The 117,853-nt window shown below is 40.6% G+C and overlaps 3 protein-coding genes across 3 annotated transcripts; 2 read left to right on the top strand and 1 right to left on the bottom strand.

The window, feature by feature from the left end:
- The first annotated feature begins 1,295 nt into the window (after positions 1-1,295).
- cptp (ceramide-1-phosphate transfer protein) lies at positions 1,296-5,116 on the top strand. The gene is made up of 3 exons (XM_061734698.1): positions 1,296-1,398; positions 1,498-1,635; positions 4,233-5,116. Exons 2-3 carry the CDS (start codon positions 1,502-1,504, stop codon positions 4,753-4,755), a joined length of 657 nt encoding a protein of 218 aa, XP_061590682.1. The 5' UTR covers positions 1,296-1,398; positions 1,498-1,501; the 3' UTR covers positions 4,756-5,116.
- A 3,937-nt stretch (positions 5,117-9,053) lies between these two features.
- On the bottom strand, positions 9,054-31,072 carry ddx19a (DEAD-box helicase 19a). Its single transcript, XM_061734697.1, has 11 exons — positions 30,928-31,072; positions 29,457-29,520; positions 29,184-29,370; positions 29,003-29,095; positions 14,466-14,568; positions 14,264-14,378; positions 13,196-13,373; positions 12,870-13,107; positions 9,807-9,969; positions 9,537-9,728; positions 9,054-9,450 (listed from the first exon to the last, which is right to left on the bottom strand). Exons 1-11 carry the CDS (start codon positions 30,988-30,990, stop codon positions 9,389-9,391), a joined length of 1,458 nt encoding a protein of 485 aa, XP_061590681.1. The 5' UTR covers positions 30,991-31,072; the 3' UTR covers positions 9,054-9,388.
- Positions 31,073-35,196: 4,124 nt separating this feature from the next.
- vwa5b1 (von Willebrand factor A domain containing 5B1) lies at positions 35,197-106,895 on the top strand. The gene is made up of 23 exons (XM_061735204.1): positions 35,197-35,379; positions 40,150-40,306; positions 40,426-40,587; positions 47,620-47,839; positions 48,965-49,113; positions 50,367-50,498; positions 53,038-53,162; positions 61,786-61,962; positions 63,525-63,635; positions 71,328-71,530; positions 74,237-74,351; positions 74,553-74,738; positions 74,992-75,193; positions 80,570-80,766; positions 86,185-86,434; positions 92,052-92,342; positions 92,551-92,688; positions 94,470-94,598; positions 95,972-96,043; positions 96,465-96,534; positions 97,821-97,944; positions 102,576-103,234; positions 106,654-106,895. Exons 2-22 carry the CDS (start codon positions 40,168-40,170, stop codon positions 103,200-103,202), a joined length of 3,819 nt encoding a protein of 1,272 aa, XP_061591188.1. The 5' UTR covers positions 35,197-35,379; positions 40,150-40,167; the 3' UTR covers positions 103,203-103,234; positions 106,654-106,895.
- Positions 106,896-117,853: the final 10,958 nt, after the last annotated feature.

Raw genomic sequence — 117,853 nt, 5'->3', positions numbered from 1 at the left:
TTACAAGAGCTAATTACTGTGTCACAACTATTTCTAAAGTACTTTTGCCGATACAGCTGCCATTTAAGCTACATTATATATACCTGCATTTCATTTGAGGGTCTGTTCCAGTCTATTCCAGCTCTCTTTAGGCAATAGACAAGGGTCTACCCTGAAGAGATTGCCAGTTCATTGTAGGGCTAGATATGGACTAACAACCCTACACATTCACAATCACCAATTAACCTAACAGAAATGTTTGAGGATTGTAGGAAGAAGTCAGAGTAGCCAGAGAAAACACAACATTCAGCCACTGTACTGGCTTTTACGTTTCAGCTTTCATTTTAAAGGGGACCTCTTGTGAAAAACACGTGTTTTCTGACACTCGCTTGCATCGCATGCAGTTATGACACGGTGTTAAGGCTGATTTATGGTTCCGCGTTACACCAACGCAGAGCCTACGCCGTAGGCTCTGCGTTGGTGTAACACGGAACCATAAATCAGCCTTAACACCGTGTCATAACTGCATGCGATGCGTCGATTTAACGCAGAACCATAAATCAGGCTTAACTCCACCAGCCGGAGCTTCCACCATTTTTCCATAGCGGTGTATCGCGTCATTCAGGCAGCCAATCAGCACAGAGCCTCATTATCATAGCCCCGCCCACTCAGAATCCCATATAGATAATGAGGTTAGAAAATGAGATGATAAAGACATGGTTTAATTTATTTAGCAAAAACAATGAAAAGTACGGAGCCCCTCTGGTGACATTTGAAAAGAATAAAATAATGCGTGGCCACGTATTAATAATTCGTGGCCACGAGATAATCAATGCGTGGATGGCATTATAACCTACTGTCTGGTCTTCGTGGATGCAACTTCCTTGGTGGGATGGTTATTCATCATTAATAACGGTAATTATAGTCTATTTATATTAAAGAGCAAGAGTATTGTCATGGCGAGTGTAGTAATAACATGTGACATTTGAAAAAAATAAAATAATGTGTGGCCACACATTAATAACTCGTGGCCACGCATTAATAACTCGTGGCCACGCATTAATTATCTCGTGGCCACGCATTGATTATCTCGTGGCCACGAGATATTAACTCGTGGCCATGAGTTATTAATGCGTGGCCACGCATTATTTTATTTTTTTCAAATGTCACCAGAGGGGCTCCGTATAAAAGCTTGTTTTTAAGACATTCAAGGCCTGTTTAAAATAGGGATTAGTCATAATAAGCCATAATAGGTCCCCTTTAAGTTTCGGTGCCTTTATTTTGAAGGCTAGTTTGTGAATTTCCTGTTTCGTTCCGGGCCGAGTCTGCGCAGTAGAGGTTGATAAGAATGACCTGTCGTTTCTGGAGCTGATGAAGACTTAACCCAAATTTGGTTTTCACTTTCGATTCGTGTTGGAGGTAGTGATGTTTTCATGGACTCTTTAGTCTAGAATTAAACCCGTTTCCTCCTCCTCCAGCCTGCTGCCTGATATTAAACACATGTCCATTGATTTCCAGAGCCATGGCTGACTCCGAGGCTGCAGAGAACCAGGCTTTCTGCCTGGAGGAAGTGCTCGACACTTTCAGGCTGTGTCTGTCGCAGGACAAAGAGGTTTATCTGGAGCACTACGTCGCTGGATGGCGGGGTCTTATAAAGTAAGTTATGAAGGGTTACGTCTTTATGTTTCTCTTCTAGAGTGACGGGGAAGCAGTGTTGTGCCTACTGAAAAATAGTAACTAGTTACTTACTTGTAACTAGTACTAGTTACTTAGACCAAAAAGTAATGTTACTATGGAAAGTAACTTTTTTGTTACTTTAAATAAAAACATTATTTTAAATGCTCCCATTCAGCAGGTACTGTATGGATTTGCATTGAGCATCGTGTTCTGCATTCTGATTGGCTAAACAGTCTCCCCTCTTCTTCACTTCCTGTGTCAATAACGTTGGTTGCTTAGCAACAAGCTGAGAACGGCCAATCAGCTTCAGCAGCAGCTCAAAACAGAGCTGCATACTTTCACCCTAATGAGTAGCAAAATGAGTATACAGGATTTTTTAGTGTGTCTGAAACATTAGTACGTACTCAATAGTATGTACTATCCATACTCATTCTGGAGAAATGTATTAGCTGGAACCGTGTAACCTTTAACCGTGTAACAGCCAGTGGGAGTGCCTGATCTCATTGTCTTGCTTCCTGCATGACAAAGTGACAAAACAGGAATGGACCAGAGACTTCCTGAAACAGCAGCACGGTGCTGCAATGTGAAGGTTTACCCACGCTGGTTGAGGATGTCTTTGATTAAAAAACTCTAACTGACTTTGCCTCCACCAAAATATCCACCAACCATCGTAAATTCTCCAACATGGAGGTTTGAACTAATGATCTTGAACTTTGACTCGTCTGTTCAAAAGACTTTGTTCCAGTCACTAGTGCAAATAATCCTTGGGCTGCTTCACGCTCTTCCTCCTACGTTGAAGCTGCAAGACTGAGGTCTTTTTCTGAACTTTGCATTGCAAGCCTTCTACCCTTTTTATTATTTATGATTGTCTTGGAAAACAAAACTTTGGTTGACCAACTAAAGCATTTGAGGCTCTTAAAACAACATTGTCCTCCTGAGATCTCTACACCGGCTTCCTGTCTGTAACAGAACAGATGTTAAATCCAGATGTTGGTTTATAAATCTCTGAATGATCTCGGACCTAAACACATCTTTGATCTGGTCCATTATGGACCAATCAGAACCCCTCAGGTCGTCAGGGCCACGCCTACTTAAATTGTCTCATTTTAGTAAAAAAAATCTCATTACACTTAAAACAAGACTCATCACTGGAAAAAACAACAATTTTCACCTGTTTCAAGTAGATTTTCACTTAAAATAAGTAGAAAATCTGCCAGTGGAACAAGATTTTTTTTTTGCTTGTAATAAGAAGATAAATCTTGTCCCACTGGCAAATTTTTCTACTTATTTCAAGTGAAAATTTACTTGAAACAGGTGAAAATTGTCAAATAAGTTATTTTTCTGGTGATGACTCTAAATGTTGAAATAGCAGTAAAACCACATTCATTGATTAAATGACATAAGGGATGGCAGTTTTACAGGGGGGGGGGGGGTGACTTTGACTGTTTTTATTTCAGGGGGAATGCCATCCCCCCTCATCCCCCCTCAACTCCAATACTGTTTCCAATACCAGGCGGCGACTAGAGGTTCTTTAGTGAAACCAAAACCCAGAACGGATGCAGTCCGGAGGTCTAGAATATATCGGGCTCTTTCTGTGTGGAACAAGTTGCCAATTATGATTATTGAAGCCCCGACTAAGGCAAGTTTTAAAAAACTGTTTAAAAACACATGAATTTGAATCCAAATGTAATCTAAATCTGAGGGAACTAGATGGGATATCGTTTAATGTATTGTGATGTTTAGTTTTAGTGTACTTTAGTTTGTTTTAATTTGAAGCCTATACCGTTTGTTTTTATGTCTTGCATTGTTTTGTATGTTTGCTTTACTTGTTTTTATGTTTTATCAGACATGTTATCTATTGTGTCTTATGTGATGTTTTTTTGTGTGTGGACCCCAGGAAGAGTAGAAGGAAGAATGGGCATCCAATTAACCTTTGTGATGTCTTTGGGTCAAGGGAGGGTGAAGGGAGAAATGAAGGAATGAAGGAAGGAAGGAAGAAAGGAGAAAAGAAGGAAGGAAGTAGGAAAGGGAGTAAGGAAGGGAGAAAAGAAGGAATGAAGTAAGGAAGGAAGAAAGAAAGAAGGAAGGAAGTAGGAAGGGAAGAAGGAAGGAAGGAAGGAAGGAAAGAAGGGAGAAAAGAAGGAAGGAAGGAAGAAAGGAGAAAAGAAGGAAGGAGGTATGAAAGGGAGTAAGGAAGGGAGAAAAGATGGAAGGAAGGGAGAAAGAAAGGAAAGAAGGGAGGGAGGAAGGAAGGAAAGAAGGGAGGGAGGAAGGAATGGAGAAAAGGGAAAAAGAAGGAAGGAATGGAGAAAAAAGGAAAGAACGAAGGAAAAGCAAAGAAGGTAATAAAGGAACGAATGACGGAAGGGAGGTAGGAATAAAAAGGAGTAGAGGAGGGTAAAAAAGGAGGAAAAGAGGAAAGGAAGAAGGAAGGAGAGAGCATGGCAGGAGGAAAGAAGGATAGAATAATTGGGTCATTTTGACCCAAAGACAGTACAAGGGTTAAATAAATAAACTGCCTCTTTATTTCCTATTATTATTATTATTATTATTATTATTATTATTATTTTTTCTAGGTTTCTGAACAGCTTGGGGAGCGTCTTTGGCTTCATTTCTAAGGATGCCGTGAACAAGATCCAGATCCTGGTGTCCTACCTGAACGGAGAGAGCGGTTCTCACTACGTGACGGTGCAGTCCATGGTGACGTACGAGCTGCAGAACGAGCTGGTGGACCTGACCAAGCGAGGCAGCCACCCGGAGTCCGGCTGCCGCACGCTGCTGCGGCTGCACCGCGCGCTGAGGTGGCTGGAGCTGTTCCTGGAGCGGCTCCGCACCAGCACGGAGGACGACAAGACGTCAGTCATGTGTGCGGAGGCGTACAACGAGTCCCTGGCCCAGCACCACCCCTGGCTGGTCCGGAAGGCTGCGGGGATGGCCTTCTGCGTGCTCCCCGGACGCCCCGCCTTCCTGGAGGTCATGAACGTTGGCTCCCCCGAGCAGGTGGTGGCCATGCTGGGGGAGGCCCTGCCGCTCATCTCCGAGGTTTACCAAGTCACAGAGGAACTCTACTCCAAACATAACCTACATGAATTACCATAGAGAGGAAGGAGTCATGTAGTCTACTTCTGATTGTAATTAAATACATGTAACTGGTGATCAAAGGTGTGCGTTATGTCCCGGTGTCATTTCTGAACTTTCAACATTCCAATGTTTCGATGCTGCATGCTTATCTTTGTCTCAATGTAATGCACTTTTGAATGATCTTTTAAATGAACTGTTTACTTGTAGCTTTACTTTTCCATTTAATAAATGAGGGGTGTGACAACGGGGTCGCTGACAACTAAAGACTGTTCTTTTTATACATGACTGTCTTAGAACATTAGAATATTGTGATAAAGTTCTTTATTTTCTGTAATGCAATTAAAAAAAATCTGGATTCATTACAAATCAACTGAAATATTGCAAGCCTTTTATTATTTTAATATTGCTGATTATGGTTTACAGATTAAGATTAATATTCCCAGAATATTCAAATTTTTTGAGATAGGATATTTGAGTTTTCTTAAACTGTAAGCCATGATCAGCAATATTAAAATAATAAAAGGCTTGCAATATTTCAGTTGATTTGTAATGAATCCAGAATGTATGACATTTTTGCATTACAGAAAATAAAGGACTTTATCACAATATTCTAATTTTCTGAGACAGTCCTGTAGGTTATCAAATATTGAATAAATATTAATAACTGCAAGTTTAGTTATTTGAAGTTAATTGATTAAAATCCAACAATAGTTGAATCGTATCTTTAATAAAGGTCAGAAACATCTGAACATTTGCTTTTCAAATGTCAGAATTATTTTTGCCTGAAATGAAATATTGAAAGATTCTTTTTGTCTTCAAATTTGTATTTATTTTTATTTTTTTTAGACCAAACAAGTCATTGCTGTTTGTTTGTTTAAAACTTTGGCCTTAGTAATGTTAATTCCTTATATTGAAGGAAATCTGATATTAAATTACATGGTCGTAAGGCTTTTTGTTTCTTTTGTCGGGCTGGATAGGGCAATGTTTTTCTGTTGGTACTGTATGAAACTGGAGATGGCTTGATTTAGTTTTAATATGACAATTTGCAGATCTGTTGAATAATAATATGAAAGGTTTAAGGTCTAAGGAGTGGAGATCTCCACTGATCTAAAGTGATGGATCTATCAGGGTAAGAACAGCGGATGATGTCATGCAGCGATCATCTCTACTGTGCAGTATCACGATGTGCAGGCTTAAATCACTTTTTCAGGTTTAGGTTTAGACACGTGTGTCTGAATCTGCCATCGCCAGTGCAAGAAAATGGCAAAGTAATTAATGTAGCTTTAGACTGAAATAAATACTGACCTTTTATGAACACATTGAAGCAATGACGCAGCCAATATTGACTTTTTTTTTATAAGCAAGGCTGTGTAATTAATATTTATTTAATTACTAATGTTAGTGAGTGCAGTCATTCATAAACTATTCAATGTCTTCAGTTATTTTTGCTCGCCACTAAGTCCAGCTAATGGAGGACAAAAACCTGCTCTGCCTCAAAGTGAACTGTATATTTGATAAAAGTCAAAGAAAAATCAGTGCTTATAAAATCTTATTCTGTCCACTAATTTGCCAGGAAGGGCATTTTTTTAAATTAACTTTTAATACTCGTTTATTCCGTACTGTACATTGATAGCTGCCTGTTTGAAAATTCCTTATATGTAAAAGAAAAACAAAAAATCTCCCCATGACTCAATAGGATTTAGGATGGATGTTTGGAAGGAAAGGTTGTTGTAAAACATAATTATCCAGAAAACAAGCAATATGCAGGATGAAGGAAATAAAAATTAGACCACTTTCCACCCGCCGTTACGTCACAACGTTACGTCACAACGTGAAACCTGTTGATCTTATTCTGAAACAAGCCGTTTTTCCACAATCATTTCTTCATTTATAAAGTAAAGTGAATATGTGACAAGAATATCAAAATATGTTATATGCAGATGCAAATAAAAAATATATTTTAAATGTAATTGCGTATCTTTAATAACAGCTCTCAGCTCCCTTTATTGAATAGTTGTCATGGCAACCAGACACGGCAACAAGTCACCGCTTCAAAGGGCTGGAAAGTAATACGAACTGAAGGTATAATAACGTTTTAATATGCCATATATTTTTCGTGATATTTCTATTTAGATTAATGTGGTATGTTGGTGTCTTACAAACTTACGATTTGTTTACAGCTTTAGTAGAATTGTGCTTAAAGTAACTTGTTATGGCTGTTTGCTTTTAAAGCTCTGAAGGCTGATTTAGGGTTCCGCGTTAAATCGACGCAGGACGTACGGCGTAGGTACGCGGCGACGCGCATCGTACGGGGCGCGTCGCTGCGTAGCCTACGCCGTAGGTCCTGCGTCGATTTAACGCGGAACCATAATTCAAGTATGATGGGTGAGATTTCGTCAAAGATCCTCTATACAGTTTTTTGAACGTCTCTGATTTCGTTCAAAGACAGGATGTCAGCGCATCTGACGAGGCCAAAGTCTTCCAAAGGACGAAGCAGAGCGAGCAGCCTGTTCATCAGAGATCCGGGGAGCGGGCGGAGGCCGGCGGGCTGCTCCGCTGGCAGCAGCCGGGCAGGAGGCGTCCCCTCCCGGTCGCAGCTCCGCATGGTGCCGGCCCGGCGCTCCACCTGCTCCTGGAGGTACGTTTGTTTCTTCAATCAAAAAGAGAAAAGATTGCTTCAATCAAAAAATATATTTTCAATAAAAAAAGTGTTTGAATGCAAAAAAATATTTGAGACTCAAAAGTTTTTTTGTTTGAAGTAGTGTTGTTTTGTGTTTGGGCCACTTCAAAACTTTACACTTCAATCAAAAAAAAAAAAATCACTTCAAATCGAAAAAGATATTTTCAATCCCAAAAAAAGTTTTTTCTTTATTGAAGTGATTTATTTTTATTGAAAATATTTCTTTTTGAAGTAACTTATTTTTTGATTAAATGATAAAGACACAATTGTCCTACCCATAATATGGCCCAAACACAAAACACTACTTCAATCAAAAAAGTTGCTTCAAACAAAAAACTTAACTTCTACCAAAGAAAATATTTTCCAATCAATGAATTCATTGTTCAAATGCATTTTTTTTTATCTCAAATATTTTGATTGAAATAATTTTTTTTGATTGAAGTGAAAACATTTTTTTATTGAAAATATATTTTTTGATTGAAGCTATCTTTTTTTTGATTGAATAATTAAGGAACAAATCTCCCTCCATAGCCCTGCTGCTCCGCCACTCTCCTTCAACAAGTACCCAGTCCTCCCGCCCATCAGGAAGAAACAGCCCGAGGAGGAAAGTAGGATCCTGAACAAAGATACGTCCAGTCTCGATGGGCTCCAGCTGTCTGATGATGCTGCCACGCAGAGCTGCAGCGGTGCAGAGGGCAGGGGGCCTGGAGCCGGCCCCCCCGGCCCCCCCCAACCTGCACAAGCCAACTCCTGCAGCAGCTTGCTGCTCGCCATAAGAACGCCGTGTGGTCGGAGGTTCCATGAGCACTTTGGTCCTGCAGACACCCTGCTGGCGGTGAAGGTCCTGGCCGAGGCCGGGTCTGGTTACAGTTCTGGCTTTGGACAGGTTTGCATCGAGACCATGGACGTCCCACGCAGGACCTTCACCAACCTGGACATGACTCTGGAACAGTGTGGCATCCTGAACAAATCTGTCCTGTGCATCTCTCACGAGGAGCACGTAGAACAGTAGAGACATTAAATGATTTGTTGAACTCTGGATTAGTTTATTGAATATTGGGGGTTATTGGGTTATTGAATATTAATATTAATATGTATGACTTAACTTTGATCACTCATGACAGGATACTTAAAAAAGGCATAGTGGTCATGTTTGGTGCTTATCACAAGACAAATTCAGGGTTCCTACACATTTTTCAAGGTCAAATTCAAGCACTTTTCAAGCACTTTCAAGGGTCATTTTCAAAATATTCAAGCACCTTATCTCTGGGGTAAAATATCTACAGGAATATATATACTCATTATTTATCACAATTATGTACACAATTATGTTTATCACAATTATGTACATTGTATCACGCTGTAAACTTCTAGTTATGTTTCATCTTACTGATTTTATTTTTCCTTGTAATAACTAAACTATACAGTCTGATCCCAATTTTGTGAAAGACACAGTTATAATTTCAAGCACTTTTCCGGCCTTGAAAACACAACATTGAAATTCAGGCACTTTCAAGGATTTCAAGGACCCGTAGGAATCCTGCACTCATGACAGGATACTTAAAAAAGGCATACTGGTCATGTTTGGTGCTTATCACAAGACAAATTGATAAAAAAAAAAAAAAGAAAAGAAAGATAAATAGCATTTTTTTATTTTCATTTAAACATTTCTGGACATCATTCACACGTTAATGAATGGATTCATGCATTGAATGAAATTAAACACTCAAAACAAAGTGCAACACCGAGTGTTCAATATGGGCTCTGAACACAAAAAGTAACTTGTCAATATTCAACACAAATGAAATCTGAGAAGATTTGGCACAAATAGTTGCCGGAAAATGAACACTGCAAACCAAACTGTTCATGCATCTTTAAAACAAGAAAAAGCAAACAAACTATCAAAGGAACTCAAAGTCCCATGAACGGCAACATGCCCAACTGCATCAAGTAGTGCAAACAGCAAAGAATTCAGCTCAACATCTTCTCCATTTCCTCCAGATTGCTCGTGTCAAGTTTTACGATGTCCCTTTCTGGATGGAAGAAACAAAAAAGTTAGAATCTGACCTGCATTCATTTTTTATATGATCAAATTCATACAAAAAAAAGGATGAAATACCAAAATGCTGCTGAATTTGCTTGATAATCTCCATGCCGTGTACGCTGTCAATCATGTTGACGGCAAATCCTCGTCTGCCAAAGCGACCGGTGCGGCCGATCCGGTGCAGGTACGTCTCGTTATCGGCCTCCCCTCGCGTGTCCACGGGGAGGTCAAAGTTGACCACGAGGGAAACCTGCTCCACGTCAATACCTGTGATCAACACAAGAGCAGATAGATGCTGACCTGTTCACACTGACCTCATGGAATAATAAAAGGCTGGTCTCCGACCTCTGGAGCAGACGTTGGTGGTCACCAGCACTTTCTCTTTGCCCTCCCTGAAGCGGTCGATCACGGCTGCTCTCTGCTCCACCGTCATCTCTCCACTCAGCAGCGCCACCTGGTGGCCTTCTGCAATCAGGTGGGAGGAGAGCCAGGAAGCAATCTTGCGAGTCTGGATTAAAAAAAAAACAAAAGGGTGTCCACACACTGCAAGACCGTTCACAAAATTTGTCCCTCAATCCATCTGTTAAACTGCTCTTACGATAACAAAAAAACAATTAAAGCTGCAAGCAGCGATGAACAGCCCTCCACCCTTGTGCACGTTCAGGCTGCAGTGGAAGCTTGTATGACTTGATGTAGATTCTTCAGACCTGGACATTTAGTGGATGAAACCACCCACGACTCTCTATATCAAACCATTCAAAAGTTATGGCAGAAAGTAGGAACTATCAAATATGGACCTACAGATGAAGGGGTGTGTGCGCTTTTTGGCGTCTAGCGTCACCACCGTAACGCTTTTGACTGAGAAAAGTAAAGCGTCGTCGCAGGATGGAGACGTACATTTTGATGTATAACACACCTGGGTGCACGTTACGGTTCGGACGAAGAAACGGCCGAAGGAATGGCATAAATTGCGCCAAAATTACACGATTAATTCAAAATGGCCGACTTCCTGTTGGGTTTGGGCCATGGCGCCAAGAGACTTTTCTTTAAGTTGCAACATGATACAGGTGTGTAGTGTTTTTCGTGCATGTACGTCAAACCGTATTGTGGGGCTTGAGGTACAAAGTTTTCTAGGGGGCGCTGTTGAGCCATTAGGCCACGCCCATTAATGCAAACCATTAAATATCACATTTTTCACCAGGCCTGGCTTGGTGCAAAATTTGGTGACTTTTGGGGCAAGTTTAGGGGGAAAAAAGGCCCTCCTTTCATCAGAAAAATAAAAAGAAAGAAAACAAGGAAAAAAAAACCCTACACTGCCTTCGCACTGTCAGTGCTCGGGCCCTAATTATAAGCTTTTCCATAATTGCATGTAGAAATAATGCACCAAATCTGAAACTAGCTGGCCAGTTGGAGAACTAATAATTAAACCGCTTTTTGCTCATACGCTGGGTGTTAAAAATGACAGAATCTGAGGAAGTGAGATTCTCTTTTCTTTTCTCTTTTCTTCCTTGTGTTTTTCTTAGAATTGCAATTGTATAAAAAGGGTGTGAAAACAAGCCCTTCCAAGGCCTTACTACAGTTGTTAGACATAGCTGCACACAATTTCCATCACAGAAATGCTGAAAAGTTATAGTATAAATTACGATTTAAAAAAAACAAAAAAATCTAATCACAATTTAAAGACCAGTAGCCCTTCAAGGTTCATAGCCCATATTTTCTTGCAAAGCTCAATTTTATAAGTATGATGCAATGTAAGCAATGAGGAAAAATGGAATATTATCACATTAGGTTTTTAGTTGAATATTTAATATTCAAATGTGAGGTGCTATTGCTGAAAATATAATTGGACCCTGATGATCACAGCTTTCTGTTTGTTTTTCTTTCTTGTAGCAGCATAACCGATACTTGTACCGTATTTTCTGCACTATGAGGTGCACTTATTTCTAAAACATCAGCAGTGTGCCCTATAATCACATGTACCTTATGCATGAATTTTGTTGTGCTTACTGACCTGGAATAAACTTTATGTTACACTGAGCTCAAAAATCTGTCAAAATGTTTTAGTGTGACTTTAGTAGTGACGAAGCTGCTCAGCTTGACTGACGGTCGGGTATTAAAGTCGGTCCTTGGTTGGATCCAGGTTACATCTGATAACTAATTGTGTGGCGCTGCAAGCGTCTATCATCCAACATCTAGTCAATGTTACCTTATTATAATTAGACGTCGAGCCAAAGTTAGGTTTATAGAGTAAACCCAGTTTTCAAATGTAAATCATAATCCAGTTACAATCAAATGTTGGAATACAACGTGGTTCCAACCTCACACTAACTTCATTTTTATTGGTGGATTTGTGTGTCGCTTTATACATGTTTTATCAAGCTTCTTATAACCCGGTGCGCCTAATGGTCTGCAAAATATGGTACTTCTTTTTCGTATTACCTCAGTCAAAGCCAGAGGTGGTAGTAACGAGTTACATTTACTCCATTACATTTACTTGAGTTTTGAATCACTATACTTTTTACTTTTACTTGAGTAGATTTGTGAAGAAGAAACTGTTCCTCTTACTCCGCTACATTAGGCTACGTTGAGCTGTTACTTTTCTTTTATCCCTTTTATCCACGTACGCGTCAATCTCATGACATCACTGGGTGATTCTTTGGGAAAAATGTTTGTTTTTGCATGTTTTGTCACATTTACACAGACTCAAACACACACACAGTTTCTATGAGTTCATGTTTGTTCTAGTTCTGCCTGGTTAAAAAAGAAAAGTACAAAGGCTTGAAATTTTGTGCTACTTGTGCTTAATTATTTTTTTTATTCTGTTATTATTTTATTATTTATTAAAGTACTTGAATTTACTTTAAGATTATTTTAATTTAAGCTATTTTTTATTCATTTTAATTTATTTTATTGATTTAATTTGCCTGAAGATGATTATTTTGTACTTTTGTCTGTTTGAATGGTTGTGTTAAAAAAATAAATCAGACGTTACTCAACAGTTACTCAGTACTTGAGTGGTTTTTTCACCAAGTACTTTTTTACTTTTACTCAAGTAATTATTTGGATGACTACTTTGTACTTCTACTTGAGTCATATTATTCTGATGTAACAGTACTTTTACTTGAGTACAATTTTTGGCTCCTCTACCCACCTCTGGTCAAAGCTTTAGACCAGTGGAACTGATAAACCAGCGGACTTCAGTGTCACAAATGCACTGGTTGGATAGAGAACTGCAACACATATGCATTAGGATCTCATCAACTGCAGCATACTGTAGTACCAAACTGTACTACGTATGGCAAAAATGCTACAAACTGCTTTATCTGACAGGTGATGGGAGAAAAAAGTCATTTCTAAATCACAATTTTTGTACAGGCCGCAGGTTAAAAAAAAAACAAGTCAACTTACATGGCAGAAAACCATGGCTTGTGCGATGGTGAGACACCCGTACAGATTACAGAGTGCCACGAACTTGTCCTCCTTTGCTTTGCAGAACACGTAGAACTGCTTGATCGTGTCCAGTGTCTCCTCTTCGCGCTTCAGTCTGATGATATTTGGGTCGGGAACTACCTGCTCTGCAAACTTCCACACCGAGTCCTCAAAGGTTGCAGAGAAAAGCAGCATCTGACAGTCTTTATTCAGCTGTCTGCATCGGCGGAAAGACAATTAACATCAGGCAAGACGGCAGTGGTATACATCATTATGATCTTTAGGTTTCTCCGAGACAAACAAACCTGTGGATCCGGATGCTTTGGTCCCGGTGGCCCTGCGTGGCGATCATCACGTCAGCCTCATCCAGCACAAACATGGTTATCTTCTTAGGATCGATGATCTTGTACTTGATGCACCAGTAAAGGACCGTCCCTGGGGTTCCGATCACGATGTGCTGGTCCAGCATCATGCCGCGTGGGACTGAACACAATCACACAGCAATCATGGCAACTGGCTCTCTGATAACTAAAAATGACATTTTCCGTCAGAAGTAATTGCCTGCTCAAGTGTTTAGTAGTATAACGTGTGACTACTACTGGAATTGCTAATTATTGATCTAAAAAATAATTATTAATCTCTAGATAACCCATTTCGGTTTCGTTCTCATTTTATTTTCTTATTTAAAAAGGAGCATGAGGCTCCTTTTAAGAAATGAGACTCTCTAGCGCCCCCCTTCACCACGACGGCCGTCGGGGGTACTGCAGCCAACAGTGAAGCCGGCACGGGAGAACGGGGAGAACGTGCATGCAGCATCATGTGACGTCACATCTGCAGGACAGCGCGGGAAATTCGGCCCCACAATTGCAGCACATTTTGCAGCACACAGCCTGTTCAAGGCAACGGAGAGATACACTAGAGGGCTCATTCTTTTTGGTTTGGAACGCTTCATCTGACATTATTACTAGAAAACTTAAAACGTATATACAAATTTTATTCATAAATCCTGCCTCAATCCTGTCTCATGCTCCTTTAAGTTTACATTCATTGCACTACTACTACTTTTTTGTTATGTCACCATATTAGTATCTTTTTATTTTTATTTATTTACTATTTTTTTAAAATTTTATTATTATTTATTTTTTGCTATTCCCAAAGTAAAATTAATGATGATAACCGTGGGGGGAGGGATGGGGAGAGGTAAAAAAAAAAAAAAAAAGTATGTTCATCTGTTTTGCTCTGTATTGTGGAAACAATCTGCCAATAAAAACATATATATATATATATATATATATATATATATATATATATATATATATATATATATATATATATATATATATATATAAAAAGAAGTAATTGCCTGCTCTTACTTTGGTGCCCGCGAATGGCGTAGGCCAACTTCACATCCGGACAGAACTTCCCCATCTGCTCGATCACCTGACCGATCTGCAGCGCCAGCTCATATGTCGGGGCAATACAAAGGCACTGGAAGAAACACGGTGCATTGAGTCTTGATTCATGAAAACACATTTACAGTATGGTTTAAGGATGATCTGCAGATATTCCACTTACCTGAGTGAACTTGTTGGCGGGGTTTACGTGGCTGAGCATCGCCAGAGAGAAAGCAGCAGTTTTCCCTGTGCCAGACTGGGACTGGGCGATCAGATTCTGAGGTCTGGAAGCAAAACGACACAACGAAGAGTCAAGAGATCCAGCAAAGTTGTACATGCATTAGGGGAGTAACGATACACTAATCTCACGATACGGTACGATACACGATATTGAGGTCACGATAACGATACGATATTATAGCAGTATTTTTTTAACAACCTTGAATGAGGAACATATGACTGGAAAAAAATGTCTTTTATTTGAAAGACACACAATACAAAACAATGTTGTGCATTTGCCCTATTGTTCCAGTTTGTAATGCTTTATAACTGTTTAAGTTTTAAAGAGAAAGCCAGGCCAAACATTTTCCACAAACTGAACTAAAAGTAAATGTCAGGTTTGCATTATGATCTTCAGTTTCATACAAGTACAAATATTTACCCACAAACTGAATAGTTTCTCTGTATGATTTGACTTTTTTCTTTTCCAGAAATTAAAACAACTAAAATTAAATAAATAAATAAAAGTAAATAAATACATACAATTTTACATCATAAAAAGATTGATTCATGCTCACCTCATAAGTGTAAGAGGAGATTTATTTTTGTTAAGGTTATTTTGGTAATTCAGGGTTCATTATTTTATAAATATATTCTTTATATTCTGATGTAAATCAGAGACTATAATGACACTAGTCAGTTTATCTAGTGACTGACGCCGTCACTGACTTCACCTCCCAAAAATTGTAACTACTCTTCAAGGCGACACAGACCAAATGCAGACCGAGAGGGCTGTGATTGGTTCGCTTGGAAGCAACGCATTTCCGGTTTCCGGTTTGAAGCAGTCGTGAACTTTCAGTGCTCTTTTCTTCGTGTATGTGTGATTTTTTTGTTTTTTTGCACAATAGTTGTCCTTATCTCTTTGATTCACTGTGACCGGAAAAAGTCGGATAAACCATTCAGGACGACGTGTGCTCTGCGTTGGTTTGACACAGAACCATAATTCAGGCTTAAGATGCATTTTATTTGGAGTGTTGAAAGCACCTTTTTGTGGGAAAGTGTGTAAAAAAGACAAACATGTTACACAGGTAAGAGTAATGCATGTCAGAGACGAAACAATCTGTCATTTTCCTGTTTGATGATTAGTCAAATGTTCCTGCTCCAGTGCCGGTGGCAGCTGTTGCAGGGCCCGGGCCACACGGCAGCTTTATTTGCACCTTTGTGGGATAGTGTTTTGTTTTTCTGTTAAGTTTTTTTGTTGTTTTTTTTTTGTGTAAAGCCCTGGTTTGGGTTATTTCTGCTTGACTAATTTCTGCTGGTAATTAGCACCTTTTTGATGAGTAGCCATGGCAAAAGGAAAGTTGTTTACACGAGAGGGGGTTGACATATCTTTCCAAAGTCCTACTCATTTAAACACACAACATACCACATATATATTTATATAATAACTCTTCACCCATAGGCAGATTATCTTCTAGGCTCGGATATATGAACAGCCTTTTGTGTATAACCCAGGTCATCTATACCACCTCATCAAGGGTGAGCTTCCTCAGGAGAAACAAACCAAAAAAAAAGTTAGCCCCTTAAATGAAAAGGTTCTGGTGACTTTTGTGGAAATAAATGGATTCAGACCTGAGATGAACAAACCCCATGTGAGCCTATATTACAGTAGGATGTTTGTGCAGTAATCCCCCCCCTAGTTCCTTACCTGCTACTGCTCTTACAGCATACTACAACAATACCAAGAAAGGCCAGTAGGGGGCAATAGTACCTCAAACTAAACTAAGATTTGAATAGTAGCCTAACCATTTACTAAAGAACATGGATTGGTTTGTTTTTAAAACAAAAGTACAAATTAAATCTGCAAGCAGCGATGAACGGTCCTCCACCCTTGTGCACGTTCAGGCTGCAGTGGAAGCTTGTATGACTTGATGTAGATTCTTCAGAACTGGACATTTAGCGGATGAAACCACCCACAACTCTCTATATCAAACCATTCAAAAGTTATGGAAGAAAGTAGGAATTATCAAATATGGACCAATCAGAAGAAGGGGCGGGGCTAATTTGCAGCAATTATGTTCAAGGACTCAAAACCGAGTCAGATGACACCACCCACGACTCTCTGTATCAAACCATTCAAAAGTTATGGCAGAAAGTAGGAACTATCAGATATGGACAAATCAGATGAAGGGGGGGTGCGCTTTTTGGCGTCTATCGTCGCCATGGTAACGCTTTTGACTGAGAAAAGTAATGCGCATCGTTGCAGGATGGAGACTCACATTTTGATGTATAACACACCTGGGTGCACGTTACGGTTCGGGGGAAGAAACGGCCGAAGGAATGGCATAAATTGCGCCAAAATTACATGATTAATTCAAAATGGCCGACTTCCTGTTGGGTTTCGGCCATGGCACCAAGAGACCTTTCTTTAAGTTGCGACATGATACAGGTGTGTATCGATTTTCGTGCATGTACGTTAAACCGTATTGTGGGGCTTGAGGCACAAAGTTTTCTAGGGGGCGCTGTTGAGCCATTAGGCCACGCCCATTAATGCAAACCATTAAATATCACATTTTTCACCAGGCCTGGCTTGGTGCAGAATTTGGTGACTTTTGGGGCACGTTTAGGGGGAAGAAAGACCCTCATTTCGTCAGAAGAAAAACGAGAACATCTCCTACAGATACAACAGGGCCGTCGCACTGTCAGTGCTCGGGCCCTAAATATGCAGCATTTACTTCAAATACAGTTTTAGAACCATTACAGTGCAACTATGAAGTGTGGTAATACTGTAATCCTAACATGTCTCTAAAACAACTAAAAGTTAAGCAAATTATAAGACATGAAAATAGAACATAAAAATAACAAATGTAAACTAACTAACACACAAAAAAATACCATAATTTACTTCAGAAAACTACCACCCAATTCAATTATCAATAATAACATCTTATAATTAAAGTGCTGGAAAAAGTACTGAAATACAAAAAAAATAGACAATGAGAACTACATAGAAAGTAAGATAGCTTGCACGCTGCCTGGCTTTGGAGAGGTGTGTGAGGGACATTCTATCCTCCACTAATTTCTTACATTAACTGATAAGTGGATGAGTGATGGATGAGTGATGGTAAATGACAGATCCCGCCCAGCAATGAAGGAGCTGTGAATTAAAGCCCATAACTGGTGAGTGAGGGTGGGATGTCTGCCGTGGCTGCTGTCCCCGGCAGGAACATCTGCTTTATGACCGGGATCTGAGTCAGACCATCACAGCACTGTTTCCAACTAGTTCCAGACATCAGCCTGCTCCTGCACAGAGTGCAAAATCACAAGCTCTGGTTGCCAGAGCTTTTGTCACCAACTCCCAAAGGGTTTCCGATGGCTACCCAGCTCTTCTATCCGAGCCCAGGGCCACTGATGTCTTCCCCCGACTTCAGAAACTTCAAGTCCTTGCTGGGATTTACGGTGCGTGTAGTGAGTACGGGGAACACATTCCACCACATATGTGGTGCTTTTCCACTAGTACAGGGGTCGGCAACCCAAAATGTTGAAAGAGCCATATTGGATAAAAAACACAAAAAATAAATATGTCTGGAGCCGCAAAAAATGAAAAGTCTTGTATAAGCCTTAGAATGAAGGCAAATGGCGAAAGGCAAAATGTCGAGAAAAAAGTCGAAATTTTGAGAAAAAAGTCGAAATGTCGAAAAAGAAAGAAAGAGAAAAAAAGAAAGAGGAAAAGAGAAAAGAAGAAAAATAGAAAAAGACAAAAAAAGAAAAAAAAGGAAGAAAAAAAAGGAAAAATAAAAAAAGGAAAAAAAAAGAAGCATTTTTTGAAAAAGGCTCCAGGGAGCCACTAGGGCGGCTCTAGAGCCGCGGGTTGCCAACTCCTGCACTAGTACCTACTCAGCCTAGGGCTGGGCGATATATCGAGATTTTAATATATATCGATATATCGATATCGATATTTTCAAACGCGATATGGTACGAGACAATATCGTTTATATCGATTTAAATTTTTATTTATTTTTTTTAATGATTTTGATATAGCTTATTTTGTGACAAATTGACTTGAATGTTTTATTTGAGATTTGCACAAATCTTTTGTTATTTGCACAACTGTCAACCTCAGTGGAAAAGTCTGCCTGTTACTGTCTACATTGTATTAATTGCACAGTGTATTTGAATTTAATTGTCATGCAGGAAAGGGATATTTGTTTTATTTTATTTTATTCTATATATGCAGGCAGTTTATTTTTATTTCATTTGTTTTATACATTATGATATTGTGCAGACCTCTGTTAATAAAGGAACCTGTGTGACATTTGGCACGAGGCTTTGTATTAAAACTGACTGTTTTTTTAAGGGTTTGCCTCAGAAAAAATGAAGCTAACAGAGATGCTAACAGAGATGCTATGCTATAATGCTTTGGGGGAAACCCCAATTATGACACAGAAAAAATATCGATATATATCGAGTATCGCCATTCAGCTAGAAAATATCCAGATGTGACTTTTGGTTCATATCGCCCAGCCCTGCTCACGGCTCCAGCTGACTTTTCAGCAGCGCCGAGACAAACTAAAAAAAAAAGCATCGCCACTTGAAACTTCTCTCACCCTCATTTTTTAACTTGACATCAAACACAAGTCACAGACCCAGCAGCACATCTATCATCTCCTCCAGGTTCTACATCTTTAGTGTTGTCTTCTTCCTTTAGATCACACAATCAAATACGTCACAGCAGCTTCTCCAACCTCCTACTTCTGATCTGGGTATTGAAAAGAAACGAGGGCTGAGTAGGTTAGGGTTGCCACCTTTCAGAAATAGAAATAAGGAACACCCCGATTTCAGCAGCGCAGGCGCCAAAAAAAGGGACATCCCTAAAACTTCTAAACTGCATAGAAATGTATTTATTTTATATGAAAAAACAAAACGCTTTGATTTAAAATCTGAAGTGCTTTAATAGCATTGAACTTACATGACTGTACAGACAGACAACCATATAGCAACTGCATCCTATGCTACGTATGTCCACATCAGCCCAGATGTAGAATATAGCCTACAGGTGAAGAATATGGTGTAAAAGTTAATTTATTTCAATATTTCAACTTAAAAGGTGAAACTAATACATTACATAGTCTCATTACAGGCAAAGCAAGATATGTTAAGCCTTTATTTGTTATAATTTTGATGATTGAATTGTTTATTGATTTCATAATATATTCTAATTTTTTGAGATTTTTTTATTTGAGATTTTCATAAACTGAGTCATAATCACCAAAATGTGCATGTAGTGGGAAATAATATATTTGTTTCACCGTAAGTTGATTTTACTACAAATGAAGTTTTGCAATATATTAAAATGTTCCGACTTTCACCTGTATATTATGACATAAGTAAATGAGAGCATAATATATGTCCGTATTGGTTCAATACGGAACGCAACTCTTAATTCCCAATTACGGAACAATTCCGTATTTCAAGGGACGGGTAGCAACCCTAGAGTAGGTACTAGTGGAAAAGTGCCAATGGAGCGAGTGCTGGATCTGAATCAGTTTTTCAAGACCTGCCCCCTTCCTGTTTCTGATTGGCTAGTAGGAGAGTGACACCTCGTTGAGATCAGTTACATCCCTGATGGGGTTTTTAAATCGCAGTCACGCTGGTTCCCCGGAGATCCGGCGTGAAACAGGAATATTATCAGCCATTAAAGAATACCCCAATTCCAGGTGAGTTATAGAGGAAAAGTCAATGAGGCAAAAAATGATCTAGAAGGAAGACTAACTTTTTTTCCCCATCCCTTGATCACCGTGGTGAGTGTGGGGTCAGTGGGAGCTCATGGACAGGAGGATCACAAATAAAGATTTACGTTGTTGTTATAAGTGGCTTCCCTTTCTTATATTCTTCCACACTCTCCAGTCTCTGCCCCCCTCTCTCTTTCTTCTTCCTTTTTAGTTGTTTACTTTTTCTTTTTTTTCTTTTTTATTCATCTATTCAATTTTATTTGTATAGCGTCTAATACAACAACAGTTGTCTCTAGACGCTTTCCAGAGACCCAGAAACATGATTTCTCTATTTTTTTTATGTATTTTTTAATTTATACTGTGTAGCTTTAATACTTAATTATTACTTAAAATAATTTTCAGTTATTTATCGTTATTAATATCATTTTTGTTGAATTGTGTAATGTCAAGAAAAACATCCTAGGAGGTCGACTGTATATCTTTTTCTCATTCCATCGAGATGCACAGTATTGTTATGGTGTCAAATATCTATATCTATATATATATTGGAGATCACCATACAGAAATTATATGATACTCAATGTAAATGGGTAATTGATTCCTGTTCTACTGTGCCTTACCCCCTTATAAAAATATTTAAATAAAAAAAAGGTTTATGTTTTTCTCCAGGACATGGCAGTGGATCACAATCTTCAGTATTTGTCTTCATGGACTGTGGACGGTACCGGCAGGAAAGGACACGTTGCTGTCGTGTTGAACTGCTGGATGTGACTTAATGTCCATGTTGTCTTCTGAGAGAATCCACCTGCCAATGCTGCACGTGACGTCAGCTCGGTTGTTGCCAAGCTACTGGCATGACACTGGAGATCTCTGTAGACTTCCCTCTCATCTCATCTCACTCAGAAACTTCTTGGTTTCACCTGAGGTTTATTTTAAGTCTTTCTTTAACCTCTTCCCAATGAGTATCCCTGGTAGAGATGAAGCAGAGATCACCCTAGCCATTTTTAAATCACATACAGCACCTACTGAAGGGGGAAATGATAGACTTTCAGCCAATGAGGACTATTTAGACAAAACAAGAAAGAATTTAAACAGAGCAGCTCAGTGAACCCACTGCTAAAAATGGACAATGCAGCGTGCAACAGAACAGCAGCAGTAAAGCAGCTGCTAAATTCCACAAACAAAAGACCGCTATCATGTGAACGCTGGGACTCCACACCGGGCTTTTCACCGGGGAGCCGTCCAACTGTGGGGTATCCGCTTTTAAAAACACACAGCCTACATTTCTTAACTCAACTGCCTGAAATATTTTAACTTTCAAAGTTCAGTAGTAGGGCTAGACGCTACAACATAAAATATAACTTGTGTATGTAAGATGAGCTTATACATTTAGGAAATCCTCTTCATCCTGCTCTGCCCGTAGCAGCAACGTGGACACAGACACCAGACCTGCAGATTGGTCTTTATACACTCATCGGCCCGTTTATCAGGTACACCTTGCTAGTACCGGGTTGACCCCCTTTTGCCTTCAGAACTGCCTTAATCCTTTGCGACATAGACTGTGTTTCCATGCATCAATAATCAATAACCCTTTTAAAACCCCAATATTGACAATAACCCGAATTTGCACTGCCATGTAAACACCAATAACCCCTTTGAATAACCCAATATTCAGGTTTTTAAAACCCGAATATGAGCCCTGGGTTACTCCTTTTAAAACCTGAATATTGGGTCATGTAAACACCAAACGGAATATCCCCATCAAACGGAACAGGAATTTGTTTTCTGCACATGCTCTATTCACAAGGAATCCTGGTCTTTTGAGTCCAGGAAGTTCTTATAAACACGGAGAAACCAAGACCAGGAGGAGACTAATCACTTCATAAATGTAATGAAGGATATGAACATTTCTGCATTTGTAGACGGTAGAAAGTACTGGGATAGAAGATTTACAAGAAGTTGCGCGAAGCAGCATTTGTTTTGAATTTGGATACAGGAAGAAGAAGCAGAAATGACGGTAATTGCGTCATGATGTTCTCCGTGCGTCGCTGGTTTGATCCAGATATCCTAATGATTAATCACCATGTAAACGGAATATTCTGAATGTTTCAGTAACCGGAATATTAGCAATAACTCAAATTTTGACTGCATGTAAACATAGTCATAGATTCAACAAGGTACTGGAAACATTCTTAAGAGAATTTGGTCCTTACACCGTGTCATAACTGCATGCGATGCGAGCGTCAGCGACAAAATCAATTCCATTGCTTTATTTTCTATTGGACTGTCCTAACTGCTGTTTTGAGCTGAACATTTGTCGGACGCCCTGCTTCTATTTTCTTCCTGCTGCTCGTGTTGAAAGCCGGTTGAAAGCGCTGTAGGAAACAGTCATGATGAGGAACGGCTGATCCAGTTAGTTGAAATGAGAAGTTATCTCTATGATTCCTCCTCATTTCACTACAAAAACCTCAATAAAGTGGCAGCTGCTGGAGGGAGATGGACAGAGAGCTGGACGTTTCACAACTTATTATCTAAAGCTTGTGTCTTTTTCATTTACCTTAATGAGATATTCAGTCTCTGCTTAGCGAGAGACTGACCAATGGGAGTCGTGCTCGCTTCGTCTCGTCCGTTGACCTCGCTGAGCTGCAGATTCCAGCCAATCAGCGCGTCGCGAGGGGCTGCCACTTTAGGAGCGCACGTGCGGGTAGTGCGGTGAGTAAAAGAGTTTCAGCTGTCAATCAAAATAACGTGGGGGCCCATAACAGTTTCAGTGTTTCAGGACAGAGAGCGTCCGATGTCACGCAGTGCGACGCAATAGTCGGACACTCGCGTGCAGTTATGACACGGTGTTATTCACATGACAGCATCAGTTGCTGCAGATTTGTCTGCTGCATGATGTGAATCTCCCGTTCCACCACATCCCAAAGGTGCTCTATTGCAGTGTCTCCCAACCTGGGGTCCGGGCCCCCCCTGGGGGGGGCGCGAAACTTTGTCTGCTTTGAAATTATGCAGTTGTAAAAATTATATTTGAGAATGAGTCATTCATAAGACATTGTTAGGAATAATTTATGAATGTCTTGAATATTTTTTGTGTTTTTTTATACACTGGTAACAAACACAGGAAATGATTTAATTCCTTATTATTGTATCATTACTCAAAATGTAATCTACTCCGACAGGTTGTTAATGGAAAAATGTTGGTCTCATATTAAAAGAGACTTTTTTCAGAAATATTTTTATGTCCTTTTATGTCCTTTTGTGCGTATTTTATACATTGGAGAAAAACAAAGTCATATGTATATAGAGTAAACCAAAGAGAAATGTATCAAAAAACATAATTAATGTTTATTTTTTTCAATTAAAGACTATTTTGGTGCCAGTGTACGGGCTGGGGGGCCTGGCTGGTCTTAGACACAAGTAGGGGGGAAACAAGGAAAAAAGGTTGGGAACCACTGCTCTATTGGACTGAGATCTGGTGACTGTGGAGGCCGTTTGAGTTCAGTAGAAGAACTAAAAGACATTTTAGTTTTAAATGTTTTTGTTTTTTCCTGAGATATGGCCTTGTGCAACCTCCCACAGATACTACACAAGGAGGCACATAGCACTCACACCAACTGAAACATCTCAAAAACAGTTGCAGTATATTTGAAAATAACAAACACTAATATATTTACTCATATATCGTTCAAAAAAAAAAAAAAAAAAAAAAAAAAAGATATTTTGATACCTCAAAAATCTCAATAGTACAAGTAAGCATGACAGCGCCAAAATGGTCAATTAGGAAGTTTGTCAAAACAGTCTTCTAAAAAATGTTTCACAACAGGAAAATCAATCTTGGTGCAGTAAATGGCGATCCATTATAAATTTTGTATAGAAAAAGAGTGTTTACATTTTTACTATGCATCTGAAGACTTTACATGTCATTTTGGCCATGTTCCATCTTCATTTATTAATATATATATATATATAAGGCCTAGTAATATGTATAGAGGGAATGAGCATGACGTCACAGATGGGACTTCACAGCAGGTTACGCCCACTGAGTGGCAGAAAGACTGAGTGGCAGCGTAAACTTTCAGTTTGAGCAACTTGAAAACATCTAAAATGGGAAAGAGCTGTTGTGTGATCGACTGTACTCATAGATTTAGCAAAAAAATCAGAGTTATCGTTTTACAGACTGCTGAAAAATAATCTTAAGAGAGACAAATGGATCGCTGCAAATCACAGAAACAACTGGATTCCAGGCACCGAAACGTGGATTTGCGGTTCCCATTTTGTATCAGGTAATGTTGGATTTTTGGGTAGCTAACGTTAAAACGGTCAAATCATAAAGTTCTTCATCACTGTAATTTCGCCAACAAATCCTGCTTTGAAGCAGGACCAAGCGTCAAGACTTTTGTAAGCCTTCAAGCTTTGCTTCGTGTATTTCCCCGGCGTAGAAATTAAGTACATATAAATATCAGGAAACTGGATTCGTGGACAAATATTAATGTCCATGGACCACTGGTTCTTGGTAACTGTACCAAATATTAATGTCCATGGACCACTGGTTCTTGGTAACTGTACCAAATATTAATGTCCATGGACCACTGGTTCTTGGTAACTGTACCAAATATTAATGTCCATGGACCACTGGTTCTTGGTAACTGTACCAAATATTAATGTCCAGGAACCACTGGTTCTTGGTAACTGTACCAAATATTAATGTCCATGGACCACTGGTTCTTGGGGTAACTGTACGGGTCACTGTCAAGTCCAACTGCCTTTAATTTAAACCCATAATCGGCTGTTATCCCGTCTTCTCCACTGCATCAATGCAGACCCTCTATTCATTCAGAGTTGGTGGTGGTAACTACATGAGTAGCCACTGGGGGAGATTGACAGAAATGTTAGGCCAATCCACACCTAACAACCACCACCGGATCCTTCGTACACATTCACACACAGTGATGCCCTCACTGGGGGCGAGGAGAAAGATCCTTTCGCCAACCCCACCCAGGGTGTGGGTGCTGAAGTCATGGGGGAACTAACACGCACTTCAGCGCCCACAGCGTCCCCGGCGGGAATCGAACCCAGGACCTTCTTGGCTCTGCGTTGTTGTAACGCGGAACCATAAATCAGCCTTCACCCGGTACATACATAGGTTTCTCTAAACATCTGTCCCCGCTACAGTTTTAACTAAAAGAAAATGTGCTCCAATACAGCAGGTCTCATAATTTTATTTTGAACACTGCCAAAACTCTAACTTAAAACGTAACTAGAACTTAAAATTTGCTTGACACAAATGACAGTATTATGGCTGCTGCTACTACTAATAGCCTTGAAGTGCACTTTATATTATATTCCTTGTGGTACAAAAATGTCTTTTTGTTACTTTTGTATCAAATAAATATTTGATTAAGGAATACATTAAAATGTCCTTTGTATTTTATATAAGCAAAAAAAATTATGTTTGTATATCAGATGGGGGAAAAACGCAGCTTATCAACTAATCGATGATCGATCGATAAGGTTATCAACTATCAATTAATGAAATAATCGATAATTTGCATCCCTACCTTCAATTACTGGATGACCCGCTTTACCATCTGAGCAGCTGCCGCAATTGCTTGCTAACGAGCAATTGAAAAAGGTGAAAATGATGTGGGGAATGTACAGTAGAAAGTGGTGCAAAGAAAGGAAAACCATAGCTCAACTAAACTGAATGTTAGTGTTGTGGTAGTCAGGCAAACCAATCAAAAGCAGCCAAATATAGACATATGGAAGTCAGGTAAGAATAACATTTAATTGCAATCTTTAGAAAAAGGATTACTGTTCAACTCTGATTAAAACTAAGAAAAGTTGGATTTCCGTTGTGTGGAGGAATCTGAATTGAATAAAGGGAGATGTGCCATACAGAATGATGCTGTGAAAATATTTAGCAAATTCAGTTGCCACGACAATAGGAAACACCATTAACTATTACCAACATCTAAAAGATTCAAACCTACTGATGACATTTCTACTAAGTCAATAAACCTGCCCATATTTCTGAGTGGTTGTGAACATAACAAAACAAAATGAATTATGATCCGTGATCAAGTAAGATGACCATGTGACCACAAATCAATCACGGCCGTCACTGAACATGTTATGGAAGACTTTCAGTTGAAGAGTTGCTGAATTGAAAAGGCCGATGTGGTAAAGCCCCAAAACATGTTGGAAATCTTATGCAGAGTGAATACTGAATTTGAGCATGATAATTGGAAGTTATATGACAATGTGATTTCCAAAAAATACAAAAATGTATGTAAAAAAACCCCCCAAAAAAAACAAAACTGCATTAGATATTTCCCCTCATATCATCCAGCCCTATTGGACAGTTACATTAACTAGGTTTGGTAGTCTAGTGGCTACAGAGGTTCAAGCCCCGGAACGGTAACCAAAATGAACCACCTTGGGCCCCTGAGCAAGGCATTAACCCTAATTGCTCCATGGTGTGTGTGTCTCAGATGTAAGTCGCTTTTGGATAAAAGCGTCTGCAATATCTGTGCAATATATGTGCAATATCTGGCTACCTCATACACATTCTACCTGCTTTTTGCACTGTTTTTCTTTCTTTCCCGTAGTGCACTACTTTTTATTTTTCATTCCAATGTATATACTGTTTATATTTGTAATCATATATTTTTTTACCCTTTCCCTCCATGTGTGTGTTGAGTGGACTGCTGCTGCACAGAGTGAATTTCCCCACTGAGGGAGAAATAAAGGAGCGTTAGCATTCTGCTCCCAAAACTTGGGTAATTTGAGAGAAACTGCATTTGTTGCCATGTTGCTGTCTGTCCAGTTAACTCTGGAAACGTCCAAAGAAAATCGAGGTCACCAATGTAGGAGTTTTGGAACAAAAGAGCTGATGAACGCTTTTTGTGGACGAAGGAAAAACTTGTGTTGTTTATTTCCGTCTCTCCTTTCCACTCCTTTCCACTGCCGGAAGACTACAGAACACTAACTGGAAAGTCATCATCATCTTTAATAACGGCTAGATTCTTGTGAATTCTAACCCACTGAAACTACACAGTGTCCTGCTAGTGAGTGGCCACTACAACCTTATCTTATCTCTTAGGCCCCACGTAGCAAAAACCGGTGGTGTTTTCATGCGTTTTGGCCATTCGTTTACACGAAAACGAAGCTCAAAGTCACCAAAAACCATAATTTCTGAAAACTTTGGCCAAAGTAGAGATTTGCAAAAACTCCGTCTTCACGTTTGCTTGTAAACGGAGAGAAACGGACATTTAGGCTTCAGAACGTCACATTATGAGACAGAAACATCACCACACTGCAAAAACTCAAAATCTTAAGAATATTTGTCTTATTTCTGGTTAAAATGTTTAATTTTTATTAAAAAAAATTTCATTACACTTAAAACAAGACTCATCACTGGAAAAAAGTGAAAATTTACTTGAAACAGGTGAAAATTCTCAAATAAATTATTTATCTGGTGAGGACTCTTGTTTTAAGTGTAATGAGATTTTTTGACTAAAAATGAGATATTGTAACTAGAAATTAGACAAATATTCCTGGAGAGATTTTGAGTTTTAGCAGTGCAGCGTCATGTGTGCGACCCGTGTTTACAATTCGTTTGGCCACCGTCATATTTTCTTGTATTTTACCTGTTTTATATTATAACGTCACACTTAAAAGTCACTCCACTTCTCTGTCACTCCAAACGAAAGACTCTCGTTCATCTTGGAAGTAACTGGAAGTTACTCGTGTCATTTGTTGATGTTTTTTTCCAGGATTCTGATTGGCTAGCATGACTTTATCTTCTCGTTACACTGCCCCCTGTAGGTTTGGCTGCTCATAGCACCTTAACAGTATTTATGCAGGTTCATGTAAATGATGGTATTTTTCAAAACGTAGAGGGGGAAATATCCGTTTTTGTAAATACCCGGCTATGTGTAAATGTGGCCTTAGTAGTACTAGGTAAAACGTGTGGCATTGGTCCGTGTACTTCGCAGCCATCCGTTTTTTGTTTTGAAATGACAAAATAAAAATAGAGAAATAATCCAAAATAATCCGTTTCCCATCTTTTGTTTTGATAATAAAAAGCGGAAAACGGATTTTTATCCATTGATGTGTTTGAAAATCGAAATTGGGAATTAAAACAGCGAGTGGAAAACTCTTTTCTCTATTTCCTATTCGTTTCCAACGGGGGGGGGGGGCAGTATGTTAGAGTTCAATTTATGTTATTGATTGGACGCTGCTTTTTTTTTTTGATGCTGCAGCTGACTGGACTGTCACAACATCACTGCAGTTTCATGACGGAGTGAAGACAGATTACAGATTAAACTCATGTTTCACTCCCAGGTTTCATATTTGATTTATTTTCTGTTTCAACATTAAAAAAATCTAAAACTGTTAATTTTCAATCTGATCAACAAAAGAACCAGAAACAACTTTCTTCATTTATTACTGCGCATGTGCAATCCCCCCATTTGTCCAATCCTTGTTTTCAGTATCCTTGGAAACGAATAGGAAATAGAGAAAAGAGTTTTCCACTCGCTGTTTTAATTCCCAATTTCGATTTTCAAACACATCAATGAAATCGGATAACGGATAACGGATAATGGATAATGATCCGTTTTCAGTTTTTTATTATCAAAACAAAAGATGGGAAACGGATTATTTTGGATTATTTCTCTATTTTTATTTTGTCATTTCAAAACAAAAAACGGATGGCCGCGAAGTCCACGGACCGGCCTTACATGATAAGAGTGAAACTACTCACGGCTGTGCCAACATCATGGGTAAAGCATTCTCCTGGATGCGGGAGGGTCTGTTGAAGCCCATGCTGTACACTCCTTCCAGGAGCTGAGGTTTTCTAGGATGTTTGACAGAAATAACATTTCAGAAAAGGACAAACCTTCAATAAATAAATAAACAGATGCTCCCGTGTGTCCAGGACTGACAGGCGGAGCTCCTCGAAGGTCTTGACGGAGTACAGGGGGGATTTGGGGTCCCGCTGCAGCACCTCCACCTGGTTCATGTTCTTCACCAGCGAGCGGCGGATCAGCTTGTTGAGCAGCGACTGCTGGGCCACGTTGACCTGCTCGTCCCCCCCCTGGTCCCCCCTCTCCCCCGCCGCCACCACGTTGCCTGAAGGTGCAAACAACCTCATCAACGGACATGTCAGTCCACATGTTTTTATTATTCAAGAGCAGAAAAACTGATAAATAAATTACCATTTATATCTCCTGTCGCGTTTAGTTCACCACGGGGCCGATCCATTTTCTTGGAGAAGTCGAACTGTCCAGATACAGTAAAGTTAATGGCGTTATTTGTCACAAATCAATGATGGGCCAGATTAGGGTTGCCACCTTTCAGAGATAGAAATAAGGGACGCCCCAATTTCAGCAGCGATTTATGTCCCATAAAAGGGACATCCCCAAAACTTCTAAAATGCATAGAAATGCATTTATTTTATATGAAAAAATAAAATGCTTTGATTTAAAGTCTAAAGTGCTTTAATAGCATCGAACGTGCATGACTGTACAGACAGACAACCATACTAGCAACTGAAATATCCTCCTATGGTAAATATAAATATAGCTACAGGTGAAGGTCGGAAAATTAGAATATGCTGTAAAAGTTAATTTATTTCAATAATTCAACTTAAAAGGTGAAACTAATACATTACATAGTCTCATTACATGCAAGGCAAGATATAATAAAACCTTTATTTCTTATCATTTTGATGATTGGTGCATGATATGTTCAAGGCAAAAGGCAGAATATTGCTTAATTCAGAAAATAAGGACCATATGGGAAATTTGATTTTAAACATCCGTTTGCACAAACTACTTTAAAACAAATGTGTATTTAAGTATGTGGTGTAAAATTATGGAACTCCTTAACAATTGATTTAAAGGATTGTAAAAATATTTACCAGTTCAAGGAATTGTATAAAGACAACATAATCAGACAAATATGGATTTAACGGGTAAAATATCTTTTGTTGTTGGCGAGTTATTGTGTATTTTATTTATTTTTTTGAGAAAGGGGCTTGTAATATAAGGCTTTCTTCTTGTTGCCCCTTTTCGATCATGGAATGGTACATGTATGTGAACTACCATTTCCATGATACGGAATAAATAAAATTGAAATGAAATGAAATGATTGAATTGTTTATTGATTTCATAAAATATTCAAATTTTTTGATATTTTTTATTTGGGGTTTTCATAAAACTGTCATAATCATCAACATTATAACAAATAAAGGCTTGAAATATCTCACTTTGAATGTAGTGGGAAATAATATATTTGTTTCACCTTTAGTTGAATTTACTACGAATGAAGTTTTGCAATATATTCAAATTTTCAGCTGTATATTATGACATCAATAAATAAGAGCATAATATATGTCAGTATTGGTTCAATACGGAACGCAACTTTTAACTCTCAATTACGTAAAGATGGACGGGCGGCAACCCTGGGCCAGCATGATTTATGGTTCCGCGTTAAAACGACGCAGTCCCTACGCCGAAGGGTACGCGGCGACGCGCACCGTACGCGGCGTAGACTCTGCGTTGGTGTAACGCGGGACCATAAATCAGCCCTAACATTTGCGCTAACTCATCCAGCTAGTTAGTTGGTTAGTTAGTGCGTCCCTGGACACACAACTCCAGGACGGGACGGGACACCTGTTCAAATTACCTTCACGGAGGAAGCTCCCGCCTCTTGGACGTCAACTGCTCGCGCCCACGACTCTTTGGACATGTTTAAACCGTTAATAGTGCAGGTATTTGGGGTGAAGTGAACTTGCAGCAGCGGCGTGTCCCGGGGCGAGGATGGGCGCAACTCCGACCTGGACGCAGCTGGACCTGCTGCTGCCTTCACGGCCGTCCGAAATCTCAGTGTTTACATACATTTACACACACTGTTGATTTTTTTATTATTTTATGTATATTTAGTAACAAATTCAGCCACAAATAGATTTTTTTTCTTACATTGTATGACTGCATAGCTTAAAATGTGTACTTAAATTGTTGACTAGTTTTTTTAGCATAGTTTGTTTTTATTTCAAACAAAATAGAAACACTTGAACGAGCGTGTGATATGTTTACACACTTTATCTCGACTAACTTGAAAGGAGCACAGCATGTTCTCCTGATTTGCAGCTTGAACCTGCTGACACACCCGCACCAGAACAAGTGCATGGACTCCCACATGGCAGTTTATTTTATTAGGGCCCGAGCACTTACAGTGCGAAGGCCCTATTGTATCTGTAGGAATTTATTTTTTATTTTTTTTCCTTGTTTTTAGTATTATTTTTATTTTTCTGACGAAAGGGCCTTTTTTCCGCCTAAACAAGCCCCAAAAGTCACCAAATTTTGCACGCAAGCCAGGTCTGGTGAAAAGTTTGATATTTAAAGGTTTGCATTAATGAGCGTGGCCTAATGGCTCAACAGCGCCCCCTAGAAAACTTTGTGCCTCAATCCCCACAATACGGTTTGACGTACATGCACGAAAATCGGTACACACCTGTATCATGTCGCAACTTAAAGAAAAGTCTCTTGGCGCCATGGCCGAAACCAAACAGGAAGTCGGCCATTTTGAATTAATCCTGTCATTTTGGCACAATTTATGCCATTTCTTCGGCCGCTTCTTCGCCCGAACCGTAACGTGCACCCAGGTGTGTTATACATCAAAATGTGCGTCTCCGTCCTGCGACGACGCGCATTACTTTTCTCTGTCAAAAGTGTTACCGTGGCGATGCTAGACACCAAAAAGCGCGCCCCCCCTTCATCTGATTGGTCCATATTTGATAGTTCCTACTTTCTGCCATAACCTTTGAATGGTTTGACGTAAAGACTTGTGGGTGGTGTCATCGGACTCGGTATTGAGTACGTGACCTTCATTGGCATGAATTAGCCCCGCCCCTTCTTCTGATTGGTTGATATTTTATAATCTCTATTTTCTGCCATAACTTTTGAATGGTTTGATACAGAGAGTCGTGGGTGGTTTCATCCACTAAATGTCCAGGTCTGAAGAATCTACATCAAGTCATACAAGCTTCCACTGCAGCCTGAACGTGCACAAGGGTGGAGGACCGTTCATCGCTGCTTGCAGCTTTAATTTTATTGTTGAAGCTGCAATGAACAATGTTGCAATGCAATGAATTGTATGTCTTATAAGATATGCATTTGCAGTTTTAGAGTTCCATGGCACTGCATTTAATCTTTTTTTTTTTTATTCAAACAGGTTAAAACCAAAAATAATCAGAATACATAAAATGTATACACCAAAAAAAACATAAGCAAAACAAAGAAAATTAAAGAGACAAATCTATATGTAGATAAATATTTTTTTCTGTAGGAAAGTGTGTAGGATGAAGATGAAGTCCTACCCCTTTTAATGTTCAGTTTTTACAATTTCTTCATTTCACAGAACTCCAAAAGAAAAGCATAAAAGAGAAAGAAAAGGGGGTTCAGCTGAGCAAGGCACTTTGGTCATTGGCTGTCAGTTCATTTCCATTTTGTATCCATTAAGAGTATTGATTTTAAAGATTTGTTTAAACTTACTTTTTGCAGTTGTTCCACAGATTAACTCCCATCACTGATACACAATGGGTTTTGATGTTTGTTCGTACATGCTGTTTTTTGAAATGACATATTCCCCTGAGATTGTGTTTATTTTATTTTATTTGAAACAACTTCTGGATGTCTTGTGGCAACTGATGCTGATTTTCTTTGTGCATGATTTGTATAGTTTTGAAGTCGACCAGATCCTTCAATTTGAGTGTTCTCAGTTCTCAGGTATAGAACATGGATAGATGGACCAGAATTGTCGCAGTTTGCATGTGTGAGAGGAGAAACAGTAAAAAAAAATGTATTTGAAGCATAGCAGATATCCAGCAGATATATAACCAGTTTTTCTTTTTCTGCAGATAAAAAATGCATTGGATTCTTTGACTATTTCACAAATTCCTGGTTGATTTTTAGCACTCTCAAATGTTGATTTATTTCATCATCAGCTAAGCAAAAGCTTCAGATTTTGAGGTTTGAAGGATATTTTCATTATTATTTATTACACAATAAAGATATATACAATGTGAAGAGATAATTACTTTATCTTAATTCACAAAGTTGCTTATTCTTTAATCTCCAATTCCTGCAGCTAAATGCAGTGTTTCATATGGGAAAATACAGGCATTTCAGCTTCATAAAAATGCATGAACTCTTCACAGGAACAGGAGTAACAGAATGCTAAAAATCTTGACTTACTGTTAGTCCACTAAAAACAATGTGTCTGTCATTTAAGGACATTTCAGGCCAAAGATTTGGAAGCAAACTTTCATCTTTCAGCCTCTCAGTTGTGAGTAATTGCTTCTTTTTCTTCCTGATGATCCTGGACTCAGTTTTGAGGTTCAGACTTTCTGTAGGCAGAATAGGTGTTACTTTAGGCAAGCATAAAAGTTTACTTTCTGACATTATCAAAAGAGCAAACTGAGGAAATAAGAGACCAGAGGTGTCTTCAGTATTCACATTCATTACTCAGGTAGAAGTATAGATACTAGAGTTTAAAAATACTCCTGTAGAAGTTGAAGTATCAACTTGAGTTTTTTACTCAAGTAAAAGTATAAAAGTACTGGTTTCAAAACTACTTAAAGTATAAAAATAAAAGTAATGTAAGGGGGAAAAAAGCCATTAAGGACAAAAGCCATTGAAAATGATGCATCTTAGTATAATGTAAATATATTAAAGAAGCATATATGTGTACTATTGAGCATTAACATGTGTTTCAGAGAGCAGGAGATATGATGACTAGTTGCCTATAAGTATTGTAATGGTGCAAAAAGTCAAACTTCAGACGCATGTTATCATTTATCCTAACCTTTATTGGAATGTACATCCAAGTTTAGTTGCAGGAATCTGAGGGAACGGATGTAAGAACAAAACTGGACAAGAACATCTGAAACAACCACAACCAAATTCACTCTATCCGGATGGAGCAATTTAACTGGATAGTTTTTTTTTAAAGGCCGAAATGAAATAGAGTAACGAGGCTGTTTTTAAAATGTAAGGAGTAAAAAGTACAGATAATTGCGTGAAAATGTAAGGAGTAAAAGTAAAAAGTCGTCTGAAAAATAATTATTCCAGTGAAGTATAGATAACCAAAATTTCTACTTAAGTAAGGTAACAAAGTATTTGTACTTCCTTACTTGACACCTCTTTAAGAGACAATAAGACAATAGCATTTGGCTACTTGGTTCTTGAAATAAGTCTGTATGAAAGACTGAGAAACAGCAACAGGGAAGGGAAGGGCGAAGGAGGAGGGGAGTTTTATTGGCTTCAGGTTAATTCAATTTAGAGGCGGATGTTGAGATTCAGCCAACCCCCCCCCCAACCTCCCTACACACACACACACACACACACACAATTTTCACAATGACACTAAAATAATTTTTCAAATGCACATTAATTGTCATGGAAACCTTGAGCAGAAGACAAGATAGACAAATCGAGTGGATCACAAAACACAGAGACGGCCAAACACCCCCGGTGGATTTAAAACATTAAGAGCTTTCCAATCTCACAGCAGGCAGGCAGAGAAAAACAGATTATAGGTGATACGAGGAGGATGCGTGTGGTGCCTTCTCCCACCCGTCTGCTGCTGTTAAAGTACACAACATGCACACTGATCCCTTGTTATGAAAAAAGGGATACCTGAATGGATTTGTTGTTAGCGAGGGGTTGAATGAGTGGGTGGGTGGGGATGATGCTTTGAATGGGGATGGAAAGGGGGGGGGGGGGGGTTGTTTGGACCCGTCGTATGAGCCCCCTCCCCTTTCTAACTCAAACTCCAGCATCCACACGGAGCGGAGGAAGAGGGGGAGGAGGAAAGAATAAATGAGTTTCTGCAACCACATGTTGCTGTGCCCGTTTGAACCGCCGCCGCAGCAGCAGCCACCTTTTCCTTTCTTTTCTAACGATGTGGCTGCTGCTTGTGTAGTTCTTGCCACCTGTGGCAGCACTTCTATTCCCTCTACGCCACAGAGAGCAGGAGAGAAAAAAAAAAAGCAAAAGCAGAGAGAGGAGAATATCTTTCATGATAAGTGGACTTCTGACAAAAAGAGAACCTTACTGCACTTCACACAAATGAAAGGTAAGACAATTGGATGGAAGTGTGAGTGTATCAGAGAGAGGATTTTAATGTCCCTTTGTGTCTGTCTGGCGAAGCACATTTTAAACATCCCTGTCATTTGTTATATTCAAAGAAAAGGTCAGACACTGAGATGATTAAAACTGCTAGTCTTAGAAAAAGAGACAAAGATGCTTCAAGAGGTGGTTGCACAGAATCTGCTGTCTGTTTGGGGTAAAATGAGTACAGAGGATGGTGGTGTTGCTGATAGAAATTGTTCAGAGTTTATGGTTTGATGGTGTTTTGGCAAAGCCCAGAGGTGATGGTGATTCATCTAACTCAGCCAGGCAGCAGAGAAGGGACTGTCAATTTTAATAATGATTACTATAAAGTGAAAGACAGTACAAAGAAAGCTGACTGACATGCTGTTCAAAGTCAAACTTTTGCAGGAATAGAGGATTATTTTTTTGTGCTAAGTGTCTGTATGTCATCTGAGGAAGTGAGTGCAGCTGTGCTTCATTGTTTGATCTTCTTTTCTTTTTTTTTTTTACATTGATCTTATGAAGCTATAAACCGTTGGATTCTTGTTTGCGTCTCAGTCTGCGGTCGACTGGACACATGATGGCACTGTTGAGATAGACAACAAATCAGTCTGTGATTGGATCTTACCTTATAAAAACATGTGTACAACCTAAAACCCCACTTTAATATAATAAACATTGATCAAATGTATTATTATTGAACGTGATTGGTTTTTATTATTCATTTTATTTACTTTAAGATGGATTTCTTTTCCTTTTTTTTTTTTTTTTTTGCAAATTTGATTTAAAAAAATCAACTGGTGTTTTAAGTGTAGTCACTCTTTCTTCAACCAAAGCATGCAGGCTTTCTTTCCTGATGTTAGTGCTCTGAATCCAGGTGAGCAGGTAACCAGGCAGGCAGAGCCATCTCTATGGATATTGCTCTCGTCATAACACTTCCCATCAAGCCTGTGCAGGGGCTTTGGTCAGGCAGCAAACACAGACACTTGACAGCACGTAATCAAGAATACTGGTGCAGGAAAGGGCATCAACAATAAGACGCAGCCCTGAAGCCACGGATAATTCTATCTAATACAGTTATTAAACTGTTTATATAATTAGTCATGCTATATCCATCCCTGACCGCTGTAATACATCGGAAGTCTTTTTTTTTCTCCCTTCACATAAGTCTGAAATGTGTATTATTATCTAGGATATTGCTGGGTTACCATTTTACATTTACATAACAGGAACTTTATGTCAAATTTTCCAAATGCTTGTGTCACCGTACCTTGGGTTGCTTGGTTTTAATTCATATCAAGGAGGATAATTAGTGCAGTGAGCAGACAGTGATGTAGCTGCTTCAGCTCTAGTGTTGGAGTCTGTAATCAGGCCCTGCTGTGTGTTTCATCTCGCTGCTGCAACATAACCAAAGTGAAAAACAAGTCATAAAAAAGCTTATTTCATCTAAAGAGCTCAATGTGAATCAGAATGCAGAATAAATATGTGAATAATAGTTCTGTAATCACATAAATTAATAACCCTAGAAAACCGTTGTACCTCCATGTGTTTATGGGAACCTTTTTTTTCATCACAAACACATGGTTTGATGAATCTAATGCTCAAGTTGTGTTTGGTAATTATACATGCTGTGTTCTCCACACTAAAGAGGGGTATTGGCATCATTTTCGGGAACACGGTTCAAAAGCCAGCACCTTTGAAGCTGTGGGATATGGCACATACCCATGCCTGGGTTTGAGACAGATATAAGACACCATCTTTTTAGCAAAGACCCAGCCTATTTTACCAAAACAAAGCTACTGTAAACTCCATTCTGTAAGGCATCACAGTGTGGGCTAATGCACAAAACAACAAGGGTGCTAAGCTGGCCTGCCAGCTGTAAAGGCATGTCACACATTCACACCATGAATAAAATAGATATACATTAATACAACAATTGAGCAGGTAAGCAGGTTTGTTGAAAATGGCGGATATAGTTGAACTTCAAAGTTTAAAAATAATGTTTAAAGCTAAAAATAGATTGTTACCAGAACAGTAACAAAATGTGTTCAGATTGGAGGATGAGGACAACAGACTTAAACTTGATTTCAAACATACTTTTGCAAGGCTAAACATAAAACAAATGTGTATTTCTGTTACAGGTGTAAAATTATGGCATGGACAAAGCAAGGAACTGAAAAGTTGCACAAGTTTGTGTCAGCTTAAGAAAATGTTTAAAAAAGAAAAGATAAGTGCCTACAAAATAGAAGAAGGAGAAAGAGAAAAAAATAGAAGAGTGGTATTTTTGTTTGTTTTCTTGTTTATATATGTATAGATAGATTGGTGTTCAGTAAGTCAAGGTAATGGTATTAACAGAGAGGGGCAGGTATCATAAGTTTTCTTCTTCCTGCTGCTTTTCTTTCATGGTGATAATGTGTACTTCATGGAATTTTGTACAACATTATTAAGAATATATAGCATGAATGGAATAAATGAAATGAAATGAAATGAAATGAAATGAAATGAAATGAAATGAAAGATCCTATAACATCCAAGAATGGGAACTCATTGGACTCAAACATTATGCTCTTGTAAACTTAGTTTTGTAAATAACAGGCCAAGACTGTGAAGCTACGTTAGCTACACGGGCAGACTTGTAAAACAGTATAACTTATATAAGCAATGCCACTGTGAAATAAAACATTTTATGCAGAAAAGCACTTTTATTTCATAACGATTCCTTTTATACATCATGTTTCTGGTTTTCCAGTGTTCATCGCTTAATTACCCCTAACTTTGTTGCTATAGATGCTTAAAGGCTATAAATAATTCACATGATAAATATAGTTTGATTCAGATATGTTTGAGACTTTCTGCTGTTGCCACCGACAACTATGGCAGCTCAACCTCCGTCCACTTCCCTGTAACACTGGTCACATAACTGCCACAGAAACTCTCAATACCGCCACCAGAAAGCCCAGTTTATTGGCACAAAGGATAACAAATTATTTCCCACGGCCTGAATAAAATGACTGAGGGGGTTATTTTAAAAACCTGTTTCCTCCAGCAGGATGGTTTGGTACAGATTGGTACACAATTATTTGAGTTTCCTTAATTAGAGGTTGTAAACCATAACAAAATAAGCATGCCATTCTGTTTTTTGGCACCTAAACCAGTGGCATGGTAAACTTAACGTGGAGCTAGACACACTGGTGAGTTGATTTGGCAACAAAAGATGATCTATTCAGTGTGATATGTAGATAAACACAGGATTCACAATTTTAAAATCATTTCTCAAATCTCATCCTCTTCTTGCCAAGAAGACAGAACACGGAGTGATAGTTGTCCTCGACTGTTGTCCTTTCATAACTGAGCAGCATGCTTGGTTCATTTTATTGACTTGAGACACTGTGTTGCCACATAACAAAGGTAACTACAGCCACCCGACCAATACACCAGGCATTGGAAATGCAATCTAGCTCAGGGCTTACAGTTCCAAACTGTACTCTGCAGAACTAGACTGAGCTGTACTGCTCAGTGGAATCAAAGCTTCACAGTGCCCAAGCACCCCAAACACAGAATGTCGGAACAAATCTAACTAATAAAATAATAAAGACTTGACCGGAGACTGAATTGAGTACCTACTTCTGCTTTAGAAGAGATGCTACTACATGCCTATTGGGCCGCGTTCAGACTGCCAGCCAATATCCGATTTTTTGCCCATCCAGATTGAAACTGGATGACTCTTTTGAAGTCTGAACAGTCCCAAACCGCATGAGATCCGATTTTTGCAAACCAGATGGAAACCACCTCCGGGAGGTAGTTTCATATCGCATTTGGGCATTCTGAACAGCTCCAAACACTCAGATCAGTTTTGACTGTCCGTGACGTCACTCTACGCGACGCCAGACCAGACCCATGCGCCAAACCACCCGCCCATTTCCAGTTGTGGAGCTACGTTACAGGTATGGAGCAGTCGGAAGATGCCGAAAACAGCAGTCCTTGGACAGAGGAAGAAACGAAATGCCTCATTAATCTGTGGTGAGCTGGCTCCATCTTGTTATTGTTTTTGTTGTCGCAATTACATGACGTCACACAATACACGCGCTGGGTGACGCCTCCGCTCCGACGTCGTTGCTACGGCAACCCGTCAGATCAGTCAATGATGTGGCCCAGTCTGAACAGAGCCAGATGTGATTTGGACACTTGCTAAAAACAGTGTGGACAGTCAGCCCTGAAAATCAGATATGAATCAGATTTGCCTGCAGTCTGAACGCGGCGTGTGTCCTTGGGCAGGACAGGAGGCCCCTGTTACCCCAACCACTAGTGCCAGTCCCAGCCCTGACAAATCCTTTACATATACATGGTTCATTCCTTCAAACATTCTCTTCTTCTGTTGGTATTGCTATGTTAGTGGTATTGGTTGTAAATCCTGTAGTTATTAGCAAGGGATTAAAAGTGCAGACCTTGGTATGTTAGTCTGCAGGGATTTGAATGATTATCTCCTCAGGAAGGCAAACTCCAATATCTCCCCACCTGTCTGTGGGTTTTCTCCGGATACTCCGGGCACAGCTCAAAAACGTCCACATTAGGTTTGTAAGAGTGAGAATGCTTGGTTGTTTGTTTTATTTGGCTCCAGACTGCCTCACTTTTATACCCATTACATTCTTCACTGCATTTGGACAAAATACAGAATTTTCTTTAGAGACTATTTCATTTTTTCCTCAATATTTCTTGTAAACATTTATAAATATGTATTTTTCTTTCAAACCAGATTCTTAAAACCAGCACTATGCCTGGACTGATAAACAAGGAGACGCGGTGCGCTCTGCCGCTCAGTGTTTCTGACATCACTTCCTGCGTCAGAGGCTACACCCTGGCACTGACCGCCTCCATGACCTATGAAAACATTGAGGATCATGCAATCGAAGGTAAGTGAGACTACTTAAAATCACATCCAATTTTCAAGTCATGTTCACAAAGGATTTTTACCAACTGCATGTTGGCAATTGCTTGTTTGCTCCCCTTGGTTCATCTTCCTGTCTTTTAGGGATCTTCATATACCCACTGGAAGAGAATTCCATTGTTGTAGGGTTTGAAGCTATGATATCGCGTCAAATTATAACCCTGCAAGTCAAAGGCAAGGCCAAACTTGATGACTCTTATCCGGACAGCTGTAACTCAGCTAATGGGGTTCTGCAGAGCAGCAGTGGTAAGACTGAGACAGCTCTAATGAGCAAATGATGAATTGTATGTGCATGTTAAATGTTATTGTTGTAATGAAACAAGTACTATCTTGCTGAAGACTTTCATCAGCTCTGTAATAATAATAATAATAATAATAAACTTTATTTATATAGCACCTTTCATACGAAATTTGCAGCTCAAGGTGCTTTACAGTAACAGTCTAATGAGAAACAACAACAGCAAATAAAACAAAAAACACAAATATTTAAGTGCAGTGATATAAAACATAACCCTGACAAAATTCAGTTCCAAATTCCTCCACAGAACAACTACTAAGATAGGATAATATAAAAAGGAATATAAAAATTGAATATATGAATATAAAAAGGTAAAAATGCTGCACGAGTCGTAGGCATATGAAAAATAAAAAGATAAAAATATCAACAAATAAGAGTACAAGATAAAAATGATCATATAAAAACATTTAAAAGTATAAAAGTAATGCAGACAGTAAAAATCAATGCTGTAGAGGAATGGAGGTAGATTTGTTCAATCAAAAATAAGGTTGCTTCAATCAAAAAAAAATTTTCAATCAAAGAAAAAAAAGTGTTTGAATGCAAAAAATATTTGAGACTCAAAAAATGCATTTGAACACTGTTTTTCTCTGGAAATATTTTCTTTGATTTTCTTTTTAATTTTTCTTTGAGTTTTTGATTGAAGTAGTGTTGTTTTGTGTTTGGGCCATATTATGGGCAGGACATTTGTGTCTTCATCATTTAAAGGAGCTTGAGGCTCCTTTTAAGAAATGAGACTCTCTGGCGCCACCCTTCACCACGACGGCCGTTGGGGGTACTGCAGCCAACAGCAAAGCCGGCACGGGAGAACGGGGAGAACGTGCATGCAGCGTCATGTGACGTCACATCCGCAGCCCAGCGCGGGAAATTCGGGACTGAATTGCAGCACATTTTGCAGCACACAGCTTGTTCAAGGCAAAGGAGAGATACACTAGAGGAAACATTCTTTTGGGTTTGGAACGCTTCATCTGACATTATTACTAGAAAACTTAAAACGTATACGGATTTTTTTCATAAATCTTGCCACAATCCGGCCTCAAGCTCCTTTAATCAAAAAAAGAAAAAAATTTCAATCAAAGAAAAAAAGTGTTTGAATGCAAAAAAATATTTGAGATCCAAAAAATTGCATTTGAACACTTTTTTTCTTTGATTGAAATGACATTTTTTTGATTGAAAATATATTTTTTGATTGAGGCAATCTTTTTTTTTTTTTTGAATAATTAAGAAACAAATCTACCTCCAGATAGAGGAGCTGAGGTTCTTTCAGTTCTGTATTTTGATTATACAGCCACAAACGTTATTGTTTTTACGTCTGTTTAGCAGTTGAACACCGATCAGTAGGTGTGAGAGCAGGGACAAAACATTATAGGAAATGTAGAATGTATTTCACCGATGTGTTGTATGGATTTCTATGCAGGATCTCCATTACCAGCATGCCCTAGGTTCTTAGCACATGCGCAGTAGCGTCAGCAGAGCGCCAGCTGGAAGTGAGTGTTTGTTGTTGCCATGACAGCGGCAGTCGGTTTTTATATCGGTCTGGGAATAAACGTTATGTTGAGACCAGCTACACGCCTTGTCTTATATATACATTTATATTAAGGCAAATAACACATGGTGTCAGAATGGGCCGCGGGTAATTATAAGAAGAAGTTTTTACCGCGAGAGAGCCACGGAAGAGGAGTAAGTTTAAAAAAAAGAAAAAAAAAAAAAAAGTTGCCGGTCTCGACGTGAGTTAAACAGACACAGCAACGGCTACGCTGGCTGCAACCGACGGTGACAGTGAAACGGGAGAAGAGGGACAGATCGAACAAGTAAAAGAGGATCTGGAGCCCAAATTGGAGTACAACCAGCAACCAGAAAAAGCTGAGGAAGCCCCACTACCCCGTCGTTCTGTCATGGATAGGCTAAGTCCGCCCACTTGTATGCAGTTGACTGGTAATCTTGCTGATAACTGGAAACGTTTTAAGCAGAGATTCAATATATATTTGGCAGCAAGTGGAGCAGGGGGTGATGATGAAAAACTGAAAGCTAACATCCTTTTGCATGTAATTGGAGAAGATGCATTGGACATATATAATAGCTTTCAGCTGAATGATGATAATCTGACTGTGGCAGCACTAATGAAGCAGTTTGAAGAGTATTTTGTGCCAAAGCAGAATGTGACCTTTGAGAGGTACAAGTTTTTCACCCATGACCAAAAGCAAGGAGTACCTTTTGATCAATACTTAGCAGAGCTACACACATTCAGCAAGACATGTGAATTTGAGAATCTGAGAGATTCACTAGTGAGGGACAGGATTGTCTGTGGCACAGTGGATAACGCACTCAGAGAAAGACTGCTCAGAGAAAATGGACTTACACTAGATAAATGTGTCAGCATGTGTAGAGCAGCAGAGACCACCCGTGCACAAGCAAAAGAGCTGCGGAGAGGTGAAACAGCAGTGCATTCAGTGCATAAAGAGCAGAGGAAAACAAAAACATTTACCAAACAAAATGAGAAAGAGTTCACATGTGGTAAATGTGGAGGCAAGCACAAGCCAAAGTCATGTCCTGCATTTGGCAAATCCTGCAACAACTGTGGAAAAAGCAATCATTATGCAAAATGTTGCAAAGCATCTTCAAGAAAGAAAGTTCACACAGTTGAAGAGGATGATGATGAAGAAGAAGATGATGAATTCATTGTCGATGTTGTGCAGGTTAATGAGGTTAGTCACTCTGAAAAAGCTGAATGGATTGTGCCAATTGAACTGAATAAGACAGTTATTCCGTTCAAAATTGATACTGGAGCCCAGGCAAACCTGCTGTCTATTGAGGACTACAAAACACTGACTGTGAAGAGCAAAATACGTCCAATAAAAACAAAAGTGACAGGATACACTGGAGAAAGCGTTCCTGTTAAGGGCGGCTGCATAGCAACCTTCAAGCACAAAGGTCGGCAGATAAAAGCACAATTACTGATCGTGGATAAGAAAGTTCAACCAATCCTCGGGCTCAGTGCAAGTGAAAAGCTCAATCTAGTCAAAAGAGTGTTTGTAGTGACATCATCCGAGACTGCAAAGGATCAACATTCACTCATGGAAGAGTATAAAGACTGTTTTGAAGGACTGGGATGTTTACCTGGAAAACACAAATTACATGTGGATGAAAGTGTCCCTCCTGTTGTGCATCCCTGCAGGAAAGTTCCATTTGCACTACGGGAGAAACTAAAAGATGAACTGGCGCGCATGGAGAAACTAGAGGTCATCAGGAAAATTGATGAGCCCTCTGACTGGGTCAGTTCGCTGGTGATAGTCCAAAAGAAAACAGGCGCCCTGAGAGTTTGCCTGGACCCAAGGAACCTTAATAAGGCAATAAAAAGAGAACATTTCAAGCTACCAACCAGAGAGGAAATCATGGCACAGTTTGCTGGAGCTAAATGGTTTAGCAAACTCGATGCTTCGTCAGGTTTCTGGCAAATGAGACTAGATGAGCAGAGTTCGAGACTGTGCACATTCAACACACCTGAGGGCAGGTACAGATTTCTTCGTCTGCCGTATGGCATCTTGTCAGCGCCTGAAGTCTACCACAAGACCATACACATGATATTTGAACACATACCTGGAGTAGACACTATGATGGATGACATCATCGTATGGGGATCTACAAGACAAGAGCACGACGAAAGACTGAGACAAGTGCTAGACAAGACTAGAGAAGTGAATCTAAGACTCAATAAAGACAAATGCGAGTTCGGAGTGAAATCACTTACCTTCGTGGGAGATGTTGTCAGCGAAGAGGGGGTCAAGCCTGACCCGAGAAAAACTTCAGCAATCAACAACATGGAAAGACCCAAGAACAAGGAGGAAGTCAGACGATTCATGGGAATGGTCACCTATCTCGCCAAATTTGTACCACAGCTGTCGACACAGTCAGCACCACTCAGAAGCCTTCTCGTAGAAAAGAACGAGTGGATCTGGTCCCATGAACAGGAGCAATGCTTCCTGAAACTGAAAGAGATTCTGATAAGTGAGCCAGTGCTAAAGTTCTACGATCCAGAGAAGACTTCTAGGATCTCGGCGGATGCATCACAGTACGGCCTGGGAGCAGTGCTGCTGCAGCAGCATGACAAGCAGTGGCTGCCAGTCGCCTATGCGTCCAGGGCCTTGACGAGTGCTGAGACCAGGTACGCTCAAATAGAAAAGGAACTTTTAGCGAGCCTCTATGCATGTGAGCGTTTCCACCAATACGTCTATGGTCAAGCTTTTGAAGTGGAAACTGACCACAAGCCTCTCGTGTCCATAATGGCCAAACCGCTGAATGACTGTCCTGTTAGGATACAGCGCATGTTGATCAGGCTGCAGAAATATGACGTGCACATGACATACACGCAAGGAAAATACATGTACACCGCTGACACCTTGTCTAGAGCAGTGGATAAGGGCGAAAGTGCAGACAGTGAGAAAACCACTGAAATCCAAGCGTATGTGGACATGATCATCACATCTCTACCGGTGTCTCCGGACAAAACAGAACAAATACGGAGAGAGACCACTGCAGATGAAACAATGAAGCAACTCAAGGTGACAATACAAAAAGGATGGCCTGAAAACAAAAGAGACTGCCCATTGAAAGTACAAGACTACTGGAATCACAGGGCAGAGCTCACTGTGGTGGACGACATTGTATTAAAGGGGAGCAAATATGTCATTCCATCCTCACTACGCAAACAAATGCTCCAAAAGATACATGAAGGTCACCTCGGAGAAGTCAAGTGTAAACGCAGAGCAAGGGAAGTCATGTACTGGCCAAGAATCAATCTCGACATCAGCCAGATAACAGCGTCATGTGAACTTTGCCGCACCTACAGGCCGAAACAACAAGCTGAGCCGCTAATGCCTCACCCGGTGCCCCACAGACCATACTATAAAGTAGGAGCTGACTTATTTGACTGTGACGGAAAGAGTTACATAGTGGTCACTGACTACTTCTCAAACTATCCTGAAGTTGGAGCACTACAGTCGACCACATCTAAAGCAGTCATCAACTACCTCAAGACGGTCTTCGCCAGGCACGGGGTCCCATGTGAACTGTTTTCGGATAATGGTGTTCAGTTTTCTAGCTGTGAGTTCGCCACCTTTGCCAAAGAATGGGGGTTCAGACACTCTACCTCCAGTCCAACCTATCCAAGGTCTAATGGCCTGGCAGAAAGCTCTGTGAAAATAGTCAAAAACTTAATGAAGAAATCAGAGGACAGAAGTGACTTTCAAAAGAGCTTACTGATCTACCGGAGTACACCTCTGCAGAACGGGCTTTCACCAGCACAAATGCTGATGGGTAGGCGCATACGCTCCAACCTGCCGGTGAATGAGGACTTGCTGACGCCCAGAGGTGCACACAAGGTCAGGAAAGACAAGGAGGAACAAAAAGTGAAACAAAAACGGTTGCACGACCGGACAGCAAAACATCTGCCTATGCTGAAGCCAGGGGACATGGTGCGTCTCAGGGACATCTCTACGGGCACTTGGAGACAACAAGGACAGGTGGAGGAGGAAGTTGCTCCACGCTCCTACAGGGTCCAGACGGAGAGTGGACTGTCTCTGAGGAGAAACCGCACGGATCTTCAACTACAGCCTCAGCTGACTGACAACGAAACGGTTCAAGAGACTGTTCAACAGGACACAACTGACTCCGCAGAGCCAGCTAACAGTGGTCCTGACCATGCTGCCGGTGGTCCAAAAGCAATGCCCGCAACGCCAGCTGTTGCAAGACAGTTGAGACCTAAGAGACTTATTCAGCCACCTAAGAGACTGATTGAGAGTTGCTAAATATGAATGGATTTTTGCAAACGGACTGTTTTTCTCTTACGACCTGCTGAGAATGTGTCGTGGATTTTACTGTTTATTCTGTTTATCTTACCTATCAATTATTTGAGTCAACAGTTTAAGTTTGTGAGTTTAAAAAAAAAAAAAAAAAAAGAAAAGGTGCAAAGACAATGTTGATGATACATGATTCTGTTTACGCTGTTTGCATGTAATTTAATGTATTAATTTATTAATTAATTTATTTAATTTAATTTATTATTTTCCTTGGAGAGAGTATTAATCAGTTAGAATTCTTACTGAGAAAAGTTCTTGAAATGCACTTTAGTATAGTGTGGTTTTTCTTTAAATGACATTTCTTATTTAGGGGGAAAGATGTGTTGTATGGATTTCTATGCAGGATCTCCATTACCAGCATGCCCTAGGTTCTTAGCACATGCGCAGTAGCGTCAGCAGAGCGCCAGCTGGAAGTGAGTGTTTGTTGTTGCCATGACAGCGGCAGTCGGTTTTTATATCGGTCTGGGAATAAACGTTATGTTGAGACCAGCTACACGCCTTGTCTTATATATACATTTATATTAAGACAAATAACACAACCGAGTCCTTGCTTTAAAAGTGCTCATTCTACTTTTAATGTGTTTCTTTCAACTGAACAAGCTTTAAAATGTTCTAGTAGCACACTGCTCCCACTGTTGTCATGCAATTCAGCACATATCTGGATTCAACTATCACCATTTGTAAACTAAAATATGAGCTTAGCTTTCGTATTTTGCACATACAAAAAGCAAACAAAAAAAACTGTCTGACAACATTATGGTGTGGTTCTTTATTTAAATAAATAGGATCTGTAGAATTAAATGGGAGAGAATGCATAACCATGAAAAGCATTACTGGTAATGCAGCCCTGTGGACTTAATGATGCGGCCAACTATTATCTTACATTTAGCATTAAGAATGCCCTTAAGACCTTCATTTAACGATGTGTTAAGTTGATATCAGATTTACAAGAAGCATGGAAGATTATTTATATATTGCGTCAGTTAGTAAAAGTGAACTTATGGGGTATAACATATTTTAAAATGAACTGAGAAGGTAGTAAAGTTGAGCCCTGTATACAGTTTTGATGTTGATATGCATTGTGATCATTTATTTTTTTGACATTTGTTGTCAAATGTGGTGTTCCAGGACTCATTGTGATGGATGAGGATTATGAGAGGACCGTGTTAGTGGTCAACCTCGGCAGTATCCCGTCCATGGAGACGGTGCACATCCTGGTCAGTACGTCCTCGGAGCTGTCCACCCAGCCCAGCGGGGGGATCCGAGTCCTCACCCCAAGAGTGTGCACACCTCGGGTGCAGAGGACCGTCAACGAGGAGCAGGGCCTGTCCCCGAACTTCTCCAGAACGTAAGACACAATACCAAGTCAGAAAACAGTAAAAAAAGGAATTCTCTCTTTTTACCTTTAACCTCAGTTTGATTTAAAGGGGACCTATTATGAAAATAGGTTTTTTCCTGCTTTAACATATATAAAGTGGTCTCCCCTCAGCCTGACAACTCAGAGAAGGAGGAAAGCAACCAAATTCTGCAGTGTCTGTACAGCCGCCCGGATGATCCGTCCAGTGTGATGTGGATCTACGAGACAATAAGATTCTGCTCCCGTCGTTACTTAACCAAAATGCAAACCACGCCCACAACTATAAAACCGTGTAACTGCATGAGCGTCCGACTATCGTAGCACTGCGTGACATCGTCTCTCTGTCCATCTCCCTCCAGCAGCTGCCACTTTATTGAGGTTTTTGTAGTGAAATGAGGAGGAATCATAGAGATAACTTCTCATTTCAACTAACTGGATCAGCCGTTCCTCATCATAACTGTTTCCTACAGCGCTTTCAATCGGCTTTCAACGCGAGTGACAGGAAGAAAATAGAAGCAGGGCGTCCGACAAATGTTCAGCTCAAAACGCCGCTGCGTCGCTGTGTCCAGTTAGGACAGTCCAATAGAAAATAAAGCAATGGAATTGATTTTGTCGCTGACGCTCGCTCGCATCGCATAAAGCCTGAATTATGGTTCCGCGTTAAATCGGCACAGAGCCTACACCGTAGGGTACGGCGTAGGCTACGGTGCGCGTCGCCGCGTACCCTACACCAAAAGCTCTGCGTTGGTGTAACGCGGAACCATAAATCAGCCTTAACTCCGCCGGCCGGAGCTTCCACCATTTTTTCGTAGCGGTGCATCATTCAGGCAGCCAATCAGCACAGAGCCTCATTATCATAGCCCCGCCCACTCAGAATCCTGCATAGATAATGAGGTTAGAGAATGAGATGATAAAGACATGGTTTAGAGGCTGAAATAAATAAATAATAAATAAATCCCTAAAATAGGGATTAAATGCCATAATAGGTCCCCTTTAAATTTGAAATATTTTTTGAATTCGATCTAAAACAAATGATGTTCAGGTCCCCTGCATCTATTTGGATGGAAATTTCAGAGTGACTCTGTTTGAATATAATTATATTATTGCCATTTTTAGGCGCACTTATGCTTCAGGTCTTCACGATCAGAATCCCAACGCTCCTCCTCAGTTGTGGTTGGCCACACTGTTGGAGGAAGAGACCATCAACTCCATGGACTACGAGTTTAACTTCCAGCTGGAGATCAGGGCTCCCTACCTCCTTGCAGGTCAGGCACTTTGATTCAATCCCTTGGTAAATCCAGAAGTACTTCTTGAAGGTTTTCACTCTGTAATTCAAAGCTACAATGGTGAAATTAAACTCCTGCAGAGATTTCAAAACACATGTGTTTGAAGTTATACATACGGGTGCGCTTTATCCTTGTCTATAACTTGATGAAATTAAATTTGAGAGTTTTAAAGACTGTCATACATTTGGGTTTTTCAAGCATTAGTGCAAAATGGTAACACTTGATATATTGATATTTGGAAAGTATACTAATTTTCTCCTCTTTAGGTTAAATTGGATAACATGATTATTAGCTCTTCTCTTAAATTAGAAGCAGCTTCCTATTATTTCAGCTCACCATAAGTGAAAAGGCAATATTCTGCCCAAAAGTGCATTCACTTTTAATATAGTAGGCATCAGTCAACTATACGTTGTATGCCTTATAAAATCAGATATAACCAGTACTTGAGTTGAGGGGGGATGAAGGGGGATGGCATCCTCCCTTAAATAAAAACGGTCCAAATCATCCCCCCTGTAAAACTGCCATCCCCCCTTTCCATCCCTTATGTCATTTCATCAATGAATGTGGTTTTACTGCTATTTCAACATTTAGAGTCATCACCAGAAAAATAACACCAGAAAAATAACTTATGATTTAAGATTTATTTACAAGCAAAAAAATCTTGTTCCACTGGCAGATTTTTCTACTTATTTCAAGTGAAAATCTACTTGAAACAGTTGAAAATTGTTGTTTTTTCCGGTGATGAGTCTTGTTTTAAGTGTAATGAGATTTTTTTACTAAAATTAAACATTTTAACTAGAAATAAGACGGATATTCTTGTTAATATTTTGAGTTTTTGCAGTGATCCATTTAACTTATCCTGTGAAGGACAGAGTCATATTGATAAGTTCAGAAAAGTGTTTTTTATTGTTGTGTTTTGATGTATTTGATGTAAGCCCAGTGGATATTTAAAGCTTACAGAAGGCTGCATTTAACTGCTGCTATGTCATTCCTGCAGTATTTCTGCAGGTGTTTTGGTCACTGCTATTATTTGTAATATATTATATTATTTGTAATCAGCACAAATTATCTGTCCCCATATGATAAAATCCACCATCCCCCCTGATTCTTGTTTTTTTACAACTCGAGTACTGGATATAACTGGATATATCTGCTCATAAAAGTGACTGACACACATATTGGAATGATGACGGGAGGTTGAGCCACATGTTATTGGATGTTTCTCTGTGTAGGAGTGGAGAGCCCGTCTCATGCCATCCGAGCTGACGCGGACCCTCACGCCCGCTCTGCCACCAGCATCGTCGTCACTCTGGCCGACAAGTACACGTACGACTTCCCCGTGCAGATCATCATCTACCCCAGCGGTAGGTCTTTAACCAGGCCCAGCAGTTCATCTCAGGAGTTATTGAGATATTCTCAAATTGTTTCTTTGCTCTTTTATATTAAACAGCATCTGGCTTGTAATCAGATCAGTGGACGGTGACTCATGGCCTCACTTTGGTTCTCTGTTAACAATACATGACAAGCCAGCAGAGTCAGGAGCCATTGTGTGTGGAGATTACCAAGACTTTTTTTTTTCTTCTTTTCTGTCCCTTACTGCTGTCTTGACCTACAGAATGTGTGGGCTGGTTGTCTCACAAAACTCATTTAATTTAACGGAAAATGGGACTGTAAATGTATCCACAGCATCATAGATCCTCAGCTTGAGCAGAGAGGGGCAGGAGGCTGAGCTGCGCTGCAGGAAATCAGGGAAAAAAGTATTGCGTGACCATTAGCAAAGATATTGCAAGCTTTTGCTAACTGTAGGGTTTCTGGTCACCTAATTAAAGGGGACCTATTATGAAAAACAGGTTTTCTCTTGCTTTAACATCTATAAAGTGGTCTCCCCTCAACCTGCCAACTCAGAGAAGGAGGAAAGAACCAAATTCTGCAGTGTCTGTACAGCCGCCCGGATGAGCCGTCCAGTGTGATGTGGATCTACGAGCCAATAAGATTCTGCGCATTTTCGTTACGTAACCAAATTGCAAACCACACCCACAACTATAAAACTGTGTAACTGCATGAGCGTCCGACTATCGTAGCACTGCGTGACATCGTCTCTCTGTCCATCTCCCTCCAGCAGCTGACACTTTATTGAGGTTTTTGTAGTGAAATGAGGAGGAATCATAGAGATAACTTCTCATTTCAACTAACTGGATCAGCCGTTCCTCATCATGACTGTTTCCTACAGCGCTTTCAACCGGCTTTCAACGTGAGTGACAGGAAGAAAATAGAAGCAGGACGTCCGACAAATGTTCAACTCAAAACGCTGCGCTGCGTCCAGTTAGGACAGTCCAATAGAAAATAAAGCAATGGAATTGATTTTGTCGCTGACGGTCACTCGCATCGCATGCAGTTATGACACGGTGTTAATAACTCCGCCAGCCGGAGCTTCCTCCATTTTTCCGTAGCGGTGTATCGCGTCATTCAGGCAGCCAATTAGCACAGAGCCTCATTAGCATAGCCCCGCCCACTCAGAATCCCGCATAGATAATGAGGTTAGATAATGAGATGATAAAGACATGGTTTAGAGGCTGAATTTCTAATTTATTTAGCAAAAACAATCAAAAGCTTGTTTTTAAGACATTCAAGGCCTGTTTAAAATAGAGATTAGATGCCATAATAGGTCCCCTTTAAGTGCACAACTTTTAAACACATTTTTTTTATAACTATATGAAATGTTAAGAGTAAAGTGGGCAAAGTCGGAAAAATAAGAGAAAAATTATGAATTTTAAAATATCCCCGATCAATGAAGCCTCAGAAAATGGACGAGAATAGAAAAGTATTTGCCAGAACTGAACTGTACTCTACACTGTGATTAAAATTCTAATAATAACAAACAATTCTAAGGTTTTACATGTCAGGAAATTAAAAAAAGAAGAAGAAAAAACCCAAAATGCAGAGGAAAAGAGTGAACAGGTACACTCTCAGTGTCTCCATGGGAACTAGGAAGCCAGGAACCAGTGAGGTACTGGTAACCAAATATTTTCTATAAATGGATGATTTGCAAGTGCAAGAATGAATCTAAAAACAGTATTTATTTAAATTTGCCATTTGCTAATCTGATTAATTTAGGTGTACATTAACATACAATGGAAGGATTATGAGGTGATATCCATTTAGAAACCACCATTCTACCATGAGTAAGAATATTCACTAGACAGTTGTGGGTCTTCTTCAAAGTGAATGTAACAAAGTATGGAGGTGCTGCGATGGCCCAGTCGGTCCAGACCTTAACCTGATTTAGAAGCCGAGGCAGGACAGAGGACTGCGCATGAATGAATGGTCACAAACCCCAAAGAACTGAAGCAACTCCATAAAAGCAAGTAGCCAAATTTCTCCACAATTATGTGAGAGGGTGATAATGTCACACGGAAAACAATTACCTCGAGTTATTGCTGCTAAAGTTGTTCTACAGTCCATTAACCTATGGCAGGTCTACTCAGTTTTGCACACACCACTTCTGCATTTGTACAGTAAATTAAATAATGACAGTGCGGGATGTTGCGTGTTGTAGTTCACTTGAGATGCATTAACCTAATTTTAGGACCTGGAAAAGGTGACATAATTGATCTATTATGTTCTGATATGTAAAAACCTTTGAAATGAAAGAGTCCATACCTTTTTTTACGTAACTTTTGTTAAAACTTGAATGAATTAATTGAAATTCACTGAAGTCTGTATGTATTGACTCTTTTGTTTGAAGGCCTGTTGTGCTGTAGTATCTCTGGACACAATCAGCTTGTAAATCTCCCAACAGTAAAGGATCATTCTGTGGTTCCAGTTTACTACACTCCATGATGCTGTGACCTTCAGACACTGACGGTATTCATGTGCTTGTTCTGAATTACTGTGCCACCTCAGAGCCTCATCTGCCACATGTGCTGATTGAGAACGGAGACATGACGCAGGAGGAGTACGACGAGTACCTTCACAGCCGGAGCGATTTCATCAAAGCCACCAAGAAGGACTCAAGCAATGAGAAGAAAGTGAGTGTGTAGCTCCGTGTACCTAATTACCAAATTAAGAATATGCTCACTTATTTTCACACGACCAAAGTCCAGTACTGCAGCTAAAATATTTTTTAAAAGCTTATTTGATGTTGTTTTATTATAACATTATGTTCAAATGCCATTCAATGTTACATATTAGTATTACCTATAAGGCCTTTAAGACAAAAACAACATTTTGTATGATTTTGGTCGGCTACGTTCATGAAACAGATTAACATTTGAGACAAAAAAATGAGATTTCATAAAAAAAGACAAGTAGGAAAAGACATTTTAGTTATGGGATGCGTTTGTAAAGCGGCTCGTGCTTCCACCTGCCTGCGGTCCCCTCTGGTCATCCCGCTGCTGCTTCCACCTGCCTGCGTGGATGTCTGCTGTGTGCTACTGACGTCCCCGACCCTCCCAGTCTGGCCTTCGGCAGGAGGGTCCCCCCTTATGATCCTGGTCCTGGTCCAGGTTTCTTCCCTCCTAAAGGGGAGTTTTCCTTGCCACTGTTTGGCTTAAGGCTTTTCTCCCACTAGGGGAGTTTTTACCTGCCATTGTTTATGTAATAATTGTTCGGGGGTTTATGTTCTGGGTCTCTGGAAAGCGTCTAGAGACAACTTTTGTTGTATTAGACACTATACAAATAAAATTGAATTGAATTGAATTGAATTAAAAATAACAGCAACATGTTATCACATGAAATCCTGAGGTTCCAAAACCGGATCCCCTCCGGCCCCTGGCTGCGCCTAGAAATCCTGTCCATAAAAATGATGAACAGAACCGGTGACAAAGGGCAGCCCTGCCGGAGTCCAACATGCACCGGGAACAAGTCTAAGGTGCTTTCAGACCTGTGGCCCGTTTGTTTTGGATACAGTTGTTTCGTTTGTGGCGTTTGTACCGTCTGTAGTGGTTCAAAGCTGTTAAAGGAGCTTGAGGCTCCTTTTGAAGAAATGAGACTCTCTAGCACCACCCTTCACCACGACGGCCGTTGGGGGTACTGCAGCCAACAGTGAAGCCGGCACGGGAGAACGGGGAGAACGTGCATGCAGCGTCATGTGACGTCACATCCGCAGGACAGCGCGGGAAATTCTGGACCGAATTGCAGCACATTTTGCAGCACACAGCCTGTTCAAGGCAAAGGAGAGATACACTAGAGGGCTCATTCTTTTTGGTTTGGAACGCTTCATCTGACATTATTACTAGAAAACTTAAAACATATACGGATTTTTTTCATAAATCCTGCCACAATCCGGCCTCAAGCTCCTTTAACTAATGCCATGTGTGAACCAACTGTTCTCTCTTTGGTCAGAAATGACGCGGAAGGAGTTTCCTCTTCCGTACCCCGGGAAAAACAAAGGTTGAACCACAGTTATGAGTGAGTTGTGTCGGTTGCTGTGTGGATTATGTTCTCACTGCAAACGCACCGCTCCAGGTCTGGAATGGAAGCGAGCCGAGAACCGAACCCTAACCTCTCCTAGGCGATCTCGGCTCGCTTGTTTTGTCCCGCATCTGAGCGCGATTGCTGTGTTCACATGTACCAAACCAACCAATCTTTAGGGGGAAACGCTACCTGTTTCGGAACAACTGTTCCAAACGGGACAGGTGTGAAAGCACCCTAACTTACTGCCGGCAATGCGAACCAGACTCCTGCTCCGATCATACAGAGACCGGACAGCCCTTAATAGAGGGCCCCGGACTCCATACTCACTGACCCCCCACAGAATGGCACGAGGGACACGGTCAAATGCCTTCTCCAGATCCACAAAGCACAGGGGGATGGAGCGGTTTGATGCCGAGTGCGACGCGGCAGGGATGAGAATCAGCACCTCCAAAACCGAGGCCATGGTTCTCCACCGGGAAAGGGTGGCATGCCTTCTCCGGGTGGGTGGAGAAGTCCTGCCTCAAGTGGAGGAGTTCAAGTATCTCGGGGTCTTGTTCACGAGTGAGGGAACGATGGAGCGGGAGATTGACAGACGGATCGGTGCAGCGTCCGCAGTTATGCGGTCGAAGTGTCACTAGATATCACACGCACACATTCAAAGAAATGGCAACACAAATGCCAATACTTTAGTTTTTTTGTGTCTAAAAATGCCTAAATCATGATTATGCTCACATTTTTTAAATTATAAATAATCATAGATACTAGTGAGCAGGTAGATCATGTGCTGCCTCCAGTGAAGGTAAAATAAATATTCTGACAAAGATGAAAAAAATAACATTTTGAACGAGGACTGTGATGGAAACGGGTACCGTGCAGAAATGATCACCGGTAGGCAGCCGCTGAATCCCAATACTTTTATTAGTTTGGCACTTTTCAGTGCAGAACAGTCTCCCTCACACACAGGCTGCTGCTCCTGTGCTGTCACCACATACACAGGGAGAGAGTGATGGTTGATGCGGCCCGGGTGTGTCTCTGTCCCTCACTGGTGCTTCCAGAGACACTGACTCACCTCTCCTGCAGCAGAGCTGGACCACAACGCCACAAACACGGTCAAAAGAAGATTATAGAGGGAATGCATTAATGTCATTTCCCCACTGGACCAGCCCCCTTACTCTCACTGAGTGGCAAAAACGGCTGCAACTAGTGGAGAAGACGTGATAACAGATGATTATCAGCTTAAATTAAAGTCAGTTGGACTTGACAGTGACCCGTACAGTTACCCCAAGAACCAATGGTCCATGGACATTAATATTTGGTACAGTTACCAAGAACCAGTGGTCCATGGACATTAATATTTGGTACAGTTACCAAGAACCAGTGGTCCATGGACATTAATATTTGGTACAGTTACCAAGAACCAGTGGTCCATGGACATTAATATTTGGTACAGTTACCAAGAACCAGTGGTCCATGGACATTAATATTTGGTACAGTTACCAAGAACCAGTGGTCCAAGGACATTAATATTTGCTACAGTTACCAAGAAGTTGTTTCCAGTTGCTCAAACTGAAAGTTTATGCTGCCACTCAGTTTCTGACACTCAGTCTTTCTGACATTCAGTGAGCGTAACCCGTCATGCACATTCCCTCTCTAGTAACTAGTCCACGTAGAGCCTAGTGACCTTATCCAGGTTCCACAAAACTCTTCACGATGGATCACTCGTGTCGCTTTTCCCAGCTCTTAAAATTAGGTAAATACAATCGCAGATGAACAACACTTACTACACTGTCATTATTCTTATGACATAAAACTGAAAATGCAGAAGCGGTGTGTGAAAAGCAAAGTACACATTGTGATTGAATAGCTTGTAGAATCGCCCCCAGCAGCAATAACTTGAAGCCTTCATTTTCTGTGTGACATTATCAGTCTCACAAATCCTCTTGGAGGAATGTTGCTCCATTCTTCTTTACACTGCTGCCCCAGCTTATTGAGGTTTGAGGGCGTTATTAAGCCTCTCTGAACCCATTCACACCCAGGGCTGCTTTCTAAAGATGCCTTCTAAACGTCGAGGGTTTCCTGGCAAACCAAGGCCGTCAACTAAAACCTCTCATTTTTAAACCTTCTGGAGAAACTAAAAACATTCGATGACAAATATTTGAGAAGTTAAGCCTCCTGCTGTTGTGGGAGCGCTGACTTTACCCTGATGTTTGTTTTTCTTTTAAAAATAGTTTGTGTAGCTTGAATATGTTGATGTGAAATGTGCATCACAACTTGTGGCAGAATTGCACATATGCCACATCACTTCATAAGTGGTTCTGGTACAACCAGTTTGTGTCAAGTCCATCTCTTTTTCCCTCCAAAGGACGCAAGGACAACTCAGTTCCAATTTCCAACTCAAACTTTTATTTTTCTTTAGGTTGGTTGGTCACTTCATCACAATAGGTTGTAAACCTTTAAAGACAGAAACAAAAAGTTAACATCTTAAACATTTTAAACATTTTTAAATTAATCAATCTTTTAAGCCTTTTAAATGGAAGAAAATCTTATTTCATGAATTTCCCACATTTTAAGCCTTTTAAATGGAATAAAGAAAAACCTATTTCATGAACTTTCCACATTTTTAGTAAAGTTTTAACATTAAACAGAATTGTAACATTTTCACCTTTGTATTATCCTTCTGTATTTTATACTTTTAATTTTTCAAACTCAAAATGAAATATTATCTTACTGAAAAATGAAATATTATCTTAGTGCAAACTCATTCAACACAAAACCAATGAAGTCAATGCTGCAATGCTTTCATTAACCATTAATCTACACAGAAGTTAAACATAAACTTGACCATATTACCGTAAGCAGCATTTCACAAACTATGAAAGCAAATAAAACATTTCACTGACCATTGGCATCTTTGGATTGAATCCATGAGTGGACTTAGAGCTTCTTTCCTCTAAAGTTCGTTTGTTTGACTAAAGCTGAGCATACACTGTGCAATATTTTAAATCGTTTGATTCAGCCCCAAAAATTTACTTGAAACGGGTGGAAATTGTCAAATAACAAGTTATTTTTCTGGTTATGACTCTTATTTTAAGTGTAATGACATTTTCTGCCTAAAAATGAGACATTTTAACTAGAAATAAGACAAATATTCCTGGTAAGATTTTGAGTTTTTGCAGTATGTTCATTTTAAAGAGGAAATGTCCTTTCCTCCGGCTACCCTTGCATACAAATCAAACTTTTCAGTCTTTTTCTAGTTATGCTGTCATTAGTTTTTGCATCTGCTATAATAAGTTAGTAGATCTGTGGAGTCTGAGTCATGGCTTATGCCAAGATCAGTCCATGATCTCGTCATTAAAGTCAAGATAATTGGACGTCAACTTCTGGGAAGTCTTGTCAACTTTGCTAAATGTCTTTTTCCTTGTACAATTATGGAATCCAAATAGTTTGGAAATGGTCCCTCGGCCCTTTCCAGGCCGATCAGCAGCAACAGTTGTTTTTCCAAGATCACTGCTGATGTCGTTTCTCTTCTGTATTATATTACCAGAATCCTGAATGTCCAATCTGATGGTGAACAGTGGAACATGTTGTTCATCTGAGGTTGTCTTTACCTAATCTTAAAAGCTTCTAAATGTCAATATGCAGTGCTTTTATGCCCCACAGTCACACACCAATGAGCATTTGCTTGTTGGTGTTTTTCAAGCATTTTACTAATGTAATAACGAGTACACTGGGAGGAAACTGATGCATTAACTTTCCAATAAACTGAATAACCATAACTTACAAAAAAGTCAAAATTGATGCCAATTTACAGTAAGTATTGTTCTTGATAAAATTTAACTGAGTTCATCGGTAGCACTTGTCAGGGGTTTATTTGGGTTTAATAATGTGTCCATTATTCTTTTAACAATTTAATATAAAACCACAACTGTAAAGAGGTATTTTTTACAAACGGAGGACTTACATTTGAGGGAAAACTGGCAGATGGGATGAAATCCAAACTTTGGTGGAGGAGGTGAGTTCACAGATATGGAGTTCTTACATCTAATAATTTTTTAGATTTTTAGATTGATTTATTTAAACAGTTAAACATTACACAACGAATTTGACCAACTTTACAAATTAAAGTGCAGGAGGCAAACACTCAAAAGAGCTTATCAGGTGCCTCCACCTATAGACATCTAATAAGAACACTTGAATCCACAAGGTTTGGTACATGAGAGGTCAGATTAAAACTAGAAACAATGTCAAACGGATGTTTAGCAGGCAGTAACATTGAATGGCAGAGTGGAAATACAAGGGTAACCACTAGGACTGTGTTGAAAAAAATCGATTTTCCGATTCTAAATCGATTCTCATATTAATTCCTAAAAAACTGATTGGTGTGTCTACAGATTGATTTTCTTTTTCATCATTACATTACAACTTTTGGGATTTTTTTTTATGCCCAAAAAAGGAATGTTTTGTTGGACACCAGAATAACTGGTGCCATGTTTTTGCCTTTAAATATGTTTAAAGGTATGAAAACATTAAAGTTTTCAGTTATAATTGCATAAATTGTCTATATTTCATTACTTTATATACTGTCTTGGGGTTACATTTGCAAAAAATGCTAAAAACCAAATGCTCAAAAATTAAAAACCAAAATAGACCGAAAATGGAACAAATAAAAACCTAATGTGGGAAAAAATAATAATATACTGTCTTGGGGTTACAATTGCATAAAATGCTAAAACCAAATTCTCAAAAATTAAAACGGAATGTGGGAAAAAATAAAAGCGATTTCATACTGTACGTCTCTGTTTCCTCCCTGGATCTGTTTGGTAATTCTGACCAACAAGATGTTTCTGAAAGCAGTTCTATCAGCATTCTGGGAGCTGATTGGTCCTTACAGCATCATTAGCTGCAATACTTGCTGTTGAATCTCAGTATAATACTAGTATTAATATGTTGCAGAACTACAGTCATATAATTCATGCAACAGCTCAAAAAACAGTTTTAATAAAACTAACCCAAATCAATATCGGAATTGAATCGGATCGAATCAAATCTTGATAATCGATTCTGAATCTTAAGAAAGGCAATCAAATACATTTTTGACATTTGAATGGATCCCCAGCCCTGGTAACCACGAGGAAGAGGCTCCAGCATGGCTAAGATGGTCTGGTACAGGGGATAGCAGAAGTCAAAGAAAAATGTTTTCATATCGTACATTTAAAACCACCACCAAAGTGATTACATTAAAATGATTGCATGCAGTTGTCTGAGATGTCACAACATTACAATCTAGAAGTGTTGGTATATATTTATGCAGGTTGGACAATAATACAAATCTGAGACAAATTAAAGCTGCAAGCAGTGATGAACGGGCCCTCGCGCGTGCAATTTTCAGCAATAAAAGTCAAGGACTCAAAACTAAGTCCGATGACACCACCCACAAGTATTTATAGTATGTCTAACCATTCAAAAGTTATGGCAGAAAGTAGTGACTATCAAATATGGACCATCGGGGGGGCGCCCTTTTTGGCGTCTAGCGTCGCCACGGTAACGCTTTTGACTGAGAAAAGTAATGCCCATCGTTGCAGGATCGTGGCGCACATTTTGATGTATAACACACCTGGGTGCACGTTACGGTTCGGACGAAGAAACGGCCGAAGAAATGGCATAAATTGCGCCAAAATTACACAATTAATTCAAAAAGGCCGACTTCCTGTTCGGTTTGGGCCATGGCACCAAGAGACTTTTCTTTAAGTTGTGACATGATACAGGTGTGTACCGATTTCCGTGCATGTACGTCAAACCGTATTGTGGGGATTGAGGCACAAAGTTTTCTAGGGGGCGCTGTTGAGCCATTAGGCCACGCTCATTAATGTAAACCATTAAATATCACATTTTTCACCAGGCCTGACTTGGTGCAAAATTTGGTGACTTTTGGGGCACGTTTAGGGGGAAAAAAGCCCTCATTTCGTCGGAAGAAAAATAAAAGCGGGAACATCTCCTACAGATACAACAGGGCCTTCGCACTGTAAGTGCTCGGGCCCTAATTAACAAGAAGTCGGAACTGAGAGAAAAATGCTAAATTACAATTATGTAGACTCTGACATCGGAAAACTCAGCTTCATCTATTTGTAATTATTCAGAAGACATTGTTCCTATTTGCTGTCTGTCGCTGACTGATGAGAGATGTGGACAACATGGGGTCAGATTTGACGGCGTATCACCGCTTGGCCAAAACATCACTTTCGTAACAGCAATAACTACTTAAAATGAAATGAGAAATGATGACATTTAAAAAGAAAAAAACAACAAACATCTGTCCAGGCTGGGCTTATTATATGTGTATATGTTGTCTTCTGAGTGAGTGTCTTTGTCAAAGTCTGATTAACTTATGAACACATTGAGCATCCAGGTGGAACAGAATTTTACACATGAGGACAATTAGCAGGAAAATACTTGGATGGTCTATACTTCTCCAAACACGTCTGCAATGATGAAGTGCCAGCTGCTTTACTAAGTATCCCATAATTCAATGGGCCCCCACAATAGAAGCGTCCGCAGCAACCACTTGCCATGGCTTCTGGTAGCATGATTGGTGTTAGTTACGGCAGCTTAATACCAACAACGACGGCCGTGACACGATGCAGTAAATCCTTCCCACTGCAATGTGTACGGGGTATTAACCATACTGTTATCTTTTTGGAGGCAGACGGGGACAAGAAGAACAGCTTGTCATTTACAAAATCAGACTAATTTGGTGCTTTTTTGGACATCAAAGCATGTGACCCTTTTCTAGTTGACAGCTCCCACCTGCCCAAAAATAAAATGGTCAATTTGTAAATGAACAAATTGTATATTGTTTAATGGTAAAGCACAGAAGACTTCATTAGCCCTAAGCCAGACAGTTTCAGCGTCACTATTACGTCCCTGCTTGTGTCTGTTCACATCATGATGAGGTTGTTAAGTGACCAGCAGACCTAAACAGGGGGAGAAGAGAGAGCACTTAGCCATAAAATGGGTTTCTATGGAAACACTCCAAAGGCGAGGCACATTCTGCTTGGACTTTTCCTGCACATCCACAATAATTGATGTGCTTTGTCAGTCCGATCACTTGTCTATTTTACGTCTCCTCTCTTTTGCCTGCTTAAATGTTAAATTAAAGCCCCTTTAAATCCATAAAATTGATTAGCTCATGATGCTAAACTCTGTAATTCATGCTTTTTCCCCCTCTTGTGTGTTCAGGTGGATATAATTCACAGGCGGCTGCATAAAGACATCCTCCACAACCCTGTGGTGATGCTGAACTTTTGTCCTGACCTCAAATGTATTTGCTCAGACCTGAGGAAGGTTCACGGTGAATATATTTTCCTCATTGACCGCAGTGGCAGCATGAGCGGAGGGAACATAAATCGTGTGAAGGTATTTTTATCTCACCTCACAGTACTTTTTTTTTATTTTTTGTATTCTGCAAGTATGCAAGCACATGCTGATTTACAGACAAATAACAGAACACATTTCCCTCAATTACCAATATATATATTTTTTTATCAAATACATAAAAGATAAATGCTTAACAACACATGATTATGGCATTAGAGGCTGTATAATTGCCATTTAAGCTTAAAGTCACACTGTGGTCTATGGATGTAATAGTCGTAAACAGCTGTGGGAAGGTCATGTACACAAGGATATTGATCAGACAAATTATTCAATATTTACTAAACATCTTGCAGTTGCTAGGTTTTAGAAATATGATCAGGCTTAATGTGAACTTTCATCAAAACCCACGGGCAAGTCGGGCATATTGAAGAGGGAAAAGTCTTTTTTTCTCCCTTTTTTCCAAACGTGTGCACATTATTTCACTGCCTGTTCCCCGGTGCTGCTGGTGATGCTGGCTGTTGTGAGATGCACGCTTTGGCTTTTAAAGGATGTGTTCAGAGCAGCAGATGACGAGCCCCTGGAACAGACTATCCACCACAGAGCTTTCAAGAAATCACACTCAGCACCTTTACAAATCTTTTTGAAATTGGAACATAAGGCTGCAAAGTGTTTGCTTTTAATTCTCCAGAGCAGGTATTTTATTCTAGACTGTGGAGTCAGGGCGTTCTTAGTGCCAATCACCTGAATGGAAGCAGAGATAAGTGGTGTTCTCTTAGAAAGCGCTTGTGCGCTGTAGAAGAGAGAGAGTTGGATGGAATGATACGGTGCTCCAGTCCCAGACACTTCTCTCTAAATCAGGGGTCGGCAATCCAAAATGTTTTAGAGCCATATTGGACCAAAAACACAAAAAACAAATATGTCTGGAGCCAGAAAAAATGAAAAGTCTTGTATAAGCCTTAGAATGAAGGCAACACATGCTGCATGTTTCTATATTAGTTAGAACTGGGGGAAGATTTTTTTTTCATTATGCACTTCGAGAAAAAAGTCGAAATGTCGAGAAAAAAGTCTAAATTTTGTAAAGAAAAGTCGAAATGTTGAGAAAAAAGTCAAAATTTCGAGAAAAAAGTCGACATGTCTAGAAAAAGTTGAAATGTCAAGATTAATGTTGAAGTACAATCTTGAAAAAAAGATTGAAATGTCGAGAAAAAGTCGAAATGTTGAGAAAAAAGTCAAAATTTCAAGAAAAAAGTCAAAATGACGAGATTAATGTTGAAGTACAATCTCAAGAAAAAAGTCGAAATGTCGACATTAAAAAGGAAAGGAAAAAGGAAGAAAAAAGAGAAAAAAGAAGAAAAAGGAAGAAAAAGGAAAAAGAAAGAAAAAAGAAAAAATAGAGATAAAAAGAGAAAAAAGAAGAAAAAATAGAGAAAAAAGTAAAAAAGTAAAAAAGGAAAAAAAAGGTCAAACATTTTTGAAAAAGCTCCAGGAGCCACTAAGGCGGCTCTAGAGCCGCGGGTTGCTGATCCCGCTCTAGAAAGTTCATCACTCAGTCATGACAGTCATCTCTCCGGACCTGAACCTGCTCCTGCGTTTGTTCTCAGGATGCCATGGTGGTTATTCTCAAGAGCCTGGTGCCCGGCTGCCTTTTCAACATCATCGGCTTTGGATCCACGTTCAAGTCACTCTTCACCACCAGCCAGTGCTACGAGGAGGTAAAGCAGCTCTGTGATGAAGGAAAACTTTAACACAGCTTACCTAGTGACCCCCCCCAACTGTTGCATTCAGCATACACTGCAAAAACTCAAAATCTTAACAAGAATATTTGTTCTTTCTATCTTTCTTTCTTTCTTTCTTTCTTTCTTTCTTTCTTTCTTTCTTTCTTTCTTTCTTTCTTTCTTTCTTTCTTTCTTTCTTTCTTTCTTTCTTTCTTTCTTTGGTCCCCCAAAAGTGACCAGATTTTGCACGCAAATGTGATATTTAATGGTTTGCATTAATGGGCGTGGCCTAATGGCTCAACAGCGCCCCCTAGAAAACTTTGTGCCTCAAGCCCCACAATACGGTTTGACGTACATGCACGAAAATCGGTACACACCTGTATCATGTCGCAACCATGGATCTATAATAATAACTGGATCGGACGTCAAAAATGGCCGCCCATTCATTTCAATGCATTCTGCTCAGCCAGCGCATCCGCCGAAAAAATCTCTTAATTCCGGGTTTACTTCCGCATACAGCGGCCCATAGAGCATGCGCAGTTGAGTCACCTCCCATGATGCTCTGGGGCCTCCCATCATGCCCCGGGGCAATGCCGCGAATATTAATATAATATGTATTAATATAATATATTAATTAATGTATATTATTACATGTATAGCATTACATATATTATTAATGTATTAATATAATATAATTATATAATATATATTAATATAATACATCCGTGGAGTGCACGGACACGGCTGTGACGTCAGCCGTGACGTCACGCCCAGAAAGAGACTTTTCTTTTACTTTTCTGGCCGTTATAAAACATTTTTGACGGATATAAAGTCCATGACTTAAAAATATAGAATACAAAGATTAGTAATTGCCGGGGATTACAGCTGGAGGTGTCCTGTGAACAGTTTTAGAGGCTTCTCTTTTACTATTGCGGTCTATGGGAAAAAAGCTTTCTGGGCCGCATGGGATTTTTGGTTGCAGTACCGCGGTTGGCCACTGGAAAAAATCGGCGCGCCTTCTGACTGCCAGACCCGGGGGCTGGTCGCAACTTAAAGAGAAGTCTCTTGGCGCCATGGCCGAAACCCAACAGGAAATCGGCCATTTTGAATTAATCGTGTAATTTTCGACATGTGTGTTATACATCAAAATGTGCGTCTCCATCCTGCGACGACGCGCATTACTTTTCTCTGTCAAAAGTGTTACCATGGCGACGCTAGACACCAAAAAGCGCGCCCCCCCTTCATCTGATTTGTCCATATCTGATAGTTCCTACTTTCTGCCATAACTTTTGAATGGTTTGATATAAAGAGTCGTGGGTGGTGTCATCGGACTCGGTATTGAGTACTTGACCTTCATTGGCAGGAATTAGCCCCTTCTTCTGATTGGTTGATATTTTATAATCTCTATTTTCTGCCATAACTTTTTAGTTTGATACAGAGAGTCGTGGGTGGTTTCATCCACTAAATGTCCAGGCCTGAAGAATCTACATCAAGTCATACAAGCTTCCACTGCAGTCTGAACGTGCACAAGGGTGGAGGACCGTTCATCGCTGATTTCTAGTTAAAATGTCTCATTTTTAGTCCAAAAAAATCTCATTACACTTAAACCAAGACTCATCACTGGAAAAAACAACAATTTTTACGTGTTTCAAGTAGATTTCCACTTGAGAAAACATCTGACAGTGGAAAAAATCTGACAGTGGAACAAGATTTGTAATGAGAAGATAAATCTTGTTCCACTGGCAGATTTTTCTACTTATTTCAAGTGAAAATTTACTTGAAACTGGTGAAAATTGTCAAATAACAAGTTATCTTTCTGGTAATGACTCTTGTTTTAAGTGTATTGAGATTTTTTTGAGTAAAAAAAGAGGCATTTTAACTAGAAATAAGACAAATATTCCTGGTAAGATTTTGAGTTTTTGCAGTGTACCAGTGACCATGAGGCCGACTTTAACACAGCTGCCCAGTTTCCCCCCTCGCTTTACAGAATATGGTCAAAGTAATGTTATAAATTGCAGACTGTATATAACAATAGACAGCTCTACTCTGGCTCATCGCACAATAGGGAAGTCAAAGCGTTCCCCAAAGGGCAGCCCTGCCATCTTCAGCTTGTGGCATCAATTGCAGTGTCTGGTTTCAAGGTTGAACCTTCCTAACATCAAATGACTCACACCGTCACTTCATCCTGCCACTTCAGTCTTTATTGTGAAGGGCATTTTCTCTGGGCTGCTGGTTCAAATATCAAGCCAAATGTCCGGCTAGCTGCAGGTGTGTGACCCTCATAACTCAATACCAGACTATTGGCTGCTGTTTGCATCTGGGCTCACGCTGGTGTAACATTTAATACTTAGATTTAACTATGTAACATATTCCTGAGTTCACTAATATTGCTAAAAAGTGACTTTAACGGACTTTAACACGGAGAAACAAGACCAGGAGGAGACTAATCACTTCATAAATGTAATGAAGGATATGAACATTTCTGCATTTGTAGACGGTAGAAAGTACCGGGATAGAAGATTTACAAGAAGGTGAGAGAAAAGTTGCACGAAGCAGCATTTGTTTTGAATTTGGATACAGGAAGAAGAAGTGGAAATGACGGGAATTGCGTCATGATGTTCTCCGTGCATCGCTGGTTTGATCCAGATATCCTGAATGATTAATTACCATGTAAACGGAATATTCTGAATGTTTCAGTAACCGGAATATTAGCAATAACCCAAATTTTGACTGCATGTAAACGTAGTCAATATGTTGCTGTTATTTTCAGCATGAGCCGCTATGCACGGCGCCCCGTACAAGAAAGAAATCATATTTCATCATTGCTTCTGCATTTAAGTATAAATGATAGGCATAGTTAGTTCCTTCGGGACACGTTTGACGGACTAATCCGTCTTCAGGTCACTGGTTCGTCTTCACTTGGCAGAAACATGGTTTTACTTCCCTTCTGTCTCTATATTTCCTTCCCTCTTCATGCGCTTTTCTTTTCTTAAACATTTCTGTTTCAAATCCATGACTTAACCACAAAACTGTTATAAGATAAAGCTTAATTTGACATACTGCCATCCAGTGGGTAGATGCCATCACGGCACAGGTGAAGAAATCAAGATGAATTGTGGGACATGTCAATATGGTACATATGTATGTGTCTAAAACGGTACAAAATGATATTCTAAATCCATAATTGTCTTTGCATGTTCTCTGACCACAACAAGCAAACAGGGAGTGATCAATATATCAAGATCCTATATAAACTCTGGTTTATAGAGCAAATAGCAAAACATGAGACTTTAACATTCACTCAAACGATACATTTTTAGCTAAAATCTTTAAAAAATGTTTTTTTTCTTAACTCAGGTGGATTTACGTCAAACCACAATTTAACATATAGACACACATGTTGCATTTGGTCCACACAAATCCCCAGCTTGTAAACGTTTCTGAATGAGCTACACATAAAAAGTAAAGGAGAGCATATGGTCAATTATTTTTGGGGACTTATGTGGTCTATTTCATAATAGAGTCATGTTGTTACGTGGCACGGCAAAACAGTTGTTAATTAGAAGGGCTCTTATTTGAATTTCAATTCAATCTTATTTATATAGCATCTATCTAGAGACCCAGAACATCCCCCTTTAGCTAAATAAACAACGCACTGCAAAAACCAAAATCTTAACAAGAATATTAGTTAAAATGTCTCATTTGTAGTCAAAAAAATCTCATTACACTTAAAACAAGACTCATCACTGGAAAAAACAACAATTTTCACCTGTTTCAAGTAGATTTTCACTTGAAATAAGTAGAAAAATCTGCCAGTGGAACAAGATTTTTTTGCTTGTAATGAGAAGATAAATCTTGTCCCACTGGCAGATTTTTCTACTTATTTCAAGTGAAAATTTACTTGAAACAGGTGAAAATTGTCAAATAACAAGTGATTTTTCTGGTAATGACTCTTGTTTTAGTAATGACTAAAATGAGACATTTTAACTAGAAATAAGACAAATATTCCTGGTAAGATTTTGAGGTTTTGCAGTGTGGCAGGTAAAAACTGTATGCAGGTATGTATCCAACGGTGGCAAGAAAAACTCCCCTTTATGAGGGAAGAAACCTTGACTAGGACCAAGATCAGAGTTGGGCGCAATCCAGCTGAGCAGAGCAGGAAAAGGGAGATAGGAAAGAGAGGATGAAGAACAGAGAAAGGAGAGGCACAGATATATTGTCAAAGATACAAAAGTCGAGAGATATTAGTATTAATTATCGTTAGCTGGAGAATTAAGAGTTCTATGTACTGTACATATATATATATATATATATATATATATATATATATATATATATATATATATATATATATATATATATATATATATATATATATATATACATACAGACAGTCAGTCACACATTCCGGGGAAACAATAGTAAAACAATAGTAAAATTTACACAACGGGGCAGTCACAAGAACCGAGACAGCTCATTTCTCTGTCTTTGAAAATTGATTTAAATTCATCCAAGGATACTAGATCAACCAATTTCAAGTCCTTCTGCACATCATTCCAGGTTGACGGGGCAGAAAACTTGAAATCCTTTTTACCTAGTTCAGTTCTGGCTCTCGGGACCTGCATTTGAATAAAGTTCTGTGAGCGCAGGTTCATAATGGCTGACGTTTCTATACATGTGCACGCACAAATATGTAGGGAGACGTCCCAAAATGGATTTATAAATAAAAGTCAGCCAGTGGGAGAGTCTACGGACTCTCCCATATGACTGGGACATATGAGTGATGCATGGTGGTGGACTACTGAGACCACTATATTAACATTTATAAACAGATGTAGACAGATGTAGACAGATGTAGACAGATGTAGACAGCAGACTCTGGGATGGTCAGGTGGAGGGGCTGCAGGTCAGGATGCAGGTCTACAGGACTGTCTCAGAAAATTAGAATATTGTATATAATAGATAATATTGTATATAGAATATTGTCCTTTATTATTTCTGTAATGCAAAAATGTCATACATTCTGGATTCATTACAAATCAACTGAAATATTGCAAGCCTTTTATTATTTTAATATTGCTGATCATGGCTTACAGTTTAAGAAAACTCAAATATCCTATCTCAAAAAATTAGAATTTTCTGGTAATCTTAATCTTAAACTGTAAGCCATAATCAGCAATATTGAACTAATAAAATGCTTGCAATACTTCAGTTGATTTGTAATGAATCCAGAATGTATGACATTTTTGTTTTTTTAATTGCATTACAGAAAATCTCAATATTCTAATTTTCTGAGACAGTACTGTATATGCTCTGCTCTGCAAGCATATAGAAGAGAAAAAGAGGGGGCAGACCAGCACAACAAACTATAAGAACAATAGAGAAGAATTATGGTTATGAGATACTTCTAATTAATAACTGAGAAAAGAAAGAGAAGGAGGGGGGATGGATTATGTTGGTGTCCTCCTGCAGCAAAGGCCTATAGCAGCATATCTACCACGAAGCTTGAGACTAATTATTTTAGTCTGGTCCTATAGCTGCAGCTATGACTACTGACCCTAACACTAACTACATGTTTACTAAACACTAACTATAGGCTTTACTAAACAGAAAGGTTTTAAGCCCTCCAAATCTACATTTGGATACTCTAGGAACTACGAGTAAACCTGCCCTCTGAGAACGGAGAGCTCTGTTAGGAATGAGAGGCATTGTCAGGTCTCGCAAATAACGCAGAACTTAGTCGTTTAGAACTTTATATGCAAGTAGTAAAATTTTGAATTGGATTCTGAGTTTTACGGGGAGCCGGTGGAGCGACGCTAACGCTGGAGAGACGTGTTCTCTCCTGCTGATTCCTGTCAGCACTCGCACTGCTGCATTTTGGATCAGCTGGAGGAGATTCAGAGAATTACTAGGAAATCCTGCTAATAACACATTAGTGTAGAAGATAAATAAATGTGAGAAGGAGTTTTTCAGCATCACTCTGGGAGAGGATGTTCCTAATCTTTACAGAGATGTTTGCAGAGGACATCCTCCAACAACGCTCTGCTTTGCACTTTTACTGAATCTAATCTAATCCACTCTAGTTGGTTTCATTTTAAAAACCTTTTGGTTCTTTGGAAATTATTTAATTTCCATCTGCTGGATTTTTTTTTCCCCGAAGTAATATTAGATGTTATTATTGGCTTACAAGCAGAGAAACAGCAAAATAATGACATACTACTTTTCCAGCTGTTGATTTGTGGGAGACTCTTTAAATATATGGCTTTGATAGAACAATAGGAAGTAAGAAAAATGAAACAAAGAAGCCTTTCTTTTCCTCTGATTATACATTACTTGTTTTGTTAATTAATGGTTTCTTCATTTATAAAAACAACATTTATAAAACAAGGAGCTTATTTCATAGCTTCATTTTCAGAGCTTCATTTATAGTCATCTCATTTTGAAATTTAAATCATCATCAGCTTTGGTTGTTACGGTAACCATCATCATCATCATCATCATCATCATCATCATCATCATCATCATCATCATCATCATCATCATCATGGTCATCCCGTTGCTGCTTCCACCTGCCTGCTGTGCTGTTGCCGTCCCTGACCCCCCAGTCTGGCCTTCGGCAGGAGGGTCCCTCCTGATGAGCCTGGTCCTGCTCAAGGTTTCTTCCTCCTAAAGGGGAGTTTTTCTTGCCACTGTTTGGCTTAAGGTTTTTCTCCCACTATGGGAGTTTTTACCTGCCATTGTTTATGTAATAACTGCTCGGGGGTCATGTTCTGGGTATGGGTCTCTGTAAAGCGTCTAGAGACAACTCTGTTGTATTAGACGCTATATAAATAAAAAAAAAAAAAAAATTGAATCATCATCATCATCATCATCATTTATTTTAACTCACCACCATGATCACATGGTACGGAGCACAAGTACACAAACGTTTGTACATTTATAGCAAGTGGCAGGCTGTACATGTTCAACTAAAATACTCAATTTGGCAAAATAAAAATCATTTAAACAGAGGAAGGAGATTCTTCAAAAAGGCGCCTAATTTATAAATAACATTTAACTTATTAGATTGAAGTAACAAAATCAATTTAAACATAGATGGTCGGTTTGTATAATAGTTTGGTAAATATTTTTGTCTGAGATTCAATATATTTACATTTTTACATTCAAACAAAATATGAAACTCATCTCCAATACGGTTAACGTTACAGAGTTACAGAATCTCTGACTTCTATCCAGACCTTTATACTTTCCAGTGACTCGAGAAAAAAGTCGAAATGTCGAGAAAAAAGTCAAAATTTCGAGAAAAAAGTTGAAATGTCGAGGAAATAGTCAAAATTTCGTGAAAAAAGTCGAAATGTTGAGAAAAATGTTGAAATGTCGAGATTAATGTTGAAGTACAATCTTGAGAAAAATGTCGAAATGTCGAGAAAAAAGTCAAAATTTCGTGAAAAAAGTTGAAATCTTGAGAAAAATATCGAGAAAAAAGTCAAAAGTTTGAGAAAAAAGGCGAAATGTCGAGATTAAAAAAGGAAAGGAAAAAGGAAGAAAAAAAAGGAAAAGAAGGAAAAAAAAGGTTTTTGAAACAGCTCCAGGGAGCCACTAGGGCGGCGCTAAAGAGCTGCATGCGGGTTGCTGACCCCTGGTCTAATTAAACAATCGTACATTGTTCCCCTGGTCCCTGTGATGCAGGAAGCGCTGGCGCTGGCCTGTGAGTACGTGAGAAAGCTCCGGGCTGACATGGGGGGCACCAACATCCTCCCTCCGCTCACCTGGATCCTGAGGCAGCCGGCGGTCAGCGGACACCCCCGACTGCTCTTCCTGCTCACCGACGGGGCCGTGGGCAACACGGGCCGGGTGGTGGAGCTGGTGCGCAGACACGCTCGCTACGTCAGGCAAGTGGTACCGCCGGAGTCACATTCATACACCACATTGGTAGGAATATTACCATAACTTTATCACAGCAGCCTTTCTCGTCAAAACTGGCCTACATGTGAACCTGTTAATATTCTATTTGTGAATAGGGCTGGGGATCGATTCAAATGTCAAGAATCGATTCGATTCCGATTCTTAAGATGCACAATCGATTATCAGGATTTGATTCGATTCAATTCGATTCGATCCAATATTGATTTGGGTCAGTTGGGTTATTTGCCTGAATTATATGACTTGAATTATTTTGAAAATAATAATTTCACAATAATTATTGTGAAATAACTAAGAAATAACTAACTCAAACAGGCCTTTCAATATCCATTTAAAGTGCAAAAAAGAAAGAAATTGCAACAGTTCATGCAGTAAACAAATCATTTTAGCTTGTCTAATTTATTCCGTCACCACACACACAGTTTGCCATGAAGCACCTGGCATTTTTCAGAAGTGTCATGACAAACTGGGAACTACTGGGATTAAAGTTCACCGGGCGAAAATGTAATGATGAAAAAAAAAATCGATCTGTAGACATAAGAATCGATTTTTAGGAATTAATATGAGAATCAATTTAGAATCGGAAAATCTATTTTTTTCAACACAGGCCTATTTGTGAAAGCAAATATTTTCTATTTTATTTTATTTATTTAGCCTTTATTTAACCAGGTTAGTCCCGTTGAGATCGGGGGTTTCCTTTACAAGGGAGACCTGGCCAAGATAGCAGTAACACAGTTACAGAATTAAAAGATAAAACACAAACAAACAAATAAATTAATTACACAAAGACATAATTAATTAAAACACTTGCATACAGACAGTCTGAACTCCACTGTTTTCATCAGAGCTTTAAATTCAGTCACAGGTATGAGGTTTCATAAATGCAGCTCTTTTCTTCACAAATTCCGTTCTTATTTTTGGAACAAACAAATGCAAAATGTCCATTGAGCGGAGATTGTAACCTCCTTGTTTCCATGTTAAAAGAGAAGATAAATAAGAAGTGAACATATACCAATGACTGATGCGACGAGCAACAACGTTTACAATGTCAACCAGTTTACTTTAGCGTAGAGAAGACAGTGATGGGTGAGAGAACCACAGTTTGGTATAAATCTCTTGATACACACTATCCAACATGCGAAGACAATGAACATTAATTAATTGATCACCTTCCTCTGCTCAACATGTCAAATGCAAGGATCATTCATGTCGTGAACTCACTTCTAGGGTGAGATGGAACTGTAATCCTCTTCAAATGAAATCAGGGAACACGCTGTGTTAAGGAAGTAAAAGGAAATACGAACGCAGCGTGTGAACAGCAGCTGCCAACCTACCAGGGAGCAGAGAGAAAACTCCAATCTGCAGCAGACTGGGAAATCATTCTGATTTGCCGTCTGCTAATTTTCTTACTGTGAAAGCCGTGTCTGGAGTCACTCTGGAAATAATAGACTTTTGTCGTCCCCCTTTTAATGGATGACTGACCCTGGATAATTGCATTAGGTGCAGAAAGCTTGGCTAAATCATCAACATTTCCTGGTTCATTATCACACTGTGCTTACACATCACCACGGCCAGTCAAACACCGGATCCAACAAGGACCAATCTCTGTTCACTAATTCCATGTGGGATTTGAACTATGCAGAAGGTGACATTTTCCTTTCAATTCCCACTTTTTTTTCTCATAAAAAATGCAAAGGAACAAGGTTGGTAACTTGTAAATTAGCCTAATCATTCCTCTGTAAAAAAAACTGAAAACCTTATAAATAGTGTAATTACACAGAATCAAAGAAGCTTCAGATGGAAGATAGTTTTTTTTTTTTAGTATAGATATCTTTATTGAGGGCAATAAAATAAAAAAAAAAATAAGATTTACAATCACAATATAATTATGAATACCCCCCTCCCCCTTTTTTTTTTTTTTTTTTTACTTTTCATAACATTAATTAAACAAAAATAAATAAATAATAATAAGAGAGAAGACAAAAAAAAATAAAAAAAAACCTCCCTCCCTCATATGGTCAATAGATTACATCATTCAAAATCATTTAACTTCTTTTCACATATGCCTATCAATACTGGAACAAATGAATAATAAATTAAATAATCAAGTCCTGCGTAAACACATTCATTAATATAGTAGATGATTCAGATCATTAGTCCAATAAAGGCAAAAAATTCAAAAAAAAGGCTCCCCAAATAAGGTCAAAGACTCTAGTTTTTTTTTCTAACGGAATACAGTTTTTTTTCTGGAGTACTATATGATGCAAGTTCATTGATCCACTGTTTGGGTGCTGTTTTTTTTTTTGATTTCCAGTTTTTAAGAATACAATTTTTTTCCGCAGTGTCTGCAAGCAGAATGAAGTACTTTTTATGATGAGTCATATTTAGCGAACTTATATCTCCCAGTATCCAGACTTTAGGATCAAGAATATGGGATTTTAAAATGTCAGAGATTGTTTTGATCACGTATTTCCAGAACGCATCTATAATAGGACAGTTCCAGAGCATATGGAGTAGATTTCCAGTATTTATTTTACATCTGAAGATAAGTTTTAATCATGATGCTATCTGCAGTATCTTTTTATTTGTCTATGGAAAGTGTGCACATTCTTCAAAGACATCTGTTGGTTTTGCTCATATGCCTTGAGCCGCAGTGTTTTAATGTGTCTGTGCAGATGTTTTACGTTCGGCATAGGACAGAATGCTTGCAGGAGGCTGGTGCAGGGACTGGCAACAGTTTCCAGAGGAACAGCAGAGTATCTGGCCGACGGAGAGAGGCTGCAGCCCAAGGTACTCATTTCCAGCTTTGAGTGTCACTCCTAATGACAGCCAGATATTCTGAGGGCCACTGGAGAGCCATTATGCAGTGGTTTCAAAGCACAGAGTGTCTGCCACTGAAACCAATTAGGAAATCATATATCAGAGACACCATTCGCTTTAAGTGCCGGCCAGAGAGAAACGTTGTGTTTTATATTTGTTTTTGCTTCACAGATGATAAAGTCGCTGAAGAAAACCATGTCTCCAGTACTCAGTGACATTTCCATCGAATGGCTGTTTCCTGAAACCAAAGAAGTGCTGCTCTCCCCCGTGGGCAACACCTTCCTCTTTCCAGGGGACAGTTTGATTGGCTACAGTGTAGTTTGCGACACCACCCGTTACCACGACGACCCAAAATCTGTAAGACACCTGCTGAAAAGTGACAATTAACAACATCCATTTGCCGTTTCACAAACAGAACCTTTTCTGCTTCTTAAATCACTCTAATCAGCATGTAATTGCTGCTCTGCAATCTCAGAAAGATGCTGGAGGTAGCTCCGGTGTCATTAAAACAAAACGTCACGCTAAACAATATTTTTAATCAAACATTAGTAATGGTTTGATCAAAAAGCTGTTGTTGGGATGTGTCACCCACTTGAAGTCTCAAAAACAGGATAAGAGGAGGCGATACAGCATGATGCGCTCCACGGAGTCGGCCAGCTCCGTGTTCTACCACTCTCAAGAGGAGGACCCGCTGAAGACGGGGGTCTGCAGTCAGGGGAACCACAAGGACGCCATGTCTGAATCTCCGTACGACTCCCAGCAGGCCTCGCTGGCCGACAGCAGCCCCGTCACCATGGAGCAAGACATCACGGGTAAGGAGACAGGCCTCCTGAAAGAGGGCCTTTCCAAGTCCTTGTACCACAGTTGGGTCTAGACCAGGTGTCGGCAACCCAAAATGTTGAAAGAGCCATATTGGACCAAAAACACAAAAAACAAATATGTCTGGAGCCGCAAAAAATGAAAAGTCTTGTATAAGCCTTAGAATGAAGGCAACACATGCTGCATGTATGTGTATTAGTTATAACTGGGGTAAGATTTTTTTTTCATTATACACTTCGAGAAAAAAGAGTTGAGATGTGCAAGCCACCCACGACCTGCAGGTGGTCGTGGGTGGCTTGTAGCTTGCATTACGGAGCACAAGTCTTTCCCTGACCCTGCACCCCAACCTGGGACTTGCTGATTGGGCCGGAGCTTCGGGAGCTGCGTGCTGGCCTGCGGTCCCCACCCCTGGTCATCCCGTTGCTGCTTCCACCTGCCTGCTGTGCTGTTGCCGTCCCTGACCCACCAGTCTGGCCCTCGGCAGGAGGGTCCCCCCTTATGAGCCTGGTCCTGCTCAAGGTTTCTTCCTCCTAAAGGGGAGTTTTTCCTTGCCACTGTTTGGCTTAAGGCTTTTCTCCCACTAGGGGAGTTTTTACCTGCCATTGTTTATGTAATAACTGCTCAGGGGTTCATGTTCTGGGTATGGGTTTCTGGAAAGCGTCTAGAGACAACTCTGTTGTATTAGACGCTATATAAATAAAATTGAATTGAATTGAATTGAATGTGGAGAAAAAAGTCGAAATGTCAAGAAAAAAGTCTAAATTTCGAGAAAGAAGTCGAAATGTGGAGAAAAAAGTCGAAATGTCGAGATTAATGTTGAAGTACAATTTTGAGAAACAATTCGAAATGTCGAGAAAAAAGTCAATTTCGTGAAAAAAGTCAAAATTTCGTGAAAAAAGTTTAAATGTTGAGAAAAAAGTCGAAATGTCGAGAAAAAAGTCAAAATGTTGAGATTAATGTTGAAGTACAATCTCGAGAAAAAGTCAAAATTTCGAGATTAAAAAGGAAAGGAAAAAGGAAGAAAAAAGAGAAAAAAAGGAAAAAAAAAAGGTCAAACATTTTTTTAAAAGCTCCAGGATCCACTAGGGCGGCGCTAAAGAGCTGCATGCGGCTCTAGAGCCGCGGGTTGCTGATCCCCTGGTCTAGAAGTATTTGGACTAGGGCTGTCAGTTTAGCGCATTAATTAGATGAATTAATTACACTGCTAATTAACGCGTTATGAAAATTAATGCAATTAATTATGAGTGGCAAAATGGGCGAGCATTTTAAATGTGTCCCATTGAGTAGTGAGGGAAATTAAGTCAGGTTTTTAGGAGAATCGTTCACTTCGCGAGACAAGCACCAAATTTTGCATGAACATTGCCGAGTACCTACTCATGCAGAAAAGCCCGTTAGCCACCTGAAAATCCAAGACGGTGGCCGTTTTTCAAGATGGCTGTCTTATGAAAGCTAAAACAATGTTGTCGGTGTAGAACTTGAATTGCTGAACATATTTTATCCATCCATCCATCCATCCATCCATCCATCCATCCATCCATCCATCCATCCATCCATCCATCCATCCATCCATCCATCCATCCATCCATCCATCCATCCATCCATCCATCGTCCGCCGCTTATCCGTTCCCGGGTCGCGGGGGCAGCAGTCTCAACAGAGATGCCCAGACTTCCCTCACCCCAGACACTTCCTCCAGCTCCTCCTAGGGGAGTCCGAGGCGTTCCCAGGCCAGCCGAGAGACATAGTCTCTCCAGCGTGTCCTGCGTCTTCCCCGGGGTCTCCTCCCAGTGGGACATGCCTGGAACACCTCCCTAGGGAGGAGGGACATGCCTGGAACACCTCCCTAGGGAGGAGGGACATGCCTGGAACACCTCACTAGGGAGGAGAGACATGCCTGGAACACCTCCCTAGGGATGAGGGACATGCCTGGAACACCTCCCTAGGGAGGAGGGACATGCCTGGAACACCTCCCTAGGGAGGCGTCCAGGAGGATCCGGTACAGATGCCCAAGCCACCTCAGCTGACTCGTCAGCGTCCAGCCACCCTGCGGAGGAAACTCCTCTCGCCCGCTTGTATCCGCGATCTTGTCCTTTCAGTAACTACCCATGACCATAGGTGAGGGTAGGTGCGTAGATTGACCTGTAAATCAAGAGGTTCGCGTTTTGACTCAGCTCCTTCTTCACCACGACGGTCTGGTACATCGACCGCATAACTGCGGACGCTGCACCAATCCGTCTGTCAATCTCACGCTCCATCGTTCCCTCACTCGTGAACAAGATCCCGAGATACTTGAACTCCTCCACCTGAGGCAGGACTTCTCCACCCACCCGGAGAAGGCATGCCACCCTTTCCCGGTGGAGAACCATGGCCTCGGTTTTGGAGGTGCTGGTTCTCATCCCTGCCGCGTCGCACTCGGCCTCAAACCGCCCCAGCACATGCTGAAGGTCCCGGGCTGATGAAGCCAACAGGACATCATCTGCAAAAAGCAGAGATGAAATCCTGAGGTTCCCAAACCGGATCCCCTCTGGCCCCTGGCTACGCCCAGAAATCCTGTCCATAAAAATTATGAACAGGACCGGTGACAAAGGGCAGCCCTGCCGGAGTCTAACATGCACCGGGAACAAGTCTGACTTACTGCCGGCAATGCGGACCAGACTCCTGCTCCGATCATACAGAGACCGGACAGCCCTTAATAGAGGGCCCTGGACTCCATACTCACTGAGCACCCCCCACAGAATGGCACGAGGGACACGGTCAAATGCCTTCTCTAGATCCACAAACACATGTAGACTGGTTGGGCAAATTCCCATGAACCCTCGAGCACCCTGCGGAGGGTATAGAGCTGGTCCAGTGTTCCACGACCGGGACGAAAACCGCATTATTCCTCCTGAATCCGAGGTTCAACTATCGGACGTATTGTCCTCTCCAGTACCCTGGCGTCGACTTTCCCGGGGAGGCTGAGAAGTGTGATCCCCCTGTAGTTGGAGGACACTCACCCTTTTTAAAAAGAGGGACCACCACCCCGGTTTGCCACTCCAGCAGTACTGTCCCCTTCCTCCATGCGATGTTGCAGAGGCGTGTCAACCAGGCAGCCCTACGACATCCAGAGACTTGAGGTACTCAGGGCGAATCTCATCCACCCCCGGTGCCACTGAGGAGCGTACGAACCACCCCAGTGACCCCCCCCCTCCTCATCCCGCTGCTGCTTCCACCTGCCTGCGGTCCCCCACCCCCCTCTGGGCATCCCGCTGCTGCTTCCACATGCCTGCGGTCCCCCACCCCCCTCTGGGCATCCCGCTGCTGCTTCCACATGCCCGGTGTATGCTGCTGACGTCGCTGACCCTCCCAGTCTGGCCTCCGGCAGGAGGGTCCCCCTTATGAGCCTGGTCCTGCTCAAGGTTTCTTCCCTCCTAAAGGGGAGTTTTTACCTGCCATTGTAATAAGTGCTCGGGGGTCATGTTCTGGGTCTCTGGAAAGCGTCTAGAGACAACATCTGTTGTATTCGACGCTATACAAATAAAACTGAATTGAATTGGATGACACTCCCACCAATTGCCCAGAGCTGTGAACAACTCACGAAGTGCAAGTGCAAAAAGGAATGTTGCGGAAGATGCAAGTGCAACCGTTTTGGCCTCCAGTGCACACAGCTGTGTGCCTGCAATTGTGATGATTAGAAAAAATGTGATACAGAAATGGGAGGAGGGGGGGACTATAATTTGATGCCAAAACAATCAAAATCTAATTATATAATCACAATCCAGGTCAAAAACCATATAAACTGTCTTTTGCCTGCAGCCATTTTGGAAAATGGCAGCCACATTGTTGTTTTATTTGCATGGATAATGGGGGAGGGGGTGGGGGGTCCCAAGATTATAGTCTGGTGTCAGAATAATCAATAATCAATCGGCAAGTTTATGCATAAAAAGAAAGGAGACGGGACTATCAACAAGAACGCGGTGATTTGTACATTTAGTAAAAAAGAATTTTCCTGTCAGCGGAGCTGCTCCAGCCTGAATTATGATTTAAACACTAAACATGTCCGGACAAGTTCCACTGTAAACGTTACAGGTATTAACTAGTGGTAGCGTGAGCTCATTTCACCAACCCAAGCTTGCAGAATCTGGGAAACGAATGAGCAAAGACACGACAGAAAAACTGACAAACTCAATCACAAAGTGTGTTTCTGCTGATTGCAGGCCGATTTCAATCGTGGAAGATCGTTCAATCGTGGCCTTCCCCGGGATTGGTGAAGTCCTAACTAATGAATGAACCAGCTAACTGGACCTTAATAGAGACAGACAATTCTGATTGGATAACAGGTTTTCAGGACATGAACTTGAGGGTAAACTTAATTTAAGAACATAGATGAGAGAAAATCTGTTAAATATATTGTATTAAATTAAATGAGACAGAAATAAAAAAAATTAAAAAAAAATTGTAATTGAATACTTTATGATTATTATCATTATTATTATTACCTTTATTATTATTTCTTATTTTTTTAGACCTTCTCTGAAGGCGTAGAAGGCCCTGAAGGTTCCCCACTGCTGTATTTTGTGAAATACCCACCGACCGTTTAAAAACCTGAATATGAGCCCTGGGTTCCTCCTTTTAAAACCTGAATATTGGGTCATGTAAACGCCAAACGGAATATCCCCATCAAATGGAACAGGAATTTGTTTTCTGCACATGTTCTGTTCACAAGGAATCCTGGTCTTTTGAGTCCAGGAAGTTCTTCTAAACACGGAGAAACACAAGACCAGGAGGAGACTAATCACTTCATAAATGTAATGAAGGATATGAACATTTCTGCATTTGTAGACGGTAGAAAGTACCGGGATAGAAGATTTACAAGAAGGTGAGAGAAAAGTTGCGCGAAGCAGCATTTGTTTTGAATTTGGATACAGGAAGAAGAAGCGGAAATGATGGTAATTGTGTCATGATGTTCTCCACGCGTCGCTGGTTTGATCCAGATATCCCAAATGATTAATAACCATGTAAACGGAATATTCTGAATGTTTCAGTAACCGGAATATTAGCAATAACCTGAATTTTGACTGCATGTAAACGTAGTCAGTGTTTTAGCCTTGGTTTTCAGGTCAGCCTCCCTTGTGTTCAGGTTATTACATTCTGAGGGTGGAGATTAAAACATTTCCCCCCTGACCTCGTGTCCTGGCTCCTCCGTGCCGCTAGTTGTAATATCAAGTTCTCTGTCACACATCAACAACAATAGTACGTGATGGCTAAAGATGAAGCTGGTGCAGTGAATATAATAGTGGAGGTGATTTCAGAATGTCAAGGTTATGGTTATTTGCATCGAACTGCCCGTTTTATTCATCAAATATTTCGACTCTTTTATTTTTGACATCAGTTCTGGATGAGACGTCACCAAGGAGGAGGGCGTACAGCACTAACCAGATAACAGACTACAACCCATCAAAGAAAGTGTACACCCCTAGCGACCCCAACTCTGTGGTGCAGAAGAATCCCCTGAGAAGGAGCAAAGTCCAGGAGCTGATCGGCCAGATGAACCCGGAACACGAGGCTCAGTGGAGGAACGACTACCAGGTGTGCTCCCAAACTCTTATAAAGGTTTGAAGCTTGGTCCCCCTTTAGTCTTTAGTCAATGTTTAATATGCATAACATTCTGTTTTAATAGTCAGGAGGATACAATATGGTCCTATATGCTGAATGATCGTTAAGTTAATTTCTCCTTTCGTCCATCTTTCACATTTAATGAAAACAATACATTTCCTCATTATTCTCTTACCAAGAATACTTCTTATTTAGTTGCAGTCTTGTTTTCATCATGAAGTATATTTAACATCTTAGTTTTTCATTATAACACACATAACGCACAGGCAGCAGGGAATTAGGGCGTTAGGTAGCAGTGCTGCGTGTGAAAATGCACTGATAGTGATCGGTGATCGATTTGCCTGGCATCAATTGATTAGGTTTCAGAACCGCAGTGGTGGACAGCTCCTCCAAAGAGCTTCTGAAAGAGCGAAACTAAAGAGCTGTCCTGAGAACGATGTTAAGAAGTCATCTGGGAAACACCCGTATCTTAGGTCTTAGGGTCCCTTCTTAGTTGAAACCTTCTTTGAACCTCTTTTAAATCCTTAAGAATACAAATTAAACCACCATGTTGTAATAAAGGCAAGGGAATCAACATTTTTAGAGACGATTGACGTATGAAACACTCATTTACAGTGGGGCAAAAAGGTGTTTAGTCAGACACCAGTTATGCAAGTTCTCCCACTTAAAAAGATAAGAGAGGCCTGTCATTTTCATCACAGATATAGCTCAACTATGAGAGACAGAATGTATTTGCAAATTATAGTGGATAATAAGTATTTGGTCAATAACAAAAGTTCATCTCAATACTTTGTTATATACCCTTTGTTGGCAATGACAGAGGTCAAAGGTTTTCTGTAAGTCTTCACAAGGTTTTCACACACTGTTGCTGGTATTTTGGTCCATTCCTCCGTGCAGATTTCCTGTGATGTTTTGGGGCTGTCGCTGGGAAACACAGACTTTAACTCCCTCCAAAGATTTTCTATGGGGTTGAGATCTGGAGACAGGCTAGGCCACTCCAGGACCTGGAAATGTTTCTTATAAAGCCACTCCTTCGTTGCCGGGGCGATGTGTTTGGATCATTGTCCTGCTGAAAGACCCAGCCACGTTTCATCTTCAATGCCCCGCTGATGGAAGGAGGTTTTCACTCAAAATTTCACAATACATACTACATTCATTCTTTCCCTACACGGATCAGTCATCCTGGTCCCTTTGCAGAAAAACATCCCACAAATCATGATGTTTCCACCCCCATGCTTCACAGTAGGTTTGGTGTTCTTTGGATGCAACTCAGCTTTCTTTCTCCTCCAAACACAACAACTTGTGTTTCTACCAAAAGGTTCTATTTTGGTTTCATCTGACCATACGTTCTCCCAATTCTCTTGTGCATCATCCCAATGCTCTCTATCAAACTTCAGACCTGGACATGTCTTGTCTTCAGCAGGGGGAACGTCTGGCCCTGCAGGATCTGAGTCCCTGATCGTAGTGTGTTACTGATGGTAGTCATGGTTACTCTGGTCCCAGCTCTGCAGGTCCTTCACTAGGTCCCCGTGTGGTTCTGGGATCTTTACTCACCGTTCTTGATCATTTTTACCCCCCGGGGTGAGATCTTGGTGGAGCCCCAGATGGAGGGAGATTATCAGTGTCTTGTATGTCTTCCATTTTCTAATAATTGCTCCCACAGTTGATTTCTTCACACCAAGCTGTTACCTGTTGCAGATTCAGTCTTCCCAGCTGGTGCAGGTCTGAGTCCTGGTCCAGGTCTAGTCCTGGTCCTGGTCCTGGTGCAGGTCTACAATTCTGTTTCTCACGTCCTTTGACAGCTCTTTGGTCTTGGCCATAGTGGAGTTTGGAGTGTGACTGTTTGAGGTTTGGACAGGTGTCTTTATACTGATAACCAGTTAAAACTGGTGTCTTTTATACTGATAACCAGTTAAAACAGGTGCATTAATACAGGTAACGAGTGGAGGACAGAGGAGCCTCTCAAAGAAGAAGTTACAGGTCTGTGAAAGACAGAAATCTTGCTTGTTTGTAGGTGACCAAATACTTATTTTACCCAGGAATTTACCAATTCATTCAGTAAAAATCCTAATGTGATTTCCTGGATTCTTTCCCCCCATTCTGTCTCTCATAGTTGAAGCTAAGATGAAAATTACAGGCCTCTCATCTTTTTAAGTGGGAGAACTTCACAATTGGTGGCTGACTAAATACTACTGTATTTATACAGAACATTTCAACAACCTAAGCTGACCAAAGTGTTTCACAATATTAAAAACAAGTAAAAGATCAATAGCATAATGATATAAACTAAAAGACATTAAAATGAAAGATAAAGAGTAAAAAGATGTGGATAAAAGAAAAACCGAGTGGCATGGTGCTCCTTTCTGCCATGCGCCAGTCTGAGTGAGTACGTTTTGGGTCTGGCTTTAAACAGTTGCAGGTCAGAGATGGTACATATGAGGGAGAGGAGCGTTACAGAGTTTGGGACCTGCGGTGGCTAAAGGAACGATCATCCCACTGTTTGTTCCTCGACTGTGGAACCCCTAAAACAGATACTGGCCAGCAGAACACAGCACTCTGGTTGGTGAACGCTTAAAAGCTCACATAAATATGGAGGTGCAAGGCCATTAACTTCACTAAAAACAAGCAACGGGAGCTTAAAATTAATTTTAAGCTCCCGTACAGGACAGGTGTGATGTGTTCATGTTTGTCAGCAGGTTGCGAGCGACACAGAAAAGTTTAAAACGTTTCATTACTAAATAAAGTATGCTGCAGGAATCAAGCCGGCTTTGTCAAGGTCACTGTGCCATAGGAAGGACTTGACTTTAGCAAGGAATCCAAGTTGAAAAAAGCTTTGACAACCGAGTCGATCTGTTTTTTTATCAAGGTATTTTTATTTAGTTTTTACGGAAGAGTATTAGGGCCATGCAGGAGAAAAAAATATTTTGAGGGGAAGATTTTTTTTTTTATTGTGCACTTCGAGAAAAAAGTTGAAATGTCGAGATTAATGTTGAAAAACAATTTCAAGAATAAAGTCGAAATTTTGTGAATAAAATCGAAATTTCTTTCCTTCTTTCTTTTTTCACGAAATTTCGACTTTATACTTAATACTATAATTGGATGTTCAAGACTGCGCTGTAAACTAATACAAGTAAATGGACTTATTTTCATAAAGCGCCTTTCTACAAAGAAATTTATGTTTTACGTTTCATTTATTCATTCACACACGCACTAATATACTTGGGAAACAGTTAGACACCAAATATAATATATTTAATTTTCTTTATTGATCCCACATAGGAGTAATTCATGTTATATCAGCTATAGAGAACAAGGTAGTGCCGAAAAACAATTTATATCCCCCCCCTCACAAAAATAAGAGAAACATATTTTCTCATCAACAAAACATATTTTACATTTTTCAAGTAACAAAATAACATATTTGAACCATTTTTCAGACAATAAAATAACATTTGAATCATTTTTCAGACAATACAATAACACCTATTGTTGATGAGAAAATATGTTTCTCTATTTTTCTTATTTTTGTGACGGGGGATTTATATTGTTTTTCGGCACTACCTTGTTCTCTATAGCTGATACAACATGAATTAAAGCTGCAAGCAGCGATGAACGGGCCCTCGCACTCACGGCCACCGCCCCCCATAAGCATATCAGAAATGACACCACCCACGACTCTCTATGTCAAACCATTCAAATGTTATAGCAGAAAATCGGGACAACCAATCAGAAGAAGGGGCGGGGCTAATTTTCACCAATTATGGTCAAGGACTCAATACCGAGTCCCATGACACCACCCACGACTCTTTGTCAAACCTTTCAAAAGTTATGGCAGAGAATAGTATTCTAGGGGGCGCTGTTGAGCCGTTAGGCCACGCCCATTAATGCAAACCATGAAACATCAAATTTATCGCCAGGCCTGGCCTGCGTGCAAAATTTGATGACTTTTGGAGAACTATCAAATATGGACCAATCAGATGAAGGGGGGCACGCTTTTTGGCGTCTAGCGTCGCCAAGGTAACGCTTTTGAAAGAGAAAAGTAATGCGTGGTGTCGGAGGATGTAGACGCACATTTTTTTTTTTTTTTTTTTTTTACTAAGATACATTCATTTTCAATGGCTTTTGTCCTTAATGGCTTTTTCCCCCCTTACATTACTTTTACTTTTATACTTTAAGTAGTTTTGAAACCAGTACTTTTATACTTTTACTTGAGTAAAAAACTTGAGTTGATACTTCAACTTCTACAGGAGTATTTTTAAACTCTAGTATCTATACTTCTACCTGAGTAATGAATGTGAATACTGAAGACACCTCTGAAGAAAGGTTATTGATCCTGACAGAGAAAGTCCTGTTTGTAAAGAAAAAGGACCTAAACTACTGCACAGGTCCCTGATGTCCAACGAGCAGATTCCAGCGTTTCAGGGGGACTGAGTGGTCCACAGTAAGGTCTAACATCACTAAAAGCATCCAGGATGTCTGGACCTTCAGCAGAGCAGATTCAGTGCTATGACGGCTTCTAAATCCAGAATGGAACTTCTCAAAAATAAATTACATTTAGGTTTGAATTAAACATGTTAGGAATAAACACATTTAAAGGGGACCTATTATGAAAAACATGTTTTCTCTTGCTTTAACATATATAAAGTGGTCTCCCCTCAGCCTGCCAACTCAGAGAAGGAGGAAAGCAACTAAATTCTGCAGTGTCTGTACAGCCGCCCGGATGAGCCGTCCAGTCTGATGTGGATCTACGAGCCAATAAGATTCTGCTCCCGTCGATGCAAAACAAAAATCCAATTCACATCGGTTGGCCTCCGATGCGTGAAACCACGTCCACAACTAACTCCGCCGGCCGGAGCTTCCGCCATTTTTCCGTAGTGGTGTATCGCGTCATTCAGGCAGCCAATCAGCTCATTAGCATAGCCCCGCCCACTCAGAATCCCACATAGATAATGAGGTTAGAGAATGGGAAGATAAAGACATGGTTTAGAGGCTGAATTTCTAATTTATTTAGCAAAAACAATCAAAAGCTTGTTTTTAAGACATTCAAGGCCTGTTTAAAATAGGTATTAGATGCCATAATAGGTCCCCTTTAAAGAGAGGATTTTGTAAATCTACTGTAGAAAAAGATCTATTACATTCTATTGGACTTAATCGGTAGCTAAAGAAACTTTGAGTAACTTTAAGTAACACATCAGATTTGGTAACTGGAGCATTTAAATGTGTCCAAACAGGATTCCTTTTAAATCTTTTTTGGATGCAGCGCATATTTGCTGTTTCTCAGGTTTACTGATCTTGCAAACTAAAACTGAGCTGAACTAAGCGCACAGAAATACTCAGAGTTACAAGTAGTTGCTGATCTTCTACATCTTTTTTAAACTGGTGATATTACAGCCGCAGCTGGCCAGCCTGTGTGCCGCATCTTTCAGAGGACAATCTGCCGGCGGCCACAAGCCGCTGGCTGAGCAGGAGCCGCTGGCTCTGCAGCAGGAAGACGTCTCTGAGCTCCAGCCTCAGCCCCGGCTGCAGGACGTCCCCCCGTCCAGCGACGCCGGTCCCGGGCCTGCAGGGAGCAACCCCCCCGGGGAGGACGGATCCAGGTCCTCCACAGACAGCCCCTCCCTGGGCAGCGTGGGTGACACAGGTGAGGACACAAACTCATCTCTGTTCATAAAAATGGACCTGATACTACGGAAGAGTAATGCTGAAAGAGAGAAAAAGAAAAAAATATCAGTAACACCAGTACTCGAGTTGTAAAAAACAATCATGGGGGATTGGTGGATTTTATCATATGGGGACAGATAATTTGTGCTGATTACAAATAATATAATAAATTACAAATAATAGGAGTGACCAAAACACCTGCAGAAATACTGCAGGAATGACATAGCAGCAGTTAAATGCAGCCTTCTGTAAGCTTTAAATATCCACTGGGCTTACATCAAATACATCAAAACACAACAATAAAAAACACTTTTCTGAACTTATCAATATGACTCTGTCCTTCACAGGATAAGTAACATGGATCACTGCAAAAACTCACAATCTTAACAAGAATATTTGTCTTATTTCTAGTTAAAATGTCTCATTTTAGTAAAAAAATCTCATTACACTTAAAACAAGACTCATCACTGGAAAAAACAACAATTTTCACCTGTTTCAAGACTTTTTTTTGCTTGTAATAAGAAGATAAATCTTGTCCCACTGGCAGATTTTCCTAATTATTTGAAGTGAAAATTTACCTGAAACAGGTGAAAATTGTGAAATAAGTTATTTTTCTGGTGTTATTTTTCTGGTGATGACTCTAAATGTTGAAATAGCAGTAAAACCACATTCATTGATGAAATGACATAAGGGATGGAAAGGGGGGATGGCAGTTTTACAGGGGGGATGATTTGGACCGTTTTTATTTCAGGGGGGGATGCCATCCCCCCTCATCCCCCCTCATCACCCCTCATCCCCCCTCATCCCCCCTCATCCCCCCTCATCCCCTCAACTCCAGTACTGAGTATCACGTTATAACGTGAAAAGTTTATTGTTAGAACAATAAACATTTCACATTATAACAGGATATTTTTCACGTTATTACAATATACAAACCTATCACGTTATAACGTGCTAAGTTTGTATATTGTAATAACGTGAAATGTTTATTGTTCTAACAATAAACTTTTCACATTATAACGTGATAAATAGTATATTGTTCTAACAATAAATTATGTTATAACCTGATAAGTTTGTATATTGTAATAACGTGATAAATATCACGTTATAACGTGATATTTTATTGTTCTAATAATAAAATGTTCAATCCAATTCAATTCAATTTTATTTATATAGCGTCTAATACAACAGATGTTATCTCTATCTCTATCTCGCTTTCCAGAGATCAAATGTTCACGTTATAACGTGATCATTTATTGTTCTAACAATAAACTTTTCACGTTATAACGTGATACTGATATTTTTTCTTTTTCTGGGGTGGCAACATTAGGCTTCCGTATGATACAGCTATATATAACAATTTTTTTTAAATTCAATAAGAAAAAGAAATCATAATTTTCAAGTTTAAAGTAGTTTACTTTGAGAATCCAAGGTGTTTGGACAAATAGTGATGTAAAATAATTGAAGCCTCGTGAGCTGATTACATTTATTGCTGTGTGACATAGGAGATGAAGTCTTTGGAGTGTGTGGGCCAAATATTTCTCATAATTAATGTGACCATTTGGGGACATACCAAGGTTCATAAAATGATAAGTAGACTGTAATTATGCAGAGATTTCCAAGAACTGTTAAAGATTCAAAACACGTTCTGCTACAAGCCACATTCCCCAGCTCACACACTAATCACACAGCTCTACTCAGCACTTTCTCTTTCACGGATACATTTACACACCGCTGATCACATCAGGGCCAACTCTGGGCTCAGTCTCTTATCTGAAGACTCTTTAACAGTTGGACTGGAAAATCAGTTGAGAGTGGCCGGTGTATCTCTGAGCCACATCCATAAACTCACACACAAATATTCACTTAGGGATAGTAGTGGTAGCACCGCTAGGTCAGAGGTTTGTGGATGATAGAATTTGTATGATTTTGCCTTTATACAGCACCACAATGACTACGTTTACATTCAGTCAAAATTGGGGTTATTGCTAATATTCCGGTTACTGAAACATTCGAAATATTCCGTTTCCATGCGTGAGCAAACAGGGTTATCCCTGTTTACATGGTAATTAATCATTTAGGATATCTGGATCAAACCAGCGACGCACGGAGAACGTCATGACGCAATTCCCGTCATTTCCGCTTCTTCTTCCTGTATCCAAATTCAAAACAAATGCTGCTTCACGCAACTTTTCGCTCACCTTCTTGTAAATCTCGCTATTCCGGTACTTTCTACCGTCTACAAATGCAGAAATGTTCATATCCTTCATTACATTTATGAAGTGATTAGTCTCCTCCTGGTCTTGCGTTTCTCATGTTTAAAAATACGTCCTGGAATGAATCTACTAAAGAAAGAAATATAAAAAAAAAAAAAAGAAGTACGTCCTGGACTCAAAAGACCAGGATTCCTTGCGAAAAGAACATGCGCAGAAAACAGGGGTATAAAAAAAAAGGGTTATTGACTGCATGTAAACGCAGTTTGAGTTTGAAATAGAATCATTTAGATTTTTACATGTGACATTTAACATTATAGCCATTTTAAGCAAAATGGCTTTCAAAAATAGCTGCACAATTGACGGAAAGTAAGTTAATTGCCGCGACGGGCTCTATAAGTCATGGCCATCTGCTTTCCCTATTTAAAATTGAAAAAAGAAAAGAAAAATGGAAAATGACCCGTATATAATTTTTTCATTTTAAAGTGGATAAACATAAAACATTACTTGAAGCTCATTTTCTTCTTGAAAGTGAAAAACCAAAAATGGACAACAACTCTTTGACTGCAGGTGCTATGGTCCGTGCATGAATGAAAATCTGGAACTGATCACCCCCGTCTTTCATTTTTAAATCTGCAAACGGAAAATGAAAAGACTATTTTTTTGTTCTTAAAATTGTAAAACCAAAAATAAACAACATCTTGGAATGGGTCATTAAGAAAACGACCTAAGGGAAAGTCTCATTAATGCACACAGCAGCTGAAGTCAGTTAAAGAGCCATTTCCCATTTTTTGGTTATTGGATTTTAAGTAGAAAATGGGACACAAGTTGCTTTCCATTTTCCGTATACTTATACAGAAATCAAGAATGAAATAGGTGTCATTTTTTTTTTTTTATTTCAAAATGGAATTGGGATAGCTGTAAATTAAACAGACTCCAGACGTGGTAATTGGGTCTAATGTGAAGACCCCTGACCCCCCTTCCCCAACAACAACAAGCAAAACAAACGACAACATCAATCTTTAAGAGATATGGCCAAATCAACAGTTTGGCGCAGTCATTAAAAGAAAGGAAGCACTAGTGAGCTCAGCAACATCAGGGAGAGAATTAAAGTGGATGATTAGAAAATCCTTGTCATTGTTAAGAAAAATCTCTTTACAACATCAAAAGAAGTGAAAAATATTCTGGAGAAGATGGGGTATCATTGTCAACATCCACAATCAAGACAAGCCTCCGTGAACGTAAATGCAGAAGATTTAGAACAGGTTGCAAACTAATGGTATGATGAGAACATGATTAGGCCAGAAAACACCTATATAGCCCAGGGATCAGCAACCCGCGGCTCTTTAACGCCGCCCTGGTGGCTCCTGGAGCTTATTATAAAATGTTTGACCTTTTTTTTTCCTTTTTTTTCTTTTTTTCCTTTTTTTTCTCTTTTTTTCCTTTTTTTTCTCTTTTTTTCCTTTTTTTCCTTTTTTTCTTTTTTCTTCCTTTTTCCTTTCCTTTTTAATCTCGACATTTCGACTTTTTTCTCGACATTTCGACTTTTTTCTCAAGATTGTCCTTCAACATTAATCTTGACATTTCGACTTTTTTCTCGACATTTCGACTTTTTTCTCGACATTTCGACTTTTTTCTCAAAATTTTGACATTAATCTCGACATTTCAAATGTTTTTCTCGACATTTCAACTTTTTTCTCAACATTTGACTTTTTTCTTGACATTTCGCCTTTCGCCATTTGCCTTCATTCTAAGGCTGATACAAGACTTTTCATTTTTTGCGGCTCCAGGCATATTTGTTTTTTGTGTTTTTGTGTTTTTTATAAGAACTTCCTGGACTCAAAAGACCAGGATTCCTTGTGAACAGAGCATGTGCAGAAAACAAATTCATGTTCCGTTTGATGGGGATATTCTGTTTGGCGTTTACATGACCAAATATTCAGGTTTTAAAAGGAGTAACCCAGGGGTCATATTGGGGTTTTTAAAAACCTGAATATGAGCAAATTCGGGTTATTCAAAAGGGTTATTGGTGTTTACATGGCTGTGCACCGGGTTATTGCTAATATTCGGGTTTTAAAAGGGCTATTGATGCATGGAAATGCAGTCACTGGTTTAAGGAATGCATATTGGGAGCAATCTGTTGTTGCTTTTGAAAATGAATTTGATTTTCCTAAATTTAGATTTATGTCTAAAGGAAAAGGATACAAAGTGACATTACCAAAATATTAGGGCACTAGAAGAAATAAGAGCAAAGACCCCAGAAACTTAAAACGATTCCCCTGCCCCCCATTCTTGGCATCCATGGAACGTAACAGATTCACACCCCGGATTGATTACTGGCCCTCAAACACTCTGCTCATACTCCTGTGCACAGACCGTGTGTAAGATCTTAATCTTTAATTTAAACCAAAGGTTTGCAATCATTTCCAGCATCATTGCTTGGATAGGTTTCAGTTGCAAACAAGAGCCTGAGTACTGAATAATTTTAATACAAATTAAAGCTGCAAGCAGCGATGAACGGTCCTCCACCCTTGTGCACGTTCAGGCTGCAGTGGGAGCTTGTATGACTTGATGTAGATTCTTCAGGCTGGACATTTAGTGGATGACGACTATATATACCAAACCATTCAAAAGTTATGGCAGAAAGTAGGAACTATCAGATATCGACCAATCAGAAGAAGGGGCGGGGCTAATTCAAGCCAATGAAGGTCAAGTACTCAATACTGAGTCAGATGACACCACCCATGACTCTTTATGTGAAACCATTCAAAAGTTATAGCAGAAAGTAGGAACTATCAAATATGGACCAATCAGATGAAGGGGGGGTGCACTTTTTGGCGTCTATCGTCGCCACGGTAACACTTGACTGAGAAAAGTAATGCGCGTCGTCGCAGGATGGAGACGCACATTTTGATGTATAACACACCTGGGGGCACATTACGGTTCGGGCCGTATTAACTGCCGAAGGAATGGCATAAATTGCGGCAAAATTACATGATTAATTGAAAATGTTCAAAATGGCCGACTTCCTGTTTGGTTTCGGCCATGGCGCCAGGAGACTTTTCTTTAAGTTGCGACATGATACAGGTGTGTACCGATTTTCGTGCATGTACGTCAAACCGTATTTTGGGGCTTGAGGCACAAAGTATTCTAGGGGGCGCTGTTGAGCCATGCGTGCAAAATTTGGTGACTTTTGGGGCACGTTTAGGGGGCAAAAAGACCCTCATTTCGACGGAAGGAGAACAATAAAAACGAGGAAGAAAATTCCTACAGATACAATACGGCCTTCGCACTGTCAGTGCTCGGGCCCTAATAAGACAGCATTAGCAATCATACGGTACAGTGTGACTCAGAAATGCACATTTTGCTTCCGTAACATTTCAGATGGATATGGACACCAGCTTTGTCAAGCAGAAACTCCACAGGAGATCCAGCCTGATCTGAGTTGTTCCAACCAGCACAAGGGCGACTGCAAGGCCGTGGTTTCAGGACTGCTGTGTGGTAAACCCATGAAATGGGAGGTCGTCTTCGACGTGGAGCCTTTTCTAAACGGCCGGGAACGTGAGGAAAAGGTTCACGAGGAGCTGTGGAACGAGACCTTCCACTACCTGGCTGGAAGCTCCATCATACAGGACTTTGAGCAGATGGCGGGTAAAGAGTGTGAGATAGAGCACGGTAAGCTTTCCCGGGATTCAAGTGTTTGAAGAAAACTAGGGATGTTGGAAAAAGTAAAAAAGGACATTTCCACTTCCATTCGTTATACTGAGACAGTCTTGCCTTCCTTTCAATTTCATTTGCATGTTAAGTATTATTCATGTATCAACATGCAGAATCACACGGCTAAATATTATGTCATAATTTCTCAATGTTTTCTGTCCTGCAGGTTCCGGCAGGAAGTACCAGTTATATGCTATACACACCAGCAAAGCTTGCAATATTGTGAGCAAATACACAGCATTTGTTCCCATTGACCTGGATACCAATGAGTATTTGCCAACAAGTGTTGAATACATAAACCCTGGTGAGTTTCAAGATTCATCACAAAGTCAAACACAAACTACTTATTCTAGTTCAAAGAAAAAGGTTCTTCTGGTTTCCAAAATCAATTATACTTTCTAAAAGATTTGAACCTGTTTTTTAACCAATCATGTAACTTGTCAAGTCAAACTAAAAATAGAAATAATTTTCTTTTAGGTGTCAAAATGTTCTGTGTTTTAGAGCATAGCTGGGAGGGAATATGTCAAAAATCATAAAGATTGTGCACTTGGTTGATATTTGGCATGGTGTTAGGTATAGACATAAGGTTTTCAAAAACCACCGCAAACAAATGGTGACGCCCCCTAGTGGCCGGTTTGCAAACAATAAAAAATGGCTCCCGCTGAAAAGACCAAAGGTCATATCTCAGCTTCTCTCAGTCCTAGATTGTTGTATATTGTCACTTTCTCTACTTTTTTGGTGCTAGGAATTCAATTCTGAGATAAATCTCCAATATTTCAAGGTCATGTTGAAGGTCAAATGTAATTTTCAAGGTCATTTTTTTGCCCAAAAAACTCCATATCTCTAGAATTAAGTCACATAGAAAGATTATAGAGGGCTCTAGACCCATATTTTCACCCCCAAGGAATGCAATTTTCTGTTTATTGGACAGTAGTGTCAATAGTCTCATTGGGTGAGAACAGTGGCTTCATTCAGGTTTAAGATGAACAGAACCTCAGAACTAAGGCCCCGTTTACACGGAGCAAAAACTGAGGCGTTTTCATGCGTTTTGGCCGTTCGTTTACACGAAAACGGAGCTCAAAAGTCACCAAAAACAATCATTTCTGAAAACTCCGGCCAAAGTGGAGATTTTCAAAAACTCAGTTTTCACGTTTGCTTGTAAACGGAGGAAAACGGAGATTTAGGCTTCAGAATGTCACATTATGAGACAGAAACGTCACCAGCGTCATGTGTGCGACCTGTGTTTACAATCTGTTTGGCCACCGTCAATATTTTCTTGTATTTCACCTGTTTTATATTCTAAAGTCACACTTAAAAGTAACTCCACTTCTCTGTCACTCCAAACCAAAGACTCTCGTTCCTTCTAGGAAGTCACTGGCAGTAAAGGCTGATTTATGGTTCCGCGTTACACCAACGCAGAGCCTACGGCGTAGGGTACGCGGCGACGCGCCCCGTACGTAGGCTACGCCGTCGATTTAACGCAGAACCATATTATTCAGGCTTCACACGTGTCATTTGTTGACGTTTTTTCCAGGATTCTGATTGGCTAGCATGACTTTATCTTCTCGTTACACTGCCCCCTGCAGGTTTGACTGCTCATAGCACCTTAACAGCGTATTTATCCGGGTTCGTGTAAACGAGGATATTTTTCAAAACGTAGAGGGGAAAATATCCGTTTTTGTAAATACGGCTATGTGTAAACGTGGCCTAAGTCACAGTGAAAGAATAGGATTTTATTAAAATAACACACGAAAAACATTAGCTGTGCATATTTAAACTCACTTAACCCCTACACTGCTGCCTCTATCTCCTCGCTTATTGATTCATTTTACATTTTCTGCAAACTGGCCACTAGGGGGCGTCCCAATTTGTTTGCGGTGGTTTTATAAAACCTTATGTCCATGCCTACCACCATGCCAATTATAAAATACTTGTCACTAAGTGCAGGATTTTCATGAATTCCCTCCCAGCTAGCAGGTCAGGAAGGATATTCCATGTTGTTGGATCCAAATTGTTCTGTAAAAGACCTGCAGATTATGCAGGACTTCTCAAACCAGCATACTTGTGAATACATGTTGTTTGCAGTTGAAGGTCTGAAGAGGAGCTCCAGGTCTCAGTCAGGGAGCCAGAAAACCCGCGGTTACTCCATCGGGCTGGGCCGCTCCCAGTCCGGCGGCGTGTCAGAGGAAACAGAGGAGGCCCCGCCGCCCAACAGTAGGCTGGAGTTTATTCTTCTTATTTTTACCCCAAGCCCATAACACAGCAGAAGAAGCTTTAAATGCAAGGGTAGATCCATAACTAATGGAAAATATAGTGGAAAGAATAAGATAAGAGCTTAGAGGAAGACAGCTTTTGTGCATTGAAGATTGAAGCGGCAGACTAAAATTAAAATCACCGCTCTTGAAACAGGCAATTCGTTTTTTTTTTTGTTTATACTCATTCAAACCTATATTTATTACAAACAAAAATGTTGCAATCTCATATCCCTTGCTTACAGACACTGTGGAATATTGAGGTCTAACAAAGCTGTGTGGGCTTTATTAAAAAATAGTCCAACTTCAGCAAAAAGACAGTATTTTAAAATGATCTTCAGGGACGGCATAGCAACAGGAGAGAGCAGCACTGCAAAAACTCAACATCTTACCAGGAATATCTGTCTTATTTTTAGTTAAAATGTCTCATTTTTAGTCAAAAAATCTCATTACCCTTAAAACAAGAGTCATCACCAGAAAAATAACTTGTTATTTGACAATTTTCACCTGTTTAAAGTAAATTTTCACTTGAAATAAGTAGAAAAATCTGCCAGTGGGACTAGATTTATCTTAAACTATTCCTCATTTATTAATTGTTAGTAAATGAGGAATAGTTGCAACTTTAGAATAACGTCCCAATAACACACATAACCTAATAACTAATACTTAACTAATATATTAACTCACACTTTACAGATCAGTTGTTAATAGTTTGTTAACCATCTACTAATACCAGTGAAACTTTGTAGAACAGCAAGTGGATGGAACCATAATTTGATGTGATATTTATATAACCAGTACTGGAGTCGAGGGGGGATGAGGGGATGGCATCCCCCCCTGAAATAAAAACGGTCCAAATCATGCCATCCCCCCTTTCCATCCCTTATGTCATTTCATCAATGCATGTGGTTTTACTGCTATTTCAACATTTAGAGTCATCACCAGAAAAATAACACCAGAAAAATTACTTATTTGACAATTTTCACCTGTTTCAGGTAAATTTTCACTTGAAATAAGTAGAAAAATCTGCCAGTGAGACAAGATTTATCTTTTTTTCTACTTTTTCTACTTATTTTAAGTGAAAATCTACTTGAAACAGGTGAAAATTGTTTTTTTTTTCCAGTGATGGGTCTTGTTTTAAGTGTAATGAGATTTCCTTTGACTAAAAATGAGACATTTTAACTAGAAATAAGACAAATATTCTTGTTTTTGCAGATTTTGAGTTTATGCAGTGAGAAGGGCACAGATTATCCCATATGGTACCGTTTCTTTCTAACCAAAATATTCCTAGAATCAGGTAAAGGTGATTGTAAATGTGTTTGATGGTTGGCTCAGGTGGCGATGACGCCCCCTCCCCGTGCAGCACCCCGTCCTCCGCCGGCTGGGAGCGATGCAGCTTTGCAGAGGGTAAGTGCACCGCATTAACCACTAAATGAATTTGCTCCGTCTCCTCCATTTTTCTGCACGGAGACCTTTGACACAGAGCGTTTGCAAGGCCGTTGTCATTTCCAGGGCAACACGGCTGCATTGTTGCAAAATGTGAAACAGGAGATTGTTGACATTTCAGCTCCTCTGTTTGTAAGTGATGGTAAACAGTACAAGAGTTTCCGTGGTCAACATTGACAAACTGTACAATAAGTACACACTGAAGGCACGGATGTAAACAGGAGGGTTTCAATGGAGGAGACAGACGGCTGAGGGAATATGCTGCACGTCTCTGTCCACGGTGTTACATCAGTAGCTGTGCTTTACATTTTTAGACATGGCTTTGCTTCCTTTTTCCCCCGATACCTTTTTAATTCCGTCTGTCTGGCTCTCTGTCTCCCAGTCTCCCAGAGGAGTCCGTCTCTGACCTCTGACCAATCACAGAAGTCGGTGGAGAGCCTGTTTTCTGCCAGGTAGGTGATTGGAGGATACCTGGCAGCAGGAATGTGCTGTCGCTGTGCTCCAACTGCACGATCAAACGCACAGATTTCACAATTATAATTATCCTGCCTCTCGGGGCAGCATATATTTTCATCATCTTTAAACATTTATTTCAGCTGATTTAGACTAATTAGAAATGTTGAGTTTGATTGCTTCAGGAGAGAATCCTTAATGATGAACAGGTAATGAAAAATTACCTCTTAGACTGCGTCAATCAAGTAATCAAGGTTTAGACCTTTGACTTTCTACAATTTAGACTTAATTTTAAACTATACTGCAAAAACTCAAAATCTTACCTGGAATATTTGTCTTATTTTTAGTTAAAATGACTCATTTTTAGTCGGAAAATCTCATTACACTTAAAACAAGAGTCATTACCAGAAAAATAACAATTTTCACCTGTTTCAAGTAAATTTTCACTTGAAATAAGTAGAAAAATCTGCCAGTGGGACAAGATTTATCTTCTCATTACAAGCAAGAAAAAATCTTGTTCCACTGATAGCTTTTGACCAATGATCAGAGATAATTTACTCATTCAGACATAGGTCTGCAGTTTCTCCATAAAACGTCACATCAGCTGAAACATTTGCGTTTTGGTCAAAGGTTTGGTTGAAAATATTTTTATTGATTGAAGCAACTTTTTCGGATTGAATAATAAAGATACAAATGTCCTACCCATAATATGGCCCAAACACAAAACAACACTACTTCAATCAAAAATGAAAATTGTTGTATTTTCCAGTGATGAGTCTTGTTTTAAGTGTAATGAGATTTTTTTTACTAAAATGAGACATTTTAACTAGAAATAAGACAAATATTCTTGTTAACATTGAGTTTTTGCAGTGATCCATGTTACTTATCCTGTGAAGGACAGAGTCATATTGATAAGTTCAGAAAAGTGTTTTTTATTGTTGTGTTTTGATGTATTTGATGTAAGCCCAGTGGATATTTAAAGCTTACAGAAGGCTGCATTTAACTGCTGCTATGTCATTCCTGCAGTATTTCTGCAGGTGTTTTGGTCACTGCTATTATTTGTAATATATTAGATTATTTGTAATCAGCACAAATTATCTGTCCCCATATGATAAAATCCACCATCCCCTCTGATGTTTTTACAACTCGAGTACTGTCTGTATCTGAATATGAATCCCCGTCAGCTCTGTAGTAGATGAGGCCTAACAGGGATGTACGAGTAAATATACGAGTAAATGTAGGAGTAAACGCCTGCTTCACATCTGCATCCCCGTCTCTTCGCCAGGCTGGCCCTCAGCAGGACTCGCCTCCTCACTCGAGCCGCCAAAGGATTCATGTGTCGATCTCACAGCAAGTCCGGTGATTCAATCGGGGAGAGTGAAAACGAGAACAAAGACTACATTCCTCTGGTGAGCAGCAGATCTATACTGTACTCATGGGTGTGGAAAAAGCGCCGGTGTGATTTGGGATAGACGCTAATGTGAACAGACGGTAGATTTGTCTGCAGAGATTAATGTGCCAGAGTTTATTGAGTGTGTGGACAATGGACACCGGTAGGTGCAGGGTGTGTTTAATAGTTGAGGGGTGATGTGCTCAGAGTGTAAATTTTCAAAGATATTCAGCTATTCATTCACTTTGTCAAATCAGTCAAGATCTGTCAATGCTCATAGCAGAACGGAGCATCACGAGCTGCAAGACTCACGTCTAAAACTTTGTACTTCGGGCATTTTTAAACAAATGCCATAATATCCATATCTATGATTGATATGATTGACCTGAGAAGAAACTAAATGGTGAAGACGGCAATGGATATTTCATAAAACCAGAAAAAGCTAAGAAATGTAAAGAAAATATAAAGCAGTGCCTAATAATAAAAGCAACTATAAGAACTTCCATCAATACATAAGCTGGTTGGAGACACTGATAATGCAATGTGTTTTTCAAATACAATGGAAAGAAAAATACTTCTAGCAAAGATTAGCTGAAGAAGGACTGAACATAAAATAGCTACCCAACAATCTGGACTAATACTCTGCAAAAACTCAAAGTCTTACCAGGAATATTTGTCTTATTTCTAGTTAAAATGTCTCATTTTTAGTCAAAAAAATCTCATTACACTTAAAACAAGAGTCATCACCAGAAAAAGAACTTGTTATTTGACAATTTTCACCTGTTTCAAGTAAATTTTCACTTGAAATAAGTAGAAAAATCTGCCAGTGGAACAAGATTTATCTTCTTATTACAAGCAAAAAAATCTTGTTCCACTGGCAGATTTTTCTACTTATTTTAAGTGAAAATCTACTTGAAGCAGGTGAAAATTGTTGTTTTTTCCAGTGATTACTCTTGTTTTAATTTTTGACTAAAAATGAGACATTTTAACTAGAAATAAGACAAATATTCTTGTTAAGATTTTGAGTTTTTAACTCCTAATTCTCAGTTTTTGAGTGTCTCACTCAAACATGGCATACCTCATTTAAAATGAGAACATCCCAGCAAATACAAGGTGTTTGTGAATGGGTTTGGTATCAACTAAAGGGGAACGTGTGAAATTAAATATACATATTACTGTAGCAGGTGAGTGTAAGTGAACGTGCAGCCTTTAGCTCAGTCAGCCAAAACACCACACTTTAGGACTGGACTGTGTACGACGGAGTGTTAGGGCCAAACTAAGACAAAAAAAAAAAAAAGTCATAATAATATGAGAATAAAGTCATAATATTACGAGAATAAAGTTGTAATATTTTGAGAATAAAGGTGTAATATTACGAGAATAAAATATATTATAAATATATAAATATAACTTCACAAGATGCTCAATATTCCTCATTTTAACACAGGGAGAAGACTGCTCTTCCTGTTAGAGTTCTCATAAATTATTGTCTCATAATATTACGACTTTATTCTCATAAATTACGACTTTATTCTCGTAATATTATGACTTTAATCTCGTAATATTACGACTTTATTCTATTACGACTTTATTCTCATAATATTAGGACTTTATTCTCATAAATTAGGACTTTATTCTCGTAATATTACGACTTTATTCTCGTAATATTATGACTTTATTCTCGTAATGTTACCACTTTATTCTATTACGACTTTATTCTCGTAATATTACGACTTTATTCTTTTACGACTTTATTCTCGCAACATTATGACTTTACTCTCGTAATTTTATGACTTTATTCTCATTATATTATGACTTTATTCTCGTAATTTCCCAAAATTTTTTTGTCTTAGTTTGGCCCTAATATTCCGTCGTAATTGTGTCCTCAGTTCATGCATTCGTGCAGTGTTTCTCAATCCTGGTCCTCGTGGGCCCCTGTCCTGCATGTTTTAGATGCTACCCTGCTTCAGCACACCGTGATAAAAGTACCTGTGTCATCAACAGAACTGTGCAGACCTTGGTGACAAGCTAATGAGGACCTTTAATTAGAATCAGGTGTGTTGGTGCAGGGAAACATCTAAAACATGCAGGACAGGGAACACGAGGACCAGGATTGAGAAGCACTGATGTAGTGAAAACCTAATTGTTCCAGAAATGCCTTCTATAAATCCATATCACATTTGAATGGGCTACAATTGTGTCATAAATCAGTGGGAGACAAAGGAGTGGAGCTTAGGCAATCAGACACGGGTGGGTAAGTGCACAAGTGCAGCTGAAGCAGAGAAACAATCAGGGGACGGTTAGAACAGAGAGACGACAACAAGAAACAAGGCAGGATAAGGATGTCATTAGAAAAGTGGAAATAAAACATTGTGATCTGGGAATGTCAAAGTATCCTTTTTGTAAGCAGCACAAACGGCTGATTGGAGCAGCGAATCAGGGCTCTTATGTGTGGAGTGCAGGCCAGATGAGCACTCTGCTTTTAAAGCAGTAGCTCAAGTGGACCGTCACTTTTATCTGATTTTTCTGCTGACCAGAAACACAAGCTGCAAAAGGGAATTGAATTCTATATCTGTGGGTTTTCTACACGTTCTGATTTGATTGATTTATTTAGCACATTTTTGAAAGAAGAAAAGAAAGAAATACAATGGAATGCGTTTAGAGAAAATTAAAAAGAAATAAAAAAAAACAACAACATAAAAGAAAGTGTGCTGGAGAGGTCAGAAACCTGAGAGGCTTATCGAGGGATTGATACACTTCAGACAGTAAAACAAGAAATACTTTAGAAAAAAAACACAAGATGGTTAAATAATAGTTAAAATAGACATCATAAAAAATATGATAAAAGGAGCAGAATAGCATAAACCAACACAAAGAGCATCTGGACATACAGGACTGTCTCATAAAAATAGAATATTGTGATTTTCTGTAATGCAATTACAAAAACAAAAATGTCATACATTCTGGATTCATTACAAATCAACTGAAATATTGCAAGCCTTTTATTATTTTAATATTGCTGATCATGGTTTACAGCTTAAGAAAACTCAAATATCCTATCTCAAAAAATTAAAATATTCTGGGAATTTTAATCTTAAACTGTAAACCATAATCAGCAATATTAAAATAATAAAAGGCTTGCAATATTTCAGTTGATTTGTAATGAATCCAGAATGTATGACATTTTTTTTTTTAATTGCATTACAGAAAATAAAGAACTTTATCACAATATTCTAATTTTCTGAGACAGTCCTGTATAGTATATACAGTGTACGGTGTACTTGTATGTACATGTAGAGACGTTATTGGTACTGGGTCAGCAGCTCTTTACATCTCAGCTAGGAGTTTGTTTTTTAATCTTTTTCTGAAAGAAGGAGGGACAGAGTGCTAGGTGCCAGGTTTCAGATGTTATTCCACAGGGCGACTCCTCTGTATTTAATATTATATTGCCCTCTTATGGTGCGACGTCGGGGTGGATGGAGATGAGATGCTGATCTAGTTGGATAACTGTGAATATTGGATTTTATACAAAAGTATTGTTGGAAGTGGAGTGGTAGTGATTGGCTTAAATACAGAATTTTGTAAATAAAAATAGAGATTTGCATTTTATTGATTTCAAAAATATTTATAATCTTGAATTTAGAAAAAAGGGGAACAGATGGGGCCTGGAAATCTGACCTTGTGACTGTTCTAACAAAGTAAATCAAGTTTGTGGAGATATGTGCGACGGGTGCTGGCCCAGACAACATTACAATACAATAGATATGGAGAAACAAGACTGGAATACTGAGTTAACAGGCAGGGTCTATTGAGATCAGGGCTGATTTTCCTAATGATTCCTAACGACTTCCACACCTTTCTGGCCACAGAGTCGATATGATATTTCCAACAACATTTTTCGTCGACAATTACACCCAAAAACCGAGCCGAAGATACCTTATTCATTTTATTCCCTTCTATAAAAAGGTTGGCTTGTTTTAGATCAGGGGTCGGCAACCCAAAATGTTTTAGAGCCATATTGGACCAAAAACACAAAAAACAAATATGTCTGGAGACGCAAAAAATGAAGTCTTGTATACTGTAAGCCTTAGAATGAAGACAACACATGCTGCATGTATCTATATTAGTTATAACTGGGGGAAGATTTTTTTTTCATTATGCACTTCAAGAAAAAAGTCGAAATGTCGAGAAAAAAGTCGAAATGTCAAGATTAATGTTGAAGTACAATCTCGAGAAAAAAGTCGAAATGTTGAGAAAAAAGTCAAAATTTCGAGAAAAAAGTCAAAATGTCGAGAAAAAAGTCGAAATGTTGAGATTTAAAAGTTAAGGAAAAAGGAAGAAAAAAGTAAAAAAAAGAAGAAAAAAAGTAGAAAAAAAAGAGAAAAAAAAGGAAAAAAGGAAAAAAAAGAAGAAAAAAAGTAAAAAAAAAAAAAAAAAGAGCAAACTTTTTTTGAAAAAGCTCCAGGAGCCACTAGGGCGGCACTAAAGCCCTGGGTTGTCGACCCCCGTTCTAGATCATATTTTTTTCCTTTTTATACAGTTTTTTTTTTAACTGTGAGTATTGGAGACTATTGACTAAATCAATGCTGTTTATGATTGCCATGATTATTTTTTATCGTTATCTGACCTACAGTCCTTCCCTCTGTGCAGGTGTTGCTACAGTTGGCCAGCGGTGCGTTCCCCTTGGACTCGGCTCTGTGTGAAGCCATCAGTGTCCCGATGGACAAGCTGAAGTGGACGTCCCCGTTCAGCCGCCACCGCAGCAGCCTGAGCCATCTGTCTCACTCCGGCAGCCGCCGCGCCGACAGCTCTGACGACGGCGGCAGATCCCTGCCCGACGCCCCGGAGCCTCCTGCAGGCGTGCACGGCCCTGCCCCGGCACCCAGCAGCGCCTGGGTGGATGCCGGCCCCGCCTCATTAGCCGAGCCCCCGCCCTTCTCCCCACACGCCCTCGCAGACGGCGGCCGGAGCTCCAGCTCAGGGAGCTCGGAGACGGCGTCGCCCGGCGGCGCGTCCAGGAGGACGCTGGATCTGGAGAGCATGGTGTGGGCCACGGCCGTCGCCCTGGCCTGGCTGGAGCACAGCTCCGCCAGCTACTTCATCGAGTGGGAACTGGTGGCTGCCAAAGCCAGCATGTGGCTGAGCGCGCAGAACATCCCGGAGCGGAAAGACTTAGCCTCCATCAAGGCCGCGGCCAATCAGCTCTTCATCATCCTCCGGCACTGGGATGAGAACCTGCAGCTGAACATGCTCTGTTACAACCCCAACAGTGTCTAAGGCCTTTCACTCCAGACTGATGCAGACTGAAGGTAATCAGTCCACGTGATACTATGCTAACTGAGGTCGTACTATTCCCTGCCCAGCATTTCATCTTCTGGAGTCTGATTATTGTCACTGCAGTGGTGAACAAGGTGTATTTGGTTCTGCTTTTCTGCTATTTCTCTAAACATATCACAGGCTCCTCAGAGACGCGTAATGCAAGCGGTTTCCTCGCTGGGGTCACCAACCGTAGTTGGATCTTCATTAGTGTGTGGTTTATCAGTTATTTCACTAGAGTTAAACGCCAACAAGAATGTGAGTGTTGAAGTGGTGGCACGTTGGACCAGTGAGCAGTAACACGTGGTCAGCGTGGTGCAAAACAAGTTACATTCTGTTGTTACATCTTCGACACTCTTTCTGAACAGATTATGTTAAAAGAAAGAAGAATCTGGGTACTTCCTAGCTGAACTGAAACTGTTTTCATGCCAGGTTGATGAAGAGTTATTACTACAGTACTTGCCTGTTTGGGTTAACTTGTAGCAGAGACAGAAAACATATGCAAAGAGCAAAGGAACCGATTAAATGATATGTAAACGTTTCAAAAGGTGTGTGTGTATATATATATATATATATATATATATATATATATATATATATATATATATATATTTATCTTACAAATTCTGTAAATGTGTATCTCTTACGTTTATTTAGATGTTTATTTTTAATGATGCATCAATTCTTTTTTATTTTATTTTATTTTCAGTTTCTTGAGGATTATCACAACAAAATGAGTTAAGACGTTGAGCTGGCATCACCAGGGAGTTAAAATGTACTTTGTCATCAGTTATTAAGGCCTGTTAAAATAAAAACTGTTCAGATCTAGAAAATTAAAAATTGTTTGGCAAAATAAGATGTTTGGTATGCATCGTAAAATCAATGATTACGAACTCTTCATCAACATCTGCATCAACATCTGTCAGCTCTGACCTTAAATGTCCGGATGTGAGGGGGGAAGAGATGGTGCAAAGCAACACCAGGGACAAAACCAGTCCGGGTAGCTGAACAATTCTGCGTAATAGTTAAGACTAGGGATGGGCGGTATGGACTAAAAAATGTATCACGATCATTTCTGGAATTTATCCCGATAGCGATAAAAATGACGATAAAAAAATACCAATTCAACTCCACCTTTGTAACTATAAATCTATCTCTCTCTCAGATCAGCCATGTTTGTTACACAAAAACCTCATCAATGGGAATTTATTTATCTATCCATCCATCCATCCATCCATCCATCCATCCATCCATCCATCCATCCATCCATCCATCCTTCTTTCTTTCTTTCTTTCTTTCTTTCTTTCTTTCTTTCTTTCTTTCTTTCTTTCTTTCTTTCTTTCTTTCTTTCTTTCTTTCTTTCTTTCTTTCTTTCTTTCTTTCTTTCTTTCTTTCTTTCTTTCTTCCTTCCTTCCTTCCTTCCTTCTTTTTCCGTTCCTTCCTCCTTTCCTTGTTTTCTCCCTTCCTTCTCCCCTTTCCTTCCTTCCTCCCTTCCTCCCTTCCTCCCTTCCTTCCTTCCTTCCTTCCTTCCTTCCTTCCTTCCTTCCTTCCTTCCTTCCTTCCTTCCTTCCTTCCTTCCTTCCTTCCTTCCTTCCTTCCTTCTTTTTCCCCCTTCCTTCCTTCTTTCCTCCTGCTCTCTCCTTCCTTCTTCCCTTCCTCTTCCTTCCTTCCTTCCTTCCTTCCTTCCTTCCTTCCTTCCTTCCTTCCTTCCTTCCTTCCTTCCTTCCTTCCTTCCTTCCTTCCTTCCTTCCTTCCTTCCTTCCTTCCTTCCTTCCTTCCTTCCTTCCTTCTTTCCTTCCAAAAATCAGCTTTACACAAAAACGTCATCAACAGGAATTTATCCTTTTTACCGTGAGATACAAATTCTTATCGTGATGAATTTTTTGACGGTTTATCGTGAACGGTAAAATATCACCCATTCCTAGTTAAGACTCTGTACATGTTCTATGAAATTAAGTGATTTCAATTTAAACTGTTGAACATTAGAAGGAGCTGAGAAGAATATGCAGGACTGTCTGCAGCTTACAAATACACCCCTGCATCAGTTTGGACAGAAGGACAAAAATTGTCACTTTAGTAAGTTTCAAAATTTAGCAAAAACTATTTTAATTGTAGACGTTATTTGAAAATGGCTCAAATGATTAGAAATGACGGTGAACTTTGTAATGAGTTTGCAAATGGGACAATCCATGCCTGCAGGATATGAAAGGCTCCTCTAGTAGTCATTGTAACAGCTCATTTACCACAAGTGCCTAAACAAGGTGTAAAGTTGGCTGCAAATGTAGATCTTTTAACTGAAGTACTTATTAGCTAATGATCGGCATAATTTGATACGCTTATGCAATTTCACATCATTTATTTCCATTATGAGTTGTATTAGCTTGCATTGATGATGGGAGAGTTGTTACTTCATCATTATTTTTTGCACCTAATCACTGCAAAAACTCAAAATCTTAACAAGAATATTTGTCTTATTTCTAGTTAAAATGTCTCATTTTTAGTAAAAAAAAATCTCATTACACTTAAAACAAGACTCATCACTGGAAAAAAACAACAATTTTCACCTGTTTCAAGTAGATTTTCACTTAAAATAAGTAAAAAAAATCTGCCAGTGGAACAAGATTTTTTTGCTTGTAATGAGAAGATAAATCTTGTCCCACTGGCAGATTTTTCTACTTATTTCAAGTGAAAATTTACTTGAAAAAGGTGAAAATTGTCAAATAAGTAATTTTTCTGCCAATGACTCTTGTTTTAAGTGTAATGAGATTTTTTTGACAAAAAATTAGACATTTTAACTAGAAATAAGACAAATACTCCTGGTAAGATTTTGAGTTTTTGCAGTGATTTCAAAGTACCTCCTCAGTTAGTTGAGTAAACTTGTTCCGTGACAGCCACGACTCCCACAGCATCTTAGCACATAAACATCACTTTCTGTTGTAACATGTTAAACTGAGCAGCTACTCGCTTGTCAATGTGAGAAGAATACTGATTAACTATTAATAATTGGGACTAAAGTTCTCTCTGTTCGTATTCCTGGCCCGCTGCATGCCTAGATAATATGTGTAAACTGTAAAGTCTCTGACAGAGGTACGTGACGATTTGTTTTGCCCATTTATTTTTATGTAAGCTGGAAAAGCTCAACATTTTTTCTGAGTTCTTAGATGGCAATGAGAAAAAAAAGTTAAAAAGAAAAAAAAAGCAGTAAACACTTTGGTAATGCTTTCTTTGCAGTGTGTACAGAAATAGCTTCAGATTCTTGCTTGGACTTCTGTAAAAAGATGGTAGCGTCTTTTAAACATCTCTTTGGGATTTATTTTTTCTTCTCCATTTAAGCATATTTCTGTAATGATTTTAGGGTTTGTTTCCTTACATTGATGCCTCACTCAGGTATTGCTTTTACTTTTCCACTCAGGCCAACTTGCATGAGTCCTTCTGCATGACCACACGTGCTGATGAAAAAAGAACAACTTTTGATGACCAAATTACCACATTGGAGCCAGTGATGCAGTATTGTCCTCTCTGAACTGCGAAATACGACGTGTATGTCATATAGTAATATTTTGTGCTGTGATTGCAATAGTATGCGCAGCTGTAACGGTTAAAAGTGGTATTTTTTATGTGATGGGTCAGTTGTATTGTGTAGTATCTTACAAGTTGCTGGTTGTGCCTTTACAAATGATTATGGAGGTTGCTGGAAGCTTCTGTGGTGTCTTTATAACTGTTGATGTTATAACCAGCTCTGCAGATGCATGTAATAAATACTGTAACGAAAGAGATTCATCCCTGGACTTCTGTCTTATTTTAATTCTCTGCTGATGATGCCAGTTTATCTGTCGTCCTGTTCAAAAATAGCAAAATTGCTGTTATAGATGGAAGTGGACTGCCTTTTTTACAGTCTACATAAAGCCAGACCCCCTTTATAGGTTCCCACTGCTCTATTCAATTCAATTCAATTTTATTTATATAGCGTCTAATACAACAGATGTTGTTTCTAGACGCTTTCCAGAGACCCAGAACATGATTTTGTCTTTAAGATAGTAGTTTTTCAGGTCTAACACATTAGGACGTTATGAAAAAACAACAACTGATCCTTACTAGGTAATCAAATCAATTGTTAAATACAGTCTAAAATGACTAAAACTAAGCCAAAATTCAGAGGACGTGTGAAATATTCTGTCCACCTACTGTACATCTCGGGCCTCATTCTTGAAAGGTGAGCAGAACAAATTTGTAAACTGTTTGCAGAGTGAAATTTACACATTTCTGCCATTCATGAAAATGTAAGTAGATCCAAACTTTTAGGGGTCGAAACAAACCCTACTTTAGCCTCTGGCCACATGTCCAGCCTGTACAGTATAATGAGGATGAGGTAACAGTTCAATGCCTTATGTGAACTGTTACTTTAACGATATGAGGGTACCCTTAAAACAATAAATTAGAAATATCACGTTGTAGCACTGTGCGTTGCTACGGGGGTCACACAACAGCGGATACCGGGATCTTAGTAGAATCACTTTTTATTTTTCACAATCAGCACGTTCTTTTACACCGTCAGCAGAGCCGCTCTCCCGCTCTGCTCTGCTTCCGTCCTCTCTCGTCTCCAGAGCCCGCACCCTACTGAAATACACAGAGAGTGATTAGACACACCTGTGTACCGTCAGCTGTTCCAGCCGCGTCACCTGTGCGCCACTCCCCCGCACTCCCTCTCTCCCCTGCAGACCACGCCCCAATCCTGCACCCTGCCACATACCCCCATCGCCCGACTCAGGCCGGGGACCGTCCGGCCTAGCCAACTCCCCCCCCCCGGAGCGGGAGAGGAAGTCAGGGACCGCCATCTGAGCCCCCGGCCTGTGAACCACTCTGAAATTAAAGGGCTGTAAAGCCAAATACCAACGTGTGATCCGCCCATTGGTATCTTTCATGCGATGGAGCCACTGGAGGGGAGCATGATCCGACCAGAGGGTGAATGGGCGCCCCAGCAGGTAGTAGCGCAGGGACCCGACCGCCCACCGAATGGTGAGGCACTCCTTCTCCACCGAGCTATACTGCCCCTCCCTCTCCGACAGCTTGCGGCTGATGTATAGCACGGGGCGGTCCGTCCCTTCCACCTGCTGGGACAAAACGGCCCCCAGCCCTCTGTTCGAGGCATCAGTCTGCAGAACAAAAGGGAGAGAAAAGTCAGGAGTATAAAGGAGCGGCTCCCTGCAGAGGGCCTGTTTCACCCTCTCAAACACCTGCTGGCACTGCTCCGTCCACTGGACCGGATCTGAGGCACCCTTTCGGGTCAGGTCAGTCAGGGGGCTGGACAGATCGGCAAAGTCCGGAATGAACCGCTGATAATACCCCGCCAGCCCCAAGAACTGCCTAACCTCCTTTTTGGTCTTGAGTCTTGAGCAGGCCGCAATCGCAGCTGTCTTATCTACCTGGGGACGCACCTGCCCGCCTCCCAAGTGGTACCCCAGATACCGTACCTCCCTCCGTCCAACCACACACTTCTTCGGGTTGGCCGTGAGCCCCGCCTGTCTCAGTGAACCGAGCACCACACCCACCTGCCGCACATGCTCCGCCCAGCTGTCACTGTAGATGATGACGTCATCTAGATAGGCGGCAGCATATGCAGCATGCGGGCGCAGCACTCTGTCAATGAGACGCTGAAACGTGGCAGGGGCTCCGAACAAGCCGAACGGGAGTGTGCGAAATTGGTACAAACCGTACGGAGTGGAGAAAGCCGTGATCTCCTTAGACTCTGGAGACATGGGAATCTGCCAGTAGCCCTTGGTCAAATCCAGTGTCGTGAAAAAGCGAGCCGTGCCCAGCCGATCCAGGAGCTCGTCGACCCGAGGCATCGGGTACGCGTCAAAACGTGACACCTCATTCACCTTGCGATAGTCCACACAGAAGCATATAGACCCGTCCTTCTTCCGCACCAGAACGATGGGACTAGACCAGCCACTGTGGGACTCTTCTATTACCCCCATTGCCAGCATGGCGTCCAATTCGGCCTTCACCACTTTGCGTTTGTGTTCAGGCAGACGATAGGGACGTGAGCGCACCGTCACCCCCGGGCGTGTCACAATCTGGTGCTCTATGAGGTTTGTGCGTCCTGGTAAGGGAGAGAACACATCAGCAAACCGCTGTTGCAACGAGGCCAGGTCTGCCCTCTGGGACGCGGAGAGCTGGTCCCCACAAGCGAGCGAGGCTGGATTAGCCGAGTTTGGCACCTCAGGCCCCAACTCATCTCTCTCTCTCACCTGCGTCACCAGAGCGACCAGCACCGCCTCCCTCCAGGCTTTAAGGAGGTTGACGTGATACATCTGTGTCGCTCCACCCCTGTCAGGACGCACCACCTCATAGTCCACGTCCCCCACTCGCCGTGTGACCACGAAGGGCCCTTGCCACTTGGCGAGTAATTTGGAGCTAGAAGTGGGAAGCAATACAAGTACTTTGTCTCCCGGAGTGAAATTTCTCAGCCTGGCTCCTTTGTTGTACAGCCGTTGTTGCCGCTCCTGGGCTGAGAGCAAATTCTCCCGTGATAGCCTCCCCAGTGTATGGAGTTTTGCTCTCAGCTCCAAGACGTGCTGAACCTCATTTTTACTGGGGCTTGGACCATCCTCCCAGTTTTCTTTAACCAGGTCCAAAACCCCACGTGGTGTTCTGCCAAACAGCAGCTCAAAGGGGGAAAACCCTGTCGAGGCCTGGGGAACCTCACGCACTGCAAACAGCAGAGGATCAAGCCACCTATCCCAATTCCGAGCGTCCTCGTGAATGAACTTACGGATCATGGCCTTAAGCGTCCGGTTAAAACGCTCACATAAACCATCCGTCTGGGGATGATAAACGGAGGTCCTAACCGACGTAATGCCCAGTAATCCGTAGAGTTCCCTCAGTGTTCGTGACATGAACTGCGTGCCCTGGTCCGTCAGAATCTCTTTCGGGATCCCGACGCGGGAGATGACCTGAAGCAGCGCCCGCGCCACACTCGTTGCCGAGATGGTGCGCAGCGGCACTGCCTCTGGATAACGTGTTGCATAATCCGTCAGGACTAGTACAAAACGATATCCCCGTGCGCTCCGCTGAAATGGACCGATGAGGTCCATGGCGACCCGCTCAAATGGAACCTCCATTAATGGCAAAGGCTGCAAAGGCGCTTTTGGCACAGCCGGGGAGTTAACTAGCTGGCATTCGGGACAGGAGGCGCACCAGCGGCGCACCTCCCCCCAAATACCCGGCCAATAAAATCGGTCCATTATGCGGGCCAGTGTTTTGTCGCACCCCATGTGACCAGCCATCGGGTTATAATGAGCCGCCTGGAAAACCATTTCCCGGCGGTTCTTTGGTACCAACAACTGGGTAATAATCCGGCCAGATTTAGTGTCACGGCTCACTCGATATAACCTGTCCCTATTCAATGCAAAGTGCGGATATGTGAGCGCTGCATCAGGGCGCACCTTGTGACCATCAATTTGTATCACTTGGTCGAAGGCTGAGCGTAGAGTATCATCATGAGACTGCTCGAGTGGAAAATCTTCCATAGAGTGCAGCGGGTCCCGCCGAGCCTCCACCGGAGCCTCCGCCGGAGCCTCCGCCGGAGCCTCCGCGGGTCCCTCTCCCTCTCCGTCTGCAGCGTCGGACAACCTCGCCTCACCACTGACCACAGCGCACATACCGCATGTCCCTGTCTGCCGTGATTGCATCCCCACACACTGACTCACCAAATTTCCAAACCCCGGCCAATCGAGTCCTAGAATCAGGGGATGCAAAAGGCGGGAGCTAACCGCGGCCTTTAATCTATGCTTTTTCCCCTTGTGTCTAATTTCCACTGGCACCACGGGGTACTTGTGCACATCACCGTGAACACACACCACCTCCACCCAGGACGACACATTCATCAAAGCCTCGGGTCGCACCAGGCTTTGGTGAATTACCGACTGCATGCAGCGAGAATCCACCAAGGCCGAGTGTATACCCCCACGGATCCTTACCGGAACCCGGTATGTCCCTCCTGAGTCCGGGGAGGATGCTGGCGGACCGGCCACCCGGATCACCTGGCCCACCTCCATCAGCGGGCAGTCCCGCCTGATGTGTCCGGGCTGGCCGCACCGCCAGCAACCCTGCCCAGGCGTTTGAGGAGCCCCCGCCGGGTCAGCTGGCGCGGGCGGAACCGGGTGCGAGCTCTGGGGAGGAGAAAAAGGAGAAGCATGAGTGGCTGCAGTCGGCGGACCCCCGGCCGCGGCGAACCTCCGGCGCGGCGCAGGAATGGGACACGCTGCGGGTCCCGCCGCGGCTGCGGCCGCCGGATGGACCGCCAGATGTTCCTCGGCCAAGGTGATGGCCTCCTGCAGGGTCCCCGGGCGATGGCAGCGGACCCACGCCGCCGTCCGGGTGGGGAGACCCTGCACGAACTGCTCCAGGACGATCTGCTGCACCAACCGCTTCTCCCCCCCTGTGTCGTCGGGTCGCAGCCACCGCACCGCCGCGTCGTGGAGCTGGTGGGCGAAGGTGTAGGGGCGGTCCGTCGGCCCCAGCTGGAGCTCCCTGAACCGGCGGCGGTAGTCCTCCGGGGACCGCCCCAGCCTGTCCATCACCGCCCGCCGCACCTGGGCGTAGGTGGCGCGTGCTGGAGGCAGGAGGCGCACCGCCCACTCCGCCACCGGCCAATCACAGGCCTCCGCCACCGCCTCGAAGGTGTCCAGAAATGCTAGGGGGTCGTCCGCCCCCGTCATTTTCTGCAGGACCACCCCCGCAAAGGGAGCGGGCGGGTGACCCCCCCTGCCTGCCTGCTGAGCCGCCAGCTCCTCCAAAGTGGCGGTCTGCCGCTCGGCCTGGCTCCGGACCGTGGCCGACATCTCAGCCATCGCCTGGGCGAGAGATGCCATTGCCCGCTCCATCTCCCCTCCGCGTTCCGCTGTCATGCCAATAACGCCCCACGTTGGGCGCCACTGTAGCACTGTGCGTTGCTACGGGGGTCACACAACAGCGGATACCGGGATCTTAGTAGAATCACTTTTTATTTTTCCCAATCACCACGTTCTTTTACACCGTCAGCAGAGCCGCTCTCCAGCTCTGCTCTGCTCTGCTTCCGTCCTCTCTCGTCTCCAGAGCCCGCACCCTACTGAAATACACAGAGAGTGATTAGACACACCTGTGTACGGTCAGCTGTTCCAGCCGCGTCACCTGTGCGCCACTCCCCCGCACTCCCTCTCTCCCCTGCAGACCCCGCCCCAATCCTGCACCCTGCCACACACGTAATCTAAATCAGTGACCATTTCACGCAGTGCCTGCTGCTTTTTATCAAAACAATTGTTAATTGCCTACACCGCCCTGGAACTTAAATTTTTGTGCATTTATCCTATTCTATTTTACTTTTAACTTTTTAATCTTATTAGTTGTTTTAATTATATTTTGAATGTACTTTTAATGTTTACTTTGCATCTTGGTGTATGTTCTATGTAAACCACTTTCAACTAGTACATGAGATGTGTTAGACTAATGAATTGAATAACATATCGACCAATCAGAAGAAGGGGCGGGGCTAATTTGCCAATTAAGGTGAAGGAGTCAAAAACTAAGTCCGATGACACCACCCACGAGACTTTATGTCAAACCATTCAAAAGTTATGGGAGAAAGTTTGAAACTTCAAATATTGGACCAATCAGATGAAGGGGGTGCGCGCTTTTTGGTGTCTATCGTCGCCACGGTAACGCTTTTGACTGAGAAAAGTAATGCCCATCGTCGCAGGATGGAGACGCACATTTTGATGTATAACACACCTGGGGGCACGTTACGATTCGGGCGAAGAAGCGGCTGAAGAAATGGCATAAATTGCGCCAAAATGACACGATTAATTCAAAATGGCCGATTTCCTGTTCGGTTTGGGACATGGCGCCAAGAGACTTTTCTTTAAGTTGTGACATGATACAGGTGTGTACCGATTTTCGTGCATGTACGTCAAACAGGATTGTGGGGCTTGAAGCACAATGATGAACCAGGGCTCAGACAGATCCTGACCATGTGCAGCGCTGGAAACAGTGAACACGTGAAAGCACAGGATTACATGAGTACATAAGTTATGAGTTATATGAGTTATAATGAAAAAAAAAAAATCTGGATTCTATGGAAGAGTATGAGGGCACGGCAGGAGAAAAATAAAAATAATATTTTAGAGGAGGAAGATTTTTTTTTCATGATGCACTTCAAGACAAGTCGAAATGTCTAGAAAAAAGTTGAAATTTCGAAATTAATGTTGAAGTACAATTTCGAGAAAAAAGTCGAAATGTTGAGAAAAAAGTCAAAATTTGATGACGATATTGATTTGAAACACACATATGCAGTTGCATAACTTCAGAAACGTAGCCTTAACGTTCCACTCCAAGGATGTAAGTTAGTTAGTTAGTTAGTTAGTTACGGCTGCTGCTGCAGAGCTGTCAGTCACTCTGCTAACTGGATTTGATGGAGGAGGAGACATTTCCACTTTATTTACGAAATTGTATTTCAACTTTATTCTCGAAATTTCGACTTTATTCACACAATTTCGACTTTATTCTCGAAATTGTATTTCAACATTATTCTTGACATTTCTACTTTTTTCTACTTTTTTCTCGAAGTGCACAATACAAAAAAATCTTCCCCTCTCAAATATTTTTCCTCCTGCATGGCCCTAATACTCTTCCGTAGTATTCTCTCCGTCTGTTCTCTCTTTTCCTGCTCTGCCCAGCTGGCCGGCAGGACGGTCCCCCCTTATGATCCAGGTCCTGCGTATAAAGTATTTCATTTCATATATACGGTGAGAAACTGCAGCAAGCTGTGGTGAGTTTTTTTTTTTTTTAAATATATGTTTATTGCTTTTCAGAATTTCAAAGATACAGAACAGACAAATGAAAAAAGGAAAGATAAATAAAAACCCTCCCCCCACCCACAAAACTTGAACAGATTCAGCACATCTCGTAAGAAAATAGTAAAGGTCGCAATCAGGGGTCTACAATAAACTAATAATAATTAATGAAAACTGTAAAATGAGTAGTAAACACAGCAAGGAGGTTCCCATTGATACATTAGTCTTTTCTTTGAAACCATTGCAACACAGGGTCCCACATTTCTGTGGTAAGTTTTTACAAAGCTAAACCTCCACTAAAGGAAGCAATGCTTTCATTGAGATTCAGGCCGTTTAGGTGCGCTCACTTGTCCATCACTGTATGTTTTATTACCCAGGTGTGTTTGTACAGTTCATCCTCAGTGGTAATCACTCTATAATTACAGCGATTGCGAGACCTATGTCTGCACAATTAAAACCAAGGCCAAATCAGTCCACGCCTCTAAATCATAGTGGTTTAATATGCCCATTAATACACCACAGAACCAACAAAAGTAATTACAATGTCTGACTGAAAGCTAGTCCAGAGGTAGGTTATGGGGCAAAATAAATGACAGGCGTTGCTATGGCAACCACTTGTGTTTTTCACAACATTCAATTCAATTCAATTCAATTCAATTTTATTTATATAGCGTCTAATACAACAGAGTATTAGTCTCTAGACGCTTTACAGAGACCCATACCCAGAACATGACCCCCGAGCAGTTATTACATAAACAAAAGTTGAAACATGATTTTTGCACAGTGATGCATGAAAAAGTTTAGCTTTGTTCACGTATTTCACTTTCATTTCATGTATCCTGATCCACAATAAGACAGCAAAGAATCAACCTAAAAACTGATCACAGCATTGGATGCCAATAATCAGTAAAAGAAGATTCATTTCAAATTAAAGCTGCAAGCAGCGATGAACGGGCCCTCGCACGTGCAATTTTCACCAATAAAGTTCAAGGACTCAAAACAAAGTCAGATGACACCACCCACGACTCTTTATGTCAAACCATTCAAAAGTTATGGCAGAAAGTAGGAACTATCAAATATGGACAAATCAGATGAAGGGGGGGCGCTCTTTTTGGCGTTTATCGTCGCCACGGTAACACTTTTGAAAGAGAAAAGTAATGCGCATCGTCGCAGGATGGAGATGCACATTTTGATGTATAATACACCTGGGTGCACGTTACGGTTCGGGCTGTATTAATGGCCGAAGAAATGGCATAAATTGCGCCAAAATTACACGATTAATTCAAAATGGCTGACTTCCTGTTGGGTTTCAGCCATGGCTCCAAGAGACTTTTCCTTAAGTTGCGACATGATACAGGTGTGTACCGATTTTTGTGCTTTTACGTCAAACCGTATTGTGGGGTTTGAGGCACGAAGTTTTCTAGGGGGCGCTGTTGAACCATTAGGCCACGCCCATTAATGCAAACCATTAAATATCAAATTTATTGCCAGGCCTGGCTTGCGTGCAAAATTTGGTGACTTTTGGGGCACGTTTAGGGGGAAAAAAGGCCCTCATATCGTCGGAAGAAAAGCGAGGATAAAAACAAAAACGAGAAAAATTCCTACAGATACAATAGGGCTTTCGCACTGTTAGTGCTCGTGCCCTAATAATTAAACCAGTAAGTAACATGAAATAGCTGTAAAGGGCTATTTACTGTCAGGGTGCATGTTTTGTTTGATCTGAAGTTTGCTGGCGGGCGTGATGCCTGGTGGGGATTTACTCACCATCTGCACCCGTGGCCGAGGCGGCGTCATCTAGAGCTTGTTTCACCCCAATGAGGAACCAGGACCTGGACTCAAGGGAAACCCCTGTTCAGGCTGAAAGGCCACCCTGCATCACCACCTCGGCCACAAACGTCCTCCAGGCGTCAAAGGTTCTGCATGGAAACGGAACTCCAGCATTCCCCATAAACTTATTGGTCAGTGCAGTCAGACTGCTGCGCTGTCAGAACCCAGTCTCCTTAGGAAAATCTACACAATCATACTCAGAGACCCTGACTAACATCTGGAAATCAGATCTTCCTGTTTTTTTTTTTGTCTCTGCAGCACTTGAACCACTCAATGTGAACAAAATCACTTACCCATTGAACTCATCTGTCCTTAGTTTGTTGTAGGTCTACCCATCTCTACTGGCGACCATGTTGGCCAATCCCTCCCATCCACATGGAGCTGACGGGGATGAGGAGCAGATTCAGCCACAGATTTGTCCTCCCCCGTCAGACCACAAAGAGATTTGGACAGTCATTTATTCCAGCGTCACTCCGACTCTCCAACCAGGCCCTGCAGGCCCAGGGAGACCTGTAGCTGGAGTTGATAGGTTAACCCTGCGTTCACACTGACGTCAGCATCTCGCTGTTTGGTGCGTTCACACTGAAAGCTTCATGTACTGTCGACGGCTGCAGGGGGCGGGGATAAAGCTGCAGTGGGCGGGGCTAAAGCTGCGCTGCAGAACTGGAGGGAACAGTGGGAACAGCCTACACATATAGCATACACATCTTCACTTTCCTATTTCACCATAGATCACACTTTGGGACGCCTTCTTTATATATTAGCGTTATTTCCGCATAGATAAGAGTGAGTTTGATGCTCCTTAACAGGTTTGGTCCGCGGATCAACATCAACCGCCAGCGAGCCCTTGCTCCCGGTGAACCATAAATCCGCCTAGGCTGATTTATGGTTCGGCGTCACACCAACGCAGAGCCGACGGCATAGGGTTCGCGGCGACGCGCACCGTACGGTTCGCGTCGCCGCGTACCCTACGCCGTCGATTTAATGCGGAACCATAATTCAGGCTTGAAGCTGCAGTCTGTCTGCGCTGATCACTGACACACCGGGTCGGAGCGGATTTGGTCATGATGTTTAAACTGTGTTTTGTGATTAATAAGCACGATTTTTAATTATTTTGCGTTGGATCAATGTAGCAAATAAAATCGTTGGGACCATCCAGCTCCTCAACCATCAGATACGTGTTTCACGTGATCAGTTCAGGTAAAAACAGCAATCAAATCAGCAAAAATGTCAGTTTGCTGGATGAAATACATTAATTCCTGATAAAATAAGTGTGTTAGTGCACAGCTCTGCTCATGTGTGCATGTGAATGAGTGTAAGTTTGTGTGAACATGAAAGTACAATCTGCATTGAGGCTTCTCGCTTCAGGAATCCCGGTCTGTGATTGGACGCTGCCTCGGCGTCACCGCTGCTCATTTGCATAAAGTTGAGATTTTTCAACTTCAAATTGACGCGCTGCTCCGGCCGCTCCCGCCGCTTCTCAACGTGCGTTTTCATAGACAATGAATGGCAGCCGGCTGCCTATGACGCCCGTGACGCTTTCAGTATGAACGCAGGGTAACTGACTTTGGCAAACAACTACCAGAACTTCCTGTTTGTTGGACCAGCAGTGTGTTTATATGTATTGTTGCATTGTCGGCTCTGTTTTTCTGTTTGTCTTCTACTTTTTGAATGTCTTGAGCTGTTTGGCAACTGATTTTCCCCAGAGGGGACAAAAAAGGTTTAAATCAATCAATCAATTACCCTCAGTGATAACCTTAGCATCTGCCCTCAAACAGCTGGCCCACTCGTGGTTCCTAGAGTCTGACAGATCCTCCGTCTGTGGAACCAGCCTCCTTTTATCAAGTGCTTTTTTGTGTCAATTGGAAACCATGAGTCTAAGAAAACCAAGATCACATGTGGGGTTCCTCAGGGGTCCATTCTCGGACCGCTTCTATTCAACATCTATATGCT

The sequence above is a fragment of the Cololabis saira genome, chromosome 12 (genome assembly GCF_033807715.1).
Source record: "Cololabis saira isolate AMF1-May2022 chromosome 12, fColSai1.1, whole genome shotgun sequence".
NCBI classification, from domain to species: Eukaryota; Metazoa; Chordata; class Actinopteri; order Beloniformes; family Belonidae; genus Cololabis; species Cololabis saira.
This window is presented reverse-complemented; position numbering and strand designations above follow the sequence as displayed.

Bases quoted from the DNA above. Each gene is read 5' to 3' on its own strand.
- cptp (XM_061734698.1), top strand. From the start codon at position 1,502: ATGGCTGACTCCGAGGCTGCAGAGAACCAGGCTTTCTGCCTGGAGGAA. The intron at 1,636-4,232 runs GTAAGTTATGAA...TATTTTTTCTAG, and splicing joins GGATGGCGGGGTCTTATAAA to GTTTCTGAACAGCTTGGGGA.
- ddx19a (XM_061734697.1), bottom strand. From the start codon at position 30,990: ATGTCCAAAGAGTCGTGGGCGCGAGCAGTTGACGTCCAAGAGGCGGGA. The intron at 13,108-13,195 runs GTTTGTTTGTCT...CCGCCGATGCAG, and splicing joins CAAAGCATCCGGATCCACAG to ACAGCTGAATAAAGACTGTC. The intron at 9,970-12,869 runs GTAAGTTGACTT...TTTTTAATCCAG, and splicing joins AAGCCATGGTTTTCTGCCAT to ACTCGCAAGATTGCTTCCTG.
- vwa5b1 (XM_061735204.1), top strand. From the start codon at position 40,168: ATGCCTGGACTGATAAACAAGGAGACGCGGTGCGCTCTGCCGCTCAGT. The intron at 49,114-50,366 runs GTCAGGCACTTT...TTCTCTGTGTAG, and splicing joins GGCTCCCTACCTCCTTGCAG to GAGTGGAGAGCCCGTCTCAT. The intron at 94,599-95,971 runs GTAGGCTGGAGT...TGGTTGGCTCAG, and splicing joins GGAGGCCCCGCCGCCCAACA to GTGGCGATGACGCCCCCTCC.